At 36.4% G+C, this 144,179-nt stretch overlaps 1 protein-coding gene across 1 annotated transcript; it reads right to left on the reverse strand.

Annotated features, from left to right (window-relative positions):
• Positions 1-11,012: 11,012 nt before the first annotated feature.
• Positions 11,013-112,439, reverse strand: LOC103162716 (cadherin-related family member 3). The gene is made up of 22 exons (XM_035451504.1): positions 112,406-112,439; positions 111,572-111,739; positions 97,552-97,722; positions 92,536-92,630; positions 90,428-90,550; positions 88,575-88,678; positions 86,905-87,050; positions 84,520-84,702; positions 81,003-81,094; positions 73,908-74,020; positions 73,067-73,212; positions 70,384-70,564; positions 68,547-68,703; positions 62,918-63,023; positions 62,135-62,356; positions 61,236-61,381; positions 41,224-41,365; positions 40,794-41,047; positions 22,181-22,311; positions 20,877-20,966; positions 20,184-20,253; positions 11,013-11,967 (listed from the first exon to the last, which is right to left on the reverse strand). The coding sequence occupies exons 1-22, from the start codon at positions 112,437-112,439 to the stop codon at positions 11,965-11,967; spliced, it is 2,877 nt and encodes a 958-aa protein (XP_035307395.1). The 3' UTR covers positions 11,013-11,964.
• Between the last annotated feature and the right edge of the window lie 31,740 nt (positions 112,440-144,179).

Below are 144,179 nucleotides of genomic sequence, written 5' to 3' on the forward strand. Positions count from 1 at the left end.
CTTTTTTTTAAGATTTTATTTATTTATAATGTATACAGTCTTCTGCCTGAATGCCAGCAGAGGGTACCAGATCTCATTCAAGGTGGTTGGGAGCCACCATGTGGTTGACAGGAATTGAACTCAGAACCTCTGGAAGAGCAGTCAGTTCTCTTAACTGCTGAGCCATCTCTCCAGCCCGATAGAGGTTATCTTAATGGGAAAATTAACATAGGTAAAATAAGATATGGTGCTGCCCCTACCCTTGATAAAACAGGGGCATCAAAAAAAGAACAAGGAAATGTCACACAGCTAGTTTCTCTTGAGAAGCCATATAGACTGTGGTTTAGGTTAATGATTAAGAAAAATGATTGTATCCTAGAAGCTAAATTAACTCAAATTCTTTTAATCTTAATGTTGGGAGATGTGTTCATGAGTTTGGTGTGCGTCATAGCTAAACAAAGCTTTAAATATGGCTTAAGGTCAGATTAAGAGGATTTTGTTAATATCTTGAGGTGAAACGATATAAAATTTAGAAAGGCACAGTGTTGAATGAGGGACTCCTTAAGGTCAAAGAAAAAGGATGAAACAGCCCAGTTATTATTAGTTGGCATGCCTTTCTTATTACGATGGGTTGGTGATCAAAGATGATAATCCCTGTGCCCATTTCTGCCTTCAGCTTCCTGATATTTAAAAAAAAAAAAACTGTTAAAAAGTGTTCATGGGCCCTGAGGATTGAAAATAGAGATGACTGCCTGTTTTTCATATAAAAAGTTTAAATTTGTGATTATTTTAAGACTTCTTATATGATTACTGTTTGAAATTGGTCCTTTCTTTTGTAAAAGAACTGACTGAAATACCTTATTTGCTTACACAGTGTTGTTTGAACATGAATGTATCTGAGTTCTCGGGTATAATTAGTTTTTCACCTGTAAAACAAAACATTTAATCAGGTAAGGGATATGGAAAAAGTGTTGTTTTTATTTATATTCATTGTAATCATTCACTTGAAAACATGGATTATAACCACATTAATTTTTATACTGCTTGAGAGATTTTGCTGGGATATATAAGTTGTAAGGGAAAAACAAAGATATGAGATAAGGAAAACACTAGAAGGAAGTCATCAGGAGAGAGGCAGAAGAGATATATTTGGATAGAGGTAAGAAAAGCAATAAAGAACAGAGAAAAGATAATACATTGACATAATTTCTAACATGGATGAACTAAAATTCTTATATCTACTGAGATTTTAGAATATTTATGGTTTTGGTTATGGTTTTTAAATATCAAAATGGCAAAACAGGACATGTATTTGTTATTGTGTTCAATGTTTTAAGTTATGTTAGTTTTGATAAAACCACCTCTGTCATCAAAATCAGAAGAGGTTTCCTGTGGTATTTCACTGATGCTGTTGTTTGTAGATACTATTCAAGGTAAAAAGAAATGCTGTTCTACTTTGCTCCAGATGTAGAGTTCACTGGTGCAGTTGTTTCAGTCTGGTACCATAGGCAAGCATTGTGTAAGCTTATGCTCTCTGCCCATACAACTAGTCCATGACTAGCTCTTTTTTTGTTTGTTTTTTGTTTGTTTGTTCGTTTTGCAGATTTTTTTATTTGAATTAGAAACAAGATTGTTTTGCATGACAATCCCAGTTCCCCAGTTCCCCAGTTCCCTCTCCCTTCTATCCTCCCCTATCACCCCCACCCCCCAACTAAAACCCTACCAATCACATATCCTTTTTGCTCCCTCTGGATGGTGAGGCCTTCCATAAGGTGTCATCAGAGTCTATCGTATCCTTTGGGAGAGGGCCTAGGCCCACTCCCGTGTGTCTTGGCTCAGGGAGTATTCCTCTATGTGGAATGGACTCCCAAAGTCCACACCTATGCTAGGGATAAGTACTACTACAGGAGGTCTTGTAGATTTCCAAAGTTTCCTGGATCAGTCCCATGTTGGTATCCCAGGTATCAGTCTTGGGTCTATGAGCTCCCCCTTGTTCAGGTCAGCTGTTTCTGTGGGTTTCACCAGTCTGGTCTGGACCACTTTGCTCTTCACTCATCCTTCTCTGCAACTGGATTCCAGTTCAGTTCAGTGTTTAGCTTTGGGGGTCTGCTTCTACTTCCACCAGTTGCTGGATGAGGGCTATTGGTGGCATATAAGTCAGTCATCAATCTCATTATCAGTGGAGTGCATTTAAGGTAGCCTCTCCTCTGTTGCTTAGATTGTTACCTGGTGTCATCTTTGTAGATCTCCAGACATTTCCCTAGTGCCTGATTTCTCTGTAAACCTAAAATGTCTCCCTCTATTATGGTATTTCTATTCTTGTTATCTTCTATTCTTCCCCTGAGCTCTTAAAATGGGAACTATACAAGATATCAGATCGCCAACATGTCAGAGTGAGTATTAAAAAATAAGATACTTATGGCCAGATGTTGGCGGTCACACCTTTAATTCCAGCTCTATTTCTACATGTCTTTTCTTTCCTTCTTTTTCCACATCAGGCTGTGTGGTGGTATGTCTGGCCCCTTCCTTTCTCACTTCTGCCTCTCCTCCCTGATTTCTCACCCTATCAATTCTCGCTATTTGCCAGCCCTGCCTATTCTTTCTCCTGTTTTGCTATTGGCTGTTCAGCTCTTTATTAGACCAATCAGGTGTTTTAGTCAGACATATTAATACAGCTGCTCAGAGTTAAACAAATGCAACATAAAAGAATGCAACACATCGTTGCATCAGTAAAGAAATCTTCCACAGCATAATTGAATATAATACATCTTAAAATGATATTCTACAATACTACTTAGACATTTTTCATGTCTTAATTTCCCCCTACAGGAGAACAAGGACTACTATCATTACTGCTCTGGCATTGGGTCCAAATATTAGAGTGAAGTAGATTATACTTTGATGCCAACAAACATTTAATTTTCTTATATTTCTTGCAAAAAAGGTGATTGTAAGATGTCTAAAGAAGACAAAACCATGGGGTTTTCTTTAGATAGAATATCTGAACCCTAAGAATGACAAATATAAAGATTCACAAGAACATACTAGCAATAAGCATACTACCAGGGGGAATTACACCCAGAACTTTATAAAATAGCATGTCTATTGATATTGTCCTTGCTCAGCTCATGTTCAGGTCGTCACTTTGGCAAGACTTTATAGGTGTAGCTACTGACATTCCTAGTAGACATAGTCTCTCAGCAAAATCTCTGAATCTCTGGCTCTGATAATCCTTCAAACCCCTCTCCTTCAATGGTCACTTAGCCTTAGGTGCAGTGTTTTGTAGATGTATCCGTTGTGATTGGCACAACTCTCAGTTTGATTGGCCATAGATATCCATAACAGTCTCTGTTGGAAAGACAAGTTTTCTTTATTTCAGGTGAAGACTACACTTAGATGTGGATATAATGACAAATATTCAGAATGTAGTTAGGGATTATGCTTGTTGGGGAAACAGATGGGGAACCCAGAATGCCTTAATGCTACAAAAAACAAACAAACAAATAAGCAAAAAAAAAAAAAAAAAAACATACAGGCATTAAGGATTTCTGAGAGCTATAAAAATGATCTACCCTAGGGAAGAGCACACTAATTTGTTTAAATGGTCAGCCTGGAAACATAGGTACAAGTAACATGCAGACTGAGCAGGTTGTACTAATATATTTAGTGTGTGTGTGTGTGTGTGTGTGTGTGTGTGTGTGTGGGTGTGGGTGTGTGTGTGTGGGTGTGTGTGTCACACAAGAATTGATGATAAAAGACGAAATGAATAGTAAAAGATAAAGTTTTATATGAAAGGCATTGAATGAAAGAAAGAGAAGGAGGAGAAAGTTATATAACCATTATAATATCAAAAAGTAAAAGTATATTTGTTTACACATGAAATGTTGTCTGATGCCACTAGATGGCAGACAAGAGTTGAGAATCTGGTGTTCAACAGTGTTCTTGATTCATTCCAATTCAAAAACCACAATATACACACACATATATGTATACATTTTAAATAAGTATTTTAAATAAAGAAAGGAATAAAATGGCAAAAATCATCAATACCATGACCTGACCTTGTCTATAATATTATCTCTGTCATACTTAGTGACTTGCCAGCACATGCTCAATAAATAATCAGCAATAAAAGAGGATTAGATACATTGTTTCTCCTACATAGAAGATGTATGCCTTCCCTATCTTACATCTCTTCCTAGCTGTGTCATTGTTGTAAATATTAGCAGAATTTAAGTAGTTGGCATATTTGGCTACAATTATTTTAAAGCAAAATAAAATTTCAAAGTAATAATATAGCTAATTTCTATACTGAGTTAAAATAAGGAGGGTTCATTTCATTCATAGATATTTTTCTATCTTTTCTTCTAGCTTAGGTACATTTTACATAATTTTCTTCTCTGATTTCTCTGGACTGTGTTTCCAGTACTAACTGCACTGTGCAGAATTAGTAAGAGCAGGTGACCTTGCTCTGTTCCAAATCTTAGCATAAAATCTTTTGGATTTTAACTATGCTCTTTATTATTCCTTTTACACTGTTTTGTAAAGAACATTTTTTTCAAACAGTAGCATCTTTTCCTGCATCTCTTCAGATGCACCTGCAATGTTCCTCTGCAGCTTTGTTAGTGTGATTCACTTTAATTGTACACATGTTGGCCATTTCTTTCATCATGTTAAATTCCATTTTCGTTTCATGTATAGTCCTTGTTATGTGTTGCTTATTTCTGTTTTCTATTACTTTGTTGCAAAGATTTACTAATTGCATGTGTGGGGTGGCACACACACACACACACACACACACACACACACACACACACACACACACACACATATATATATATATATATATATATATATATATGATGTGTCATTTTAGGGGCAGAAGGGAGCTTTTGCTGTCTTCTTTTATCAGTCTCCCTTCATTCCTTTGAGGTAGGGTCCCTTCCAAAACCTGGGCTCAGCTTTACTAGGTTTAGCTGGGAACCAGTGATCCCCAGCTGCATTCCCATCTCTGTCTCCTTTAGAACTGGGGGTCCACTTGTACAAGGGATGTCAGGCCTGTTAGATGGGTGTTGGAATCTGAACATCAGTCCTCATGATTACACAGTAAGTGCTATTAATCATTGAAGCATCATTCTGGTCCCTATTGAGGATTTTTGAAAAGAAATTTTCATGGATCAGCCTGGAATTCTCACAGTTTACAGTGTCTTTGAGTGGCTTCAGAGCCAGTGCAATGCTGCCTTCAGAACTCCAAGAAGTGTTTCCTTATCAGGGTTTTGGACAAGTTTAAAAAGGAGTGGCATTAACTCTTTAACTGTTTGGTAAATTCAGCAGTAAGCCATTTGACCCTTGGCTATTCTGTGATAAGAAGTTGTTTGTGTTGTTGTTTGTTTGTTTTTTGTTTTTTGAGATAGGGTTTCTCTGTGGCTTTAGAGCTTGTCCTGGAACTATCTCTTGTAGACCAGGCTGGTCTCGAACTCACAGAGATCTATCTGCCTGCCTCTGCCTCCTGAGTGCTGGGATTAAAAGCATGTGCCAACACTACCCAGCCATAAGAAGTTGTTTTGTTTTTTCTTGTGACTCAATCTTCTACTTGTTACTGAACAGCATAGGTTTTCTCTTTATGACTACAAATTTTAGTAGACTTTAATGTTTCTGGGAACTTACCCATTTCTTCTAAGTTACATAATTTGTAGTAATTGTTAATAGTTCCTTATGATACTTTTGACTTTTATCAGCGTCATTGTCTTCTCTTTCATTTCTGCATTTACATGAACTTTCTCTACAGTTTTCTTTACCAGACTAAAGAGTTGTCAAAATTTTGTTTATCCTTCAAAAAACCACTGTTGGTTTTGTTTATTTGTGTACAAGTCCTAAAGATAACAAGACTCCAAAAACTGTGTTAACAGTAAATTGGTGTAATAAATTCAGAATAAAAAAAAACACAGACACAAAAAATCAGTTGCATTTCTGTACCCACACAACTACCAAATAAGGAAATAAAGATACATTACAACTAATGACAGCAATAGGGAGAATGAAAACCTTTATTTGACATCTTTCCTTCCAATCTGATTACTACATCTTTTTCTTTCTTTCTTTCCTTACTCTTTCTCTAAATATCCCCTTGATAGCATATGGCTGCTTCTCTGCCTGCCATGTAACTCATTCCCCGCTGACTTAACTCAAACAGAAGAACTTTTTTCTGTCTTTCTCTTCTCCATTCTCCTCTAGGCAGCTACCAAGAATTAGTTTATCTTCTCCACTGTTCTTTTGAATGCTAATGAAATTGTCTGAGTTTCTGAGTCCATTCTTACATTCTTTAACCTTTTTTTAGATTAATTTCTTTTTATTTTATGTATGTGGATGTTTTGCTGGCTGCATGCCTGTATGCCATGTGTATGCCTGGTACTCACAATGGCTGGATGAGGGTTTTGGAGCCCCTGGATCTGGAGTTACCACATATTGTTGTCCACTGTGTGGGGGTTGAAAATTGAACCGAGGTCGCTTGGAAGATCAGCAAGTGTTCTTAACCACTGAGCTGTCTTTCCAGTTCTTTAAATTCTTTTTAAAATGAAATTAATAATCCAAGAGCAGGTTCCAATTTTCCTCATATTATGTGTCAACTCTGCTGAGATTCTTCAAAATTTCTGGTAACATACCAAAAGCATGTATAGTTGTATCAAGAAATAGATCTGGACTTGGTGACACGCACTTTTAATTCCAACACTTGGGGAAAAGATTTAACTAGAACTCTGTGAATCCAAGTCCAGCTTGATCTAGATAACTATTTCCAGACCAGCCAGTGGTATACAGATATTTCCTGTTAAGAAGAGTAAAATAAAACAAAAATTCATAAAGAGAATTCATCAAAATAAAACATTTTATAACAATCAACAGAGTGAAAGGTTGGCCTATAAACTGGTGAGGGGGGCAATAGTTAATCTCTAAAACAACTAAGAAGCATCTATAACCCAAAGCAAAACCTATGACTAGCCCAACTAAAACACAGGCTAATTAATGATATGCATTCCTCCAGAAGAGAAGTTTGTTACTATTTGGAAATAACTGATTCAAAGACAGTTACTTAGCTGGTGGAAGTTGAAGCAAACACCCACAACTAACCACTGAACTGAACTGGAATCCAGATGTAGAGAAGGACAAGTGAAGAGCAAAGGGGTCCAGACCAGGCTGGTGAAACCCACAGAAACATCTGACCTGAACATTGGGAAACTCTTGCTCCCCAGACTGATAGCTGGAATACCAGCATTGGAATGAACCAGACCCCATGAACATGGGTTTCAGTGAGGAAACCTTGGAAATCTATGGGACCTGCTGTAGTAGTTCAGTACTTATCCCTAGCATAGGTGTGAATTTTGGGAGCCCATTCCACATAGAGGAATACTCCCTGAGCCAAGACACATGGGAGTGGGCCTAGGCCCTATCCCAAAGGATACTATAGACTCTGATGATACCCTATGGAATGCCTCACCATCCAGAGGGAGCAAGAAGGATATGTGATAGGTAGGGTTTTAGTTGGGGGCGGGGCATGGGGGAGAACGGGAGGGAGAAGGGAACTGGGATTGTCATGTAAAACAATTTTGTTTCTAATTCAAATAAAAAAATCTGTGGGAAAAAAAGACAGTTACTTGGGTCCTATTCAGCAAGAAATCTTCATAAACAGTGACTTTGAATGAGCTTGTTTTCTGTATGACAGAATGACTGCACAACCACTGTGTCTTGGAGGGAATAGTCTCAGTAATCAATCTGAGAGTGCAATGCCCAAGGAGATTCATTCCAAACCTCCCTGAGAGCCTGAGATAGATACACAGAGAAAGAAGAAAGACAAAAGGAAGAATGTAGGGGCTGCATTTCTATGAGACTTGAGCTCTCATCTCTAGCCTCTACAGACCAGGAAAAAAAAGTAAAAAAACTGACTCGGGACACAAGTCTATGGGGTTTGGGCTTCCAGTAAAACCTCAGTTTTCAGCTTTGGCAAATCTCTTCTACCAAGGTCATGACCTTTTGGGAAAGAAGTGAAACTTGGAATCAAGACATCTATAAAGAGGCATTCAGCTTGAAACAGTCTTTTCTGAACCCCTTGGCCCTGTGGAAGTGGCCCATCCCACCCTGTAGCTGATTAGCCTTCTCCATTAACTGGAAGACAATGCCTTGAAACTTATTCTGCAGGTGAGTCACAACTGACTTTCATTTTCTATTCTGGCTAGCAAATTATTAACTAAGGTCAAGTCACCATATATCCTTGACGGGTAAAGTTGATTTTGCCATGGAAGAAGGGCTGCATTTCAGCTAAATTGAAAAAACGGAGCAAGCATAGACTAGCAGTAGCTTCAAGAGGATATATGAGATTAACTCCTGAGTGTGCTGAGCTTGACAGATCTATTGTTCTGTTACATAAAAGTGATGAGGGAATTAATTCATCTATATGCTAGTAGAAATTAAGAACCTACCACAAATTACAAGGGACAACACTTTACTAATAAAGCTCCCTTAAAATGAAAAATCAAATGGGCCACATGAAATAAAGTGAACATAGAAATGTTATCACAGAAATTAGTCAAAAGAGCAAAACAATTTTTAAACCTGTGATTATAAATAAACAACATAAAAAAGACAAGTCATCTGAAGCACATGTTCTGCAAGGAAACCCCCAAATACTGCATTATTCAATAAATAAGGGACTTCTTAATGAGAACCTCATTGGGAGCTTCTGTCTTCTGCAAGACAAGGTTGGTAGCAGAAATTTGTCACATGGATCATAATTGCAATGGGGGTTGTAGGGGACACTGTAACCAAGCCTGCTAGGGGTGCTACAGGTGTGCCTGACCACACCTGCGAGGGCATGGTCAGGGTGATGTAGGGAAGGTTTAAGAGTGAGGGGCTCTCACATGGGCTTCCCTTCTTCCATTTCATCTTTGGCTTGCTGTACTTACTTCTGCCCTGCTGGCTGGCTAGGTTGCTCTGTAAGTAAGGCTTTTCCCTAATAAATACCCTTATATTTTTAACTGACTCCATATTGGTAATTTCCACATTAGGAGGTAAGAACATACTAATAAGAAAGAAACGGTCCACTTAGAGTCAAAATCTAGAAAGGACATTATGAGCAGCATGGTGACACTGACAACTGAAACAGTCCATCCTAATACAGGCTGAGGATTGTTACTAGTATGGGATGCCCTGTTCCACACAGAGGTTTGCTACTTAACCAGCTGGGGTACTTCTACAGTGAAAGAAATTAACATCTCTCTACCTGAAGTTTAAGACGTACTCCAATAAGAAGCCATGAGCTTAGGTCCAGGAGACAGAACAAGGGTAATTTTTAGAATTCATCAACTAAAAGAGCATCGCAGTTCTTATTAGAAGGAAACATACTTCAATAGTACCTTCCCACAGGCCCTTCTCCAAGGAAAAACAAGGTCTCTCTCTTTTTTATGTGATGTTTTAACTGAGGGATATCAGCCAGTGTAACTACCATGGGACAAAAGGTTCAAGTAGAATTTGGTTCATACAGTCTGTGGCATCACCCTGACCTCAGAAATAAGATCCTGGAGGTCAGGTAAAATAAAGTCTCTGCCATTTAGTCCAAGTCCAAGTTAATGATGAGTTTCTCAGTTCATGTCCCACTTGATGAACATTTCTAGTACCCAGACACACAATCACATGTAATGTGAGTTGACATAATTGTGAGCACAAAAACAATTTTAGTGTCTTAGCCAGTAACAATGGCCAAAAGCATGCCCCTCCATGGCAAAGGCTAGCTATTAAAGACATCACAATCTGGGAACAGATGTAACAGGACCTTGATTAGTGCTACCCAACATACTTGAAGGTGTGGTGTAGTCCCCATCATAAGACTTTCCACTACAAAAATCAGAGTGAGAGGAGACAACTCAAACTCTGCCCAGAAGTAGCCACACTTTCAATGGTTGGGCAGAGCACAGCAGCTGTGCTAGAGAGAACAGCTCTTCCTCACATATATATCATGAGAATGACAATTGCAACAATGTTCTCCATACTCATTTGAGAAAAGGTTCTTGATCAAAAATAGACGATAACAAATGTTTGTGGTCTTGTTTGGGTTTAATTAATCCTCATACTTTTGTCATAGTAAGTCGAAAGGAACCCTGGCTGTTGGGATGTAGAGTGACATTGATCCATCATATCTGCAGTGTCACATGTATCATGCAGAAGAGCAAGGTAAGGAAATTACAGGGTTCTAGCAGATCAACTGAGGCAAAACTGGGTGAAGCTAGCAACAATGCAGGGCAAACCAAATGCATAAATATGTCTAGATCAATCATGGTAGTGTCAGAGGATCCAAGTTAACTACATGTTAGTCAATCTTCAGTTACATGAGGTGTCCAGGGTACAAGAAAAGAGAAAACCCTAAGTCTGTTTATCAGCTGATTTTTCGTCGCATGTGGATGCCAGCAAAAAATCAACCATTGCTGGCCCATCTGGTTAGAGAGCCACAGCCACTCCTTCTTGCTGTCCATTTTACATTATTTTCCTCTGCAAAATAAGCACTTTTATGAAAGTTTTATTTCCATTCAACCATTCTATCACTTTTCAATATTTATCCCCAAAGCACCAGTCAGTAAACAGATGAATATATGCTAAAGAACTGTAATTTCCCCATCTACTGCAAGAGGAAGCTTCTCTGATGATGACTAAGCAAGGCACTGATCTATGAGTATAGCAGAATGTTCTTACATGTATTTTATTTCTGTGTCCCTTACCTGAACAATAGTATTTGCTTTTCTACTAGGCCCATGGACAATCCATTCTAAGATTCATGGTCACCTAAGCAATGTCAGACATAGGTTTTTATTCCTGGAGTGTGTATTTAGTGTGTGTGTGTGGGGGGGGTATTGACTGCTTTTTTAATTATTCTGTTTTGTTGATTTTTGTTTACCTATTGTTTAAGAGAAAGAGAGAGAATAAATTTGGGTGTCTTGGGAGGTAGAAAGAATATGGAAAGAGTTATGGAAAGAGAAACCATGATCAGAAAATAATGTTTGAATTTTTTTATTTTCAAATAAAGAAAAGATGAAAAAGAATTGCATGTTCAGAGAATTTCATCTAGGATACTATTTGACTTAAGATGTATCTATTTACACAAAATTGAAGTAAGTGAAATTTGCTTTTTGTCAGCATTGCAACTGATGAAATAGTAATGTTTTTTAGAACACCAAAGATTTTGAGGTTTGTCAGTATGAAAGATTAAATAGGTCCATTCAAGAGTTCTAAAATAGGGCCTGGAAAGATGGCTCAACAGTTAAGAGAGCTTGCTGATCTTGTAAAGAACCCAAATCAACTAGCTCACAGCTGCCTGTAACTCCAGTTCCAGGAAGTGTTAACACACTTTCCTTCAGCACTAAAGGAACTTGCACACACATGGTGCACATATAGACAAGTAGGCAAGGCCTATACACATAAATAAAAACAAATTAATCAGAAAGGTGCATTGTTGATAGAATATGGAATTATCACACATGTTTGTTCATGTCTTTCAAATTAAAACTGATGGCCTAATAGAGAAATTTGTCTTATAGCATGTGTTTTATTTTCTAAATTCATTCATATAATGACCACTAGTTTTTACTACAATTTCAGCCTATTTTCAACTGGTGATTACGATGTCACAGTACCTTTCTGAACTATACACAAGCAGGTCTTCATGACATGTAAACCCTAGCACAAATACAGCAGTAAAATTCAGACCCATCAAAGCATGTGGCAGGTTACACAAAAGTACCTGGCAACATTGAAAAACATGATGCTGTTTTATTGTGAAAAACCTGTATTTTCAAAGACCTTTTCAAATAAAGCAAGTGACATGAAGATATAATGACCTTTCTTCTGGTTAAAGTCAAAATGTCTTCTGTTAAAAACATTTGCTTTTCTTAATAGTTCAACATCTTGACATCTCCTGTCTGGTGTTGAATAGATATTACATTTCTGTCACTGATGAAAAGAAAAAAAAACACTAGATTAAAATCTTAGCAAAAATGTGAATATTAAGTATTAAAATATAGCTGATTAGTAAGGATAACACCATTTGAAATATTGCACAATATTAAGGTTATTATTATTATTGCTTCTATTACTACACATGTTTCAAAACTTATTGATTTCAGTGAAAACAATAATGCTCCCCATGATACCAGGTTCACCATTATTAACCAAATAATCTGAAGTGCGTGTTCACTGGATTATGCATAATGTATGAGGAAAGAATAAAGATGAAAGAGTTAGATTAAGTTTAATTACCTTACAAAATCATAATGAATATATATTGGTTTCTTATTATTATTGCATTCTGCCAATGAAATTCCTGTACTCTCTTTTAGTAAGCTGCAAGGAGCCACTTGTATTCTTGAGGAACCCTTCTCTCCATTGGCACTAACATCTTGTTGACTCCATTTTCTAAGTCCTAAAAGGCATTCTCATTGAGAAATTAGCAATGAGGATTGTGATGATGTTATATTCTGAAAATCTCTTTTACATTCTAAGAGAACATAACCATTTCTGGAGCTCACAGACTGAGTTAATAATACACCTTGATGTCACTTAAGATTTAAGACTACCAGCCTATTATGTACCCAAACTGTTTGCTTAACCTGCCTGTAAGAGAACATTGTAACAGGGAACTTTAATTGCTTTGGCCATTCCATGTAATCAACTTTAAAACCTAATCTAATGTACAGCTGCAATCTTTAGTTATGTATTCTGTCATGCACTTGGGCCAGAGTAATGCATGTGTACCATTTGCTAAAAGCAACAAACACAGAAGTTGAAAGCAACTTCCCAACACCTACCATAAAAGTTGAAAGCAACCATTTGTAGCTGTTAGATGATAAACAATGATATTTGTTGTGTGGGTCAGTTGGAGGGAGTGACTTAATTTCTTGTAAGAAGCTGTTAAAGATGTCTGTATAGTATCTCATTCCAAATCCCATATGATGTTGCCTATGCTGTTCAATAAATAGAGTGAAGACCGATAATCATGCCACACACAGATGGACAGACAACATGCATACACACACACACACACACACACACACACACACACACACACACACACCCTATACAACAGACAGACACACAAAGGGATATCCATACACAGACATAGGGATGAACAGTTTCACAAGACAGCGTTCAGGCAGGCACAGATTCAGACTCAGACTCAGGTAATGGAGAAAAAAAGACTCAGGAGGATGAAGTAGAAATACAGAATTCAAATAAGGACTTAAGTTGTTTAAATGACTCCAATGGACAGTGTTTTTATTTTTTTCTTTAATGTGATGCAGACACATAAGTGGTGACTTGGAATTAATCACCAATGTGTTCTAAAAATCCACACAGAGAAGAGATCCTTGAGATTATGTACACTGTATACACTGTATGTGCACACATATGCAAACACAAATGGTACTATAAATCATTTAAAATAGTCTAATAGTGGATTGGACTCATTAAACCAAAACACCTTTATTGAACATACTCTGTGATGGTTTGGGGAAATGGAAATGAAGATTCTGAAGCCGAATTACTCAGATTTAGATCTGAGTAATTTTCCTGTTTCCTGTTTCCACATTTGCCAGCTATAGGTCTTACGTGTTTCCTGCCTATGATTTTATTTATTTATTTATTTATTTATTTATTTATTTATTATTTGTGTGCATTGGTGTTTGTCTGCATGTACATCTTTCTGACAGTGACACATCTCATGGAACTGGAGTTATAGAGAGTTAGGAGCTGCCACGTGTGTGCTAGGAATTGAATCCAGGTCATCTGGGAGAGGAACCACTGTTCTTACCCACTAAGTTATCTCTCCAGCACCCCTGTTTAAGTTTCTTGGCTTTGTTCTATATCATATATTCAAAGCAGGACTGGTGCAGCAGTACTTAGCTCTAGGATGGCTGTGAATCTTAAATTCCTTATAAAATTTGCTGAAAACTCTAGGGATTTTTGTCATTCCTGATGGAATGGAATGGGAGTTCTCTCTTCCTGTTCTCTCTGATGATAATGTAGTGTATAGTATAGGATGTGAAGTCATAGAATAAACAATATTTATGTAGTTATCAAGTAAGCACTGTGTGTGGTTGGGGTTGAGGCTCCTCAGCTGCCACATGAAATCGTCTTTGGGATTCATTATCAGGTTTAGCCTTTATTCCTGTTGTTCAAACAAGAGCTGAACAATAGAATTTGGCAGTAAACTCAGCTGCCTGATATCATTTTGCTTCATATCATTTGGTTTTCAAGATACAGGTCATAATCATTTACAAAATCATGAAGGAATGGAAGGGAGACCCTGCTGAATAAGTATGTGTGAGTTGTTTTCTTTTTTAAAAATCAATTTTATTCAAATTAAACAATTTTATTTTATATACCAATTCCAGTTTCATCTCCCTTCCATCCTCCCATTCTCCCCACCAGCTCCCCATCCCACTTACCATCCACTACCTAGGGAAGGTGAGGTCTCCCATGGGTGATCATCAAATTCTGTCACATCATTTGCGGCAGAATCTAGCCCCCCCCCCCCTGTGCATCAAGGCTGAGAGAGTAACCCTCCATGGGGAATGAGCTTCCAAAGTCCATTTGTGCACTAGGGATAAATACTGGTTCCACTGCCAGCAGCCCCATAGACTGCTCAAGCCCCACAACTGACACCTATGTTCAGGGGGCCTGGTTCAGTCTTATGCAAGTTCCCCAGGTGTCAGACTAGAGTCTGTGAGCAGAGTGAGTTGTTTTCTACCCATGGAAAAGAGTGTGTGGAGTGGACCCTGACTAGCTGAGAACACTCAATACTGGTTATAAAACAAGAAAACTAACAAAAGCAAACTCAATGTAAACTTTTCTATCACGTTTGCGTATGCAAACACATATGCATGTGTGTGCAAACACACCTAAAACTAATCATTGATCTTTAATGGAGCAGTAGCTCTCCATATGAAATATGTGGTGAAGAAGGCATAGAGTTCCAAGTTGCACAGAGTGATAAGGAAGAGCTTTGGAAGGGAAGTCTTTGATGGATGATAAAGGTAATGGCATGGAACTTGGATTCTATATAACTGAAACAATTAAAAACAAAACTAACTTGAGAAATTGGCAAAACTCTATTAGCTTTTAGTCAATAAGAATAAAATTAACCAAATTAATACTCTATTTCAAATAAGAAAGCATATCAAATCATTCCTTAATTACAAAAATTAATAAAAAGCATGAAACAAATAACCTGATGTTCATAATAACTAGGTCCTCCTTCCTGGGGTCTATCACCCTGTATCTGCAGAATAATGGCTTCCAAAGATGCACACACATGACAATTCAATTCAAGTTTGTTAGTATTTTTTCACAATTTTAAAATCCATATCCCATACTTTGATGTATAAGTTAAAATATCATAGTAGTTTACACATAAACACTTATGCACAATGCAAAGAGGCATCAAATCTGTTCCAGGAAATGTACGTATTTGGTGGCAAAATGGGAAATGTGTGGAACATAGCAAGAAAGCAAATAAGATGCCATACGTGAATGTCATTGAGCCCTTCAGCAAAGTGTTTTCATGCCACATGCTGCATGTCTTGGTCCTGGAAGCCTGACTGTGGTGAATTGGGAGTGAAGACATGTCTGAAATACAGGCACACATACAGAAAAACTGGGGTCAGGTGGGCTGTGTGAGCCCTGTTGGAGTGACATCAACTACACAACAACCTGATGCCCCAGCACGTTTACTATGTTCAGCACAGAGGAGAGGTGTTAGCTAGTCTCAATTGGGATGCAGTCTCAGGTTTCAGTCACCAGGCAAAAGGAAGCTGTGCTGCTAGTTTTGGTACACACTGGTCAATCATTGCTAAACTCTTGTAATTTGGCCAAAGGAAGGCTTTTCAAGTCCTTCAACTTGACCCTATAAAGGTTTGCACATTCCCTTTGGTGTGTAACACTGGGGTCATTGCCAATATTACACATTCACTTAGGACTTCCTTACACATTTACTCAGGACTTCTTTTACTCATCACATATTTATATCAAAATAATGATGTATTGTTGATGGCAATTTATTAACTTGGAAGGCAGAGATAGGTGGATCTCTATGAGTTCAAGGCCAGCCTGGTCTACAGAGCAAGTTACAGGACAACCTTCAAAGCAGTACAGAAAAACCCTGTCTTGAAAAACAAAAAAAGAAAGAAAGAAAGAAAGAAAGAAAGAAAGAAAAGAAAAAAAATGTCATGGTTGCTTCTGGAGACAGAGATTAAAGCTTATAGTTCACATTTGAGTCATTTGAAACATAAACTGGTTGTTCCTGTATTCCATCCTTATCAACCCCCAAGCTTTTGTTTTGGGCACAGGTATCAGTAACTCCTGACAATAATGACAGCTACAGATTACAGGTGAAGGAACAGAGTAGGAATATATGGAATTTAAAAACTGAAATTATGACTCCAAAATATTCCCTAACTACAGGCTTTTTACACCTTCCACATCTGAATCAAACAATTCATATTATTTTTCTCACTACTTCAGTGAAGTATCCCTATAGCTTATCATTGCATACACAATGCAGACATACAGAGACACTCAGAGACAGAGTCTAGATGCAGAGTCTTAAACTATCTTAGGACAAAGATAAGTTATCACACCACGAACTTCTCTATGATGTGTGACTACCATATGTGCTCAATTGTGCCTGATTTCTCTGTAAACCTAAAATGTCTCCCTCTATTATGTTATCTCCTTTCTTGTTTTCTTCTATAAGATCTGACACATTGTCACAGAATTACTAAATGCAATTGCTCTACAGTATAGAAAGTAATGGAAAGTATTTGAGCTTTCTATACTTAAGGACAGGAAAAACACTCTTTTCTATGTCAGGTAGTGATTAGAAATTGTGGCAATTATCATATTGCCTCAAAGCTTTAAGTCCTGTAGGAAAAACTAGAATATGATTATTTCTGTCCTTATAGACTCATGAGGAATTAACATTAGAATGCTTTTTGCTCATGTGGGCTTGGACATGGAACAGGTTCCACCAATGTTATTCATGAATAGCTTGTGTCATTATGCAATAGCAATGGATACAGTATTTGAACTGCCAAAAAGTAAAGAAAAGAAAGAGTAAGGCAAATTAGGGGTTAATTTCCTGGCCTGAAAATATGATTAGGATAGGAAGACATTGAAGTCTCTAGCCAAATAGAGTAGAACCTAGCAGTCTGAGTGAATCTGAGGAGCAGTGAAGTTGGAAACAGTTTGGTGATTGCCCGTTTTATCTAAGCTGAGGGAGAGGTGAGAGCTAGATGCTTGGCCTCTTTGCTTTTCTGATCTTCAGCTTGAAGCTTGAACCCCAGTATCAGTCTCTGGGTCTTTTATTTAATATGTTACATTTAATGGTTGATAATAGAAGTTCTTGAAAGTACTTAAGTCAAGAATGAGATCTTGAAAATTGGAGTACACATTTTAAGAAGAAGTACCCCCAAAGTTTATGAAACATTGTGGCCACAAAAAGAAACAATTGCTATTTTAAGAGAATAATACCTTACAATGTACATGGATCTTTTAGCACAAATGGGCATTCACAGTTCCATCAATAAGTATCTTTAACATAGATAAATCTTGACAATAGAAGATGAACCACCCATAATGCTTCTGTGCCAAGTTATGAAGCTTTCTATTTTTAAAACTGGGAGCATTGATATGCTTCCTACCAGGATCCATTGCATGTCCATCATAAGCTACTGATGGCTGAAAGAAACAACTTACTTTATTGCAAAATTTTATCACTAAATGCAGTTGTTGACATTATTAATTGCCATATATTAATAAGAAAAATGCTTTAAAATTTTGTTCTATTGTCGCAGAGTCCTTTATACTTCAAGAAATCTGACAACATAGTATTTATCTTGTTTAATACTATTAACAATTACGAAATATTTATTTATTACATTTGTAAGGCTTCCTTACAGTTTCAAAACAACTTACTGGTGATATTAAAATATCACTCAAGGCACCAATGTCTCCTCAAGACGCAATGTCTCCAGGATTCCTAGAAGGAACATGTAGTGTTACCTTCCTGTTGGATTTATACCAATAGGTTTAGAGAAATCAAGATTAGGCCAATTCTTTCCTAACTTTTGTGACATAGGGACCTGGGTAAAGGTCACATAAATAGAATATTGATTATATGAGTAGCTCTTTTTTAGTTGAATAGATATTTAGAGGTTAGCCATTCCATACAGCCAGTTATCTTCTTACTAAGAAGTGAATGGTTCCGAAAAGGGTGAATATTTTTGGGAGAAGAAACCTGAAAGAATAATAGTGAGAATTTAAGAAAAAGCAAAATAACACTAACTTACTATCTCAGGCCATGCAAACTATTCATCAGAATCAGGGAAAAGAAATGTTTTTGATGAACAGATCAGAGAGTGGGTTCTGTATTGTAACAGGAATTGATGAACAGACTTATAGGAGCCAGGACATCTCAGCACCTAGCAGATAGAGTAGAAGGTTTCTGAAGTGGCTTATTAAACACCTAAGAAAGCTTTTTTAAAGATTTGTTTATTTATTTAAATGTTGTGTGTGTGTTTGCATGTAAGTGTGTGTATGTGTATGCAGGTTTCCATAAAGAGCAGAGCATCTGATGCTCTGGAGCTGGAATTATAGGCAACTGCAAGCCAATGATTGTAGAACCAAACTTAGGTCCTCTATAAGAGCGACATACACTGTAAACTACTAAGGCATCTCTCTAAGCATATCTTAGAGAGTTTTAAATGTAATCTTGTTTGGTTTTTTGTTTGCTTGCTTGCTTGTGAAATGTATAGAGATATCACAGTTCAAAGTGATAAGACAGAAATGTTAGAAATTAGGGGAATTGGAAGAGGTGTGAAGTATCATCATTCAAGGGGGGGGGGAAGTTAATTTATTATGAAACAATAGTTAGTGTGGATATGCTGAGCTTCCATTTGTGAGCATTGCCATAAACTGTAGTAAGTCCAGAACACAGAACTATGCTATTTTCCTAGGAATCACATTGCCATACAATAGTTGATATGTGGGTTTCATCTGGATTGGAAAGTTTTCCTAAATGAGTTTAAATCAGATGGTGACAGAAAAATGTGATGCGTTTGTGAGTTGAGCCATGATGCCCACCAGTGGATTCCAAGACAGACAGAAGTGAAGTGCAGCATTACATGAGTAATAAAAAAGGAAAATTAATGGGGTTCTGGAGATGGCACCATGATAAGGGCCTGCTGTACAAGTGTTAGGACCTAGTTTGCATCTCATGGACCCAGATGGATGCTGGTCATGCTCAGCAATGTTTATAACCATAGGCATAGGGCAGGGAGCACATAACTCACAAGAATCCCAGAGTTCACTAGCCAGCCAATCTAGCCAATTAGTAAGCACCAGTCTCCAAAAATAAGACAAAAATTTATTCATAAACATATCTAACATTGACCTCTTTCATATACCCACACGTATGTATACACACACACACACACACACACACACACACACACACACACACACAAGCACATGAATACAAGGGAGTGATGTATACAGAGAGGAGAGAGAGAAAAATTCACTGCACACAACAAAGAAAGAAATGAAAAAGGAGCATGATAATCAACGTAAAACAGATGGGGTTAATTGAAAATGCCTGAATATTTTTAATCCAATTGGAAAAAAATCAGGGACTATGTATTTTTAATCTTTAGTTTGAAAGTGTTAAAATTTTCATGACATTAAAGGGTAGCCACGGAGTGGGGAAAATAACTAAAGAGAAGGAACAAAAGAGTTAAAGGACTGATTGGCCTTGGCATAAGTTGACTGGTTTTTAGAAAGTTCAGTATTTCATGAAAGATGACAGAAGACACGCTGGGGAAGATTCCCTGGAGGTAGGGAGCAACGTGTTCTATTAGTTCAGTAATTTCTTGAACAAGGATGGTGTTTGTAAAAACATATGAAGATACCTATGTCAAAATATAATAATTTGAACAAGGAAAGAAATGTGCACAGAAAAGGAAAAATAATTAAAAAGTAAGTTACTTATTGCCTCCACAATCTTTGAGATATTAGGATGTGTGGTCCACTATTACTTCAGTGACAGAGTTCAAGTAAAATGGAAAGAATAAGCATTGTGAACTCTACTGAACATTCTGTATTCTATTTGTCCTTACTTTATAATTTCCAGGCAGCAAGTTTGGTCTTGAATTCGGTTGGGTAACAACACTCAGTGAATTTTCATACCTATCACAGAACATATTAGAAACATTTATTTTAATTCTTAGCACAAAATATGTATTTCAGTGCTAATATGAGAAAATAGTGAATGATATAACAGTTTACTTTTATAAGTAAATAGGTATATCTACCCCATATATTGCTATAGTTAGACAGTACTAAAAGTAGCTTGAATAACTTCTAACATATTATAATGCATAACTGGTTATGTTTTAAAGTTGAGATAAATACTCCATATTATTAGTAATTTATATTATCTCTTATGGAAATAAATAATGTGTTTTGATGCTATGTTAAGTAAAATTTCTGAAAAAAAACTGTATTTGTTCCTATTTTTCTAACCGGTCTGCTCTTTGTCATTAAATAAACAAATTATAAAGTGAAATTCTCATTTCAAATCTGACTTTACTCTCTGCTATAATCCAAGACCTAGAAGTGTATTGTGTGATCAATAAACATTGATGAATAAGGCTACTTTATAAATTAATGTAGAATTTAAAAGTAATATTTAACATTTCAAAGCATCCAACTGACATTACCTATATGCAAATTTGAAATACTTTGAATTATTTAGGACTCAATTGGTAGAGCCTCAAACTTCTTTCTTTAAAGCATTGGATCTGCTGTACCTGAGTCCCTGTGCAGCTTCCTTTTCAGTGAGACATGGCTGACTCTGCTGTCTGTGACACCAAGGAAACAGTCTTGAGCAGGCAGGAACACTGGAGGAAAGGAACCAAATACAGGGTGTGTCTGTGCAAGGGGAATTAATACTCACTTTCCTTCCCGGTCCCTACTACCTTCCTTCCCAACTTTGAGTTCTCTTGTTCTTAGACCCATTCAGTCCACTAAGTGTTACTTGCATGTATAAGAGGAAAGGTAAATCTACTAGAACTTGTGTAGACTTTCAAGAGATGCACCCCTAAACAAATAGATCCCCCACTCCAGCTCCCAGCAGCAGTCAATTGCCAATATCTTATCATCTCAGAAGGGGAAGTGCCTCCCCCAGTGCCTGCTACAATTCTGGCTGGCTTGATCTTGTGAAAGTCTTGTTCATGCAGTCTCAGATGGCCATATCATGCCCATCAAATGGCTCTTACAGTCCTTTCAGATGCCCTATTTTTTTAACTATCTTGATAACCCTTCCTTTACCTTTGGATCATGTCACTTTGTCTTTCAGATCTTTATTACATCTTTCAGGATAAGACCCAAAGTTAGAAAGTACAATAGACTCATGTTAACACACTTCTACTGTTATGCTTATGAAAGGAGAATAAATCACCTTTGGTGTTTTTAGCATCTTTATTTTTGCTGCTATTCACTCTTCAAAAGGCCATTGCCTCTGGTCAAAAGTTTTGTAAGCCATAGAAAGATGCTTACATTTCAGTCACCCCTCATTATGCTGCTCTGTGATCTATAATCTCTCTGCTCTGTGATTTAGTTCCTTTTCTACTAAAGGATGTGTTCATGAAGAGCACATACTGTCTGTTATCATCCCTGTTTTCTGCTCTCCTGTCAATAGCCCAATAGATCACAAGATAGTTACTGGATTATTTCAACCCTTCTCTGATTGCTCTTCAGGCTCTTCAGGCTCTCTTACTGTGTCACTTCTGTTTATCCTTTGATAAGCAAATATAATCAGAGATCCTGATCTTGATTATGCATATGGACAGTTAAAATCCCATTTATGATAATTTATTAAAGTTGAATGTCTTTAATTCAATCAACAATTTTTGGAACAGGTATTGGCTTTTAGGCCAGAAGGTTTTCCTTAACACTCAAAGTCCACATGTAAAATAGTCATCTCATGATGAAGCATGAGAAACAACACAGAAATTTTATCCAAGTCTTTGTCTCCATTTTTATCCTGTTTTCGAAGGCACCCCCCAATAGATTTCCTTTGAACAAATTCAAAGGGAAACAACAGAAATCTTACTCTTTGAAGAGGCACCATGCTACTGCATACAAACACATCAGAAAGAGAGCTCCCGTTAGAGTGAAGACTGCTGGAAACCAAGTGTCAGGACTCCAATAGTATGAGATCTTCCTTAGGACAGAGGTAGTAATCTGAGAATGCAATAAATATGTACTAAGCATTAATGGTGCAATTGACAAAATATGAAATACAATATATACTGAAAGAATTCCTTTATATTCTTTTTCTTTATGATTATTCCTACTAGGGGATAAAATCGTATTAAACAAAAGTATATCTTCCGTATCTTTGTGGATTCTATGAAGTTCTTGGCAGGGCAAATTAACAAATACTGGCTAAATGACATATAGGGTGAGTCAGCAAAATGAACCATAGTATCATTGACCTTTTTTGTCTCCTGCCCAAAATCTCAGATTTCCCCCCAGTATATAAAGTCCCGTTACTAACTACCTCAACTGTGGCCATTAAGAAACCAGTAAGTAGCAAGGTTTTCCACGATTTGGATTATTGTCCTTGCCTAAGAAACAGTAGCATCCAGCAGATGGCAGCATAAGATAGGATAAGCTTGTAAACACAGGCTTTAGGTGTGGCATTTAAGGTAATTTATAAAGCTAATTTCACAGAAATGGCAAGAAGAGGAGGTGATAGGAGAACTTTACAAAAAAAGAAAAGAGGATACATCAACAGAAGTGGTGTGGAAGTAATCCCATTGCTTGTGCAAATCAGAGAAAGGACTCCTAGCTGTGTTGAATGTGGTTAGTTGTTAAGATTAAGCATTATATGACTAGCCATTCTGCTTTATAATACACAAGTGTGGGCATGTCTGAACAAAAGGAGATGGGGAAATCAGGTTAAGCTTAAGAGATGCCAGTGAAAGTGATGTGATCTAACATTCATGAATAAATAATGTCCTATACTTCTAAGTATATATAAATAGAAAGGTTGACAATCGTTTTCCACTTAAGAAATATAGCTTTATTTTCAGATCTTTAAGAAATAGCTGGGTGTGGTGGCACAGCCTTGGAGTTCCAGCTATTCTGATAGCTGAGGCTGGGGGATTACTAAAGCCGAGGTGTTTAGTTCAGAATAATAATACACACTCGAATACTTTTGCCACAGTATAAGAAAATAGATTCCAACTCCCCTCCCCCCTCTTTGTCCTTACTGCCATCACCTCTTTCCTTCTAACAAGTATTTATTGAATTTGTGTTTTGGTCTGAGAATCAACATATAAAGGTCATACACAATCATGAATCCCAGGCACAGCATTAATTTATCAACCCCTGAGGGCTGGGATTCATATGCTTCATACTGTCAAACTTAGACTACTGTAACAATTTTAAGTTTCAAAAGTCTAATCCATACCATGGCACCAAAGCACAATATTTCAAACAGCCATTGTAGCTCTCACAGAGTCATCTGTAGGAAATTGACAGAGCTTGACACTCACCTGGTGTGAGTGCTTGCTTGACAACAAGCAAAGATTTTTTGAAGCATTATTTTCTCTTTTGTTTTCACATAAAGTTTATTCAACACTTTCTGTTTGCAAAAAAACAAACTTAATTGTGACATATGTCAGGCTTCTAAGTTAAGTCGGGATAATACTGAGATGTGGTATAAAAAGAGCAAAAATCTTTCCACAGGTATTAACAGAATGATAATGGATTATATTTGCATAGCATGTTTATTACAAGACCTTTCATGTCTCTTGCTTCATTTGATACTTATAAAACCTTTTGCACAGTACACAGAAGTATTCTAACCTATCTAGTAATCCCTGTACACTGAGTAAATACTTAAATGTGTAATTTGTGTTGGCTGGAATCCCTAGCTACACGCTTCCCACTATGTGATTCAAAACAGCTTGAAAGTCCTTGTGAGATTTTTATATTTCCATTGCTTTCTTTCAGAGAGTGTATTATGCTATCACTTTATGCTTTATATGTTTTCAAGTCTGTTGGTGACCCTAGGGCACAGAAATCAGCACTTAACCTGAACTTTTGTTGCAGTACCTGCCTGTCTAACTTTCTGGACTCAGGTCTTTTTTTTTCCTTACTCCTTTTGCATTTGCTGTTCTCTAAGATTTGCCAATGCACCTAATTTCTTCACTAGCCCTTTCATCAGGCCAACCTCACTTTCCATCTCAGGACACCCCTGATCCTTCTCCTTTTTGAATAAACCATGAACTCTCGAATCCACCTTTCTTCCACTGTGGCTGTTGCTTAATGTCTGCTCTTCTCATTCTGTCCATCAAAACCTGCCTAAAATTCCAGTATCTCTTCTGGGACATTCTCAGATCCTTCTGGCCAGAATTTGATATGATGTCTGCCCTACATTTGTTTATAGCACTTGTCAAAATGACTTGTAACTGAATTTACGGGAAACCAACTTCACTGGAACTTCTCAGACCCTGGATGCTAAACCCCTTTGATTTTGTACCTTAGTTGCTACACTAGTCACATGATTTCTCAGACTCCAAGCCTTGCTGTTTCTTCAAGGCTTGCTTCTGATCTTCCTGGTTCTATCACACAGTAAGTCTCTAACCTTTAGAAAATAATTTAACCCAACCTTGAGAAAAGAACTTGGACTTTCAGTATTTCACTTTATAACTTTGTAAAGAGACAAAACCAAATCTTTGAATTGGATTAAATCAAATCACTTTTAAAATGTGAAAACTCAAATGCAGATGTATTTAGAAACACAAATCTCAATACCAGGTAAGAAGTCTTGTTCAAAGATTAGTTGCACAATGTTATGTTAAGGATATTGACTCCAATTATTGAATTCCAAACTTCATCGAATTCATTATAAATTGGGCATTTATTTTTGTGCAAAGTGCATACTTTTCATATTTGCTGAGGCATTTTTGAATGCTCCCATGCTTGCCTCAGCAGACAACCCGAAGGCACTCATGGACTCAGACACTGGAGTGGCGCCTCCTCCCGGTAAAGAAGATAAGGAGTAAGGAAAGGAACTGCTCAGAACAGGTGGACTACATATGCCATCAAACATTTATCACTGATGAAAACGCAAGAATCCCATCTGTCACTCAGTCATGCTCTAAGCTTCTCACTGCCACATGCAGTTAATTTATTTTGATTCATAGCCTTAATCGCTTAACTTGCTGTACCTTACAGAAAGGACAATAATAGGACAATAATAGTAATCTTCCCTGTCATGGAATCTTTGCCAGTGTTCAGAATCAGAGTCACAACAAATGTCCAAGCCTGCCTGTTCTAATGCCTTTCATATTATTACACTTAATTCTAACTGAAGGAGACATTTTAGAAAAGATGTCAATAAGAAATTTGTCATTAAATTTTTATTCTCCAGTATTTTATTAAAGGCAGACTAGATGTCTACTGAAAATGTCAAATAACTTTTAATAGTAAAGATGATGATTTAAACAAAAACAATGTTTTTCCACTTCCTTAGAAATTTACCTTAAATAGTAAAATTATGATAATGATATTAAAAACTTTAGTGTTATACAGAAAATATGAACAGCTGAAGAGGATGTGGAGAAAGGAGAAAAGTCCTCCATTGCTGCTGGGATTACAAACTTGTACAGGCACTTTGGAAATCAGTATGGGGATTTCTCAGGAAAATGGGAATCAGTCTACCTCAAGATCCAGCAATCCCATTCTTAGGCATATGCCCAAAGGATGCACATTCATACCACAAGAACATCTGGCCAACTATGTTCAGCATTATTTGTAATAGCCAGAACTTGGGATCAACCTAGATGCCCCTCAACATAAGAATGGATAAAGGAAATGAAGTACATTTACATAATGGAGTAATACTCGGTGAGGGGAAAAAAGCAATGACATCTTGAAATTTGAAGGCAAATGGAAGGAGCTAGAAGAAACCATCCTGAGTGAGGTAACCCAAGACACAGAAGACAAACAAGACAAACTCACTCATATATGGATATTAGACACAAAGCAAAGGAGTACCAGCCTACAATCCACACCTCCAGAGAAGTTAGGAAATAAAGAGAACCCTAAGAGAGACATACATGTCCCCCCAGAGAAGGGAAAAGGGACAAGAGCTCCTGAGCAAACTGGGAGTAGGGTGGGGTGGGGGATAGGTAGGTAGGAGAGAGAGGAGAGTGGAAGTGGGGGAGGAGCAGAATATGGGGAGTATGGGGGAGTTGAGTCATGGAAAGTATAAAGGAGAGCAAGAAGGGAGATGGCTTGATAGAAGGAGCCATTGTGAGTTTGGGGAGGGGACTGGCCAGCACTAGGGAAATGTCCAAAAATCCATAGGGATGACCCTACCTGGGAGGCTGAGCAATAGGGGAGAGGCTACCTTAAATGCCCTTCCCCTATAATGAGATTGACAACTACCTTAAATGCCATCCTAGAGCAAAGGAGTAAAAACCATGCTGGGTAAACCCACAGAAAAAGCTGACCTGAGCAAGTGGGAGCTCACAGAACCCAGTCTGACAGCTGGGGAACCAGCATAGGACTGAACCAGACCCTCTGAATGTCGGTGTCAGCTAAGAGGCTAGGGCAGTCAGTCTATGGGGCCTCTGGCACTGGAACCAGTATTTATCCCTATTGCAGGAATAGAATTTGGGAGCCCATTTCCTATGAAGGAATACTCTCTCAGCCTAGAAACATGGGGGAGAGCCTAGGCCCTGCTCTAAATGATGTGACAGATTTCAATGATCCCCATGGAAGTCCTGACCCTCCCTGGGGAGTGGATGGGGGGTGGGATGGGGGATCGGTAGGGGCCTGAGAGGATGGGAGGGAGAGGGAACTGGGATTGGTATGTAAAATACGATTGTTTATAATTTAAATAAAAATATATAAAATAGAATAAAATAAATTTTTAAAAAATATGAAAACTTTTTTTTATTCCTTAGTGGAAGCTGTAAATGAGAACTAAGTGTTTTGTGGCTAATACTTCAAAGCAAGAAACAATCTATTTCTGTATGTTTAGAGCTAATAAATTTATAAAGCATGCTATGTATTAATAACATCTTATGTTCTGGCCAATGCACTAGGAAGGTTGTTGAAATCTCTGATAGTAATCCCTGCTGACAAATTGGAAACTGAGGTTCAATATAGTAAACAACTCAGCACATGTCTACATAGTGATGGAGAGGATGAGTGAAGACTCAAGCCAAGATCTGTCTCATTACTAAAGCAACATTCTGCCTCTCCATTTAGATCTAAGATTGTTTTCCATCAGTGTGACAACTGTGTTAGAAGAATCTTCATGACCTGATATCCTTATGAATTCTTTCATTTAAAACTTTATTTTCTTTTAGCATGGGTCATACTAGGAATGTATGGCTATGCAGAACATTTTCAAACTTAAAGTTAAAGGTGTTTACCAGGAATTCTAATAATTAAAAGAGATCTGCCAGGTAGATTTTTACAATTTTTAATGATAATAGTAATCTTTGAGCTTTTTATCTACCCTTATATATTAGGTCCTAATTCAATTAATGCATTCTATTAAATGAAAATAACTGCATGAATAGAAGGAAAGTGGTATTTTAAAACATAAAGACAGACACTTCTACCAGATATGTAATACACACCTGCAATTCTAGCACCTGGGGGGTTACATGAATTCAAGGCAGCCCAACCCACATAGAGAGTTTGTAGCCATTTAGAACCTGGGTTCATTTCCCAATGTTCACATGCTATCTCACAATCATCCCGAATCCACTTCCAGGAGATCCGATGTCCTTATCTGACTTCTGTGGGTACCAAGCATGTATGTGGTCCACAAACACACATGCAGCCAAAACACCCTGTCCCATAAAAACACCAAATCTAGAAAGACAGGAAAAAGAAAGAGGAGAAGGAGGAGGAGGAGAAGGAGAAAGAAGAAGAAAAAGAAGAAGAAGAAGAAGAAGAAGAAGAAGAAGAAGAAGAAGAAGAAGAAGAAGAAGAAGAAGAAGAAGAAAAGGAGTTTGAAACAAGTCTGTACTATATAACAATACTGTCTAAAATAAAACAAAGAACAAAGATTTAAAGTACTTATTCACCACTCTTCTTTTTTCTAAAATGAAATAAAAGAAGACAAGAAGTAAGTTTCAGGAGAACCATCAAAATGATGTAAAATGAATTAATCTCTTCTATGCCCCTGGTCACTGATTTGTCTCACTTTTGCTGCCTTCTTGGTCTATTGATGTGAAGAGACACAGCCAAGGGAATGCCTATAAAGGAAAACATTTAATTGGGACTTGCTTAAAGTTTCGGAGGTTTAGTCCATTATCACCAGTGAGAAGCAAGGTGACAGGGATTGTTATGGAATGGTCATTTTTATTCACTGTGAAGATGTGTCTTTGCCCAGGCACCTTCTGATTGGTTTAATAAAAGAGCCGACTAGCTGGTAGCTAGGTAGAAGGTGTAGGTGGACAGAAAGACATAGAGGACACTGGGAAGAAGAATGGTGGGGTCTCAGAAGTTGTGAAGAGCAGATCTTGAACATCTCCCCTTCTCCAGAGGACCATGTATGTCTTTCTTAGGGACCTCCTTGTTTATTAGCTTCTTTGGCAGTGTGGATTGTAGGCTGGTAATCCTTACTCTATGTCTAAAATCCACATGTGAGTGAGTACATACCATGTTTGTCTTTTTGCTATTGGGTTACCTCGCTCAGAATGGTTTCTTCTATATCCATCCATTTTCCTGCAAATTTCAAGATTCCATTGTTTTTTTCCACTGAGTAGTACTCCATTGTGTAAATGTACCACATTTTCTCTATCCATTCTTCAGTTGAGGGGCATCTAACAAGGAGGTCCCTAAGAGAGACATACATGGTCCCCTAGAGAAGGGGAGAGGTTCAAGATCTGCTGAGCAAATTGGGAGCATGGGAAGAGGGGGGAGGGAGCTAGCAGAATGAGAAGGTGAAAAGAAGAGGGATGTCGAGGATATGAGGGAGCAGAAAGTATGAGTCAGGGGAAGAATACACGATAACAAGAATGGAGATATTATAATAGAGGGAGACACTTTTGGTTTACAGAGAAATCGGGCACTAAGGAAATGCCTGGAGATCTACAAAGATGACACCACCTAACTATCTCAGCAATGGAGGAGAGGCTACCTTAAATGCCCTCCCCTGATTATGAGATTGATGACTGACTTATACGCCTTCATCCAGCAGCTGGTGGAAGTAGAAGCAGACACCCATAACTAATCACTGATCTGAACTGGGACCCAGATGCAGAGAAGGACCAGTGAAGAGCACAGAGGTCCAGACCAGGCTGGTGAAACACAGAAACAGCTGACCTGAACATCCGTGATCTCTTGCTCCCCAGTCTGATAGCTGGAATACCAGCCTGGGACTGATCCAGACCCCAGGAACATGGGTTTCTGTGAGGAAAACTCAGAAATCTATGGGACCTCTTGTAGAAGCCCAGTATTTATCCCTAGCATAGGAGTAGACTTTGGGAGCCTGTTCCATATAGAGGAATACTCCCTGAGCCAAGAAACACAGGGGTGGGCCTAGGCACTATCCCAAAGGTTATGAAAGACTCTGATGACACCCTATGGAAGGCCTCACCATCCAGGGGGAGCAGAAAAGATATGTGATAGATAAGGTTTTAGTTGGGGGGGGCTAGGGGAGGATGGGTGGGAGAAGGGAACTGGGATTGTCATGTAAAACAATCCTGTTTCTAATTCAAATAAAAAAAACTGGTAAAAAAAGAAGTAGTGAAGAGAGTCAGAGGAAAACAAGATGAAAGTATTATGTTAAAAGAAGGTGTTGTCATGTGGCAGAGAACAAATAAGAAAAATTAGTTAATTTAAAATGTAACAGTTAGCCAGTAACCAGTCTGAGCATTTATTGCTAACATTAAGTCTCTGTGTTTATTAGGGAGCTGTTGGTCCTCACAAAAACTCTGCCCACAAGGCATGTCAGACAGGATGCTGGAGAAGGAGCTAAGAGCTACATCCTGATCCACAGCCAGCAGGAAAAAGAGAAATAAAGACTGAAACAAAGATAGAGACAGAATATCACACACACACACACACACACACACACACACACACACACACACACACACACACACACACTCACACACAAACACACACAGATAGAGAGAGAGAGACAGAGAGAGACAGAGAGACAGAGAGAAACTGTGATGGGCATTTGAAACTTCAAAGCCCACCTCCAGAGACAGGGTTTCTCTTTGTAGCTTTGGAGCCTATCCTGGCACATGCTCTGGAAACCAGGCTGGCCTGGAACTCACAGAGATCTGCCTGCCTCTGCCTCCCGAGTGCTGGGATTAAAGGCATGCGCTACCAATGCCCATCAAGCACCACTTCTTAAGCTAAGGCAGAGACTGTTTAAGGCACAGCTCACAGCTAATTGTGCATTTCTTTTATCTCTGTTCTTGTTTTATAAAAGTAAAGATTAGATTTATCTTTGAGAATACATTTGTAATCCCATTACTCCATCTTCTGGGGTGGAGACATAAGCTGTGTGCCTGTGCCATTTAGTGAGACCCTGTTTCCAAAATAAAAGCAAAAAGGCAGGGTACAGTGACTTGTGTGAGGTCTGTAATTCCAGCATTTATTAAGTAGATCAGGAAGATGGCAAGAGAAAGGCAAGATTTGGCTACATAAGGAGGTCAAGGTCAAATGAGTTACATGAGAATCATATTAAAAACCAAACTAAACCAAACCAAAAGACATAAAAGGAAAAGGATTAGTGTTAGGTTACAAGTGGCTCCTATGCACACACTGTCCTTCAAATTTGGCCATAGTGATGCATTATTTTTAAAAGAAGGACTAAGAATATAAAAAATAAAAATAATGCTCTCTTCTGTTTTGGTGGCTTAATGGTACTTTTCTTATTATATGTAAATATGAATCCCACTTGCTTTGAAATGTGTTCTATGTTTTACTTTCCTAAAGAATAATCCAGCCAGTGGTGGCTCATTTAATCCAAGCATGAAGATCTCTGTGAGTTTGAGGCTAGCCTTATCCACAGAACAAGCTCCAGGACAGCCAGGGCTCCACAAAGAAACCCTGTCTCAAAAAAACAAAAGAAAAAAAATAAGAAAAGAATCCGATGGGTGGTTTTGAGAGCGTGCTGATAGAACAATTCTAAAAAAACAAAATAAAGCAAAATCCTGTGATGTGGCATTCGTCTGTTGCTGAAGTGTAAAGCATCTCCACTGCAATTAATTTTTAATTTCTATATCCTAGAGACTTATCAGAAGGACATTAATTGCAAATTAGTTTCTGAGATCCATATTAATAGTATTTGTTGTTGTTGTTTTGGTGATACGGAAACCAGTCTTGGAAAAATAGTGTGTCAGTGGGCACAGTAGGGAAGTAAGAATACTGCGCTGGATGTAAACAGGATAGCCATGGTATGCATTTTTATATTCCAGATTCCGTAAAGGCAATAAAGAATTGCAATTTTTGTCTCTCTGTACACTAATGTCTTTTCTCAGTTCTGGATAAAAGCCTTTTCATTATACTGATGTGCACCAGGAAATATGGATGTGCTCCCCAGCAGAACTGATGAAAAGGCTGGACAGAGTTATTTACAGACATTCTCCTTTCTATGTGCTATGTTGAAATAAGAATAAAAGCCATAGTTACAAATGAGGATGATTTAAAGTTTCTACCATCATCCCTACTGTCAAAATAGACATTAGTCCTGGAATTTTTATTATGGTCTCAATTTGCTGTACAGAGTCTCTGGAATTTTGATTCATGATTCCTTTGGGGAATTGTATTTGCAGGAAACAGTGTCTAGCCAGTTACCTCATTGTCTCTTTAGACAACATACATTGAAGTTGAAGAATTTAATTCGGTTCTTGAAAGATGACTTAGTGTCTCTCCTCTTCTCTACCTGCTCTGAGAAGGCTCTGAGTGAAGCAGCCTGGGGTGAACACAAAACCCTTTACAACGGTTCTGTTTATTTTAATCAATCCATCACATTGGGCTCACTGGTTATTAGCTTTTTAACTAAGATGTTCTGTAGTTAAGCAATTCCATCTTGTTTTCTTCCCTTCAGGAATTGTGTTACTTACACTAATGTCTATCCTCCCAAGTGCACCCACATTTAAGGAGTGTTTTATAGTGTTCTCATTGGCTATATAGCCTGTATTTGTTTTTTACTTTGTATCAAGGGGCATAGATTTGTTCATGAAAAGATTTATTTTTACAAATTCACAGGCAGAGATACACTGCTGTTTTAAGCAGGGTTTTTAAATCTGGGTTCCATGGATGATATTTTTTACAAGTCTCTGAAATGAAATATAAAACTGTGTACATGCAAGCACTGTTCTGCATATAGGGAACAAAGATTTCATCATATTCTGCAACAGTTCATGAACCCCCACCTTTCTCAACTAAAAAATTGTTACATACATTTCTTATAACATATGGCATTGGTTCTTTGACCATACTTGTACCATACTTGGCACTGTAAAATACTCAGAAGTCTCTGGAATGTCTTCAATACATTGTAATTTCTGAGAAGGCCTATATATTTTTTCCAAAATTTACAAGAAGCTTTTGTTGATCTCTCTCTTCATTTGCAGTGAGTTTGGGGCTGAAGACTTACCCTACAGTATTTATAATATAATTGAATGAATTTCAATTGCTTTAAGCTTTTTATCATTAGGTCTTTGTTCTCTAAAACTCACAAGCAGACATTCTTAGCAATCTGGTTTGGAAAATATTCTATTTTTATAATGAGTTTTTGTAATTATACTTTAGAAACAGATAAGATTTGAGCAGTGTATTTTAACCACTTAGAAATGTTTTGAAGTGAATACAAGAGATGGAAGAGAGAATCTCAGGAGTTGAAGACACACTAGTGGAAATAGATTCACCAACCAAAGAAATTCTTAAGTCCAACAAATCCCTAACACACAATATCCAGGAAATATGGGATACCGTGAAAAGACCAAACCTAAGAATAATAGGTATAGAAGAAGGTGAAGAAATTCAACTCAAAGGCACAGAAAACATATTCAACAAAGTCATAGAAGAAAACTTTCCCAACATAACGAAAGACATGCCAATGAAAATACAAGAAGCCTACAGAACACCAAATACACTGAACCAAAAAACAAAAAACGGGTCTCCTCGCCACACAATAATCAAAACACCAAACATACACAACAAAGAGAATATATTAAGAGCAGCAAAGGAAAAAAGTCAAGTAACCTATAAAGGTAAACCTATCAGAATCACACCTGACTTTTCCATGGAAACCCTGAAAGCCATAAGGTCCTGGATAGATATTCTACCTACACTAAGAGACCATGGATGCCAGCCCCAGACTACTATACCCAGCAAAGCTTTCAATCAATATAGAGGGAGAAAACAAGATAAAATGATATTCAAACAATACATATCCACCAATCCAGCCCTACAAAAGTTCTGGAAGGAAAACTGCAACCCAAGGAAGTTAACTACAACCAGAAAAATATAGGCAATAGATAACCCCACTTTTCCAACAGCCAAAAGGAAAAAAGAGATAGAATCCCACATATAATCTCACCACATCACCAAATCCAAAACAAACAAGAATGAACAATCAATGGTCATTAATATCCATCAACATTAATGGTCTTGAGTCACCTATAAAAAGACACAGATTAGCAGAATAGATAAGAAGACAGAAGGTACCTAAGGGAAAGATTTTCCAATCAAATGGACCCAAGAAACAAAATTGCACTTTAAACTAAAATCAATCAAAAGAGATGAAGGTGGTCACTTCCTACTTATCACAGGAGAAATTCATCAGGATGAAGTCTCAATTCTGAACATTAATGCCCCAAATACAAAGGCATCCACGTTTGTAAAAGAAACATTACTAAAACTCAAATCACACATGAAACCACACACACTTATAATGTGAGACTTCAACACCCTACTCTCACCACTGGACAGGAACAACAGACAGAAACTTAACAAATAAACAAAGGAACTAATAGAAGTTATGAAGCAATTGGACTTAACAGATATCTATAGAACATTCCATCCAAATACAAAACAATTTACCTTCTTCTCAGTGCCACATGGAACCTTCTCTAAAATCGACCACATACTTGGCAACATAGCAAACCTCAATAGGTAAAAAAAAAAAAAAAAATTGAAATAACCCCCTGTATCTTATCAGACCACCAGGCTTTAAAGTTAGAATTCAACAACAACATGAATTACAGAAACCCTACAAACTCATGGAAATTAAGTAACACCCAATTGCACAATTCCTGGGTCCAGGAAGAAATAAAAAAAGAAATTAAAGATTTCCTAGAAATCCATGAGAATGCAGACACAACATATCCAAACCTATGGGACACTTGGAAAGTAGTGCTAAGAGGAAAGTTCATAGCCCTAAGTGGCCACATGAAGAAACAGGAGAATAACCACACTAGAGAATTAACAGCACAACTGAAAGCTTTAGAAAACAAAGAAGCCAATACACCTGGGAGGAGCAGACACCAGGAAATAATCAAATTGAGGACTGAAATCAATAAAATGGAAAGTAGGAGAACAATAAAAAGAAGAGTTGGTTCTTCGAGAAAATCAATAATATAGGCAAACCTTTATCCAAACTTACCAAACAGCAGTGAATGAACATGCAAATTAATAAAATAAGGAATGAAAAGGGGGACATAACAACAGACACAGAGGAAATCCAGAGACTCATCGGGTCATACTTTGAAAACCTATATTCCTCAAAATTTGAAAATATAAAGGAAATGGACAATTTTCTGGACAGATTTCACTTTCCAAATTAAACCAAGAACAGATAAGCAACTTAAATAGACCTATAACCCCTAAATAAAATTGAAGCAGTCATCAGAAGTCTCCCTACCAAAAAAAGCCCAGGGCCAGATGGCTTCAGTGTAGAATTCTAACAGAAATTCAAGGTACAGCTAATACCAAATCTCCTCAAAGTATTCCACACAATAGAAGCAGAAGGGTTATTGCCAAACAATTTTTATGAGGCTTCAATAACCTTGATACCCAAGCCACACAAAGACACAACTAAGAAAGAGAACTACAGACCAATATCCCTCATCAACATTGATGCAAAAATTCTCAATAAAATACTGGCAAATTGAATCCAAGAACACATCAGAGAAATCATCCACCATGAACAAGTAGTCTTCATCCCAGTGATACAAGGGTGGTTCAACATATGAAAATCCATCAATGTAATCAACCATATAAACAGACTGAGGAAAAAGAAAAACACATGATCATCTCACTAGGTGCCAAAAAAGCCTTTGTCAAAATCCAACACCCCTTCATGATAAAGGTCTTGGAGAAATCAGGGATAACAGGAACATACCTCAATATAATAAAAGCAATATACAGCAAACAAACAGCCAACATCAAATTAAATGGAGAGAAACTCAATGCAATTCCTCTAAAATCAGGGACAAGACAAGGTTGTCCACGCTCTCCATAACTCTTCAATATTGTCCTTGAAATACTAGCTAGAGCAATAAGACAAAAAAAGGAGATCGAGGGGGATACAAATCGGAAAGGAAGAAGTCAAACTTTCACTATTTGCAGATGATATTACAATCTACGTAAGAGACACAGAAAACTCTACCAGGGAACTCCAACAGCTGAGAAACACCTTCAGCAAAGTGGCAGGATACAAGATTAACTCAAAAAAAATCTATAGCTCTACTATATACCAATGACACACTGATGGAGAAAGAAATCAGAGAAACATCACCATTTACAATTGCCACAAACAACATAAAATACCTTGAGTTAACACTAACCAAAAAAGTGAAAGATCTGTATGGTAAGAATTTTGAGTCTCTAAAGAAAGAAATGTAAAAAGATACCAGAAATTGGAAAGATTTCCCATGCTCTTGGATAAGTAGGATCAACATAGTAAAAATGGCAATCTTGCCAAAAGCAATCTACAGATTCAATGCAATCCCCATCAAAATCCCAACACAATTCTTCACAGACCTTGAAAGAATAATTCTCAACTTTATATGGAGAAACAAAAGACCCAGGATAGCCAAAACAACCCTGTAAAACAGAGGAACTTCTGGAGGCATCACCATCCCTGACTTCAAGCTCTGTTACAGAGCTTTAGTCCTAAAAACAGCTTGGTATTGGCACAAAAACAGACAGGTAAACCAATGGAATAGAGTTGAAAACCTTGATATTAACCCACACACCTATGAACACCTGATTTTTGACAAACAATCCAAATTTATACGGTGGAACAAAGAGAACATCTTCAACAAATGGTGCTGGCATAACTGGATGAAAACATGTAGAAGACTACAGATAGACCCAAGCCTTTTGCCCTGCACAAAACTTAAGTCAAAATGGATCAAAGATCTCAACATAAACCCAGCCACACTGAACCTATTAGAAGATAAAGTGGGAAATACCCTTGAATTAATTGGTACAGGAGACTGCTTCCTGAACATAATACCAGTATCACAGACACTGAGATCAACAATTGATAAATGGGACCTCCTGAAACTGAGAAGCTTCTGTAAGGCAAAGAAGACAGCAAGAAAAAATGGCAGCCCACAGACTGGGAAAAGATATTCACCAACCTCACATCTGATAGAGGGCTGATTTCCAAAATATACAAAGAACTCAAGAAGCTAGTCTCCAAAACACCAAACAACCCAATTAAAAAGTGGGTTACAGAACTAAATAGACAATTCTCAATAGAGGAATCTAAACTGGCTGAAAGACACATAAAGTGTTCATCATCCTTAGCCATCAGGGAAATGCAAATCAAAACAAATCTTACTCCTGTTAGAATGGCTAAAATCAAAAACACCAATGACAGTTTATGCTGGAGAGGATGTGGAGAAAGGGGAATACTTCTCCACTGCTGGTGGGAGTGCCAACTTCTACTGGAAGTCAGTATCAGTCTATCACGAGATCTAGCAATTCCACTCCTAGGCATATACCCAAAAGAAGTACATTCATACAACAAGGACATCTGTTCAATAATGTTCATAGCAGCACTATTTGTAATAGCCAGAAACTGGAAGCAGCCTAGATGTCCGTCAGCCAAAGAATGGATAGAGACAATGTGGTAGTTTACACAATGGAGTACTATTCAGCGGAAAAAAGAATGGAATCTTGAAATTTGCAGGAAAATGGATAGAACTGGAAGAAACCATTCTGAGCGAGGTAACCCAATCACAAAAAGACAAACATGATATGTACTCACTCATGTGTGGATTTTAGACATAGAGTAAGGATTACCAGCCTACAATCCACACTGCCAGAGAAACTAGTAAACAAGGAGGACCCTAAAAGAGACAAACATTGTCCCCTGGAGAACTGGAAAGGGTCAAGATACCCTTGCAAATTGAAAGCATAGGAAGAGGGGGGAGGGTGCTACAAGAATGAGAGGGGAAGAAGAGGAAGGATGCAGAGGTCATGAGGGAGCAGAAAGATTGAGTCAGGTGAAGAATAGAAGAAAGGGAATGTGATAGGTAGGGTTTTAGTTGGGTGTGTGATAGGTTAGGATGGGATGGAGAAGGGAACTGGGATTGTCATGTAAATCAATCTTGTTTCTAATTCAAATAAAAAATGATTAAAAAAGAAAAAAAGAAATGTTTTGAACTTTTATATCTAATTCAACATACTAAGTAGAAAGATCTGCTTTATAATAGTAACAAGGATATAGCTTATAATAGTAATTGCAAAGTCCCAAGAGAAATCCTGTTTGCAATGATATATTTATATTCTTTGACTTGTCTATAGAAAAATGCATAATATATTTCATAAATATATTTCTGATGTAGCAATGCATTTCTACACAAAGGTATTATCTTCCATTCTCCTTTATCTAGATCATTACTATAAATAACTAATTGCAATTGTGGGCATTTCTTCCACAACCTTCCAATATTCTGTGTGCCCTTATTAAACGCTACCAAACACAGGAACATTGTGTCTGGCGCAAGTACCTGATGACTTTTCTGTAGACTCTCCATAATGGAAAATAAAGTCAATATTCCTTAGGTTGGCACATGTTTCAAAATGTTTCCATAGGAGTATGCTACAATTCTGAACACAACTCTCTATTATTGAAGTCATTTCCAGTGAAATAGTTCATTTTCTATTTTTCTTTAAAGTATTCAACATTGTATGCTAGCAGCTAGCCCAAAGTTTGCTCAAAAAGTATTCACTGATATAGGATATCTGATAATTTTATAATAACTTTAAGTGAAATAGTAGCTAGTTGGTGACTCTTCTAACAAAACTTCAGAAATATTCTCTTTTTAAAACTATAATACATGTTAGTTTCTTTTGCATATATGCCTACTCGTTCTCTAGCAAGCATATTGAAGTTACAATTATCTAAGTAGCATTGCTTCTTCCTCTGTAATAAACAAATCGTACTACAGAGTTTGTTAGGTCAATTCTGGTTCTGTAATATTTTTCGAAAAGAGTACATGTATCTCCCTGTGGATATCTATGTATTATGTAAGTACACATACAAACATTAACACATATATGGCTTGTAGGAGAAATTACGAATTTAATGGAATTGACTTCGAGGTCACAAGGTAGTAATCATTTCCAGACAGCTTTAATTGCCCTGTCTCATTTAGAAAGCCTAATGTGTATTGCCAAGGGAAGTGTATGGATTACAATACCACTTAGCTCTCTACAAATAAAAAAATAAATCCTTGTACATTTTGGTGCAGAACTTGATTATTTTACCTATTACATTTTACTATAATGGCTTCTCATTGCTAGATTTTGCTTTCAGCTATTTGGATGGCAGAAATTTGGGTATAAATAATCCTGAGAGACCTATTTACCCCCCCCCAAAAAAAAACAATGTAGGCTAAAATCACCTCCCACAGAAAGCAGGGTCCATTAGAGTAGAATGACTCAGAACAAAGAGGTGAGGTTAACATTGACCCAGGAAGGAGAAACAATTCATTTTAACTCTTTGGAATGCTGCTCTAACATCTGACCACATTAACAACAGTATAGGCTTATTGCAATGTTTGCCTGACCTGTAAAATGACTCCATAAACATGGAAATTCTATGAATGTATATCCTGGGGGGAGTAGAGAGGCTAAGAACTAATTGCTGATGTCCAGAAGAATATGCGTATTTAAAGTCATAAATGATGGATTTTGACTGAATTATGACTAGAATACCTGAAGAAAAAATAGGGCTTCAATCAATGACTAAAACTATTTCATACACGAAGGCTGTATGGGAAGAAACATTTAAGCTGTTTAATACCAATTCTTTAATAAACACTTGGGAGAAAGGTTAGTACTGTGTCATCAAAATTCTATTTCCTTTAGATTCAGAATATTAAATTTGGATTAGTATGTCTTTCTATAACTAACACAAATCTTAACTATAAAGTCAAGAAATATTTTCTGTAACTTATTCAAAAATGGCTATTTAATCTCAAGTGTTAGCATTGTTACATAGACAACATCAAAATTATGTTATTAGGGTCATTGATAAGCATAGGGACTTGGATGCTTTAATTTGGCTTGTCTTAAGTCATACAAGAATCAATTCTACCATATCAACCTTTTTTCTTTATTTGGATATTATTAAAATCTACCAAACACTATGGATTTATCTTCTTTGCTATGAAATGATTGTGATTTAGTGTCTTTCCTAATCCCAACCCTCTAAACTTCAAGATATCCCATGTTCTAACAATTGGCATATCTACCAAGCATGTTTTTTTCTCACTAGGCTATACCCTCAGTCCTGTTTATTCTGAAAGAGAAAATAGATTATACCATCACTTCCTTAGGATTTATTATATTCTCCCTGGACTAATTGATGTTTGTTCCTTGAAAAGTTTTATTCTCTTTACATGAAAATACGAATATTTAAAAAAAAAACTACATTTTTATTTTCCTCTACGATGGAGAACTAAAGACGTCCCAGGAAAAAAGTACCTTATTTTTAGGCTCAGTTATTGAAACAAGTGTACCATAATTTGACACTGTGAAGTATTTATAAATTATACAAAGCTAAATGCGTTAAGGACTGAATGCTTGTGTTTCTTCAAATTGCATATGCTACAATCCTAATCCATAATGCTTCTGAAAAGAGAAAGCTGCCAAATATCTTTTCTAAGTGTAAAATTAAGCTTTTACTAAACAGAAAAAAAATCACACTATGATAAGAGTGGATAAAACTGGGGCTGGTGAGATAGCTCAGATGTTAAGAGTACTAGCTGCTCTTCCGAAGGACTTGGGTTCAATTCTCGGAAACCACATGGCAGCTGACAACTGTCTGTAACTCCAGTTCCAGGGGATCTGAAACTCTCTATAGACGAACATGCAGGCAAAGCCCCGCTGTACACTAAATAAATAAATAAGTCTTGTTTTGAAAAAGAATGAGTGGAACTAGTAGGAATACTAAGCAGCAAAGACCACAAATTGATTATATTTGATATATTTGTCTTATTCCAACACTGATGCCTAACAGCTACAATAGTTTCCCTTTATTGTGAGGATGAGAATCCAACTATATTAAAGTAACTGCTACATTTCATATCTTTTAATGCCAGAACAATAGGATACCTCCCACGAGATTTCTTAAGAACTTTCTGGGAGTATAACTAATTCAAATGCCTTCAGAATTTCAATTCACTGCTGTTACTTACTGTTGTTGGAGTTATTTTTCTGGAAGAGGTTGGTTGTGTTGTGGTCCAGGGAAGCACATGAATTATGACTGTAGTAGTGGCAGTCAGCTGACTAGCTGAATTCTCACCCAATTCATCAGTGACTTCAATAAGTAACTGGAATGTCACTCCATCTTGAGTTCCTTGAAACAGATCATCCTGGAAATGCTGCCCAGTGGCCAGAAATGGAGACTCAGCACCTTCTCTCCAAAGTGTGAACTGATTATTTGTGTTTCCTAAGAATGATGAGGTAATCAAACAATGGGGCTGTATTACCAATGCTTATTTCCATGCTTACATAAGTTTTTGTTTAAAATATATCTTATGATATGTTCCCAACAATTACAAGTATCTGACGTGAGAATCATAGGAAACAGCGTGGAAGTAACTAGGTTGAATTCATATGCTTTACCTTCTGTGATGGAATAGCTTAGATGATTCTGTGGGGAATCCTTGTCTAAGCAATTAAGGCGAATTAAAGGACCCCTAAATCTGGCATACATCTGAATTTCTAAATGTGGTGGTGAACATACAGGAGGCTCATCATTCACATTCTACAACAAAAGGATATTGTATTAGGTTCTAAGTCATGTTTCAAAATTCTAACCATATAAAATTAGTCACTTTTCTAATTTTTATTGCATTTGTGTTGGCCTAGATAATTTCCAGTAAACTATAAAAATACGTTACACACACACACACACACACACACACACACACACACACACACACACACACTAGAAGGGGGGTGCTTTTAATGACTCAGATTCTATGACTGAAGAATAGTGATGGTCATTTAAATCATCAAAGCTGATGCCCACAGGATTCCTCAGCTCAGCAATTTTTTCACAGAAAATTTGTTTCACAGAAAATTTGTTTCACTACATATTTTCCTGATGTCTTATTCATTCACCTTTTTCTTTTCCTTGAATCACTAGCTTGTGAAACAAAACAGATATAGCAGACAGCTGGTGCTACTGACTAGAGCCTGTACTTGCTTCTTCATAAAAAAATGCATAGGAAACACTTAATTTTCAAGTGCCTTCTGCCCAAAAGCCTAGAGTAGTGTTGAGAAATATCACTGTCTTTATTAAGGAGGTTTATAATTTCAAGTTACAAACTGATAACAAGAATCATCCAGATTACCAGCAGAAGAGTGAAATGGCAGGGACAGGAATTAATAAATTGACTTGAACTCACAAGTTTGGAAGGATTGAGACTACTTTTAAACATTCATCCATGTTATTAATATGGTATAAACAAGTACAAAAATCATTAACAAGTATAAAAATATAAATGACATTTTAAAAAATAAAGAGCCAAGCAAATATTTTTCAGAAATAAATTATCTCCATGCTTTTACAACTGCCCTTATTATCATATATGGCTCACATTCACTGGTGTACTCAAAGGGCACATCTAAATAACATCACAGGACTATAACTCTCCACCATCGTTTTGATATTCCCATTTCATTTTGAAACTCTGGGAACATTTTGGAAGAAGGAATTCTTAATGCTCCAACATTATGGCCAGCTTTTAAGCTTGTTCTTAAATTAAGCAAAAGGGACCCTGCCAACCTTGAATCATCAGTTTCTTATTTTAAGGTGCTGTTTCTATGGCTTGGAATTTAATATGTCATTCCAATCTCGCTTGCCAGAATTAATTTTGGCAAAAGACCATCATTTTCTTACATAACTGTATCTCCAATTACATTAAAACATAGTGTATTCATGTTACTAAGTTATATTCTTTATGGAAATTTGACCAATACAAAGTAAACAAGAAAGCAAAACTATGGTTTTAGTTGTTCATACCTTAAAATTTAGAATCACCATAATTCTGGAACAAAATACTCTGAAACGCTATTACATGTATTTATTAACTAAATTTCAATAAATAAAAACAACTTTAGCCAGTACATTTGGTAAGTGATTTAAAACCTGTTCCCAATTAAAGAGAAATAAATTGAGTTGCAATTATCTTTGAGTAATCTGGAAAGGCATTTTCAATCCCCGTGTTGTTATATGATTACCTAAGGTGGTTATTAAATAAAGCATACTATTTAAATTTTCTTAGTTCCTAATAAATAAACTTTAGTCTCAACACATTAATCATAATTTAGCAATATTTATCACTTTTATTTAATTTTGGAATAGAATATATTTTCTTTACATAGAGCAGTTCACCAAGCTTTTAAGTATAGGCATTGGAGACATGGATCAGCAGTTAAGAGCATTTACTGTTTTTTTTCCTGAGGACCCAGGTTCAATTACCAGCACCTGTATGGCAGATCACCAACACCTGCAACCAGAGTTCCAGCAAATCAAATACATTCTTGTGACCTACTAGGACACCAGGCATACACATAGTGTGTATCCATACAGGCAAAAATGCATACATGTACATTAGAAAACACCAATAAGTAAATCTTCTCATAAGTTTTTAAGTACAAACATGGTAAGTTTGGACAACCTGGGATGTTGTGGGCCTTTTATTTAATAGTATTTAGACTTTCAATCTTAAAGTACAACAAAAATACTAAGTAGATAAATTAGGAAGTTGGATGAGTAGATGTTCAGAATGGGGTTGTTACATCGTTCCATACCTCTTCTGATTAGAGTTGGTTTGGAAGTATATTTTGTCAGTTCTAGCACTGAAAGTGGGAATGGACACAGGGTCCCATCCTTAACCATGAAGCTTTTAGCTCAGAAAGAAAACTCAGTTTTCTTCAATGGAGGAAACTGTATATCAATCACACTCCAAAACAGACCCTATGCCCATGCTGTGTATGTGCTTGTGTGTGTGTGCTTTTGTTTTATTTTGGATTTTTTGTCTAATTGTTATTTTTCTCATTCACCTTGATTTTAATTTTAGTGTTCCTACGGGATTGTTTTCAGAGAATGAGACAGAGAGAGGTAGGAAGAGGGATGGGTAAGGAAGTAGGGAGGAACTGGGAAGAGTTGCAGTACAGAAAAATGATAAAAAATTATACTTAACATTTAAAGATAAAATGATATAAAACAGGAAGAAGGTAAAAAAAATATATGGTAAAAAATAGTCATGGTGGGTACAGGTTTGGCATGTACCCTTATCGTTACTTTCTCTGTATAAATATTACCTTAAGCAATTAAAAACAGAAAAGGTCTCTAATAAAAAAGGTTTACTATTGCTCTTCCTGAGTTTTAAAATATAGGCATATATTTGAAGAGTGGAGAAACTATCATATATAAACTCCTGAAATAAGGAATGATGGAACTCAAGCAAATTGCCATGGAAACCATATTGTGTAGACTGACTTTGGTGATTATTGATAACTGTCAACTTGCTAGGATCAAGAATCACGGAGAAAAATGCCTTCAGCATATCTGTGAGAGATTCTTAGCTCTCAGCTACTTGACATGAGATACAGTGTGCCCAGCTTCTAATTCTCCCACCATCACAGACTATCCTCAACTGCGAGCCCAAACAAAGCCTACCTCTAACATGAAACTGGGAACTCCATGTCCCTTTATATTTAAACCTTTAATAAAAAATATAACTACATGTTGTGATTAAAATGCCAAAAGTTGCAGGGCAGTGGTGGCACATGCTGTCAATCTCAGCACTTGGGAGATAGAGGCAGGCGGTTTTCTGTGAATTCAAGGCCAGCCTGGTCTACAAAGCTATGCAGAGAAAAACCCTGTCTCAAAAAAACCATAAATAAATAAATGAATAGCTAAAAGCTAAACCATGTACTGATACTGTGCATGTTAAAGAGGCGAATGAAAATGAGCTCAATTTTTATAGACTTAAATTGGTTAGGAAAAGTTCGCAATAGTCACGCTAATGCTAATACTTAATAAGATTTGTAATCATTTGTAATCATTGTGAAAAGAGAGGAGGAAACCTCTTTCACTGACTACTCTTTGCTACCTGACATTCTTGAAGGATTTAACAGAGGAAAGTTCTAGAGTCAACCACCAAGTAGTATCCGCAGCAAGAAGCCTTTTGTCCCAAGTTTTCATCCTTTATTTACTATTATATGGTTGAGTGTTTTGTTGTGTGTGTGTGTGTGTGTGTGTGTGTGTGTGTGTGTGTGTGTGTGTGTGAGAGAGAGAGAGAGAGAGAGAGAGAGAGAGAGAGAGAGAGAGAGAGAAAAAGAGAGAGAGGAAGGGAGGGAGGGAGGCAGGGAGGGAGGGAGGTAGAGAAGAAAAGAGAGAGAATTCAGTTTAATGTGTTGTTAATTTTAGATAGATTCCAGTAACCTTACATGTGATCTTCTCTTCACTGCCAGGTAACACTCCTCAGCAGGTGGCTCCCAGTGTGGTACATGTCCTAGGTGCCACCTGTGCTTGGAGCAGCCTTAGTGGAGAATAACCATACAAGTCAGCTATCTCACTAAGTTCTGCCTCTGAATCTGTAGACCATCTCTGCCTGGTGTCTTCTGCTTAATTTCCTTTGCATTCTTTACCTTGTTTCTTGTGTTGGAACTCATGTTCTGCCTGCCTCACTCTCCTGTGTGCTAGGATAGCAAGTGTAATCCAGGCTTTGTACTTCTGTTTGCTGTGACAGTCTGTAGGATGGATGGCAGGCATGTACTCTTCCCTCTGAGAAATTCTCTGTCAAAGAAGGCCCTGTCATCATCTCAGAGTGCTGTGTGTTGTCCTCTTCCTGTGTCTGGAGGAGGTGCCCTCTTTTATCTCCACTACCTTGGAAACAATTGACATTTCCCTTTAGTACCATTGTAGTTAACCACAATCTTGCTACTTTTTACTTCTGAACCCAATACTGAATGTCATATATCCAATAGTGCTATCTCTATTTTAGTTGGAAATGTGGTTACTAATGTAACCGACTTCTATAAAATAGAAAACTATTGTCATTTATATTAAATGTTGTTTATTTTTATGAATGGGCTTCCATTTTCTTCACGCCTTGATTGATTCCTGGGAAATTTTTAGCCACTGAAAAAAATGTAACATGTAACTCAAAACAAGTAGGAAAAAAAATCAGTCAACATAAAAGGAGAAAAATGTAGAAAGGGAGATATAAACATAGCTGGTAATATGTAAAACAAGATAATAGAATAAATATGAATACAGTAGCAACCATAATGAATGTAAAGGCATTTTGAATTATAGTAAAATACAAATATAATACTGAATCATATACCATGAAATTATATAGCTAATTATTTAAGGCAAAAATGTAAGGACATGGGTTAAAAAGTAAAAATAAAAGAAAGAAAAATAAATAAAAATGATAGGTCAATATTATACATAAAACATGGTGTAATTACAGCTAGCAGCCATTTTGTCATTTAAGTGAATATCACTATACATTGACAGTCATCACCACAAAGCAGTGAGGAAATGCAAGATAAACGTCGTTAGAAAAAACAGTGACAGCACTAAATGATGAAGTAATGAAATTGAATTTCCTTCACTACATGGATGAATATAAAGTGATCAAATTACCTTGGAAAACTTGTTAAGAGTTTTCAGATACCCAAGAACACATTTCTGGGTGTGTCTGTGAAGTTCTGTGGAAAGTTTAATAGATGAATCCTAAGATTATGTAATAAGACAGACCCAACAATGAGGGTGGGCATTGTTCAATCCACTGAAGAATCAGACTAGAAAGAAAAACCCAGAGCTCAACCTCTACTTCAGTTGGGCTTGAGAAATCAAGGTTATTTCACTTTGATGCTTCAAAACTAATTTGTCCCCATCCACAGCCTTGGTTCTTCAGGCATTTAGAATGGATCTAAATGGGACAGTGGTACTAATCATGACAGCTATCCCTCCATGGTCTTGGGTTTTCAGGGACAGAGTAAAAAGAAGTAGTTTCTGCAAGATCTTGTTAACTTCTACTCAAGATGGCAGAGTTCTTTTCCTGAGTTCAGAATTGCCCTATTCTTATAATTTGGGAACATCAATGAGAAATAGAATATAAACTTTGATCTATAACACATGAGAGTCACAAAGTGAAGGAACAAAAATAAAACTAGATATACAGGCATAATTTTATGATACAGATAGTTATTTTTCTATTATAATGAGGAAACCCTGAAAACAGTAAGTATACAAATTTGTAAACCACAAATAGTACTCTAAGAAATGCTAGAATTATCAAAATAAGACAATAAAAATAAATATATTTGAACAGAGTAAAGTAATATTTTAAATACTAAAACACGAAGAATTCAATATTCAATATTTAATTAAAATAAGAAATATAAGCTGCTTTTGTATGTGTTCAGACTACTCATAGTTTATGATCAAATCACTGATATCTAATCTTCTTTTACAATTATAAACTATGGGACCAGAGAGATGGTTCAGTAAGTAAGAGTACGTGCCACCAAGCCTGAGTTCAACCCACAGAACCACAAGGTAGGAGAGAACCAGCTCATACAAACTGACAGATTTGATGGCATGTATTATGCTCAGGCATGCAGTCACACACAAAACAAACAAACAAATTAGTAAATGTTAGTACTGTAAGTGCATAGTTTCCCACGTAGAAACTTTTCCTTTTGGTGTCCCATTGAGGCTATCTGCAAGTGAAATAAATTTGCTACCATCTAACGGCATTACTTGAAAAATAAAACACAAACCTGGACTTTCAGGTATACAGAAAACCAACTATGTATGGCTTAGTTTTTTTTCTGTCTCTGTCTTTGTTTGGTTTTCTGCCCCACCCCCACCCCCACCCCCCCACCCCCCACCCCGCCTTTCTCTCCTTCCTCAAGTATTTGTTTTGCAAGTAACAAGACAATGTAGGCAGTTGTGTAATATTTGCAAAGAAAGTTAGAAAATGTCTTTGAAACACTTGTTGGATCCCCCACTTCAATTCAGTCATATTTTCTGGAAGTTAGGATAAAAGCCTGGAATATATCTCTTAACTGGCATACTGGGATTCAAAACTCATTCCTTTATTGTATTTTTTCTTCTTAGTTTATGGGATCAATTTTCCATATGTTATTTGTAGTACTTAGAAGAAAGTTTGTATGTCAGCTTTCTTCCTTGTAAAAATGTATGTTCTTGAGTTCTTGGACACTTAGTGAACACCCCCAGTCTCCCAGGGCACACAGGGGCCATTTCCAATCTCTGAGGTCTAAACACATAGAGTCTCTAGTCTCAGGCTGAGCTTTTACTTAAGAAGGATTTTCAGTTATGGGTGGGCACAGACCTGATTTTCTCTTTTTTTTTCTCTCATGCTGTCCTTGAGCCAAATAACAAAAATTATACTTCCTACCCTTCTTTTCATTGTTTCTGTGGTTATTTGCTGTGCTGGAAAAATGACAAGCAGAGTACTTTGTATTAAACAACAGTAATGTTGAAAATGAAATCAAGCTCATATTCAGTGTAAAAAATAACAAAAATAAAAAGCAGCCCCCTTCAGGGTTTGTTTCTGAATTTTCCTGTTTTAGCCAAGGAAGAAAGAGAAAACTCAGGGAAAAAAGTTCTCATTTGGGTAGACTATCCAATGTTATTGTTGTCCCAGTGTTCAGAACTCTCATGAGGAATCTTGGTTTCCATGGCAAGTGCAGTTAAATGTCTGACACGCCGTTCTAATGCAAGATGGTATGGATGTTGACAGACAGCAAAATGGCACTGCAGCCAACACAAGAGTATTTGCTAATCATAATCTGGAACTTGCTTTGTTATGGTCTGGCAGACTTCCAATGATCAAACTGGAATAAAAATAGTAGCACTACTGGGGATTCTTCAGCAGTCATTTGTCCCAATCTTTTCCAGGCCCCTATAGCTCTCCAAAAAAAAAAGTTTCATATTTTTTTCTTCATTTTCAGAATATAGCCCCATCTATTTTAATTAAGTTGTCCCGGGTTTTCAAGAATATGTGCCTTAGATTTTAGCTCTTAAAATTAAATTTCAATAATATGTACCTATTACATCTTAAATCTTATCCATTCACCCACTAAAGAGCATCTCACCTGCTTCCAAATTTGGGGTGGAGATATAATTTCAGTTAACTAAACTGAATGTAACTGAGTTTGACTTCCAGATGGTGCCATTGAATATTTTACTTTTGTTAGAAAATGTTGAACTTGTCTAGAGAAGACACAGTTTTTATCCACTGGTAAGGGACACAAGTGCCTGTTGTTCCACAGCTTTGTCAGCACTTAGTGTCAGGGTTTGTTTTTTTTTTTTGTTTTTTTTTTTGGTTTTTTTTTTTTTTCTGTTTTCATCCTTCAAAGCATTTCTATTAGTCTTTCATTATAGTTTTAATATTTACATGTGTAAGATCACACTGTTGGGCAGATTTTCTTATGCTTGCTTCCACCTAAAAATGTTTAGTAAAATATCTGCTCAGGATTTTATTGCTGTTGTTCACACATCGCAAAACTATCTTTTCTTACTGTTGACATTTTCTTTTTGCATTTTTGGAATCGTCTTAAAGCAGGCAGGTATCTTACAAATATTTTCTCTCATACTGTAGCTTGTGTAAGTTTTTGGACATCATCTTTCAAAAACAAAAGGATAGCGAATTTTAGTGAAGCCCAGTTGGTCAGAACTTTCATGTGTCACTTTCTTTTTTCCTCTCTTTTTCTATTTAAATTAGAAACAATCTTGTTTTACAAGTCAATCCCAGTTCTCTCTCCAGCCCATAATCCCCTGTCCCCTACTGACTCCCTATGCATCCCCTTTCTGCGCCACAGGGAGGGTGAGGCCTTCCGTGGGGGATGTTCAAAGTCTGTCACATCATTTGGACAACGTTGGACACTTTCACGTGTCCTGTGTCCATGCTGTATCTTGAAGATTCGTACTAAAAGTACCCCAGAATTCTTCTACATTTTCCAGGAGATTTACTTTTGAATTTTACATTTAGATGTAAAATCACCCTGAGTAAATTCACTCCAGCACTACTCCCTGGAGGCAGTCTTGGTTGAGTGCTTTGGCTTTGTTCTATTGGGTTATTTCACTGTCCTTTCATTAATATGACACAGTCTTAACTACTGTGGTTAATACTTTTTTGAGCCAGCACTTCACATTGTGTGAACCAAGCCAGTCCCAAATACATGGAAATTCTCCTAGCTGGGCTGCAAGGTGATAGAATTAGAGGCATGAGTCACCACAGCCTGCTATGTTGTCTTAAAGATTTTGTTCATGTTCTTCAATATTTCATTCATAGTCTTTGGCTCTCCAAGTTGCCTGTCAATATTTCTAAAGCAGATATGTAGAATTTTTATTGGATTGCATTGATTCTTCAGAACAAGTTGTAAATAACTTATATGTTAAAAATATTGAGTCTTCTCTCCCCGTGAACATAAAATAGTTCTCCATGTAGTTCTTTTGTTTCCTTTATTTTGTTATATTTATATCTAATGTTTCAATTTCTTTATTTTTGTGTGAATAATATATTTATGATTTCAAATTCTACTTGCTTATTGTAGATTATTACAAACATAAACTTTAGAATATTAAACTAACATCTAATAAGCTTTTTATAACAGCTTCTTAACTCCCGAACTCAATTATTTTTTGTATATTCTCAATGTAAAAATATCTAACACAAACAAAAATAATTTTATTTATTTCTTTTCTTTCAAATAAAAAAGTCTCCTATCATCTTTTCTCCTATTAACTAGGTCTTCTGCTATAATGTTCAAACTGAGATGAGAAGTATATCCTCCTGCCATTAAGTAGAATATTAGTTTGAAGAGTTTTGTTTTTAGATATATTCTATCAAGTCAAGAAATTTCTTGATTACTACTTTGTTTAGAATATTCATCATGATCTAGTGTGTGATTTTTTAAAATGTTATTCTACAACTGTCTTAGTTAGGGTTGTTGTGAAGAGGCATCATGATTACAGCAACTCTTATAAGGGAAAATACTTAATCGATTGGCTTCTAGTTCCAGATATTTTGTTCCTTATCATCTGTGTGCAGGCAGACATGGTGCTGGAAAAGAAGCTGAGAGTTCTATATCATGATCTGCAGGCAGCAGAAAATATGACTGTCACACTGGGCAGGGCTTGAGCACATATGAGACCTCCAAGCCTGTCTCCACAATGATACACTTCCTCCAACAAGTCCATACCTATTCTGACAAGGTCACACCTCCCAATATTGCCACTGTCTATGAATCAAGCATTCAAACACATGAGTCTATAGTTGCTATACCTATTCAAAGCACCACACCACCTATTGGTGTAATTGTACCAATTGTCTTTTTTTAACCTGGTAGACAGGTGTAATATATAAATATATTAGAAAATATTCAACTATCTTTTCATACCAGTAATAATTATGTGATCATGATATATGAGTATCTCTGTACATTTTATATATGAGTTTCATATTTCTTGGAGATATTTGCTTCTACATAAATGAGAAATAGTGTTCTATCATTTTCATAGGATATTTTCATCTGTATCTGGCATGTAATTTTGTTACTCTGTTCAAAAATTTCACTTTTCCTATTCATAAACAGAACAAATAATTCCTATGAAGTGTTTCTGACTCTATTGTTCAAAAAATAGAGAAGCATGCTGATAACATTTTCAATTACAAACAAGAAAGGGGCTTCTATATGCCCTGAGTGCAAGGAAAGCAATGGTTTTATGGATGGACAACATATCTGTGCATCATCTTTGGACCTATAATTTACAAGAAGGGTCAGAAACCTCTTCTCCTTAGAAAAACACATTTGGTTGAGGGTATAATACTTTGAGCATATGCTTTCAAGATTGGGAGATATTGATTTTTTTACTTATAAAAGAAATATGAATTATTTATATCATCCCTAGGTCAATGCTAAGTATCAAAATATTGTGTGGTGAGGATAACAAAAATGAAAATAACCATTTATATGTTGATTTTTAGCTTATTTCTGATTTTTTATTTCTTTCTGTGGACCTTGAGCTCACAGTGTAGCTGTAGATGTGTATAGTTGATCTTCATACCTCTGTCTACCTCAGCTGGGATTGTAAGCATACTCTCCTGCACTGGGCATCTCTCTCTTTCTCTTTTTAACTTTGCAATTCTCTACAATATTCTTTCCTTCATAAGGTCTAAATATTAGTAATGGATAAACAAGATCTACTCATCCCAGTTTATAACTGTTTCTTTCATATCACACCAAGTTCTAGAGATCATTATTTAAATAATTTTGAGTTTCAGTGCATACATATTCAAAGCCTCATATTAACTTTAGCACATTATCACTTTATTTGGACATTGCATTCACCAAGATTTACAAATTCTTCAAATTTAACTTTTTAAAGTGTTCACAGATTTTTATGTATCTGAGGCCACAGTTGTGTCTCTGGATACTATCTTAAACTCCCTTTCCAATGTAGCAGTTGACAAGGATGGCATATGTCATATGTAAACTGATTTTCACCCCCAAGAGACATTTCATTTTGCATATTTAGGTGATTTAACCTGATATCATGTTGTAATAATGCAGGAACGTGATCAATATACCACCCTTCTTAGAAGACATTTTGTTCTTTTGTTTTCATTTTCTTTTTCCTTGCTTTTGGTTTTTGGATTTTGGATTTTTATTTTGAAAGAGAGAGAGATGGAGTGGGAAGAACATAAACTGGATAGACAGATAGGATCCAGGAGGAAGTGGGAGATGGGAAAATCATGCTCAAAATATATTTTATGAAAAAATAAATATAAAAAGACACAGAGCGTAAATAAAAAGAAAGACATTGGAATGGTTTGTCTCAAAACTCAACAACAGTGAGTTTTAGTGACTTTCAGCAGAAGTTAGAAGAAAAGCTTAGAAGACAATATTTTCTAAAACATTCTCAGAAAACACTGCTTGCTATCACTTTATTTTGAAATGTTTATCATCTAAAAATATAATACATTTTGATTTTAATATACCTTGTTCCTATAACTTTATTTTGGAAGCTCTAGAAAACTAGTAAGTAATAAATTAAACTCAGTATCAGAGTCAATTAGTGCAAAAACTCAATACAGGTATAGATATGCCAAAGAATTATTACAGAATAGTTAATATAGAAAGTAACTTCAATGCCTTACATCTACCATGTAATTGAAATAATTAAAATTAGCATTTGTAAAAATAATTCTATAAATTTTATTTAGAAAATAAATGTCCAAGCTGATATTTTCAAAAGTGTTATGTATGTTTACATTTTGTCATGTTTGCTGAAATTTAAATTAATAAAAAATATTCGTGGTGGAACACATCCTTTATGAAAGGAGAGGGTGGGGTAGAAAGTAAGGTATACAGAGAGGATGGGGTAAATCAGGAAGCCACAAGGAAACTCACTGCTTCACAATCTAAATGCAAATTATATAATTTAATGTAAGACTGTAAACATATACTCTGTGCATGAGTAAATAATGCTGACATAAGAAGTCATGAGCTATTGGATTGAAAATCCTAATAGCAGGTGTTGTATGCCTTTCTAGAAGTAGTTGGCCAAGCAGGTGCAGAGACTCTGAAAAACCATAGAGATTATGGTCATTTCCATTATTTTCCCACCACAACTTCATGGTAAGGCCCTACTGCAGAAGACACCACACACCTTGGATGTAGAAGAAAGAGAAACATGGCCTACTTAAGATGGAAGTTCCCTCCTTTCTGTTAGCATTCACAATGCTGGAAGTTGCTGTTCAGGCAGCTTGGATAGAGACAGTATTGTCTGCCCCAGCTTTAGTGCTCACATACTAAGACATCAATTTGCTAAGCAGGAAGTATCTACTGACACAATGGTAACATGACTGTTGTGGGAATAACCAATTACTTTTGGACAGGATCTGGCACATTCTTCCTAGGTACATGTTCATATCTTAAATTTCTATTGATCGGGTCAAGGGCCCATGGTTAGAGAGATCATGAAACCTAGGGGTGAACTGAACACTTTTGTGTTGTTAAGTGGACATGTGGTTAAACTGCTTCTTAAACATCTCTCTTTGTATCTGCAAACTAGTGCTTTCCTCAGCCTTGATCCAAGAAACTTTGCTTTGCCAAGGATGTCATTAATGCAAAGGCTATGGTTGCCCAAGGTACACAGAGAAGTGAATGTTGTGTGCTCTACAGGACATCCACTTAACCCCCTCTAAGGCTCAGAGAGCATCTTGGGAAAGGTTACAGAAAGAATGGAAAGCAAAATGATCAGAAGAATAGCTGCTAAATGCTGTCTTACGAGTATGATATGGCTGACGACTCAAAACTTAAAACAATTGCAGTTGCCTACAAACAGCCGTCAAAAGACTGAGCCAGCAAACATCCATTCATAGATAGATAGATAGATAGATAGATAGATAGATAGATAGATAGATAGATAGATAGACAGATAGACAGATAGATAGAGATAGATAGATTCCTACCCTGTGCAGGGTTATGAATGGCAAAGGAGAGTTGCTAGAGGAAAGGAAATCATTGTTTTCAGTGATACAGTCATTGCGGTGTTACTCATGCTACAGGAGGTACATTCATAGCCATGCCAACATGAGTGGCCCTGGTTAAACCCAATGGGTCACAAAGAAAACAAGCAAACAAACTAACAAAACAAAACAAAATCAAAACCATTGAAACAAACAAAAACATCTAAACAAGATGACATTAAGATGGAAAGAAAAAGACTCGGGGGTGGAAGAAGGGTAGTAGAGAGAGGGTAAAAGACAATGGAGACAGGCATGCTATCAAAATTAAATGGACTAAATTGTCAAAGATAAGCTAATTGAAAGATCCTTCATTTTTTATAATATCTTATGGTGAATCAGGTTTATGATGAATTCTCCCTCCATTTGCAGATGAATAACTCTGGGCTGAATTTTAAATGTCAGCCAGGAAATGCCATTTTATGTTCATCTTTTGTATCATGGTTTTATTTTAAGTAATCATCAGATTCTGTTTTACTTTATATACACAAAGGGATATGAATGTACATGCATAAATCCCTCCATACATGTTTGTGAATTTAAGTTTTGTATATAATCCAGGAAACATATTGTCTTATTATAAGTATATATGATAAACTTGGACAAGTCTTTCAGTAGAAATAAAAGCTGCAAATCAGAAAGAAAGTTCATCTGAGGCAGTAGTTTCCATGTAACACTGATAGTGGTATAAAATACCCACATGGAAATATTTTAGAACTACACAGGTATTTCAATAACATATTTGTGAATTTCTTTTTTTATTTTTTGGTTTGTTGAGACAGGGTTCTCTGTGTAGCTTTGGAGCCTATCCTGGCACTTGCTCTGGAGACCAGGCTGGCCTTGAACTCACGGTGATCTGCCTGCCTCTGCCTCCTGAATGCTGCAATTAAAGGTGTGTGCCACCAATGCCCGGCCATGTTGGTGAATTTCTAAGAACATTATTTTTATCATTGTTGAACTTGTATTTTATTTGTCAAAGTCATATTCAACTTTATTAGGAATATTCTTGATAGTTCCATGTTGTATTACTCAGGAATACTGGAAAATTATTAAATAATTAGAAAAATCATATTCTCTCACCTAAAAAAGCTCAGAAAGTAAAAAGAGATAACAATGGTTTTCGTTTGTCTGAGACAACTCTCTTAAATTAATAGTTTCATTTTTATGTAAGTTACATAAAAAAGGATGGTTGTTTAGTCTCAAAGTATTGGAAGAGAAAGATAGGAATAAGTTTGTGAGAATTCTAATCATTTGGAGGAATAGCACACCAAGGAAACTCTGCAGTATGTAAAATGGACTGTGCAATTTAATGTCACAAAAAAGCATGCAACATGACTCACATGTGGAACAAGCCTAATCTTGACTCTGTCACAATCAGATATGTTAGGAATTTTGGGAGGCTGCTTTTCAAGCACTGACTCAGAAATTCATATTCTTTGTCTCATACTTTTTCCATTTGCAGGCTTTATTTTAGGAGTTGAGAGAACAGTTGAGTTGGATAAGTACTTGCAATGTAAACACAAAGAACAATTTTGCTCTCCAGAGAGCCAGGTTTGGTGATTTATGTGGCTCATCCCAGCACTGTGGAGTTAGAGTCAGCTAAGACACTGGGACAGTCTGGCCATGAGGTTTACCCATACAGGGACAATTCCAGGCCAGTGAGAGACTGTCTTAACACACAAGATAGTTTCTGAGGAACTACACACATATTGACAGCTGGTTTTAACACACAGGTGCACACATAATCAGGTATAACACCGCTCAAACTCACACACACACACACACACACACACACACACACACACACACATATTGCACACAGTCTTTCAAAACTACCCCTAAAAGGCAAACTGGCAAATTTTTTTGGTGCTAGGTTTAGCAAAGTTCTTCATTGCATAACCTATTTACATGGACACAATCTTCACAATTTTGCTTAGAAGTAAACAGGATTGTAGGCTGCTTATCCCTTTCTCTTTGTCTAATATCCACTGATGAGTGAGTACATGCAATTCACAACCTCAGAGAAGATAGGAAACAAGGAAGAGCCTAAAAGAAGAGGGAAAGGGACAAGACCTCCTTAGCAAATTGAAAGTATGGGGGCAATCGGGAGCGAGGGCAGAGAAAGAGGAGGGGAAAGGGGGAGGGAAGAGCAGAACATGAGGGATCAGGAAAGTTGAAGTTAAGGAAGAACAGAGAAAGCAAGGAAAGAGATACATTGATAGAGGAAGCCATTATGGGCTTAGTGAAAAACTTGGCACTAGGGAAATTCCCCAGGATTCCACAAGAAGGACCTCAACTATGAATCTAAGCAATAGTGGAAAAACTACCTTCAGTGCCCTTCCGCTATAATAAACATAGAGCCTTCATCCAGTAGCTGATGAAAGCAGAAGCAAAGATTCACAGTCAAACACTGAGATGAACTCCTGGAATCCAGGAGTGGCGAGCAAAGGGGTCAAGACCATGCTGGGGAAACCCACAGAAACAGCTGACCTGAGCAAGTGGGAGCTCACTGACCCCAGTCTAACAGCTGGGCAACCATCATCGGACTGAACCAGGCCCCCTGAACATGGGTGTCAGTTTGGGAACTTGAGCAATTTATGAGGCTGCTGGAAGTGTAACCAGTTTTTATCTCCAGTGCATACACAGGCTTTTTGGAGTCCAATCCCATGGAGGGATACTCTCTCAGCCTAGATACAAAGGTGAAGACCTCGGTCCTACCCCAAATGATGTGACAGACTTTAATGATCCCTCATAGGATGCCTCACCCTCTCTGAGGAGTAGATGGGGTGGGATGGAAGGATGGTGGGGGAAATGGGAGGGAGAGGGAACTGGGATTGTTATATAAAACTAGATTTTTTAATATAAATAAAAAATTAATAAAAAATAAGTAAAGAGGAAATGACTTGTGCATGCAGAAGATAAAATACCTTCTGAGCAGAAAAATACTAGCCTATACCATTGTTTCTACATAATGACCACTCAGAAAACCATAAAAAACCATATTGGTTTTGAGTAGTGATGAGGTGGGTCTAAGTTTCCATTATGTAAATGGGAGAATAAATATGTTTCTGTTCAATTGGGGAGGGAGAGGGAACTGGGATTGACATGTAAAACAATCTTGTTTCTAATTTAATTAAAAAATGGAGAAAAAATTCTTGATGTCTTTGAACTAGTAAAAACAAACAAATAAAAAAGAACATTCTCCTCCTTTGTGATAGCATTTGGGGCTCAGAGCATTTTTTTCTACTCATGTTTCTTGCCTCATTGCCAACATATACTATGCGAAGTAAATATTTAAGGAAAAACTTTTGATTATTAGATAATGAGAAAGGATGCATGAAAAGGATTCTACCTTCAAGGGTTTAACAACATGCTAAATTAAAAGAATTATTTTATAATTTCAGTTCAGAAAGATTTAAATGACAAAATACATGTATGATGAAACCTGGGGACACCGAAAAGAATGATTAATATACAACTCAACATCTACCAAAATGCATGTGGTATTTCTCTTGTCTCCTTCGGGTTGCATTCTTTCTCCCCTCCAAATGTGATATTATGCAGCTTATAAATAAAATCTGTAGTAGGTTAGCTCTGTATGCTATATTTTAAAATTCCCTAAACTCTGCCATACTTAGTGCATGAGAAAGAAATTGATTTACAGTTTTTACAGTTTAAGTTTTATATTAACATAAGCGATTCAAGGAACATTGTGCTTTAAAAAAATCCAAGATGAGGAACATCGATGCACCAACTCTAATTCCATAATCTATACAAACAAGTACATTTTAAATGTGTTTATCAGTCATAGTTAACTAGTTTCTAGCTTTTGTTCCGTGGAAGAAATGATGAAAACCTCATCCTAATAAAACATGTTGTGCCAACAGAACAGCAATGTCAATTGGGTTTCTCTTCATCTGTGGGGTGGTCCTAGAAGTTTATGAAAGATGTGTATAGTATTCACTATGAGTCCCTGAGTGCTTTACACAGAGTCATGTTTAAAATTCAGTTATACTGCAGGATCATATGGTGCATTAGCAGCATTTTGTGATGAAGAAACAATTTTAAATGTTTCAACAACTTGTCCTGTTTCCACATTTGTATATGGGAAGACTGGGAGTCTAACCCAAGTTAAGCCTTTGAAATCTTTGCTCCTACAGGGACAATGAGTATATGTGAAATTAAGTGATGTATTCACACTGAGCATGTGCATAGAGTTCATATCATCCAGGGTCAAGGTTTCCAAAGCTAACAGATCCAAGTTAAAGATCTTGGTATGTATTTTGCTAACAGAAAGGACCAATACATGTGCAAATCTTGACACTTCAGAAGGTCTTTTCTTTTAGAAAAAAAATTTACTAAATTCCCTTTCTAAGCAGGCAGGGTCAATTTTGTGTGGATGTTGCCTGCTTTCAGACTATTTCCTTCCTACAGTAATAAATTTTGAGACTGTAACTATTCTGAAATGCACTGTCATGGAAGGACAGGCACTCATTTCTTTGCCATTATTCAGTTATTATTTGAGAGGTAAAGAGAATGGCAAATCTTTACATGTTGCAGAAAGGAAGCATGCATCTGGAATGGAAGAGTCTCTGTACTTCAGTCTGGAAACAAAGGGCATATGTTCAGTAACAATTCCTTCAAAAAGAATCACAAAAAAGACAGTAATGATTTAGAAACTGTCCTCCAAGGAAATTGATCACGCTCTTTGCAGGAGACAAAACAGCCTTCAGTTTTGTATGCAAATTCTTGTCAGCAAGTACATTATGGTGTAATACACAATACATGATCATGATCATGCTGAGATTATTTTTGCTTGGCGATTTTTTTTCACTTTGTTTTGTTTTTATTTGAGTCAAAGCATCGTCTTTGTTTTGCTTCAGACTCTGGCAGGCCAACTATTGGTATAAAGATTGATTTGCTTACCTTGAGTGTTATGGATACAAATGTTTGGTGTTTGGCTGGACAGGACCACAGTGTCTTTTTAGTGAATTCATTGTTCACAGGACAGGCTCCTTCTATGGTTATTGTTGTTAAAAATGAGTTTTTGAGTTATTTTACCAATTTATGTACTATTTCATTGTTTAACCTTCTTCCATTTATCTATATTTGCTATGGACATAGATTTAATATTATATCTTTCATTGTTTTATTGAAGCCTCCATATGCTTCCATGGACAAAGTACAAGTGGTTGAGTGGTTTAAATAACAGAAACTTACTTTCTTCCAGTCTTAAATCATGATCTCTTTAGGTTTTTTTTTTTTCCAGCGAGTGGTTGCTACAGTCAGTTTTTCTCAAAATGTCTACACTGTGGAGAGAGTGTGCTTCCTGGAGAGTTTGTTTGTTATTTCTGAGTATATTAATCTCATCAGGCTGAGGTCCCACCTTCCTGTCTTCATTTATCCAATTACCTCCTAGCACAAATGCAAATAACTCCAAGCAAATAACACTGGAGATGAAGACTCAACATGGAAACTTGGGTGTGCTTGACCATTCAGGTCAAAAGAATACTATTTTTCAGTTTATAAGAAGCAGAGATTGTGTTAGTTTATTTGGACAAAGTATAGATGCATTCTTATGCTTCTGATTTAAGTAATAGAACTCTATTACAGCAATATTCATTATGGCTTTAGTCTGTGTTAAAAATAAGGTACTACTTTCAAAACCTGTACTTTTAGAAATTTGGGCTGTACTTACTTTCTGAATGAAGTATTGTTAACTTTCGAACAAAGTTTTTCTGGAATATTTTCAGAGTAAAGGGTTTACAATTCTAAGAAATATTTAAACTTTACCTGATGTCAAGATACCACATATTTCCCCCCTGGTTGTATCTTTCTAATTCTGAGAGAGAGAGAGAGAGAGAGAGAGAGAGAGAGAGAGAGAGAGAGAGATGAATGAATGACTGCTTCTTCAATGAAGAATACAGCCAACTCTTGTCACCCTACCTAATGGATCTCAGGTGTGCCATGCAGAATACAATGGAAGTTGTAGGTTTAGAAGCCCTCACACCTAGGCCTGTTCCCAACAGAGAAACTGTAAGTATGAGTGTGTTAAGGTATATTGCTGGAAGCTTGAATCATCAAGAACTTTTCATTAGCTCATGATACCCTGAGTCATGAAAAAAAAAAAAAACATTAAAGTCACTCCATTAAATTTCTCTCTAAAAAGATTGTGGCCTGGTTTATTGCATTTTCCAGAGGTAACGAGGCAGTAGAGGAGATTACAGCATGAAGCCATGGACACCACTGAGAGGTTCAGCTCACCACAACACATGTGAAAATGCTCACCTCAGAGCATTATGCATAGGCTTTATTCAATGTCTGCAGCTTTAAATCATCCTTTGTTTAGAAAGTATTCCCCTTTCTCTGGGATCCAGGGTTGAAAATCTGACAGTTTCTAGCAGCATAACAGAAAGAAATCATTTGATGAAGGGAGGTTAGCTCTATCTATAAAAAAATTCTTTTTTTGCACATTTCCATCAATGAAAGTGATGTACTTGATTGTATTGATGTGAAGCTCAAACAAGCCAGGTCAAATATATTCTCATATTGAATATTTAAAAGTCTTTGTATTATACTTCATGCTGTGAAACTCTTGAGTGATTAGCCTTTACTACTTAGACTATGAAGAAATTACCTCACTGAAAGTAAGATAGGGAAAGAACATTAAGATGTACAAATATACAAATCAAAATGCATTAGAATAGCCTGCAAAATCTTTAAAATCTGATTGTTTGTTTACAAAGATATGCTTATTTGTAGAGTGGTATTTCTAACAAACTATGTGCAACATGTGATTCCATAGTCTGTCTTCATAAAAATTCTGGTTGTTTGATCACAATACCCAAAGTATTTTGCATGAACTGACAATTTTATTATTTTCATTACGCTTAAAATGTAGTGAGACCACATATATCACTCTGTACTTAGGTCACCTTTGCAAGACTCTACTAACCATTCCCAACTTTCCTTTATTTTCATTTTCTGAGAGCATGTCTGTCTCTTAAATGATAAAAAAAAACACAAGCTTTGATGCATTCTTACCAGAACATGGATGGTCACCTGAGCAGTAGAACTTCTCTGCCTGATAGGGTCAGGGAGAGCATCATTGGCCACATCTGTGATTCTCACAGCTATCTTATACTGAGAAACTGTTTCCCTGTCCACTGAATTCAACAGCTTTATCATTCCTAACATAAAACAGTGAAAAAGTTGTTATCTTGGTATTAATAATTTCAATCAATACCATATAATAACCTATAGAAATGAAGTCTTTGTTATAGTAACAAATAGAACTTACATGATATAATTAATTGTTGTTACATTTATGTATCACTGTTTCCACTGTTAAATCATACCAGATGTTAATTCATGCATTAGTCACCTACTGTACATGCTTAGGCATTTGGAGGAACATATGTGCAAAGGCTTTCTGAACTTCAATATATCAAAGATCAAAGCCTCAATGCTCCCTCTGTTGCTGCTAAGAATTATGGATGCAGCTAACAAAGCAAGGTGAACACTATATAGCTCAAGGGAAGGCTTCTGATGAAAAGTTTTCATTACCATGGTTTCTAAATAAGCTACATTCAAGATGAGATCCTTCTTTTTCATTTTATTTTTTGACAATTTCTTAGATGAGTACACTGTGTGATCATAATTTAAACCCTTCAGTATTCCCCATCTAACTCCTTCCATATCCCTCTTGAACTTACAACCTCTTCTTTTTAACTATTATTGTTGTACATAAATAGATGCATATATATTTTATTTATACAGGCATAAATCTTATATGTACATATACTCAATGCACTGAATCCAATTAGTGTTACTTGTATTTGTATGCATTTATAGTTGACCACTTAGGATTGGAAAACCTATCAGGAACTTGTCCCTGAAAAAAACCTAATTCTTATTCATTAATATCAGAGCTTTTACATTACCTGAATCCGATTCAATGTAAAATTTGGGTGGTATTCCAAAGTTGCCTCCAACAATGGCATATTGTATATTGTTAAATGGCCAGTCTCCATCGGTATATGTAATTTTTCCAACTAGTGTATCAATTGGACTGTTTTCAAATACACTGAAAGTAAATGCCATCATAGTTCCAATAGGACTGTGTTCATTTATACGGCTCACCCTTAATATGATTCTGATGATGGCTATGGAGAAAAAAAATTGTGAGTGTAGATAGAGCAATGATATGCCCACTTCAGCAATTCTTATTTTTTTCCTTTATAGCCAACACATACTCTATTTTATAGGCAGAGATTTCCCAAATACGTTTATACTGATGTTTTATTAGTAAATTATTTACTTTTAGTTTTAGTGTACTTAAAACTAAGTTTAGCATAAAAATATTTTATTGACCAATTTTTAATATTATCCAAAGTAGAATAAGCTGGTTTCTTGTTCAATATTCTGAATATGAAAATAGTACAGAATGATTATGTTAAATTCTCTTCAAGTGACTGCAAATTTCTGTATTCAATGTTTGAGAAGCACTATCGCTACCTAATTCTAGTTTTATGTTGGCTTTCAGTTTTTAAATATTAATATACATGGACTAAATGAGAAAATTTAATTATAAATATTTAATGCATTATTATGGATTATGATTGGAACATTTTTAACTATGACAGAATCTAAGAAACACTATTTAAGACATTATGAATCTTATTTAATTCAAACTATTTTAAGATATTAAAGTTACAACTTCTTACTTGAGAGTGCAGGAATTCCTTCATCAGAGACTCTTATAAACAATGTATATTTAAAGTCCATTTCTGAGAAAACACTATTATCATAATCTAGATGCATAGGTCCAATCTGTAAATGAAAAATAATATACTATTAGTTCTGTTTTGATTACACGCCCATTTTCAAATTATGCATCCAAAGTGAAGATAGTAAACAAATAAATAAAAATGTTACTTTACAATATTACTTTCTAGTAGTATTGTATATCCTATGAGCCACAAGCACAAGCCATGTATGTAACTTTAGCTTAAAGAGTAAACACACTAAAAACCGAAACATTTGTAATTAATTTAAATAAATTTATTTTTATCTTATTCAGGCAATAGTTTTCTTCATCCAAATGATGTATTCAGGCAAACATATCTTAAATGATACAGTTTGAAATGTAACAAACAGGGAAAATGACGAAGACACAAACACTTATTTGTTAAAAATAATCTAGTTGAGATCATCATTTACTTCCCAGTTGCAGTATAACCCAGAAAAGTTGTATTTCTGGTGTTCAAGGGTGTGCTTAGCCACTGACTTCTATGGGACAGTTTGAACTCTTTCTGGTTAGCTATCTCTATGAAGCTTCACAGTGGTGTGAGCCCAGTCCTCCACCAGCCAGCCATACCATCATGAGAGAAAATAGCTACTTTTGTGTGCCACACCATGCTGCTGCAATATGATGATCCATAAGCTACAAATGGATTTTTAACTTATGAAATGTTCAATTTAGGAATGGTTTCATTAGAATATATGGATAATAAGTAGACAGACATCCAAAATTACTCTTTTGTATTAAGAATTTTGCAATGACATTACAATAAACTTACTTCCTGTTTTTCCAAAAATAAATTAAAGCTGGGTTAGAATTAGTTAGAGTAATCTCTCAAAAACAAGACTAAACTTCAAGCTCCAAAATCAGGTAAATAGAAGACTTAAGGTCAACTCTACTAAGGGCTCTAAATGCCTCATTTTTTTTGGGGGGGGTTTCAAGACAGGGGGTTCTCTGTGTAGCTTTGGAGCCTATCCTGGCACTCGCTCTGGAGACCAAACTGGCCTCAAACTCACAGAGATCTGCCTGCCTCTGCCTCCCGAGTGCTGGGATTAAAGACGAGTGCCACCAACGCCCGGCTAAATGCCTCATATTTTTATCTTTAATTTTACTGTCCTAGGATGGATGTATAGGGCAGACATGATGTCATAAGGATGTTGAATAGCACTAAATACACAGGCAAAGCAATCTAAGGATCTTATTTCCACATCTCTTGAGTAATCATGCAATCCTCACAGTACTCAGAGCCTAGACTTCTGGGATCTTCCAACAGTGTACAGAAAGCACATGATTGCTGTTGGCTTCTTCAGCTTATGTGAGGTCCTTTCTATGTCATAACCATGTCCACATTAGCTATTTTTCCTAACAGTCAACATTTATTATGCAGGGAAATTGTGTGTAGCAATCAAGTGATTAGTTGGCACAGAAGTATGTTGCTTTTTAAAAATTCTATAATTTTCAAGACTTGCAGAAATGAAAGGCTGTGGACATTAACCAACTGGCAGAGAGGTAGCTTCTTTAGTAATTAATGAAGATACTAGGTGGCATCTGAATTTAAGCCACTGCTAAAATTCTATAGTCTGCCTTCAAAGTAGATAAAGTGAGGTGAAATAAATAACATCAGTGTCACTAACATCAGCAACACAGTTAACTCATAATGATAGTGCTTTACTAAAATTACTGACTATGCTAAACCCTATTTCTGTTTGATTATACAAACAATAAAAATGAATTGAACATTGAATGTAATTATAGATACTGTAAGAAAATAACCAAAGTTGGTACAAACATTATAGAAACACTATGCATGACATCACTAGCATTGAAGGCAGTTGTAAAATTATGACTCTCAGATTCAAGTTTTGAGATTTTGATATTCTAAATGACAAGATGTAAAGAATAGAATTTTTATTTTCCTTCAAACTAAAAAAGTCAATTTCTTTACATTTTGAAAAATATAACATTGAATGACCAATTATTTCCTGTGCCAATGCATCCAAGGCAATTTCCCACTTTCTCTTCTATCAGGTTCAGTGTATTTGGGTTTATGTTGACATCTTTTATCCACTTGGATTTGAGTTTTGTGCATGGTGACAGATACAGACCTATTTGCATTCTTCTTCGTGCTAACCTCCAGTTAGGCCAGCACCATTTGTTGAAGATACTTTCTTTTTTCCCATTGTATAATGTTGGCTTTTTTGTAGAAAATCAGTTGTCCCTATTTGTATGGATTAATGTCTGTGTCTTCTATTTGGATCCATCGATCAAGGTGTCTGTTTTAATGCCAATACCATGGGAGTTTTGTTACTAAATAGCTTCCTTAACAGGACACAGAATCAACTAACCTGGGCGCATAGGGCTTCACAGAGACTGAGCTGACAACCAGGGAGCCTTCATGAGACTGACCTAGGCATCTGCATAAATGTGACAGTTGTGCAGCTAAGTCTTCTTGTAAAACTCTTAACAGTGTGAGCAGGGACTGTCTCCAACCATTTTCTGGTTTTTTAGGAGATGATCAGACTTTGTTACATATTGTTCTTATTTGATATTTAATATGAGAAGCTGTCATTTTTAGATTTATTTATTTGTTTGTTTTATATATGATTGCTCTATCTAAATGCTTACCTTTATGCCAGAAAAGGCCATTAGATCTACTATACAAGGGTGGGACCAACATATGAGAACTGGGAATTGAACTCAGTACCCCTGGAAGAGAAGCCAGTGCTCTTAACTGCTGAGCCATCCTTCTAGCTCAAGGTACTTAGTTTTACTGCAATTTTTGGCATGCCATGTTTTGTTGATACTCATGGAAGACTTGTCCTTTCCTAAACAGAAACTGAAGAGGAGTGGACTGGGGTGTGAAAACAGAAGATGTTGGTGTGGGGGACTTGGAGGATAGGAGGGAGGGGAAACTGTGGCTGGGATGTAAACTAAATAAATCAATAAATTTATTAAAAAGAAAAAAGAAGAAAGACCACTCCTTAAACATCCTTATTTAAAATACAAAGGCTTCTGTATAGCAAAAGTACCATCATTCAAACAGTGTGGCAGCCTGTGGAGTAGGTATAAATCTATAACAGTTGTACATCAGCTACAAGATTAGTAAAAAGGAATCATTTGATCAAAATATATTGCATGAATTTATTTTCTTTTTTATTCTTTCACACAATACATCCTGACCACAGTCTTCACTCCCTCCACCCCTTCCAGCCCCCCCCCTTTTCTCCAGATCCACTCCTTTTCCATTTCCCTTTGGAAAAGACCAGTCCTCCCAGGGATATCAGCTGATCATGGCAAACAAGATGAAATAAGACTTGGCATATATCCTTATATCAAGACTGGACAAGGCAACCCAGTAGAAGGAAAAGGGTACCAAAAGCCCACTCCCACTGTTAGGAGTCCCACAAAAACCCAAGCTAAACAATCACAACATATATGCGGATGACCTAGCGCAGATCCACTTAGGCTCCCTTATTACTTCATCAGTCTCTGTGAGCAGCTAAGAGTCCTACTTAGTTTATTTTGTGGGCTCTTTTTTCTGGTGTCCTCAACCCCACTGGCTACTAATTAAATTGTATTTATTATTTTAATATAAACTTTTAGTGATTGCTCTCAGTCTGAGTTTTGGATAACTGATGAAACTCTATAACATCCTTCTGTAACATATAGCATTTTGGGGGGTTATCTATGTGCTAATAAATTTTAGTTTTATATTTAAAAACTTTATGTTTAAATTATTATCTTGTAATTAAAGAATTGAGTATTGTTGGAAATCCATGTATATTTTCTTTATATATTTCTATAGTAATATTGAATTCAGTAAGTGTTAAGTTTGTGTCATTTTCTTTAGCTTTTTTCTCTTCCCTGCCTTGGAGAAAGAAAGAATTCAAGCATAATTTTAGTAACCTTTCAAACCTAATTACCCTTTGAGGAAAATACTATTGTTCCTGTTCCAATCATATAGCAAGGGAAGAAAAAAGAGAAAAAAAGAATAGTATAATCATCAATCAGTGTGTTTAGCTCATTATCTTTGGTTAAATGGTTTTGATTCCATAAATTGTATGTAATTGTTTTCAGGAAATCAGTAAAAATTAGAATAGGTTCAAAAAATAACTTTGCTGTTTATGCATATATTTCATATACTGTTATAATTCCTTCAATGGAAATAATTCAATGAACTGTAAACACTTCCACCATTTTCATATTTCCTACTTCAAGAATATTGATATTATATTTCCCAGCATGATCAGCTTATGGATACACTTAGATTGCAAAGATCTATTTTGATATTATGATCACATCAACATTTCTAGGCATGCATGTATCACACTGAGACTTTTGGAAGTAACATGTTACTATAACCCACAAACACAGTTTTCCCTTATTATCCATCATCAATTCAGTTATTAATGAATAGCTATCTAACCAGCACTAGACATGTTCCAGATACTCATTTCTGATTATACTGTTTTTTTTTTCACTTTCTAACTAGGGACATATGAAATGTTTAACTAGTGCTGCAGAGGGACAGGCAAGAAGTGTTGAGACAACCCAAGGAGAAACCTGGGACACTGACACAAGGCAGAAGAAATGTCAGAAACAGATTCAAATGAGAAATATCTACAGAAACTATTAAACTGTACAAAAGTACATGGGTAATTGAGGCATAAAAAGTAATCCATGGGTTTTCTAGCTTGCTGCACAGTACAAAACCTCAACACTGAAAGACATCTGATTTAAGATCATGAATGTGATTCTATACATTTCATTCACAGAACATGAAAGAACAAGAATAATAGGGGTTTGCATGAAATGTATCTTGGATAGAAGTCTGATGTCATGGAATCCATATCAAAACAAGATGAAAACGTGCAATTTCCTTCCATCCTGCTCAGGCAGAAAACACTGGGCTGTTCATGAGCAGTTGATTTGATGAGCTGCACTTCACTACTGTTGAACACAATGACTAATCTCTTTTTGCCTAATCTTCTTTAAAATGTATGAATTTAACTATATTTAGCCTGATTTAGATTTTAAAATATATTGGAAATAAAAGATATATCTATATCTGTATCTATCTAGATCATCTGTTCATCTACCTGTCTATCTACATAAATATATATATACAAACATACACATACATCTAATTGATCAAAATATTTGAGATGATGCATACTACAAAATACCATAATAAAGTATGCATGTGTGTTTAATTTATAGTCTCTATGTTAAAATATATTTAACACATTTATCATATTTATCAACATAGTCCAAATGAATACACAATATTTTATCCTAAAACTATTGTTTTAAGAAATTCATAAGCTCCTGAGTTCAGTTCTAATGATGAAAATTGCATTCCAACATTCATTCTGAAACAAGCTAGAATTTCAGCAATTTAAGGTTCAGTTGAAAATACAGGAACAAATTCTGCCAACAGCTATTTGAACTACTGCATTTCATTAACAATTTTATAATAATAAAAATAAATGTTTTCTTCTATCTCGGGTTAATCTCAGAACCACAGTCAGAGAATGATTTATGATACTTACTTTCAATTCATTCTTTGTCAGAGTAAAGGTTTTATTTGAAAAGGTGTCTTTAATCAAATGATAAGTTACATTGTTGTTGGGAATAGTTCCATCCAGATCTGTACAAGTTAGGGACACTAAAGAGGTGTCAACTGGGATGTTCTCAGGAAGTTCAATTCTGCAATGAGAAAAATAGGTGTTATATATTTATCATGATTTGGGCAAATGATTAAATTTAATATAATAGATCAGGTGAAATGTTGTGCACATAATTTAAATAGCCCTTTGAACAATAAGATTTTTATAGTATGCATGGAAAATTGCCTAAGACGTGATTTAGCATTCATGAGGAGACCAAGGGCCCAGCACATTTTTTCTTTCCTTTTAAGTCCAGAACCCAATCTTTTACTTTTTTTGGAGGTAGAAGAAGCAGATATGGCCATATCAGTTATCCTACGATAGAAGCTCCTAGTCAGACGTATCCAGTAATGGTCTCCAAGGTGATTCTTGATCTAGTAAAGCTGAAAGTCAGTATTAACCTGTTACTTGCTATTGACTTACAAAGTAGCAATTCTCGCATTTCCCTACAACCTCGACACATGGCTTCTGGGAGGTCTACTGGCAGATGGAATGGGAACTGGTAGATTAAATTACAATTCCTGGTAAAGTGATTGGAATGTGGAGTGTCATCTACATGTGTATCTCCCTTCTCTCCTGTGTTTGGAAACAGAACATAACAAGATCACAGACACATGAATATGCAAGAATCCCTGTGTCAATGCATGAATCACACTAGAACACCAGATTTTTATGGCACTTTTCATCAATGTGAAGAAAGGCTCATTGGGTTGAAGTTACATTGTTAACAGTGATTCCGTGGTAAATTATTTGGCTAAGGCAAACAACTACAATGGAGTTTCTCATCAGTTTTGGGAGGTTGTTTCCAACTTAACTTTAGATTGCATTTTAGCATGAAACTCAAATTTGAGCTGAATTAGGATGACACCAGTGAACATGCAAAAGTTGACATGGAGTAAAAGCGGTGAGACCTCAACTCTACACAAAGAACTACAGGTAACTAAAGAATGTAGAGAATGGGAGAAATAGTCTTCCCTTGGTAAGAGCAAAACCAATTAATTACATACCTGAGAAACATAGATCCAAGTAGCTTAGTACAGACTGGGAATATTGTATTTAGGAATACGTGTACATATAACAATGAAAAATTAGGCCATGGATTTGAAAATGAGCAAAGAATGGTGTATCGGAGGGTTAGGAGGAAGGAAATGGAAGGGGGAAATGTTGAGGCTCGTTCTGTGTCTTATAAGTGATCAAGGCATGCCTGCATTATTTATACACAAAGTCCTCAGTAAGAGAGAGACAAATTATTCAATGGAAGACTATCCTAAATCCATTGCAAGGTATGAAAACATTGTGAAATCAAAGTGAAAATTTCCAGTAATCTGGAGTATTCATTGTTCAGCCTACAAAACTATTTGTACTTCACTGTAAATAGCTGCCATTGTTCTCCTCTACTTGGCATTTGGATGCTGTGAATACACATTTCTAACTTTCCCTTGGGTTTTCTGCATACAGATGGAACAGTCCTTATTGGCAATCACATTGGCTTTTTAGAAATTCTAAATTTCAGAGAATTACCATGTTGATTTTTACGTTTTGTGACAACAAATGAAGTAAGACAACTTGTCCAGGCGAAGGAGTATCATGTGTGAGGAAATGAGAAGGAGGGAAAGCTCTTGCTTCTGATCTAGGATCACTGATGCTCACTCACCCATTTATGCTGTCTTCTCTATACAAATATCCAAAGGAAGATGCAAAAATCGCCAACACAACTTACACATAAATATCCTGTGAGCATCGTGGAGGGTTGTCATTTACGTCCTGTAAAATCACTGTGAATGTCCCAGTTGTTGAATGCGTTCTCTCATTGTCATAGACTCTAACATATAATACCCAAGATTTTGGGGTTGTTACATCTTCATAGTCTAAAGGATAGGCAACAGTGACATCTCCGAAGTCTGCGAGGCAGGCAGATTAAGATGTGGTTGCCATCCACAAGATAAAAAAGATGTACATTAAAGATATGACATGAACAGAGTACTCTTAGGGATAAAATAAAGGTCAGTTGTTGACCTAATAAAGTCACAAACAAGTCACAATCATGCACATATGAAAAATAGGGGCTGAACATGTGACAGAAGACAGAAGGCACCTGTATTACATAGTTCCTCTCATGGGAAAGTCATGCCATCTGCAGTGGGAAACATGGTGAGGCTTAGACTAAATTAATGAACACAGGGCAGGCAGGGTTCTGGAGAAAACTGGGGGTTCTGGAGAAGAGTGGTGTTTCGGATAGCATGTAGCAAACGACAGGAAAAAGTAAAAGGGATACTTCAGGTAGGAATTAACTTCCTACATATTTGAATTGCATCTGTGTTACCACAACATGCAGGCTTCAGAGGTGTGAACTGCTTTACAAACTATAGGTATATAATTAACTGACGAATATTGTTATCATGCTGGTAAATCTCCAGCAGGATTGATTGCTTCTTTATCCCTTACATCTCTCTCTCATCTGTTCTTCTCTATGGAGTCATTATTTTTCCAGATATAAGCTTTGTTAACGATGTATTTGTGTGTTTGTAATTATACAAAGTTCTAGGGAGGGGAGGGGAGGTAAAGTGTATGTAAGTACAAGTGTCGAAGAAGGTTAGAAGAGGACATGAAGTTCCCTGGAGCTGAAATGGAACCTGGATCCTCTGTAAGAGCAGCGTATCCTCTAAACCATTCAGTTATCTCGCCAGATACCACACTTATGCTAAAATTCACATTTTGTGTTTTCAATTTTCCTAAAAGTGCTACACTTTAATCTCACATAATAGGTGCTGGAGGAATATGTGTTTATAATCTAACTAACACTCTTTCAGTAAGCAAGACATTTTACCAAGACCAAAGCAATTATATTTTTAACAAATCAACTTATAATAGTCTACTAAAATGTCTGCACTGATTTTCACTGAAACCTTACCTTTAGAAAAAGTCTAGCTGCCTGTGTTTTATTCTAGGCCTATATTCTTTAAAGAAGTATTGAATATTAGCCATATTTGCATTTCTTACTGACTTCTTCAGGAATTTTGCTATATAATCCAAGTAACTTCTCTGCCTTTCTCTGATAGCCAATATCCTTCTCTCCTTAATGACTACTTTTATGGTGAGTGTACTTTTAAATAATCAGAACTTTGTGCAAATGTTCTTTTTCTGAACAATAAGAGATTAAGTACATGACCTCATTGTTGCCCAACCCGAGGTATTCTCTAGGTCAGCTACAAAACAAGTATCAACATCCTAAAGTGAACATCCTGGTACCGAAAGTCTTGCTAAAATTTCACTGATTGTTTCAATATTTTTATAAAAAGACTTAATTTAGAAGCACTCCTTGTCATGTGTCTTTAGTCTCCCTGGATATGGAAAAAAACAAAACAAAACACTCATCCATTGAGTTTCCTAAATACATGTATTAAAAACTTAGGTTCATTCTGACATACCAATTTTACTTATTGCTGTATGTTTTGTCCACATTTCCTACTTTCCACTTTGATGAGGCCCATCTCAGGTAGAAGAACCCAGCCTTGGCTCATCCTCTGTGTGTGTGTGTAAGATCTGCCCTGCCATGCTGCATTCCTTCTATGGGCTATCCCCTATCCATCCTCCACTCCACACACAGAAGTCTTTACACGGAGTTGATGAGAGGTGCATGCTCAATTGCTTTCTATTCATTTGTGAATGCCCTAAAACGAGGAGAAATATTTCTCTACTCCATCTTCTAGCTTCATGCCTCAATTGCCAGAGACACAGTCAGCTTCTCAATCTCTGAGCATCAGAGATGCACTTAAAATCACAAGTGTTCCACTCAAATGGACTGAACTCAAGTTTATCCATATCACAGAAACCCATTGTGTGTGTGTCTGTGTGTGTGTGTGTGTGTGTGTGTGTAGATTGGGGATTTGAGTAGCATAGAAATAGTGCATTGCTTAGCACTTACAAGGCCCTGTCTCTGTTCCCCTCCATGGTGGTGGAAGAAGGAAAAAAAAAAAACTCCTCCCCAGAACTACATTTCAGATGGAGATTGGTTCAATAAAAATTCAAACTGGCTTTTATATATGGAATGTACTTGCATAAAAGAATGTATGACATAAAATGAATGAACATTCTGTTTATGATAACTAATGTTCTGGTTTCCATGGGAAAATTTATCTCTCAGAGAAAGGTCATAAAAATAAATTTCTAGTCCAAACTTATATATCTGGATTATGGAAAAGTCTGCCAGAGTAGATGGACACAGAGAACACATCCTTTTAGCAAGGAAGGAAGGATTACTATTTCCTTTATAAAAATATGCTAAATGCTCTCCTACATATTTTAAATATCATTTCACTCACATATAATGACTTTAGAGCTTAGTTTAATGAATTAAATGCCTTATGTTTTCTGAAATGGTTACCCACAAAAAATTATTATACCTTCATTTATAGCAAACTCTTTCTGTATACTTATAAATTCATAATGCACAGTATCCTCTATATCTCTATCTGTTGCCGTGAACTTGGCCAACTTTGTTCCCACAGGCAGGTTTTCATTAATAATTAAAGGTGCATCAGGTTTATATCTAGAGGGCAAAGGAGAAGTTTTTAGTACTCAGTGTAAACAAATATCTCTTGCCATATATGTCACATAGAAAATATTTGAAATTTCATGCAGTACATCTTTTGTGACAATTTACAACCTCTAAATTTACTAAATTGAAAATCACTGTGTATACATTAGCCATTGCTAATATATTTCAAAATGAACTTAAACAATATTTTATTCATTCTGTTCATTTAGTCCTTCACCTTACTGAGAAATTATTAATTATAACAGATAAGAAAAAGTTGCAAATGCTTCAGCAATAACTCTTCATTTTATATATGTTTGGATGTATACCCATGTCAAAATCTATTTAGTGCCCCAGTTCTCTTGAGTGGTTACATTGATCTCACAAAATAAATATATTCATTTCTATACTATTTTTTATTAATTATAAATAGCAAAAGCACAGGAAATTTGAATTCTATTCCATGAAAAAAATGATCGTTTTCTGTAGTTTCAAGAGCATAACATAAGTGGAGTTAATTTTGTTTATTGCACATGAGAAAAACCAAAGAGCATTGCTATCAAGCTCATAGAAGTTTTCTTTCGAGGTCACATTGATATTACAAGAAATTTTGCAATGAAAAAATAAAGCACAGATCTTTATCCTACAATAAAACAGTTCCAATGGTTAATTTGAACGCTTAAATATTTAGATTAAGCATTGCTTACATCAGAACAGGACTCTCATCATTAACATTTTGGATGTTTATAGTGATGGTGCCGACACATGACTCCAGAGACAGGCTGTCCCTATTTCTCACAGCGATTACTAACTGGAAAAACTAAGAGCAAAAGACAGAATGTTTTAGTTTTTTTCACTTTGAGTGCATAACACAAAACTTCATTTTACGTTAAAAACAATGTCTTAAAAATTAAAAATTAAATGAAGGAGGCCTCGGCAATCTATGGGGCCTCTGGTAGTAGATCAGTATTTTTCCCTAGCATACAACTGGACTTTGGGAGCCCATCCCATATAGAGGGATACTCTCTCAGCCTAGACACACAGGGGAGGGTCTAGGCCCTGCTCCAAATGACATGACAGACTTTGAAGATCCCCAAGGAAGGCCTCACCCTCCCTGGGGAACAGAAATGGGATGAGATAGAGGGTTAGTGGGGGGCATGGGAAGAGGGGAAGGAAAGGAAACTGGGATTGACATGTAAAACAATATTGTTTCTAATTTAAATAAAAAATAGAAAAAATTAAATGAAACAAAGCCTGGAAATGCAAACATATCATTCCTAATTATTATATATGTATTTCTGCAATAAATGTTCCCTTCTAATTATCATAGATTTTGGATTGTAGTCTTACACATCATTTTATTACATTTTAGGGAACATGTGAGTTAAATTTATTGAAGCACTAAAATAAATTGTTAAGTATCATTGTTTAGAAAAAATCTGATGCATATTGTACTTATAGAAAATATTGATAACTCATGAATTTTTATCAATTTGAAATAAGTCAAAATTTCTTTAACATATGATTTCTAGTACAACCAAATATTTGTAAAATATAGTTTTAAAAGATAATGATAAGGCTTATAAATTCCAATTTTAGTTTTTATTTATTAAAGTTAATTCTGTAGTCATTAATCACATTAAGTATAAATGCAAAAATCTTATCAAAATACACTAAATCCAATAACAGTCTCCCTTATTGAAACTTCTACTCCAAGAATATTTCAAATGAGTGGACATATTTAAATTAAATTCTCATTTGACTATTTCCTTGTCAACTTTATGGTATTGTGTCAGAATAAAGGAAAGAATACGGGGAAGGACACCTAAACTAAGGGCCTTCCACCACAGTCGTATGGAAAGCTACTAAGAACTCTTCTATTGGGTGTATCAGCATAAATTTTTATTCCATCACTAGAGAGGCAGAGGCAGGTAGATCTCTTTGAGTCCCAGGCCAGCCTGGTATACATAGTGAGTTCTGGGACACCCAGGGATACATAGAGAGACTACATATCAAAGAAACAGTGAAAAGAGCTTCATAAAATAAATGCATGTACATATATAAAAGGGTTTAAGTACTTTAACTAGATGACATATGCTAACAACAACAACAAAAACAGTTTTAGGAATGGGTTACCTCTTTTTGTGTCAAGTAGGGTCCTTCACACTTTCAAACATTATAGAATTTTGCCATTTCATTTGGTTCACTGACAGAATTTGACACTAAAACCCTATTGCTAAAGACATCATATACATCAGTTATTAAAAACCTGATATGGAACTGTTACACTTATAGGCTGTTTTTCATGGTGTTACAAATTGTTCTGTGTGCTGTGGTAAAGCAGGAATGAAGTCACCAGTCTCATCCAGTGTGAACCCTGTGAGCTACAGGAATGGAGTGTGTGTGTGTGTGTGTGTCTGAGTGTGTGTGTTCATGCATGTGTATGTGTGTACATGGGTGATGTGTGCAAGCATGTGTGAGTGCATGTGGGTGTGAATGTGTGCATGTGTGTACATGCAGATGTGTGTGTAAGTGTGCATGCGGAGGCTACATACATGGGGGCATGTGTGAGTGTATGTGTGTGTGAGAATTGGGAGAGGGAGAGGGAGAGGGAAAGTACATGTGAAAATATTAATAATTTAATAAAAAAAATGCAAAAAAAGAGAATTACCTAAAAAGGGTTCAAGAATTAGAGGAGTAGGTGAATGGGACATGGGAGAAGTTAAAGGAGAGAGGGAGTATTGGAGATATTATGTGTTAACAGGTGGAATTTTCAAAAATAAAAAATAAGTTAAAAAATAAGGAAGTGTTTTTGAAACAAAGAAACCTATTGTTTCTCTATATTTTGCATAGTAAGAAAGCGTGTACTATGATAGACATGATATAGATAGATATGATCTTATCTTCATGAGTAAGACAGGCGTACACATCAAAGAAAGATGAAATTTTACCTACTGGTGGTTTGATTATTAGATTAAACATTTATACAGAGTAAAATAATAGAGAGGGGACAAGGAGGGAAAGGGGCAAAAGGTGGGGAAGAAGTAATGATGATATCAATCACTTGGAGATTTCTGCAATATGTTCCTTTCAAGGCACTACTCAGCAACAGTACCCAAATAGATTTTGTAAATGACTATCCCTCCTCAAGATTAACTCGTGTTTAAAAAAACAGACAAATGAATATAGAAATGACCATGAACTTTGACTAGTCAACCATAAAGGAAGATAATCAGGATTAAAATGTGGAAATAAATTAAATATTAGTGAATTTAATTTAGTAAGATATATTGCAAATTGTCCCATGTAGAGTTGAGTATCAATCAGAAAACTAGGATAGCATAACAGGAAAAATGCAACACAGACTATTATTAAATTAAGAAAAAAAGGAAGCCGAATATCTGAAAAAATGGAGGAAAAAATCTATATCAAATCAAATTCCAGTTAAAAAATTTTGGCAAACTCATCAGAACAGATATTATACTTGATCTTAACCAAAGGCCTAAGAAATTTCACCCATGTTATCTCAGCAATATCTGCCTAAGCACAACTGGAAAAGAACACCACAAGCAGACATGCCAAAATGAAAGGAGAAAGCTCATAGGGCCCTACTCATAGATCAGTGGTTCCCAACCTTGCTAATGCTGCAGCCCTTTAATGCAATTCCTCGTGTTCTGTTGAGCCCCAACCATACAATTATTTTCATTGCTATTTAATAGTAGTAATGTTGCTACTGTTTTGAATCATAATATAGATATTTTTGGAGAAAGAGTTTTGCCAAAGAGATCACTGTCCACAGGTTGAGAACCACTGCCATAGACAAAGTACTGCAGGAAACAAAGGAGTATAGAGGGCTGGAGTAGTCTGTCCCCAGAAAGAAGTTCCCTAATTGATTATTCAACATCAAGTGGTCAGCCACTTGGTATTTATCAAAGTTGGTATTTTCAAAACAAAAACCATTTATCCTGTATAACCATGATGGAAAACAAGTGAATATATATAGGAATAAAATTTAAAGTACCTAAGAAGCTTACACAAATAATGTGAAAGACATTTAGGAATGATACAGGTCACTTAGGGAAAACTGACAGTAGGGCCGTGTTGCCTAGGACAACATCCTCTCAGCTCCCTGATTGCACAGAGGTAGAGCCTGTGCTTCTGGGAGCCTACACTCCTATGTTGGGCATGGGGAAGCACTCTGCAGGGTCCCAAAAGAGAAACCTGTACCCTAACTCGTGACCTACAATCTGTCCTGCCTGCAACATGTGGCAGGCAGTGGTGGCTCAGAACACATGGGAGTGGCCAAGCAACTGTTTGCTTTAACTTGAGACCCATGCCAAGAACGGGATCCCATGTCCTACACTGCCTGGATAGGCAGACACAGGAGACTGGATAGCCTAGAATTCTAAGCTAGAAACCAACATGACTGGCAAAACGAAAAGGAGGGAGGGAGAGAGGGGGGAGGGAGAACGATGATTCCTAATGATATTCTGCTATAGTAACAGACAGGTGCCTTGTCTAGTCATCATCAGAAAGACTTTCTATGGCACAGATGGGAGCAGGTATAGAAATCCATCTGCAGACAGACATTATGCGAAGAGAGTATAAACTGGCAGTCTCTATTGGTCCCTCTCAGGAAAGCTTGGGAAGCCCTGGGAAGTCAAGAAAAGACTAGGAGTCAGAGGGGATAGAGGACACCTGGAGAGCATGCTCGCCCTTCCCCCAATCAACTAAGCAGAGTCCACAGAGACAGAAAAGGCAAGCAGGGGTCTGCATGTGTTTATACCAGGTCCTTTGTGTGTATTATGGCTGTTAACTTTTTGTTTTTGTGGGACTCCTAACAATGGGTGTAGGGGTTGTCTCTGACTCGTTTTGCCAGTTCTTGGGACTCTTTTCCCTCTTGGCTTGCCTTGTCCAGCCTTCAGATATGAGGGATTTTGCCTTGTCTTATTGAGGTTTGTTTTGTCATGTTTGTTCGTTTTCTTTTGCAGGTCTGCTCTTTTCTGAAGGGAAAGGGAGAGATAACGGAGGTCTAGGGTAGAGGGGAGGTGTGGCAGAGCTGTGAGGAGAAGACGGAAGGAAAACTGGTCAGCATGTATTATAGAAGAGTCTGCTTTGAATATTTTTTAAAAAGGAAAAGTAAATAAATGCCTAAAGCTTATAGATGCCAATTAATCTCAATTTAATTTAAAAATTAATGCAGCTACAACTAAGATATCAATGTGAAGAAGTATTAAGGAAACTTGTGTGTTCCTCAAGACAGAATCTCCCTGGGCAGCACCAGAGATGGTGACAGGAAGAGGGTCCTAAAAGGAGAAAGCCCAAGGATCCCATAGAAGGCAGACCCAGAATTTCCTGGCAGACTGTGGACTCTGGGTACCCTCCAGTCCTCATGGGAGTTGCCTGTCTTCTCTAAGGAAGTTTGTGTTTCCTTCTCCTTTCTTTCCAGGGCTGCTGTTTTTCTGTACCCACCCTTAAGGCCCTCTAGCTGCATCAGTCATCTTCACTTTCTTGGCATCTGCAGCTTCCCCATGCTTCTGTCACTTTCACTTTCTCTCCATTTGTCTTCTCTCTGTCTTTGTCCATCCTACAGAATGTACTGGATGGTATTCCTAGATGCCCACGCCTCATCCCAAGATCCCTGTAACAAATGCATCAAATGTGCTTCTCTATATGTTTCTAAATGAATTTCTATTGATCTCAATAAATTGGGTGGCTTCTTATGCTTTGCTTCATTTTAAGTAAATTCCAAACATTTTGATTAAAGAACAAATATAGCATTTGTCATTTGAAAATACTGGTTGTTCTCACCTTAGGATCTGTTTCATAATCCAAAAGAGGTTCCAGGGTTTTAGAAATGACACCACTATGTGGATCCAAAGCAAAGTAAGCAGTGGCATTGGTTGAAGAATTTAATATTAAAAACTAGGAACAAAAACCACAAACATTGCTGATATATTATTGTAAAAGCATGAATTTTGAGCTGACATTTTGATGCAATTATTTGGCAAAAGATACACTCAGCTTCATTTTGTGAAGACAGTGCCCATAAATAAAATCTGAACTTGCTTTTGTATCCAGACTTCAAAACAATGCAAGCATTCCTTCATGTTTTCAGCTGTACTTTTTTCCATATTTTGTTTTGTGCTTAAGAACTTGGGCATTTTTGGTAAATAACTGTCATTGGTTTCACAATTAGTTTACTTTCTAGTGTTACATTGACAGCTTTTTTCAATATAAAACCCTATTCCCTCTTGTACACTGAAAAAGTGTATCTAAAGAGGTACACACAAAAGCATTCAGTCTCATCCCAGTACTGACTTTAGGCATGAAAACATAAAATAAAATAATACTTTAAACAAATATGTTGCTTTTGTGAGTATTGAAATAGTTTTCTCTATTGTTATCATAAAATTTATAGCAGGAATATGTGCCCCAGACTTAACAAAAATATTATAGGATGCAAAAATATTAAGAGGCTAAATTATACAAAAACAAAAAATTACATCCTGATTTTCATTTAAAGAAACAATAAAACTTATGATGATTAATGCTTCAAAAGAGACATGACAGCCATGTTGGTGGACACAGTGAGTTATTTTGTTGGTGGATACATCATGGTACTTTTCTCGGCCATTCCTGAACAACTAAAGTCGACTTATGATTGATTAGAATCCCCTAAACATTTTTATGGGGAAAAAACTTTTATTTCTTTCATTATCATGGTGATTTTAGGTTTGCAAAAATAATTACCTTCTAAATCTTTGTGTTTTTCCTCATTTTAATGACTCATAACTCAAACATTATAATAATTTCATTTACAGAAAATATACATGTTTACATACACATGCACATATCCATACATACATGAATGGATATCCCATAACTTCAATCACACACTGTTCTTATATTCTCCCCTCCAACACAATATGCTTTCACACATGGGGCTTTTGAGTCCAACAAGAAAGAATTATATTTTACTATGTGATTTTTTCAGTCTAAAAACTTGATAAAGAAAAATTGAAAATCTGAGTATGCTAAACAATAATTCATAATCAGATCAGAATAGAAACTCCATGAATTTTCCTGAGAGCTATCCTCTCAAACTTCAGCTTAGCCACATTCCCAAGTTTGTTTATACGTCAGTTGTTACTGGCATGAGCAAATAGAAAACTCTTGCCCATTTTATTGAGACATTGACTAAACCATTAAAATTAGGGAAGAAAATCCCAATCTATTAATATAATTTATTATACTATCAAGAAACTAAACTTGTCTTTTAGAAATATAATTAGGTTATGGGTTATATTGCAAACAAAGTTTTTGAGAAAACACAATAATAAATTTGTTTCTTCCCCCACGAAGCCGTCAACTATTTCATCATCTATTATTTATTAATTCTTATTCACAAATTATTGCTGAAACCAAAATAATATGAAAGTCCAAATATCCTTTATGAAAATTGTGAGTCTAATATCAAGAAAATAAAATGAAAGAAAATGAACCAGAAGTGAATATTCTAGAGTAAACAAGCATCGTCCATGCTGATAACAGTACACTCTTCACTTACAGTGTTTTCAGACTATGTTAGGTCTATGAATTCCATTTTTGTCTTATCCTCTTCATTTTGCAACTACATTCAAAACTTAAATTCCCTCTCTCACTTCAGTAAGCATCATAAGCTATAAAGCCTTGTTTAATTAAAGCTTGAGGAAACACGTTTTGCTCATTGAAAAATTAAGCAATGTATTCTGCTGTTTACATTTTGGGGTAAACATAAATGACAATAAAATAAAACTTACTTCAACTTCTTGTCCCAAATCTGGATCTCTTGAAAGAATTGCGTATATAAAAGCAGAGGAGGGGGTATTTTCGGCAACAGACACGGAAACACCTACACAATCACATGAGTAATCGACAGTTACTAAATGGCACATGTCTTGCTTCACACAGCTGCTGTAAGTCATCAGACTTTGTCTGGGTTGAGTAATTCTTTCAGGATACTTTCTCTAGAAAACACTACAAATGTTTATTCACATGAACGTCAATATTGATTTTTTTTCTTTTACTTTGTGTACGTCTTCGGGGTGGGGTCGTGTGCGTGTTTACTGGCATAACTGCCCACACAGACACATGTGAAAGAAAGAAATCGAGGTTTGTGTGTTATTTAATCATTGCTTTATCATATTTTTGAGACAAGTTTCCTCACTTAACTGGTCCTCTCGTTTTCAGCTCTGTTCTCTGGCCAATGAGGCCCAGAGATTTCATTTCACATTCCCATTAATGAGCTTATTGACAGGCATTATCACACCCAACTTGTGTATGGGCTAGGGAAATAACCCCAGGTCTTCATGACCCAGCACTGAAGCACTGAGCCACACACACCTCATTTCCATAGTTGGACATGAAGTCTCTCTAAGCTGTCTAGGCTAGTCACCAATGCATGAGCAGAGGCAATACTACCCCCACTTCCTGACTTCCTGGACTCTAACCTGACAACACCCAGCCTAGAGAACTGCTTTCAAATTTTGATATTTAAAAGAGTCAAAGTAATTCAAGTTTTTTTTTAATTTAAATATTTGGTTGATGTGAGGAATCTGCCCAGAGTCTGAAACATTATCCTTTACATTATCCACTTACACTCACAGATGTTAGAATATTGAAGTTTTTACTTTTTTCCCCAGTAACGCATAAAAATAGGTGCAAATGGTGAAGCAAATAAAAATGTGTTTTAATTTATGCTTCATCACTGTCATGTATGCAATGGAGATAAAGTACATCTTCAACCTTAGGTTGATTCTGAGAATGAAGTGTAACACCATGTGCATGCCTCACACATCTCAACAAATGTTGCTATCTTCAAACACTGCTCTTTATCTTGGTTCTAATGCAATGAAGTATGATTGCATCTCATCCCAAAAATAAAGTAAAAAAAAAAAAGATGAAAAGATGCACAGAGTATGCAAAGCATTGGAAGTTTCTTTATATGATGAAAAACTGATACACCTTTAAAAACATACATGCATGCATGCATACATAGTTATACCATATGCATAAACGTGAAAAGAAGGAATGAAAAGGAAACACATGGGAAGAAAAGAATGCAGAGACAAGCAAGAAGACATAATTGCTGACATCCAATTGATCCAGCCAGCATTAAGTGAATTAGTCTGTGTTGCTTAGGGTTAATTATGTGCAAGATCTTAATACATTCAAATATTTTATAGCATTCTCTACTTGAGGAGTCTTGCTTACTGCGCACATCAGTTTAATACCAAGTCTGTTGCCTTTTTGGAAGATTTATTTATTTATTTTTATTTCATGTTTATATGTAAATGCCCGAATACAGTTGTATACACCACATGTATGCCTGGACCTGAGAATGCCAAAAGAAGGGTCAGATCCTCTGTAACTGAAGTTGCAGGTAGTTGTGATCCACTATGAAGGTTCTAGAAATCAAAACTGGGACCTCTGCAAGAGTAGCAAATGCTCTCAAGCGCGGAACAATCTCGGGTTACTGTGGCTCTTGTTTATAATCTATTTTGTTACTACCACAGAATCCTCATTTTGTGATATTGCTAGTGATATTAACAGAACAACTTTTGGATGAACTAGGACCAGTTTTCTTTGAACCTTTGTTCTACATCAAATGTACGTGAAGGGATGTTCACAGTTAGATTCACTCCGCAGAGCTGTCACCTATACACAGCTAGAAGCAGTATGTAAATTGATTAGACAGTATGTCAAATCAGCAGCATGCAAATTGTGCCAATGTCTTTCAGAGTAAATTCACAGAAGTTTACACTTGTTTAATTCAAAGTGAGCTCTTCATGTTTGGCCTCAGTTGCAAGGACACCACTGATACGATGAGACAAAGTCTTCCAGATCTTGAGCGTGTCTTAGCAGTTCAGCCAAGTCTATGGTGGAAATCAGGTCATAATGACCTTGAGATCCATGTGCATCTTTTAAGAATTTACTATAATATGGAGACACTAAAATGAAATTACCAAGAACATCATTAAATCGTTTCATAGTCATCCAAAAGATAATATCTTCACAAACACTAAAACAGAAGGCTTGTCTACACCCAGTTCCATGCAGGATTTGCTTTGTTTTTAACCATATTTTTTAAATTGAGATTATACTCTAATAACATCAGTTTACTTCTTCCATTTCCTGCTTCCAACTACTACCATATATCCCTACCCCTTTGTTTTCTATCAAATTTATGGTCTCTTTTTTTATTAATTGCGTGTGTGTGTGTGTGTGTGTGTGTGTGTGTGTGTGTGCATGTGTTCTTAATTATGTAAATACAATCTTCACAGACCATATAATGTTACTTGAATGTATTATTTTTCAGTGATAACGACATAGTATTGAATAAGCAATTTGTGTGCCTAGGCTGACTGGCCAAGGCACTCCAGAGACACACCTATCTCTGCCTCACCAGCAATGTTACAAGCACATAACACCATCTGATGTTTTGTTTGTTTTGTTTTCTTTCCATGGGTTCTGGGGGATTTAACATAGGTCCTCACTCTTGCAAAACTCACTTACTGACTGCACTATCTACTCAGACATTTAACTCATATCTTACTGTTTGAATTTCTATACATTTGACAACTTTGGGAGGGACATTCACCCATATGTTACAGATTCATTCAGAATACTGTTTCCATTACTGTTCTCCATGTACTACACAAATTAATAACTATAGTTGGAATTTGAACCACACAGATGCTATTTTATTTTTATCTTCTTACTTTTTAGCCCACATCTTCTTTTTTCAAGCTTTTTATTTCTTTTTTAAAAAGTATTCCCTTTCTTCTCTTCATACCCTCCCATAAACCTATCCTTGCTCACTTTCAAATTCATAACCACCTTTTTTTTAATGATTACTGTTAATAAAGGTTTTCAAGCTTACTAGCACACAATGAAAAAGTGACACTGTAGCACACTGTAGAAGAATGACTCAGTAGTACACAGTGGCAAGATGACACTGTAGCTCACAGTGAGAGAGTGACACTGCAGCACATTGTAGGAGAATGAATCAATAGCACACAGTGGGATAATGACATAGTAACATCACAAATTCAAGTCCATCTTTAGTTATGAACTGAGACTTGTTCCAAATAACCTGTGAACTACAAGTATAGCTCAATTATTGACCATGGCCCTGAATTCATAAGGTCATGAGTTCAATTTTTAGCACCCTTCACACTAAATCACATCACCAAGTAAACTCAACTATGCTTCCATAGCACTTCTAATAGGACAGTGCTTCTAGAATCTTTGAAATGAAATTGACTTGTAACATACCTGCGCCTTTTGAAAATTTGGGATCACAGGAAATAGGATCATCAACATTCTCCACAAAAACTGTGAACATGTATGAGCTGGTGTTATTGCCATCATCCCTCGCCTCAATTTCTAAAGAGTAGGTTCTGGAGTTACTTGGGTTATCAAGATTCAAAGACTGAAGAACAGTGATTACACCTGTGACTAATGAAGGAAATAAACTATTAAACTGAAACATTTATTTCTACATTAGTTGATATTGATTATGTTTAAATCAAGACATAATTTTCATTCATTCATTGCAAATATTTAAAGTTTTTTGTACCAAGCCTTTTCTTTTTGGGACACATACAAGCTTCCAAATCATGACACAACGATTTACTATTATTTATGAATAATCAGCCTAGCTTAGGCTTGTTTCTGACTAGCTCTTTTAAGTTAAATTAACATGTTGCTCTTTTATCTACCTTTTGCCTCAGAACTTTTTACCTTTCTTTCCTTCTGTGTATCTCACTTTTACTGCTTCTTGGGTCTGTCTCTCTGGTGGCTAACTGGTTTCTTGCCAGGGTGTGTCTCTCTCTTTCTCCTTCATTCTCTTCCCCTTCTTCTTCTCTTCTTCTTCTAAAGCCTAGATTTCTCCCTGTATTTTTCTCTCTACCTGCCAGCCCTGCCTATCCATCTCTCTGCCTAGTTATTGGCCATTCAGCTTCTTAATTAGAACAATCAGGTGCCTTAGGCAGGCAAGGTGACACAAATATAAGATATTCTTACAAAATTAAACAGATGTAGCATGAACAAAAGTAACACACCTTTACACATTTAAAATAATATGCTACATCATAAGCAAATGTAACACATCTTTACAGTTTCAGTAATATTCTATAGCAGCATTTTATTTACTACATGCTTATTTTAAAAAATAATTACATATTAAAGCTTATTTCATAATATTTCCTTTAAATATGTAAATTATGATATATTTGTTTACCAAATACATCAAGTAGTATTCCTACTCTAAATTACCAAATACAAGAAATCACATTTGATATTTGTTAGTTATAACGAATATTGTAGCAGTGAGTGTGAAAACCCATCCCAATCATTTACTGCTTCTGATAATAAGCTTTGGTCATTTTGTTACCCATGAAAGTTGAAGGAAAATGAGTTCAAGTGTCAAACTTAAGTAAAGTTTGCTGAAACACCGTGACTGTTTATCCCTGGTGCCACCACCTTTCCCTCTGAGACTCTTCTCACTTTGGAATGACCGACTTTGACCTTATATTGAACATCTTCAGTGCTTTCACATGTCTTTGGGACTCTACTATGGATTGAAATAAATCTTCTCAAATAATAGTTGATCAGTACTATGGCTTGGTAATGTGCCAACATGATTAATCTATCCTCATATGCTTTTCATTTTGGTGACCACAGGGAGATAATCGGTCAACTTGGAGACTGGAAAGGCAGCAGTATTTATTGTATGATAGTTTAGCTTTTGAGATAAATTTTGGTTGATCTACTGTATTGTTGCTGAAATGAACTGGCTACAACTGAATCTGTTACTACCTTATCTTCCCCTCAGCCTTTCCAAACTTGGAAATTGTTGCAACACACTGTATTCTGCAACATTGATGCTCAAGAATTATGCAGCTGAGTTATATATTGAAACACACACATACACATTCACAATCCCATAATATTTTAAGTAGCTTTATAATTTTGTATTGCTGTATTCATAACTATACTCAGCGGCAGATTGAACACATCAGGAATATCTTTCAGGTCTCTGACTTCTAGAATAGCTGTGCATACTAAGCTCTGAGATGGAAGGACCCAGCTTATGCAGGACACCAATGCCATCAAAGTCAGATGCAAGAATTTTCACAGGCCAACTCATGTTGATGGAATCACTCTTATCCGTTTGTGTTCTAATCTACCTTAAATGTTCCACTATATGTCCATCTTCCAACCATGACTTCAAACTCTAGAATTAGTGACTACAGACTATCTAAAACTACACAGTCAGCTGCTACAACATATTCTTGGTGTTTCTGTTTTGTTGTTCAATTATCAAATTTGATAGTACCATGTATATCAAAAGCCCATAAGAACAATTACGCTGTCCACATAGACAAAAATCTGTCCATAATCATATATTTAATATTAAATTATCTGCTAAAATCCCAATTTTTACAAATATGACCAAAGAGATAACTATGTGTTCCACAGATGTCTTTTTTTAACAAGTAAAAAAGTTGTAAGTATAAATGTCACATGTGTCTTCTGTGTTTCCTTCTTGGTGTTCAAATTTAGAAGAGTAATTTTAACAGCCCAAGCTCTCAAGGGCATGTAGAGATAAGTGTATGTTCAGGTACAGTAGTATAGAAGTATTTATATAAAACTTACAAGGATCTAAACCAAACATTTCCTGCTGTGTTTTAAAGGAATACATGATGCTGCTGTCTTTATCACGATCTGTTGCTTTTACTCTTGCTAAAAAACTTCCAGTGGGTTTCTTTTCAGTCACGTTAATTGAATCCATAGGAAATGGCCTAGGAATAAAATTGTGAAATAAATTTACTTTATATAATGTAGTTGCTGAATTATAACTAAGAAACTTCTGGATTTATGAAACCATTACCTTTTGTGAAGAACTTAAAAGCTCCTAATGTATTCAAGTTTTAAGAAAATTTGTTTGTGGCATAAAGTTACACAGATTTTTTAACATGATATTTATATAGTTTCTGCTATTAGGCCAGATTATCAAGAATACCAAAGAATAAGAAAGATAGAAAATGAAAAACAGAATGAAATAATGCCTCTCCATTGCTCCAGAGAGACAATACACGGAGTAGTTGGCAAATGAACATAAGACACTGAATATATTAACTCATATTATAAACTCTAGGGTGAGGGGCTACCCAAAACAATAACTTGGAGCAACATATTAAATCAATTTCTGTAACATTATTTACTACCTGTTTGAGTCTCACATTGTCTCTGATCATATCCAGAACATCTATGAAATCTAAGTCTCTTTTTTGGCATTTTAAGGCATTGTATCTACCCGGTAACTTGTGTGTCGTGTGTCATGTGAGGTGCTAGGACAAGAGAGTTGAGTGGGTGGTGTTGTGTCTCCAAGCAGTGTTCTTGATCATATCCTACTTGGCTCCCCTTTCACATCTATTATAATAACTATAATGTCCTCTATAATAATTATATTATGGAACATTGTAAATGCCTTCATTTTCTGTTACCCTATTGCTTAGTATTCTGTGTCTCTTCAGATATGAAAAGAATATTCAGAAACTATATGATAATTTGGCAATGGCTCTTATTTATTTAGTTATAAATTCTATTAAACAAGCAATAAATTTATGTTTATTAAAAGATGAGAGCCTCAGAATATTATTCTCAAATCATGATGGGACTTTTACAGCAAATATAGGTAGACTTACAGATTGATTATTTTCAGAAATAAGGGATTATTGAACCTCTAAATTTGTTTCAGTTTCTCAGATCCAGCCAGGTAAATTCAGGAACTCAATAAATTCCTCCCTATAGTTATCTGTAGAGACAGAACTTAGTAACATAAAGAAAGTGACCATAACACTATCACTTCTTTCTCATTACAAATCTAAGTATTTGGTTACTTTCTTATTATAGTAGAATATTTAATTGCTAAATTTTGAAGTATGAAAATTATGTATTCACAATCTTCGAATATTTCCTGTTACATTGTACTTGGCAATATGATAACAATTAAATATTTTAAATATTTTTAAGGTCAGTGTAGTTATTAAATTCAGCATAATAACTTGGCAAATCTTGGGAATGGAAGCAAAAACACAACCAAATGTTCCCATTGTATTACAGGCTGATCAATTCTAAACTCGTTTTAGGTTTTTCTCTCACACATTGTATATTGCATCCCTCCATGCATGAATTCTGGGTATATACTAATATGTTTTTGACAGACCATGGTATGATTTTCTGTTTATTGTCATTTTCAATATATACAATAGGTTTTCTTTAACCATTCACCTATGCTCACACTTTGAAATCAATGTGCTTACTCAAATTGAGGCGTCTCATCATTTATGTTTCGAATATTGATAATTATCGTTCCTTGACAGAACAAACCTGCTGAATCTGTTGCTCTCACTGAAAGCTGGAAAGTCTGGAAGAGAGGTTTTGAAAAATTATAATATGTCATTTGCTATGTGGTATACCTATGTAGTTTACACATCTCCTGCTACATATACAATACAATTATATAGGGTCGGGCGTTGGTGGCACTGGCCTTTAATCCCAGCACTTGGGAGGCAGAGGCAGGCAGATCTCTGTGAGTTTGAGGCCAGCCTGGTCTCCAGAGTGAGTGCCAGGATAAGCTCCAAAGCTACACAGAGAAACCCTGTCTCAAAAAAAACAAAACAAAACAACAAAAAAACCCAATACAATTGTATATATCTATAAAGACAAATACTATTCAGAAGTATATATGTATATACATATCTATGTATGTTATGCATAAATACACATGTTTGAATAGTCAGGATAAACATATATACTCCCTTAATTACACTCACAATAAATTTCAGAAAAGCTTTGTTTTATATCCCATAAAGTTTCTCTCAGAGATTCTTGTAGCTTGGCTGCTGTACTAAATAAATTGAAACAAAAACATGAATAAATTCTATATTTCACCATAAACACAAAATATAATGAACCAAAGGTTTTAACAAAGCCAACTGCTTGAGACTGATGCTGGGACACAGGACTTCAGGTTATTGTTTAGGATGAGAACAGTGTGCAGTTTCTGATGTGCTGAGGATGTGACCAGTCAGCCTGTGCCTCGTCTCATCCCTTATCATCAAGGGTCACTTTCAGAACACAAACAAAGCACTATTCATAGAGTAAAAGATCTGTAAGAAACTGAACAAACATTTGTAAATGCCTCCAACATACAAGTCTCCATGTTGAATGAAAGATCTGTGATTTGTGTGCATGACTATACATGCAATATCATAAAATTAGTTGATGAAGTGTATAGTGGGGATAAAGACAGAAGTATTAGAAGTCTGTGTATGTTGGGTAGAATGTATTCTTACAGACAGAAGAGAGTCAGGAGAGCACCACAGTGTTAGTTCTGAACTGGTTTCATGCACATCAAAATAGTGTTGCTGACTCCCACCTCTTTTCCATCAAGCTTTAATCCCACACGGTACTCGTTAAATCTGTTGTTACCTACTCTACCACTCTGCAACTCTCACCATTTCCAAACTGAAGTTTAAGTAAGAATAATAGGTGTTCCTCATCTTCAACTACTAAATCTGCCTCCTAAATATCATCAGCAGCTTCTTCCCTGCTGTTGCATATCAGATATTTACATTATGACTCATAACTGTAGAAAAATTACAGTATGAAGTAGCAACAAAATAATGTTATGGTTGGGGGTCACCATAACATGAAGAACTGTATTAAAAGGTCACAGAATTAGGAATGTTGAGAACCACTGTTCGAGAGTCTTGCATTTTCTTACTCAGTATTTTTTCAACTGCATAATGAATCAACATATATGTGTTCCTCTCTAAGAAAGAAACAGTTTTGCAATAGCAGTTATAACAGTAATAACTTGATCCATCTACTCTTCATACTCAATAATCCCAATGATCATTTACCTGGGCTATCTGTGGTCACTTTGCCTTAAATTTCTTCAGAAATTTTTATATAAAGTACAATCCCCACACTCTGGTAACTGTAAGGATTAGGTCTAGATATTTGGTTAACTACACAAATCTTTGCAAATAAATTTTGTGAAATATTACCCTTTCTGTAATGTCACAATATCTCGAGTTTTTCGTAAAGAGTTCAGAGTTATTTTTATTCTCTTCTATTCTTAATAGAGAAATAAATAAAATTAAATTACATGGTATCCAGCGTCAAAGTCCAAGGCATCTTCACCTCTTAAGCTAACAATACCATTTACAGGATCTACTCCAAAGGAGTTTGCTCCCCTCTTGGGTCCAGATAATTCTGTCTCAATGCTGTACTGGAAAATAAAATGTGTATTACTCATTCCAAAATGAATCAAAAGGCACAGAAAATTATTAATAATAAAGTTACATTAATACAGAAAGTTCCTTATTTTTCATAATTATCACTTTTATGAGCTAGCATCTATAAAATCATGATATATTGTGAATTGCAATATAAGAAAATCAACTCGCTTGCTCACTATATTATATGGTCCCTTTGCTAATGTTTAATGGAGTTATATACAACATTTTCACACAAGAATTTGAAAATGACTATTTCTGATTCTACTAATGATTTTATATATGAGATGATAAACATACAGAATAAATTTATTGACACTTTTTAAATTTTAAAAAATATCAAGATTTATACAAATTTTAAATTTTCATATATTAATATGGCTCTATATGCAGGTTTTAAATAATTACTGAAAGTTCTTCAGTGATTTGAGGAGAATTTGAATTAAATAAATATGTTCTCAAAAGTACCTGATGAAACCCACAGAAACAGCTGACCTGACCAAGGAGGAGCTCTTGGTCCCCAGACTGTTAGCTGGGAAGCCAGCATGGGAGAGATCCAGACCCCATGAACGTGGGTGTCAGTGAGGAGACCTCAAAAATCTATGGGGCCTCTTGTAGTAAATCAGTACTTATCCCCAGCATAGTTGTGGACTTTGGGAGCCCATTCCACATAGAGAGATAATCCCTGAGCGTAGACACACAGGGTGGACCTAGGCCCTATCCCAAAAGATATGAAGACTCTGAAGAACCCCTATGGAAGGCCTCACCCTCCCTGGGGAGCAGAAAGGTTATAGGGTAGGTAGGGTATTAGTTTGTGGGGAGCGGGGAAGGAGGGCAGGGAGAGGAAATTGGGATTGACATGTAAAATAATCTTGTTTCTAATTTAAATAAAAAATGGAGAAAATATAAAACCAGAATATATAATCTATACAAAAATAAAAGTGAAAGAAGATAATTTATCAGAAAACTCTCTGATTACTGTTGTGAATTTGCTCTTAAATTGATATGAATCCTATACTCTAGCAATATAACTCATTATCAAAACATATTTTGAAATGCTCACCCACTGGTTCTTCTCACATTCCTACAAATGGCAGACTGGCAATATTATTTTCAGCTGTATCAAGGTTATTTTTCTTTAATCTACTGAAAAGACTTTATCTAATCGGATATATCTCAGATTTCTTAACAATTTCCTATTAGCTAGTCTGTTAAAATGCAATGTTGACCATCCCACAAGGAATTTTAGTACTTTGACTGACAACTACACATATATCAGTGAGTGGTAGGGGAAAAAAAAGAAATATATTGTAATTGTGGAAATCAAGGTCAGCACAGGTTATATGACTGTCCCAATATCATTACACTGACCTAGGATAAAGTCAGAACAGGCCACGTGCATTGACAGCCCAGCAGCCTTGCTGGTCTAGTACTTCACCATGAGAGTTACTCAGTTGGCAGTAAGGGATGTCAATATGTGTTCAAAAGGGACAGCTGCCAGAAAATCATATGGACTCGCAATTTGAATGCAAGCATACTCTACAGATAGCATAATTGGAAGGTTTGCTTTTCTTGCCAAGTCTGTGAGAAGCTGTATAACCATGAATCAATTATGAGAAGATAATCTGTTTAGGTTAGGTATTTATGAAATAGAAAGGCAAAGCATCTAAATCTCTCTCTCTCTCTCTCTCTCTCTCTCTCTCTCTCTCTCTCTCACACACACACACACACACACACACACACACACACACACTGGCATATATATATGTATACATATATATGAATGTGCATATATTTTATTATATAATTACATTAAATAATCTAAAATATTTTCAGCTTTAACACAAATACTGCACTGAGTGATTAATTTTATTCATTCATTAAATTACATTTTCTATTCTTCTAAATAGTCTTGGAAACTTTGCCCTGTGTGCCAGCTTCAGAAATATATGCATTTCTCACAATAATGGCCACCTACTGTCAGCCTGTCACCATGTGCAATGTCTTCATCTGTGACATTCACTCTATAAATGGATTGAAAGAGTGGATAATCCTCAGCTATTTCAAATGTAGCTGCAAAGCAAAAATTAAAAACATTATATCAAAATAAAATATTAATTGTGTTTGTTTGAATTTTGGATTATTGGGGGGCCGGGTTAACAATTTAAAACAGTCTTTTTATTCTCTATTTGTTTTTTTCTCTTTGCCTTCTTGTCATCTTTCCTGTCCCACACAGTGCTTTTCCTTACTCCATGACATTATTGGCAGCCACTATCACTTAATAAGAGAGACCATGACATGAGGGTCCAGGAGATCGCCACAAAGCATTAATGCATCTGATAGGGTCTGTTTCTTACAGAAGTAGGTGGGTACTCTCACAAAACTGATGACATCACTTTGAAACACAGGTCTTAAAAATGCATAAAACTTGTACAAAATATGGCATGGATGGATGGAGTGGGAAACGCAGGTTAAATTAATTTTTTCTTGATTTCCAAAATGAGCACACCTATGTACACATGTGTGTCTGTGTGAATGTATGTGTGTGCGCGTGCGTGAGTGCGCGCATTATGGGAGTGTGCGTGCATCTGTGTATTGGTCCATTCGATATTATTGAAACTTGGACCATAAAATCAGTGACAATGCATTTTAAATTTCCTAATTCCTATATAAGTAGACTATATTGAAATTATACTAAAATCAAACTTTACCAACCTTCCCAACTAAATTTAAATTTTGTAATGTTTAAAGTAAACCTCTGAGAGACTTTGGCCTAACTGAGGGTAAGGCTGGTACTTAGGAACATGTCTTCAGAACCAATACAAGAAGGAGAAGGAGGAGAAAGAAGAAGTAGAATAAATATCAATACAAAAAAATCCACTTTAGTGTAATTTAAAGACCTATCATCATCCAATTTCAAAGTAACTTAAGTGAATTAATAATGCGAAGAATAAAATCTTAGTTAACTTGGAAGTTGGCGTCTTAAGTTTTCATGTCACTGTGTTGCCAAGCAAAAAAAAAAAAATAATAATAACACAGAAAAGCTGTCAGAAAGAGAAAAAATGCTAGCACCAGGTTTAATTATACTGTGAAACACTTAACAGGAAAATTAAATCTACTGAAAGTGTAAAACCAGAAAATTGTGTTCAAAGCATCCTGAGTGTACAGTAGTGTTGGGAGGTACAGAAAGACTTAAAAACAGATCTGAAAACTTGCCTTTTCCTTAAAGTCAAATAAACCACAGAACAATTACTTTTGGATAGTAATTGAGATTTTAAATAGATGAATGAAGTTAAGCATAACTAGACAGATGCAGGCAACTAGAACTCATCTGAGTCAAATGATCAGAACACTGGACTCACTGTCCTTTTGGACTGTCCAACTGTTGGCCAGCTGTCAAAAAAAGATTTGAGTCTTCATGAGCCCGAGCAATTATTGACAAAGAACTGGTAAAAGTTTAACCCTACTGCATCTTCAATGCTCCAAAGCAATTCTTCATTAATGTAGTTTCTACATTATTTCAAACGTTGTCTTTTTCCCTAAACTCTTAACCCCTTCTCATCTATCTTGAAGCCCAGAGATGAGCTATCAAGCTATCACAAAATAAACAACCAATTAGCCTAGCGAGAGCAGAACTTCCTCCAGGGGCCCTGCACAACCGCTTATAGCTGTACATTCTGTCCTTGTACAGGAAATGAAAGCACTTCTCCACAAAGGACAAATCTGATCATTGTCCAGCATCTCCCTTGCTCTTTGGTGGGTCTGACTTTAACCCTCATTTTCAGTCATGCTTTCACTTCTACTACATCTCTTCAGCATGTAAATGCAAGCCTTTCTGAAAAACATCGCCATTGAGCAAGCACTGCTTATGTGGCCCCAACTCTTTTCTACCCTTCACTGTCAGAGTTTATATTATGTTTTCACACACTACTCCATCTTAAGTCTATTCTATAGCAGAAAGAGTTTCCCAGCACTTATTTGTACATCCATGCTTGCCTGACAAATAGACCAAACTTAGTGTCTGTGTTACTGATTTCCCATCAACATTTATACAAGGGATTCTTCTCTCATCCCTTAGCTGACAAAGGAGCACCACTAGGAAAGATCTGCTCCAAAACTCAAGCATCTATGGAAAACAACTGCTAGGAAAAAATCAAAGTTGGCAATCTCCTACCAGCTATTAATTTCTTTGATAAGGCAAACTGCTGGTACAGATTTTCAAATTCTGTCCAACATTGTCTTAGCAACCCACAGTGTCCAGCAACTATCTCCCTTATTCTGTCATCAGCAAGCACACATTTACTATCCCCTCACAGGCAAGAAAGTAATCCAAGTAAGAAGTGGGTAGTCATCACACTCAAGTTTCATTGAGATCCAGAAAGGGTCCAAGAACTCAGGGGAGATCAGGAGGGATAATCTGATACATAATTCTTGACTACAATAGGTATGAAGAATAAAACATGAAAAGAACATATTTATTTAGTTAAACATTGAGCCAATATCATTTTCATGTGAATGGATGTGTTTGTTCCTATTGAAAACAAAACAAACTACACATGACTGTCAGGGAACATTTTTCATAATAGTAAAAAGGAGTAAAAGATTCTTTTGTATAGACTTTATGGAATATACATTACATTTCTAAATGCAGCCAATATTCCTAAGGAAGTAAATGCAAAAGTCAAGGTCAATGTAGTAGAAGTAATTTCATATACAAAACTCCTATTTTAAAGATCAATTTTTAAAAATTTTAATATGGCTCATTTAGTAAATTTAACACTTGATTTTGCTTTGTACATTACAAACTTTAAAATGATATATTAAAATTATAGTTTCAAAAGAAATTTATAGTTCAAATTCATGATCTTCAAAATTGAGGTACAATAAATCATATTTTCATGGGATGACACTTTTACTTGCGGTGATAAAGATGTCTTTTAAGTAGATACACAAGCTGACACACTCGGGTCACTAGTATGTTCTCAGAATGTAGAATACAACTATATTTTGAAAAGAGAAAATATAAAGTTTCAAGGCGTTTTTTTTAATTTGATAAACAGAAAATAAATTAAAATGATAAATAAAGACATATAACTGTTCAAAAGAGAGATGCAAACAGTGATAGATGTTTCATTAATTCCAGCTGTGCTGTTTATCCCATCCTTTATGCATGCTCAACCTCCCATTCAAATGAATCTTCTCCATTTGTTTGTTTACCCCACTGTCCTCTTTTAAAAAGAAGCAAACCAGACAGAAATCTTGCAATCCCAGATAACCCAGCCACTGCCTTCTCTCCAATTTTATATTGAGATGTGTAAAGAAATGCTCTCTATTCTCAGACTCATTAACCAAACCAACTTGCAACACTCTGGCTTCTACCCCATGACATGGTAAAATAGCTTCTAGATTCACTAGTTATGTTTGCTTATTTTGTTTGAGGGGAAGCAATGAGTAATATCATTCTCCATTTGAATTAACTATCGAATACAGTTCTATTAAGCAAGCACCTGGCATTCTCCTGGAATGTTCTTTTCCCTGTTGCACACGGCATTACTCTTTCTTTGTCTACCAGCACTTGAGTCCTCGTCCTTTCCTTGGCAGCCTAACTTTCTTCCCCACATCATTAAACGTTATTCAAGATTTGGCCCTCTGCCTTCCTTTACTCTAATTCCCTGCTGTGATTGAGTAATTTCATCCAAATCCATGGTTTCAATTACAAACATTCATAGCCCTATACAAGACCTCTGAGTTCAACTGCTAACTTAAATCTGTGCTTTGATATATGTAACAGAGGCGTAACAAATATGATATGTTGTGCTGGGGTGCCATTTATGGAAGATTGCTTGTCTGTCATGCTTAGGGTCCTTATTTATTGCCTAATCCACAAACAAACACTCAAATAACATGTTCAAAATGAGCTCACACTTCTCTTCAAATGGTGTTTGTTCCTCAGTTTCCATTTTATGCTTGAGGATCTCAGTTGTATATACATCAGAGACTTAAGTGCTTTCCTTCTTCCCTTTTATTTAGTTTGTCATCAGGCTCATTTAGTATTTAAGCATATCAAGTCAATACTTTCCATTTATATCTACCACATTCCTAGCCAAAATGCACCATACCCTTCTTGGATTACTAAAACAAACTGCTGGCTAGCCTTCCTCTATCTGTTCTCTATATCTTTAAACTTATTCACATAAATTACACATATAATTATGTTGGTATTTCTATTGTCTATGAACTAAAATAAAACTAAATTTATTTAAATATATAAAGAGGACATATTTTGTGACACAAAAAATGTGTTTGAAACTGATGATCCAGTACTCATATATAACAGTAATACACCTGCTTGCTTTCAGATATTCATTGTTGCATTCTGCTACAGGAGCAAAGTTGAATGAGAATGAACTCATCAGTTCAAACCAGGAATCCAGTTGTCAATTAACTTATTCTTAGTTCCCACATCTCTTCTTATAATCAGAAAATAAGAGCGTAGAATGACTGACACACTTTGAAGTAATTGAACTATTTTGTGTTACAATTTTTTGGAAAAAAATTATTACACAATATCTCTATAGTTAAAATTATCTGATACATGACAGAGAACACAGACTAAGCACTGATCACAATAATTTAATTGGAAAATCATTGTCAGAAAAAGTAGAATACATTTGATGAAATATTTCCTGATGACAGATTTTATTCATAAAAAGAAACAAAAATGAGGATATAACCAAAACAGGATTTCTGACTTACTTTTTAACCAAGAAGGAAGATTCATTCACTCATTCATTTATTTATATCTCCATCCTATCCTAGTTTTGTAAGAAATGTCCTCAAGGATTATTTCCTAATTTAATGTTCGTATATTTGTATATATTACATTCTTTGATTAATACTATTCCCCAAAATTTCCATATTGGACAGCATGTCTTATCTCTTTTACTGTAGATTTCTATTGAAACTAAACAACAGGAAAAAATAACAGTCATACCTGAACCTGAAGAAAAGAGGGGGTCAGCAGTACAGTCTGGAGGTTCTGGAACATCGATTATATTAATGGTCAAAACATGTCTCATGATCCCTCCAGTATCAACTATAAATAGAAACCTGGTTGGATCAGTTTCATAATTAAAGATTTTTGTAGCTGTGATGACACCAGAATCTAACAAAGAGAGATTTAAAATCAGAAATAGTCTATCAGTCTAGCTATTAAGAAAACTAATTATCTTTCTAGTTATAAAAATATACCTGAAATGTCTAGAAATGTGTTAGGGTTCAAAATTGTAATTGTCATATAAATGAATTAAGTTGGAAATGACATGATCTATCCAAAGTTGCACATAACTCATTCTATGAATCTTTCATGAAGTACAGAAAAGAAAATAGATTACCTACAAAGAAAATATACAGGCGTGTAGATATAAATGATTGACACTTTTATTCTAATAAACTTTCTTTGTGTCTTTCCTAAAACATTTTTATTGAAAATCATTTATGAAATCACAGAGGCTATCAGTGACAGAGATTTCATTGCACTTAGTAACTTGATATAAAAAATGTTTATATTGAGCCTCACTAGTTATAAGTTGACCCTAAAATCATTACGTAAGGTCTTTTATATGTTTGGTAATGTGTAGTTGGCAGTGGCATATATGGGGTATGTTACATGAGGTTAATGTTTATATCTTCCTTGATCACTTACCACCATTTGTTGGGAGAATCTCTCACTATTTGAGTTAACTGCCTGGATACCCTGGTTAGCCAGCAAGCACCATGGATCTCTCTGTCTTTACCCCTTCCAATCTGCACTGGATTGCAAACAACCCTTGCTATGACCAGCTGTTACATGGGTGCTAGTAATTTGATCTCAAAATATTCATGGCAAGTGCTTTATCAACAGAGCCATCTCTCCAGCCCCTGTGGTCTGTGTTTTGCAGACTTTTAACCTGAAACTAAGATGAAATTTGTACCAAAAAATTTATGTTGTGAAAGGAGATATACTGCTCCTGATAGACTAGCCTAATTCTCAGTTAAATTGAGGCAAGTAGAGATAGTAGAGAAAATGAAGAAAGTTATAGACAGTTAAATAATTTTTATTATTAGGCATATCAGTTTCATTAAGTCCATATATTTTAAAAGAAATTAGAAACATTTTTCAAAAATGAGTTGCTTGAAAGTAATTATAACACCATCTATTGAATATTGAGGAAAACTACTTTAAATTCTGAGAAATTCATTATTATCAACAGACTATCTTTTAAAACATATATATATATATATATATATATATATATATATATATATATATATATTGATACAAGCTTAAGAATTTACAGGACAAATAGTGAGTTTTCCTGAAACAAACTTCCTATTCTTAGAGATTTTCTTTTCAATTTAATGGAATGTTAAGTGCCTGATAAACTCAAGTAGTAGCAGGAGAAAAACATAACCCTACTTAAATATCACTCATAATAAAATGGAGCTTGTTAGTGTTCCTAAATATTCAAGAAATATTTTCAAAGTGCGGTGATGGTGGAGGTCATTCTGTGTATATATTTATCTTAATGATGTTGAATAAAGCACTGTTGGCCAATAGGGAAGCAAGAGAGGTAGGACTAGGAGTCAAGCAGAATTCTGGGAAATGTAGTAGAGACAGAGTCGCCATGTGACTGCCAGGAAGACAGGATGCAAGGCCAGCATCCTCTATAAGTCTTGTAAATATATAGATTAATAGTTATGGTTGGTAATTAAGACTGAGATAGCAGATAAGAAATCTTAGTCATTGGCCAGCAGCATTGTAACTAATATAAGTCTCTGTGTGTTATTTTGGTCACACACATGGTGGCTGGCAGAAAGATTTATCATTACAGTTTGGTGCTAGATCCTGGAAGGAATATCAATAGATTCAATGGCAGAATTTATTTACTGTGGCGTCTCCTAAAGGGTCTCATCTCATTAGACTGAATAAACTAAATTTGAGGTAATGACTCTATGGGACTTCTCTCCCTATAAAGATTTTGTGGCCTGAATCTGCTAGCACCCCACTCTTCAATCCTTTCTGGGGCCGACCCAGGAACTAGGTGAGTGAGTCTCTGCCCTTACCCAACTCCTGCCCAAAACATCACTCACCCAGACCACCACCCCCCACCTGCACCTGCTGGCTTGGGGTAGACACACCCAGGCAGGGAGGAGCTCCCTGCTCCCTGAATCTGGTAGCACCCCACTCTTCCATTCTGCCGACTGACCCAGGAACTAGGTGAGTGAGTCTCTGCCCTTACCCAACTCCTGCCCAAAACATCACTCACCCTGACCACCCTGGGCCTGCATCCACCTGCTTGGGGTAGACACACACAGATAAGGAGGAGCTCCCTGAATCTGGAAACACTCCACTCTTCCATCTCTTTCTGCCAACTGATCCACAATGAGTGAGGAGACTACCATGAGAGGTAAGACCATCCAGAGTTGTCGACAATGAATTCCTGGCACCCACACACCACTGGGTTACAAGAGGAGATAGAGAGACCCCACCTGCACCCACTAAAAGAAGATATGGGAAGAAGACAGAATAAGATTTCACTCAACAACAGAAAGACCAATATGACACAACCAGAATCTAGGGACTCCACTCCAGCAAGATCTGAAAAGCCCAACACAGAGCATGAAGATGAGATGGACCTCAAAAATTATCTCAACAAGATGATACAAACCTTTAAAGAGGAAAAAAGAAAATCCCTTAAAGAAATAGAAGAAAAGGCAAACAAAAAATTACACGAAATGGAGGAAAAGACAAACCAAGAAATTCAAGAAATAAACAAATCTCTTAAAGAATCTAAAGAAAGCCAAGAAGAAACATCCAAACAAGTGAAGGAAGCTCTTGAAACAGTTCAAAGCATGAAAGATGAAATAGACACAATAAAGAAAACACAGAATGAGGCCATGCTGGAAATGGAAAGGCTGGATAAACGATCAGGAACTAAAGATGTGAGTATAAGCAATAGAATTCAAGAGATGGAAGAGAGAATCTCAGCCATTGAAGACTCGCTAGAGGATATACATTCATCAATCAAAGAAAACCTCAAGACCAACATATCCCTAACACAAAATATCCAGGAAATATGGGACACCATAAAAAGACCAAACCTAAGAATAATAGGTAGAAGAAGGTGAAGAAACATTGTTCAAAGGTACAGAAAACATATTCAACAAAATCATAGAAGAAAACTTCCCCAACCTACAGAAGGATATGCCTATGAAAGTATAAGAAGCTTACAGGACACCAAACAGACTGGACCACAAAAAGAAGTCCCCCGGACACATAATAATCAAAACACCAAATCAACAGAATAAAGAGAAAATATTAAGAGCAGCAAAGGAAAAAGGCCAAGTAACATATAAAGGCAAACCAATCAGAATCACACCCAACTTCTCAATGGAAACTCTGAAAGCCAGAAGGTCTTGGATAGATACCCTACAAGCACTAAGGGAGCATGGATGTCAACCCAGACTACTGTACCCAGCAAAACTTTCAATCACTATAGATGGAGAAAACAAGATATTCCATGACAAAAATAGATTTAAACAATACATATTCACAAATCCAGCACTACAGAAGGTTCTGGAAGGAAACCTCCAACCCAACGCACATAACTACACTCACAAAAACACTGGCAATAGATAATCTAATTTTACCAAAAACAAAAAGAAACAGGAGGGTGAAATCCACACTCAATGACACCACCAACAATAAATCCAAAACAAAGAAGAACCAATGAACAATGGACATTAATATCCCTAAATGTCAATGGTCTTAACTTACCCATAAAAAGATATAGGCTAACAGAATGGATACGAAGACAGAATCCATCCTTCTGCTGTTTACAAGAAACACACCTCAATTTCAAAGACAGGCGATACCTCAGAGTAAAAGGATGGGAAAAAATTTTCCAATCAAATGGGCTCAAGAAACAAGCTGGTGTAGCAATCCTAATATCTAAAAAATTAGACTAATTTTAATTATTATTTAATTTAATTATTAATTATTATTATTTAATTTAATTATTATTTAATTTTAATTTTTAATTATCTAAAAGCAATCAAAAGAGATGAAGAAGGGAATTTCATACTCATCACAGGAAAAGTCCATCAAGATTAAGTCTAAATCCTGAATATCTATGCCCCTAATAGGAAAGCACCCACATTTGTAAAAGAAACATTACTAAAGCTCAAGCCACACATAAAGCCACACACACTTATAGTAGGAGACCTCCACACCCCCTTACACCACTAGATAGGACCACCAGACAGAAACTTAACAAAGAAACAAAGGATCTGACAGAAGTTATGACCCAACTGGGTTTAATAGACATCTATAGAACATTCTATCCAAACACAAAAGAATATACCTTCTTCTCAGCGCCACATGGAACCTTCCCAAAAATTGACTACATAGTTGGCAGCAAAGCAAACCTCCACAGTTACAAAAGAATTGAAATAACCCCCTGTATTATCAGACCACCATGCATTAAAGCTAGAATTCAACAGGAATACAAATTGCAGAAAACCTACATTCCCCTGGAAAATGAATAACACCAATTGCACCATTCCTGGGTTGAGGAAGAAATAAAAAAAAAAGAAATTAAAGACTTCCTAGAATTTAATGAGTATATAGACAAAACATACCCAAACTTTTGGGGCACTCTGAAAGCAGTGCTAAGAGGGAAGTTCATAGCACTAAGTGCCCACATGAAGAAACTGGAGGAAAGTCACATTAGAGAATTGACAGAACAACTGAAAGCTTTAGAGCAAAAAGAAACAAACACACCAAGGAGGAGTAGATGCCAGGAAATAATCAACCTGAGAACTGAAATCAACAAAGTAGAAACTAGGAAAATAGTACAAAGAATCAATGAAACAAAGAGTTGGTTCTTTGAGAAGATCAATAAGATAGACAAACCTCTAGCCAAACTAACCAAAAGGCAGAGAGAGAGCATGCTAATTAACAAAATCAGAAATGAAAAGGGGGATATAACAACAAACACTGAGGAAATCCAGAGAATATTCAGGTCATACTTTGAAAACCTGTACTCCACAAAATTCAAAAATCTAAAGTAAATGGACAGCTTTCTGGATAAATATCACTTACCAACATTAAATCAAGATCAGATAAACAGTTTAAATCGACCTATAACCACTAATGAAATAGAAGCAGTCATCAAAAGCCTCCCAACCAAAAAAAGCCCAGGGCCAGATGGCTTCACTGTAGAATTCTACCAGAAATTCAAATAAGAGCTAATTCCAGTATTCCTCAAACACAATAGAAGCAGATGGGATAGAGGCTACAATCACTTTGATACCCAAGCCACACAAATATATGACTAAGAAAGAGAACTACAGACTGATATCCCTCATGAACATTGATGCTAAAATACTCAATGAAATATTGGCGAACCGAATCCAAGAACATATCAGAAAAATCATCCACTATGATCAAGTAGGCTTCATCCCAGGGATGCAAGGATGGTTCAACATAAGAAAATCCATCAATGTAATCCACCACATAAACAAACTGAAAAAGCCTTTGACAAAATCCAACATCCCTTCATGATAAAGATCTTGGAGAGAACAGGAATAACAGAAACATATCTAAACATGATAAACGCTATATACACCAAACCAATAGCCAACATCAAACTAAATGGAGAGAAACTCAAAGCGTTTCCTCTAAAATCAGGAACAAGACAAGGCTGTCCACTCTCTTCAATATTGTACTTGAAGTTCTGGCTAGAGCAATAAGACAAGAAAAGGGGATCAAAGGGATACAAATTGGAAAGGATGAAGTCAAACTTTCACTATTTGCAGAAGACATGATAGTCTACAATAGTGATCCGAAAAACTCTACCAGAGAACGCCTACGGCTGATAAACACCTTCAGCAAGGTAGCAGGATACAAAATTAACTCAAAAAAATCAGTAGCCCTACTATATACAGATGATAAATCCAATGAGAAAGAAATCAGGGAAACATCACCTTTCACAATATCCACAAGCAACATAAAATATCTTGGGGTAACACTAACCAAAAAAGTGAAAGACCTGTACAATAAGAACTTTGAGACTTTAAAGAAAGAAATTAAAGAAGATACCAGAAAATGGAAAGATCTCCCATGCTCTTAGATAGGTAGAATCAACATAGCAAAAATGGCAATCCTGCCAAAAGCAATCTACAGATTCAATGCAATCCCCATCAAAATCCCAACACAGTTTTCACAGACATTGAAAGAACAATACTCAACTTTATATGGAAAAATAAAAAACCCAGGATAGCCAAAACAACTCTTTACAATAAAGGATCTTCTGGAGGCATCACCATCCCCGACTTCAAGCTCTACTATAGAGCCATAGTTCTGAAAACAGTTTTGTATTGGCACAAAAATAGACAGATAGACCAATGGAATCGAATTGAAAACCCTGATATTGACCCACCCACCTACGAATACCTTATTTTTGACAAAGGTGCTATATCTATACAATGGAAAAAAGATAGCATCTTCAATAAATGGTGTTGGTACAATTGGATTTGGACATGCAGAAAATTGCAGATAGATCCATATATGTCACCATGCACAAAACTTAAGTGCAAATGGATCAAAGATCTCAGCATAAATCCAGCCACACTGAATCTTCTGGAAGAGAAAGTGGGAATTACCCTTGAACAAATTGGCACAGGAGATTGCTTCCTGAACATTACGCCAGTAGTACAGACATTGAGGTCTGCAATCAATAAATGGGACCTCCTGAAACTGAGAAGCTTCTGCAAGGCAAAGGAAACAGTGAGTAGGACAAAACGACCACCCACAGAATGGGAAAAGATCTTCACCAATCCCACATCTGACAGAGGACTGATTTCCAAAAAAATATAAGGAGCTCAAGAAGCTAGCCATCAAAACACTAAACAATGAAATTAAAAAGTGGGGTGCAGAACTAAATAGAGAATTCTCAACAGAGGAATCTGAAATGGCTGAAAGACACTTAAGAAAGTGCTCAAAATCCTTGGCCATCAGAGAAATGCAACTCAAAACAACTCTGAGATACCACCTCACACCTGTCAGAATGGCTAAAATCAAAAATACCAATGACAATCTATGCTGGAGAGGATGTGGAGAAAAGGAACACTCCTCCATTGCTGGTGGGAGTGTGAACTTATAAGACCACTCTGGAAATCAGTATGGTGGTTGCTCAGAAAAATGGGAATCAGTCTACCTCAAGATCCAGCCATTCCTCTCTTGGGTATATACCCAAATAGTGCATGTTCATACAACAAGGACATATGTTCAACCATGTTCATAGCAGCATTGTTTGTAATAGCCAGAACCTGGAAGCAACCTAGATGGCCCTCAAATGAAGAATGGATTGAGAAAATGTGGTACATTTATACAATGGAGTACTACTCAGCAGAAAAAAGTAATGGAATCTTGAAATTTGCAGGCAAATGGATGGAACTAGAAGAAACCATCCTGAGTGAGGTAACCCAGTCACAAAAAGACAAACATGGTATGTACTCACTCATATATGAATTTTAGACATAGAGCAAAGGATTACCAGCCTATAATCCTCTTCACCAAAGAAACTAGGAAACATGAAGGACTCTAAGTGATAAATGGTCCCCAGGAATGGAAGCGGCATGAACTCCTGAACTAATTGGGAGCATGAGGGTAGGGGGGAAGGAGCTGCTACAATAAGAACAAAAGAGGAGTAGAGGAGAGGAAATGGAGGGGCAGAAATATTGAGTTGGAAAGAGAGCAGGATGAGAGATACCATATCAGAGGGAGCCACTATAGGTCCAAGAAGAGATCTGGAACCAGGGAGATCTCCAGAGACCTACAAGAATGACAGGATCTGACAATCCAGGCAATGGTGGAGAGGATAACCTAAAAGCCCTTCCCCTAAAATGAGATTGATGACTTCTCTTTATGCCATCCTAGAGCCCTCACTCAGTGGCTGATGGAAGCAGAGACAGACATCCACAGATATACACTGAGCCGAAACCGGGAATTTATTTGAAGAGAGGGAGGAATGAAGAGCGATGGGGTCTGTACCAGGTTGGAGAAACCCACAGGAACAGTTGGCCTGAACAAGGGAGAGCACATCGACCTCAGATGCTGTTGGGGAGGCCAGTACAAAACTGATCCAGACCCCTGGACATGGATGTCAATAAGGAGGCCTCTGCACTCCAGGGAGCCTCTGGTGGTGGATTAATATTTTTCCTTGGTGCAAGAAGGGACATTGATAGCCCATCCCACGTGAAGGGTTACACTCTGGCCCTGGACACAAGAGGAAGGGCCCAGGAACAGCACAGGAAGATTTGGTGGACTTTGCAGAGCCCCCGTTGAGGGCCCTACCCTGCCTGGGGAGTGGTGGGTGGAGGAAGTGGGGGTAGGCTGGGAGTGGGGGAGGAGGGATGGGGTGAGGGAAGGGAGAGGGAGAAGGGACTTACATGTGAAACAAGCTTGTTCCCTAACTAGAACTAATAAATAAATTTTTTAAAAAAAGGATTTTGTGTTAAGAATATAATGCAAAATTGTTTGTATCTGTGTAGATAACGTAAAATCTGGGTGCATCTGGGGTTTAAAGGTCCAACTACCAAAAGAATTAGGCTCATAGTAACTCACACCAGAGGTACCAGTGAGCCCCAAATTTTTGTTGATGAGTTACCAGGAGTAAGTAGTTTCAGCAAGTTGTCAACTTTGAATATGGAATGCTCTATACAGTTTTTTTGTGCTAATGACTAAGTTTCATCTTGGTGATATCAGGAAGTAAAGAAATCTTCAAATGTTGGGGACTAATGACAAGTCTTCATGTTACTAGGCAGTGTCCTAGAAAGGAATTTTGTGAGTCCAATATTTCTTTTCTTCTTTCCTCTCTTCTCTTTTTTATCACTACTTTCCTCTTCCTCTCTCTGCCCATGTGGTGAGCTGCATTTTCCTTGTCATGCATCACTGCTGTGTCTCAGAGCTTTCCAGGGTTAGTAGCAATAAAACAAACAAATCATAAACTAGAATCTTCCAAATCCTGAGCATGTTAGGGAAAACAAAGAAAGAATGTGCCGTGGTTTGAATATGATTTGGCTTGTAGATTTGAATGCTTGGTGACCAGGAAGTGGCACTATTAGGAGGTGTGGCCTTATTGAAGCAGGCATAGCTTTGTTGGAGGGAATGTGTCAGTGTGGGTGGGTGGACTTTGAGGTTTCAAATGCTCAAGCCCAGCCCAGTGACTTGGTTCTCTTTCTTCCTTCTGCTTGCCTATCATGATACAGACCTCTCAGTTCTTACTCTAGCACCATGTCTTCCTACATGCTGTCAAGTTTCCTGCCATGACAATAAAAGACTAAACCTGTGAACCAGTAAGCCAACCCCAATTAAATGTTTTCCTTTATAAGAGTTGCCAAGGGCATGGTGTCTCTTCACAGCAATAGAACATAGACTAAGATAGAATGTTTAGATAGTATTAATAAATTAGTTTCAGGGATTCATGAAACTCTATCTTTGAGACAGATATGAATAAATTTTCAGACTTTATAACCCATGAAGGAACACAGGAATATTAGAAAAGACACTCAGCCAACTCTCAGAACTGTAAAAAATGAAACAGTATATTTCCAGATAACTATTTTTAAGTGATATGCTGTACAGCAAAACAAAATAGAAGAAGCATGTAGATCTGAAAAGTTGGTTATGAACTGAAAATAGAGACATGAATTTACTAGTTTAGGGAATCACACTAAGAAATCAGAGGCACAGCACTTATCCTCAAGAAATACAAACAGAGATAGAAGATGGCAAAGAAAGACTTATAGTATATGAGGGGAACAAGGAATGATGTCACACCACTGTGATGTTAATTCTCCCAAAGGGGAAGCAAAGAGTTTACTAATTTAGGATCAACAGGCTACTTATAATCTCCATGGAAAAAAAGAGGAAGGTAATGGAAGAGAAGGGAAGGGATGGGAGGGGATGAAAAGGTAGTTAACAGATAAGGGAGCATTTTATCTAAAGTAAATCAGAGTGCATTCTAAAATGATGCTCTTTTCTTCTCAGCTGTCAAATCAAAGATGTGAAGGAATTGTTTAGGAGAAGAATAAAGACAAATAATGTATGTTCAAAGACCCAGAGAAAGAAAAAGTCTATGCATAGACTATTTTGAATAATACATAAAACATGTACCAAAAATGTTATCTTTTGGAAATAGACATAAAAATTTAGTCACATTTTAAAGAGATTACTGAAATGTTTTAAGGAGTTTTACTTTTTATCTTGGGAAAATAGGAACCAATCAAATAATTATGTGACATAACATAGATATGTATCAAAGTATACTGAGTGACCATATTTGCTATTGAATAAAAGTTCTGTCAATAAAGAGAAGCTAGTGAAAGGAATCTGGAAACAAGAAAGCTTTTGTGAAGATGGATGTAAAACATTAGATGAGATCTGATGAAAAATAGCTTGAAACAGTGATTTTAAAGGTGAAGACTATTTATCAAATAATTAAAATCCAAACAATGTGATATGGATTTAATCAGACAAAACCTATGAGGTAAGTCTTCAATCCACATTTGTCTCACATTTTCTAAAGGGCACACAGTGTGTGATGTTCTGCAAAGTAGTAGATGATGCTGGCCATAGGGTACTTGAAGGTTATATTTTCTTGTAGAGGGTTGTATTGCCTCAAGAGAGTGATGTATTATATACAGAACTCTCACAAAGGTTAAAGTAGAAGTAGGTTTTACGAAAAACTAATCAAGCCATATTTAAATAATTAAATTTAAATTGTTTCTGAGTACCTCTTTGTAGTAGACATATTGATCTAGGATCCACTTATTTATTTATTTATTTATTTATTTATTTATTTTTGGTTTTTCAAGACAGGGTTTCTCTGTGGCTTTGGAGGCTGTCCTGGGACTAGCTCTTGTAGACCAGGCTGGTCTCGAACTCACAAAGATACACTTATCTCTGTCTCCCCAGTGCTGGGATTAAAGGTATGTGCCACCAATGCCCGGCTAAATAGGGCCCACTTATAATGTTTGATAATATTTGGGCTTTGTGTGCATTTAATGATCATCCAGATATATTTTGTAGCTGTAGTAAAGTGCCAGATAGGTGAGATTTTAGTCAAGAGATGCACACAAGTTTGAATAAGCAGACAGAAACCAATATAGTCCTGAATAACACAATGTACAGAATAAGCAAAGGAAAATGCTGGTGTTGTATGGAAGAAGAAGAGGTGGAAGAAAAGTGTAGTTTGTGTAATTCAGTAGACTGTAGTATCTTAGGAACCAAAAGATGAATGTGGTGGCTGGAGGGATAGCCCAGTGGTTGACAGTTATTAATCTAGAAGACCCAAGTTCTATTCCCAGCATCCATGTGGTAGCTAACAACCATGTGTGACTCCAGTTCTAGAAGATCTAACACCTTTTTCTGGATTCTAGAAGCAACAAACTCATATGGTGCACAGACATACATGTAGGCAGAATTCCCATACATATAAATAAAATAAATGCAACTTTAAAAAAGCTAAGTGGGATTTTTAAAAGCAAAGAGTAACTTTTACTTACAACAACAAAAATATGATTATGTGAGGCCACAACCAAACTACATCCTTGAATATCATTAAAGCAGAATAATATGTTTTGGTGGAATCACACTTTATACTGAACTATACTCAAGAATATATGACAACAGCAAGAGTTAAAAACAATGCTGAAGGGGCTGGAGAGATGGCTCAGCGGTTAAGAGCACTGACTGTTCTTCCAGAGGTCCTGAGTTCAATTCCCAGCAACCACAAGATGGGAAGAAGTAAAATATCCGGAGCTGATATAAGGAGGGTAAACTCCAAAGAGGACCACAGCCACCCTCAAGAATGAGTTTTACAGATGAGACCCTTGCTGACTCCCCACTTCCTGATCCAGAGAAAGGAGATGTGTGGGAGTGTGAATAATATCAGCAGGAGACATGCTACGATTGTGCCTGAAAATGAAAAATTTTGGTTAAGCCAAGAGGTAGAAAAATGTCACAAGATAGGTTAAGAAAAAAAAGAGGACTTTTGTAATTGATATTTTTTGTAAGTGAAGCATATTGGGGGCAGAACTGAAAGATCTCAGTACAGAAGACTGCATAAGATTAGCCTATTGAACAAGCTGGGTAAGATGCTGATAGGCATGAAGGAAAGGATAAATACTTGTTTACATGAGCTTCCATTCTAGGCAATAACAAGGACCACAGGAGATAAGAGATTGAGTGTGCCTATGTTTTCCACAATTAGATTCAGATACATTCATCTAATAAACAAGTGTTGAGCAAGAAATGTGGAGTCCTCATCAGGGATTCAAGCCAAGATTTACACTGTCACTTTAGCAGAGGTCAAATAGGAAAAAAGAACGTCTTGGGTCAAACATCAGAGGTCAAATAAAAAAGAGTATTGGGCAGTTGAAGAGTCCTAGGAGAGAGAGAAGGTCTTATGGCACTGTGACTGGGAAAAGTCAAAGACCATCTGGGAAAATGGTGCCATAGACAAAGTGCTTCCTGCACAAGCATGAGGATTTGCATTCAGACCAACATAGAAGGTGAGCACAGACAGCCTGCTGTCCTGTAATCCCAGAGCCAGAGGGGCCAAACAGGAGCCTTGTGTCCTGTAATCCAAGAGCTGCAGGGGCAGAAACAGGAGCCTGGTATTCTGTAATCCCAGAGGAGAGGCAGAGACAGGACAATTCCTGGAGTTTTCTGGCCAGCTAACCAAGCCAAATTGATGGACTCCATACTTGTTGAGACAACCTATCTCAAAAAGTAAGGCAGAGAGCATTTGAAAAAGACCCCTGATGTCCATCTCTGGCTCACACATGGACATTTACCAACACTACACACAAATATAAGTAAGTAAATCAGTAAGTCAGAGATCCTATTTCCACAGAATGCTTTCTAGGGTCACACTGTAGCCAAAATACACTAATTCCAAATTGAGGTTTAATGCACAGTCTTAGGGCTTGAGTGGAAATGTGGGGTCTGGTGAACAGAAGGTTGTAGAGTGTAGAGCATGCTCTGATCTCCGGGGATCACTCTGAAGAAGACACATGGATTGCAACTAAGACAGAAAGCCATTTTTATTTTTAAAACCTTTTTCTTACATTTTTAAAAGTCATACTAGGCAAAGCTCTGACACTTCTTGAGTACAATGTACAGATAAATGTGTACATGCATTTTAACAGTTGTCTGAAATATAAATAAGATCTGTGCTAGGACACAACTCAGTTTACAATTAATGCTAAGTTAATATCATATATAATTAGAAAACTATATAATTGTGAAAAATCACAGTTTGTACAAAAAGTATGATGGATAAAAACAGCTGATCATCTTTCAACAATCTCCACAATTATCACCTGTATTTTCAAGTGGGCCTGGATCACATGCTAATTGCAGGAAGGAGTGATTTTGCTTGCTTCTTCAGTGTTTTGACTGAGAGCCTATTCCTATTTTGTCAAGTTACCAAGCACACATTCTACCAGTTGGGGCACTGCCAGAAGTGTAGGAAGCAACATGTGCTCCCTGCATTAACTGAAGTTTTAGTAATCCTGATGAAGGTGCTTTCACTTTGTTCATTAAAACCATTTCAAAATGTTTTCTTTGAAATTGGCTATATGTATGTATACATACATATCTCCCAAATTAACTTCTATTTAGGGGCTACTTTTTGCTCTGAAAATGAAGAGGCAGAAGCAACTCTCAAACTAATTAGTGGAAAAACTTAATTTAATCAGGAAAGAACACTTGGGGCAATGTCAGGCTTATTCTGAAAGTGGAACAAGACAAGGGGGAAATGTCAGAGACTTTAATTATCTGAAGCAAAGTTTGAGCAAACATTCAATGCACCGTTGGAGTATAACTAAATCATCTTCAGAGTCTCATTTTAATGTAACAGTTATAAAATAAATAAAATATATAAATGCTAAAATCATCTTACTTTCATCAATGACAAAATCTTTAGTTTTATTCAAAAAGCGGTAGGCATTTGGTTTTCCAGCCACATCTTTGTCATAAGCACGGCTTAGTTCTGTTCCAGGAAGACTATTTTCAGGCAAATTCACAGGGTTGATTAATATCTGAATGTCTGCCACAATATTGGAAAACACTAAAGCTGTAACACAGAAAGACTTAAGTAGAACCAAGAACAATGAAACACTTTACCAACAGTCATTCCATAGGTTTGTGCTCATTACTGACTGCAGTTGATGAAAAGGCTGCATGTAAAACCAAACTAGCATTGGTTTTCCCTTTAAATGACATTTAATGCATTGTTTTTTCTGTTAGGCCTTGTGCAATGAATTTTGACTGAAGACCAAGTTATTCTATCTTTAATTTATTTCTTCATTCAATCAAGCTGTTGAACTATTACCAAGTACAATGACTATTCCTGTCCAAAGGAAATTTCACCAATTTCCTCTGTGTTATTGATCATTCAGTCAAGGAATTTTGTGTTTTGACTTAAACTTCATTTTAATAGAAAGCTTATTACATTTTTATTTGAAACACCACTTCAAAACATCGGTGCAATGCCTTTTTTCATTTTATTTGCCTTATTATTTGCATCATCATGAAAAAAGACTCTGTTTTACTTTAGATGTGACTCATTATAGATTCATAACTCCACACCTCCTCAGCAAAAAGCAGAATAAATAAGAAGTCAAAGAACACTAACTGAAACTAAAAGCATCCAAGTACAGATCCAATTCTTCAATACCCACAGTTGTCGAAAGGCAAAAAAAAAAAAAAAAAAAATCAACAAATGTAAACTCACCTCCCCATATTAAGAAAATCTTGAAGATATTCATACTCAGGCTGGCTTCTCTGATGCCCACACCAAGGCCTACTAACAAATGTACAATTTTGCCTATTTATGCAAACTCAGTCTTCATACAAGTTAAGCCAGCAGGTCAATAAGCTGTTACTCAACCATGATGACAGTAGATTTACTCTATTTATCTGAGTGACTACGTGCACAGGTCGTATTTCAGCTCTTGTGCTTGTTCCCAAACTAATCTGGTAAGATTATCTGCAAAGCCAGGATCATTATGTACCACACATTTAGTTCACACCTTTCCAGTTGATGGGTGGTTTCCTATGGAGAATTTTTGGCAAGAAGTCAGGTGTTCTCTTTTTTAATCCTTCCTGATCTAGAAAGCCCATGCATTTTTTCAAACCCTGCCAGAGACATTGCAGCTGACATTGGCTGTACAACCACCTCTGTAGTTATGGCTGCTGACTAGTTGCAAGGAGCGACAAGAGCCACACTTCAGTAGCTCATAACCCAACAAACATAAAGAAGAGATAAAAGTAACTGTACCTCTCAGAGAGGAAGTAGGGATCAATAGAAAAGCATGGAAGTTCAGTTCAGAAAGAAACACTTTTAAAGAGAGAAAACTCATCAGAGAGGTAGCATTTTTTTACAGCAAAAGTCTCCTAAAATCTTGTTAGACAAAGGATTGCTTATCCTTCCCAGTATTTATGTGTTTGCATGCTTTTAATATTCATCTGCAGTTTGACATTATTTAGAATTATCCACATGATCTAGAATAAATGTAAAAGAATTACATAATTATTTAAGTATTGTCACACATTTATGATCATAAACACATTGAAAGTGATATAAATATGCCACACTAAAATGTTTTCTGTTTCTCAGCTATTGCAAATGATGTTTTTATAATGTGAATTATTATTATTTTGTGATACTAATGAGATGAAGAGTGAAGTAAATAAAAAGCAAATAGTATTTCTGTTAAAACTCATTTCTTATTTTGTCCATGAACTATTCGAAGAGAATTTTACTTAACATTTTATTTCGAACATATATTTATGCCATATAGAATGCAAAGATAATACAGCTCACTAAATGCCTTAAAATACATTGAAAAATTAATAAACATTCCAATTAAAGTTATAATTTTTATGTTTAATATATCTTTTCTTTTGAACTATTTAATGCATGTAAACAATTATGAACACTGAAATCTCCACTCCCCACTTTGGTTTGCCCTGAACACTTCCTATAGATCCCCTTCCCCTCATGATCTCTGTTTTGTTTGCATAACTCACTGAGTTCAGTTAATGCTGACTGTTGGGATGCTTCGTGGTCTTGGTGGCTTCATCTTGTGCAGCTAACCATAACTGCAAGTTCATGAGTGTAGCAGTCATGCCCACAGGACAGTATGCTGTGGCATTCTTCCCTACCATCCAGTTCTTAACATTATTATCACTCATTCTTCCATAATTCTCTCTGAGCCTGTGTTAGGGTAGAAATGATGATATAAATGATCCATTTGGAGCTGAATGAACATCAGTCACTTATTTTTTGCACAAGTGACTGTTATTTTCGTTTTTTAATGGTTTTATATATTCATATCTGAGGCCAAAGTTCATATGATTGAGCTAGAAAGATGGCTTGGTGGTTAAGAATGCTTGCTGTGCAATAATGAGTGCTACCTCAGATACCCATGCACATGGCAAGCCAGGTGTCTGCACATTGTTAATTTCAACTCTAAGCAGTGTACAGACGTTGTGTGATCCTTGGAATTTCCAGGCTTTCAGGCAAACCTAACAGAGGAGAGTCCTGGGTTCAGGCAGAGACCTTATTTCAAAAAGTAGGCAGGGGATCATAAAGGAGCCATAAGATGCTTTCTTCTAGCCTCCATTGTCAAACCCAGATGTACACACACACGTACATTCACACAGATATTAAGTAATATTTAAAATTCCTATTACGTATATACTTGCAAGTTACTACAGTTGGAAAGGGTGTCAAACTTGTCTCAGAAAAACAGACATAATGGAAGAAGTGTAGTATTTGGCACATATCAAACAAATACTCAAAAGCACTGAATAGCAACAGTTGTAAAACAGTGATAAGGTTTAAAATTTACTGCCATGTTCCATTCAAAATTCCCCTCCTGATATTTGAGAGCTTGTCTAGAGTTTAAATTTGCTATGATAAACAATGGAATGTAGCCTTAAAATACAACCCCCTAACTGAGAAGCTTTCTGCAATTAATAACTTATGGAGAAAGGAAAATGAGTTTTCTTTAATCGAGTGTCACTGGGTACATCATCCCCACTACAGGGCAGACTCTGTGACCAGGAAGCAGCCAGCCAACACAAAGCAGAACCCGTAGTTGTATTTGTCATGTTTTTGCTTTGTATCTCTTGACTAGTTGCCTTTGTTTCCTTTGGCCATTTTTGTTATATTTTTTTTGTATGAGGGGTCGAAAACGGGGGAGCATGAAATAGGATGGGTAGGGAGGTGGGGAGCACCTGGGAAGAATTGGGGGAGGTGAGGAATATAGCCAAAATATATTGTATGTAAAACATCTAAGAAAAAAATTTTAAAAATAGAATGGTTACATGCATTATATATACATATATTTCAAATATGACTTTCTATAATATGAGTTTCTTTATATAAAATAGTTGCTTTCTTATTCCTCCTTAAATGACACATATATCTTTATAGGATTGATACACTATAGTTTCTTATAATCAGACACAAGGTGCTTACATATTATGGAAAATAATAAAATGTATATTAAATTCATATATAAGGACAGTTGCTTAATAATAAATATAAGACGACATCGTATGAGCATTGAAGAATTAGCTATTTACTCTCATCTTTCTTCTTTTACTGTGGTGGTTTGTTTATGTGTGTGTTTCTGCCTTACTTGGCACAAATTCTAAGCATGTTGCTAATTTTCTCTGAGCTTACTTTGCTTCAGCAATGGGTCTGGATTCAGATTTACTGGATGAAATCTGGAGGTGCATTATCACTGTTTCAGAACTAGGGGGCAATCCAAGTCTAAGTTTCTCTCCTCTGCACTATTGGTGCATTTTGGTGAACGAACCAGGAAAAAGTGCCTTGAGAGATTGTTCTCTTCTCACAAGCCTCACCTTGAGGAAAGAGTAACAGAGATGCCTCATGAATCTGTGGTCACAGTGTCAGTTTCTCCCTGCCTTTGGGCAGTGACAGACTAACTCCAGACTCCAGCATCATGACTGTGATTAATAGTGTCCTTCTGCTGTGTCTTAGTATGTGCCAACTACCTATAAAGACACGCATGGCACTAGATTCCCATTAACACTATCTCACTCAAGTTGACTTTTCTCCAAGACTACAGTACCCAGGCACAAGTTAGCTGACTGGGGTAGGAATTCCATCAGAGGAGGCTATATGCTATGCTAGAGTCCCTGTGCTCAGGTTGCCTCAAAGGGGTCACTCTCAGGATCTGCCCAGGGTAAGGTTTTATTTATTTCATTAGTACTATGGTCCGGCTTCAAGTCTTGTGTTTAACAATTTGTCCTACCCTCTGTGAACGGGCTCTAGTGTGCTATTATGCTGCCAGAGGTTTGGGTAGTATTGATTAAGACTGTCCCTTCCCACACAGACTTTTGTTATCCTGAGAATCTTATATCAAAAAAAAAAAGAAGAAGTGTATGTTTTCAGTAGTGTGTAAAACCCACCGTAACTTAAGTGGTAGACCAAAACAAATCCATCTGACTGTGCCATTGATCTCTCTGCCTGTTGCTTGGCCAGTTTTAGAGCTCTGTCTCCATGGCATTATGGCAGCTGTACTATTCAAGGGTGGAGACGAGAAATGGAAACAGCCTTTGGCAACCACAGAAAGCCCCCTGCTAGATCAAGCATGATTCCCAGAGTCTCTAGGAATTACCCATTTTTCAGAGTGGGGTAGATGTGTCACAAGCCTAGTCCAAAGAGGGAAGAAAACTGATTCAGCTAAAACTATAATTAATTTTATCAAGGTACAGGGTTCTGAGTAAAGTTGTAGCAGCTCTTAAAAGTGTTATTTATGAGCTCTAGTCTAAGTATGAGGGATTTCTTTTTCTGTTGGATGTTGGATCTTTTCGTGACTGTCTTGATTAAGAGTCTATACCCTGTTCCCTATAAAGGGGAAATTTCCTCCTGCTTTGAGACTCCAAACTGAAATTCCACTTAAGGTTCCTAACATTGAGTTGAAATAATTTCTTGATTTATTGAATAGTTTAATACAGATGGCATTTCCATTTTTCTACTCAAGACCCTCAGAACTTCAGAATGAGCAAGATGGATCTTTGATGGTTTAATCAATTTACTGATTCAGGCTTCCACTGATAAGTAAGAAGGGTACAGGTAAATCAGCTTGTCCTAGTGCTATAAGTACTTGGAAACATAGCCATACTAAAAACCAGGACATCAAAATTTCCATGGTAAAATAAAATTCATTAATAAATGTAACAAAACCATGCAAGAATAAACTTGCATATGGCACTAGCAGTGAAATGAAACTTGACTTACATTAGCTGTCAAGAAGCAGCTCTTGGCAATGCTTGTATATGAAGTCTTCTATGGGATTTGGGGTGCATTAGTGTTAAAGCAGTTAAGTAATCTTCTATGTCCATTATCCTGCATAGATTCACTTTGACTGCGATACTGGAAGACAGTTCTCCATAGACTTCTAACATCTTTATTAATCTTGTGAACTTAGTACCTGACCACACTGGTTGTTAGTTCTTTGAAGACAGTCTTGTAGGACAATCTTAAAAGATGCATTGTTATCCCCTGGACAGGTGGGGGCATTGGGGGAGTTGCTCGTTGGCCATAATAAGAAAATCTCCTGCATATGTAACAGTCAGTCACACTTGTGTCCTTTGCAAAATCAAGTTCCCTATGCTCACCTCACAGCATGTGTGTGTATCACTTGGCCTACTTTGTCTTGTTTTCAGGGTCATGGGACACAAACTGGGAATCAACATAAATTCTGACATTATCACTTCTCAAGTTTCCATAAGAAAATATGTCCCTAGTGTATGACTCGAGAGTCTCCTTCTAATACATGAGGAAATATAAGTTCTCACCTGGAAAACAAAACAAAATGTCAGACCCTTCATGAGTTTTACCTAGAAGATACCAATGTATGTTTTTAGTTACAAGAATATTTTATCTTAGCACAAAACATAAATCTAGTTCAAAATTTGTAGAAATATTTACAATGTAGTAGAGATTGTGCTAGTTTAGTAAAGTGGAGACTGTATGCTCTCCTCTAAGATCTATGACTTCAATAGTCATCTGTAGTTGGCTAGGTTTCCAGTAGCACACATAATTTTTTTCTTGTTTAACAGGCTGTAATGCCAACTAAAGAGCTGATGGTGAACACCAACTGGTTATTTGTAGCAGTAAGTCTTTATTCCATCTGCCAGAGCCCTGCCACCACATGGGTGCTTTCTGCCAGCCCGCCCGAGTTCCGCCTGCCACCATGTTAAGGTCCCAAATAATATACAGAGACTTATATTAGGTACAAATGCTGCTTGACCAAAGACTAGGATTTCTCATTTGCTAGCTCAGTCTTAATTATCACAAATCTATATATTTTATAAGACTCATCTTATTGAGGATGCCTTCTGCTGGCACCCTCTCTTTATAGGAGATCACAAGGCAACTCTAGAGAAGAGTCCAGGAGGAAGAGCAAGAGAAAAGGGATGACTTCCTTCTTGCCCTTGCTTATATATGAGTCTGCCTGCTATGTCACTTCCTGTCTGTATCACAAGACTCCCTTTTACTACATTTCCCAGAATCCTCCTTGACTCCTAGTCCCATCTATCTTGCTTTCCTATTGGCCAACAGTACTTTATTTATCAACCAATAAGACAAACATATACACATAAGGACCTCCTCCATCAGGTTATCAATACCTAAGGGCCATCCCTGAAAACCAACATACAAGTAACATTATACAGAATGAGCAGGTTATGTATATGTATTTAGGAATATGGATGGACAGAGGGAGGGAGGGAGAAAGAAAGGGAGGGAGGGAGGGAGGATGGAAGGGAGGGAGGAAGGGTGGGAGGGAGGAAGGGTGGGAGGGAATCAAAATTAATGGGAAAAATATCCAATAATTTGAAAAATACAAAGGTGGATATATGGGAGACTTTGGAGGGAAGAAAAGGAAGTGAAAAGGAAGAAATCACATTGTAGTCTCAAAAAATAAAAGAAAAAATTTAAATGTAAAAAGGAAAATATCAGATTATGTCATGTCTTCATGGTAAAATACTATGAACACCAATATGGGCCAAATTTTCATAGAAGTAGCATAGCTTGAGTCTAATATACTGTTTCATCTATGAACTTGTTGCTTAATCTCCATTTACATCAATTTCTTTCCTTTATAATATATGGTAAGTGAAAACCATGACCTCAGAACTCTTGTGAGGAAAATGTGAAGTAATACATAAAAGAAGCTAGCACAGTGCAGGGTATGCAAGAATTATTCCACAAACATTTGCTATTATTTTGGAGCTACTTGGGGTATATCATTAAATACCTCAAGTTCTATAGCAGAATTTTGTATTCATTCATACTGTATGCCCCCATGAAATCATGATTTAAATATTTTTGGAAGTAACCTACCCTATTCTAAGCTCTTTTCTGTATCAACAATAGCAGTGAGATTTCTATGTAATGTCATATAGCTTCCATAAAGAATAAATAGCTCTTTATACATGTGTCTGCAGGGACCTCTTATGGACAATTGACAACTGTAGATGGCTGTCTGCATAATGCAATCCACCCTCTATACCCACTATCAAACATTTCTAATGTGAAAACCAGATTATATTACTTTTCCATCAAAATGTTCTTCCTTCAAAACACTCCAAACAACTCAGAATGTAGACTTCTGTTCTCCACTCTTTTCTTCTTTTCTCTTCCCAGGCACAGTGCATCCAGTAAAATCTTGGGTTTCTGTTTGGTTATTTGTGTGTGTGTGTGTGTGTGTGTGTGTGTGTGTGTGTGTGTGTCCAATCACAGGCACAGTTCATTTCACAGAAATTCTACTTTTCAGGAACAAGATCAAACATCACTTTATCCATGAAGCTATTTATGATTTCTACAGTAGTGACAATGTCTTCTTCCTATCATATATGACTGTCAGGGCCCATATAATATTTTGGAAATATATTAGCCATGAGTTCTGAGAGATCATAATTTCTATTGTCTTTTAGATATAGGCTGGTAACCACCAGATGGCCTAGCCTCAGTGGGGAATGGCTCCTATTGTAAATAACAATAGCTCTGGGCCAGAGCAAGTGTACAGCCACCCTGAAGGCTAGTGAGTCATGCTGGTGTGGGGTGCCTGAGGGCATAAGTTCATGCTGCAAAAGGAGTACCTCTAGGATTAAGGGAAATATTTGCTATCAGCCCTATATATGTGATAATAGATGTCTTCTGCCATTGCCCCCACCTTTGGATAGTGACTTAAGATGATGCAACAATAAACCATGGCCTTCAATATTAACCAATAGCCCTCCTGATATGCCCAGGTGTCTCTGTCTCTTCTTTAATGGCATTGAAGAGTTAACCTTCCCTCATCCACACTCCTCCACTCAGGGTAGTTCCTGGGGCTATTTGGCTGATTCCAATCACAGCCCAAAGATATCAGTCCATGATAAATGGCCCCAGCAATGTGGGGCTAATACAGATTGGACCCAACACATGACAACACATATAGGAAGTATGTACTAAGTAACTTAATGACTCTTTATTGTCTATCATATTTTTCTCCAGGTCTCAGTAAAGAGAAAGGCTTACTTTCTATTTTCTTTGTCTTTAATGAAAAATAAAACTGTGTTTATCATGATACTGTGAATTAAATTCTACCACAATAAATTTCTCACTGAGGGTTATACATATGTAAAGTCTTATAGAATCCTATATTGAATTCTCTAACCGCATGGAAATTACATCAAACTACTGCCTCAGTTCTTTGAAAGTGAACATATTCTCTTCTTGGAACATTTTCATCTTGACTATCCCCAAGTCTTAATCCTGAACTCTTTCAGGTTTGATTCATTTTTTTTTCTATCTTAAGGTTACCTACACCATGTGATTCCTCCTACTTATTTTCCTCTCACTGTCTGATTTATTTTTCATAGTACTCACTGTCCTTTAACAAACTATGTGATTGTTTAAAGTATGGCATCTGTGGTTTGTTAGTAATTGCTATCAGGTAAACCATTTTAAAGAAGGGATATTTTTTCTTCTCTTCAAGAAGGTATATTTATGAACTGGAAGAACCCTAGGCTGGTCAGTCATTTAAATTAATTATTGAGGGGAAAAGCTATAGAAAAGACTTTGACACTATATTCCTTTGCACTCAGTGTCATATGTAAAAAATGTATTCAAGAATTGAGATATTTATTTATGATACTGAAATGTATTTAGCATGCCCTGAACCTAGGTATATGATAGTCGCTAGACAAAGTAGATAGATAAGATGACTATAGGTTTATATCATGGATATTTTATCTTTATGTTATATTTGTATAACTTTGTATCACTGTGAACAAAACACTTAGGACAACTTCAAAGAAACAGATTCATCTATATCCCAGTCTCAGATCACATGGCCCCATGCACTCATGAACAACATCATGGCCAAGGGAGTATGTGACAGATCAAGGCTCTCATAGCAAACAAGAAGACAATGTAGGGTGAAAAGGGCCAAGGAAAAATATCCTGATCCTGACTTGACTCCAGAACAAAGGCTTGAAATCACACCAATCCCAGATCTTGCCCCTGAGTCAGGCTGCAGAATCCCACCAATCCCTGAGGTCCCTGAGCACAGAATACCACAACTCCATGAGCATGAAATTCCACAAATCCCTGAGCTTCCCCCACAATTAGACCACTAAATCCACCAATCCCAAGCCACCCTGGAAAAGGTTGTTACCAAAAAAAATCCTTTATAAGGTCTGTATCCTGTTCAGTTTGTTGCTGTTTCTTACTGGAGGCAACCACCCTCCTGGAGTCTTCCTTTACAATAAATCTCTTGATTGAGGTTTGTTGTGCAATGTGACATTTTCACAGTGGAGCCCAGCTGTAACAACTTTCACTAGAGCCAGAACAGAGCAAAGCAGAGCAGAACTGTAACATTTGTGTGTGTGTTGGGGGGGGGGGCTTCCCCCTAGTAGGACAGACCTATAACACTTCCTGGATTTGAGCAGAGCTGTAACACTTCTCCAGAGCACAGCTGCATCCTAGCAGAGCTGTAACAACTTCACTTGGAAACCCTCCGCTGATTGAGCAGAGTTGATACACTTGCATTGGGTAAACATTTCCCTGGAGCAGAGCTGGAAGCTGCTACAATTACAGTGACTTTGTGGTATTCCTTGGCTCAAGACTGTCCTGATTCCTTCCCATCCAGGCTGTAATGCTTATACATAACAAGACACAGGTTGTCCTCAAGTTCTCCTACCATGGTTCACTTTCAATAGAAAGGAACCTATCTCCTAAAGTTTCGCAAACTTCACAAAATAGTGCTACCAGCTGGGGATAAAGAATTCAAAACATGAGCCCAGTAGAGATCTTTCATTATCAAACGATAAGACACACATTGTGTTTATTTATGTGGGTTTCTGAAAAACACTCAACAAACATTTGTTATGGCATAAAAGTTTCTTGGGATACATCCTTAAATAACTTAGAGATATAAACCGGAGTTTTATGCATCTTCTACTTGTACACCCCCATGAAATTCTGAATTAAATACTTTTGGGGAAAACATATATACTTCTGTGCATATGCAAGAAGTACAAAAGTATATGAACTCCATAACATTTTAAATGTGAAATATTAGTAAGGAAAATAATTATCCCCATGGCCCAACTTAAGCCAGAGTCTATTTTGATGTCCATGGCTCCTGATACCATTGAGAGCCATGCGAATGCCCAAGGACTGGGATAATACCTAGGACCATGTTTGTGTCCAAGGACCATGCTGCCAGTGAGGCTATGATGATCTGAGTGGTCTGCACTGTCACATGGAGTAATGATGACATCCAGGCCCATCTGCTGCTCAGGACCATGTCTGGCTCTGTGGCCATACTGCAACCAGGATCATTTTTATGTCCAATGCCTATGTTGCCATCAAAGGCCACATAGAAGCCCAGGGTCTCAGAGGCTGCCTATAGCCTATGGATATCCAAGAACATGCTGTTGCCAAACCATGCTTATCTGAGTGGCCTGTCCTGCAACCCAGGGCCATGGTTCCATCCAGGACTGAGCTTCTGCTGAGGGCGATGTCTGAGTCCATAGTCTGCTGAAGCTAGGGTCTATGTTGATGTCTGTCGCCTGCATTGTCACTGGGAGCCTTAGGAACCATGTATGATGAAATCAGAGGGTTGGTTCAGTGTCTTTGAGCCCTTATGAATCCAGGTTAGTTGATTCTGTAAGTCCGCTTGTGATGTCCTTATGATGCCTCTGGTTCCTACACTCCTTTCCCTCATCTTCTGCAGTAATCCCTGAGCTCTAGCTAATATTTTGCTGTGGGTTGGCATCTGTTTTCATCAGTTGCTGGATGAAACCTCTCTGATGACAATTGGGCTAGGCACTGATCTATAAGTATAGCAGAATATTGTTAGGCTTCATTATACCAACAATTTTTTCCTCTAGCCATGTTTGATTCTATCCTAGGTCACAGGTCACAGCACTCTGCATATGTTAAAGCTCTGTAACTTGGTCCTCTTGCTGGACTCCTAACAGTGGGAACAGGGGCTGTCTTCCAACTCTTTTATAGGCTGTTGGAACCCTACTCCTCAAACTTCCCAGCCCTAATACATGGAGAGGTGCTTAGTCTTACTGCAACTTGATATGCCATGTTTGCTTGATGTTCATGGAAGACCTGCCCTTTCCTAAACAAAAACAGAGGAGAAGAGGATTAGGGGGTGGAAACAGAGTTGGGGAGGAACTAGGAGGAGAAAAGGGAGGGCAAATTGCATCCATGATGTAAAATAAATAAACAGATTTATTTAAAAAAGAAAAAAAAAGAAATCATAGGGCCATGCTGACCCAGCCCCACATTTCACTGGTCTTGGGAAAGCTGCCTGCCCTTTGCTGGACATTGCTTCAAGAGAGATTACCCAGACTGTCATAGGAAACCTTCTCACACCCCTGCACTTAGCAAGATGGCCCCACTTCTCACCACTTGGGAGAACTGGCCCTGATGGCATGGGCATACAAGAGGAGGCTCTACCCCTCATCTGCCCCCACCCAGGCCCACATTGAGGCCTTGGGTAGGCTTACCCTAACATCTATCACATCTTTTACCTGCTGAAGCATGTGAAAGGACTGGTTCTGTGGAAGGATACTCAAAGAATCTCCATGACCAGGGGCAGCCATGGGATGTCTGTGAGGACTTTGGGTGAGGGTCGAGTATGGATGCTTGCAGCCAGAAGCCTTAAACCAGACCAATGATTCATTGCAATAAACATTTGCAAATAAAGATGACTGGACAAAGGATATACTGTGTGATACACCTTGGCTCTCAGTGTCATTGAGATGAATTAAGAGGTGTTACAGAGATGGGAAAAACAGAAGAGGTGTTGCAAACATGTTTGTTTGTTTGTTTGGTTGGTTGGTTGGTTGGTTGATTGGATTGATTTGATTTTAATTTTTTAAATTTTCTTTTGGGGGGACACTGCAAGGGTTAAAGAAAGATATGAGGTGACTGGGAAATGAGTGGAATTGGGGTTTATGATGTGAAATTCCCAAATAATCAATAAAGAAATTATGTTTAAAAAATACGTTAATTATGTCATCAACACAAATAAATACCTTTTCTCCTCTCAATATTATCTGTTAGTTTAGTTCCTTTGGAATATAATATTTTAAAATCATCTTTAAAAGTCAAAAACTGATGTAAGCAACAGATGGTATGTTACAAGCAGCCAATCAGTCTGTGCTCTGAAGAAGCTGAGAAAAGCAGGGGAATGCTAGGAAGGGGAAGAGGGCCAGGGCTGCTGTCTGCCCTGAGTCACTGGTTGTGTGCCTGAAAAAACATAGAGATTGGTGAAGAACACAAGCCCTTTGAACCAATGGCTTTAGTAACCCTTGGAGGAAATAGCAGTTTATAATTAGTTTTTAAATTATTGTTTAATCTCACAACTGAGACAAATTCCCATCCATCATATGAATCCTCTCATATAAGATATCAGACTACAAGACTGTTTAATAAGAAGTATCCCATTTCCTGCCGGGTGTGTTTATTTGGGGCCACACAATTTACTTGAGCAGGATTAGGAGATCTTTCAGTTATTTACTCAATATTTAGAAGTTCAGTGTATTTTTAGTTACCTTTTTTTCTGAAATGTACAAAAATACTGAAAAAAACCTGCTAATTTATCTCTGATAGGAGAATACAATCTAAAGACATTATGTGGTCTTATTTTTCCTTAATATTGTTCATTTGGCAACTATAAATTAGGAGGGGAAATGAAGACCAATGACTTTTTTCTTCTCTCTGCTTTTCTTACACACTGTTTTGAAACTCTCATCATTCAGATCTTGAATTCCTCATGCTACTAATTGATGTATCCCAGAAGAGAGAAAGGAAGGTTTGCTGGGATTCAGTTGACACAGATATTTATAAAACAACCCAAAGTTGGTCATACTTGCCCTCAGCTTTCTGCAGAGTGTCATTTTAAGGGTTTACATTCTTTTGGGAGTTTGGAAGGGAGCATACTTCACCTTCCAATTTATCCCAATTTTGTATTTTACATGACTAGTAAGGACATTACACTTATCCAAAATTTGATTGCATATTGATATTTTTCTTTTCTGTCTCAAACTACAAACGACTTGAAAGTCAGAATAATTTTAGTTTCATTTTCTGTCATTTGTACCTTGTATGTAATTTGCAGTTTAGTGTATAATACAATAATGACTGAATGTATAAATTACATGAATGAATTAGTGACTGAAGTAAAATATCACTAAACTATTAAATAATGGCTATTAAATCTTAATATAGCCAGCCATGAATTAAGCAACCTTAATTTTCCTACCATAAAGTATTCAAATGGTTAAAGGAATAATATTAAAGCATTACCAAGGAGAAACCCATTTTCTTAAAGAAAACTGAGTTGAATGATGATAATTAATTGCATATACCAATATAAACCATGCCTCCCTTCTAAAATCCAAAGATTTAGCAATGCAGTTGTCATCCCTACAGGACAGTCACTAGCTCAGGCTGGTGGCATCTTCTAGTCAAGACACAACAGTCTCAGCTTTATTTTCTTACCCATGCAATGCACCATTCACTTCCAGTACATGGAGTTGAACCTCGATTCAGTAATGAGAGTCCACCCTACTATTGTGCTAAAAGTCTCAGTGAAAGAAACTGTAGACATTTTGATATAGAGGGAAGGAATTGGGGAATTATGTAAAAATAAGACATATGTAGAAAAATGAGAATATTGTTGTTCTTGTTTAGAAGTTAAAGAAATTCTGCAGTACACTGAGTGTACATGGGAACTCTGGGTTCAGAGAACTGAGGCAGGATTTCACTAGACTCTAGAAGCTGCTGAAAAAGTCTAAGACACAAAGGAAAACAAAAGTAGCATTCCAAATATCCAACCCTCAAGGGCATGTCCCAGTTGGGCAGAACCACTTAGTATGAAATTAGGCATCTCAAAGGTGTATCCTTTCTTGCCTTCAAATGTGCACAGTAGTAAATTGCAGCTGATTCCAAAAGCAATGAGGGTAGAAATGGAAGGGAGCAGTCTATAGCAAGGGGAGATAATGGTCCTCTTCAATTGCCTAGGACACAGAAGTTGGTAGGACTATAGAAGCTATGTACCTAAGTGCCCATAAGATACTTTCAGAGGGATACTTGGTGATTACTATACAGGGAACTTTGTGATAAAGTGAAGAAAAGACTAGGAGCATGTCACATAAGATAATTGTGATTCTGCTATGTGTGTGCACACACGTACAATACAATTCTCTGATATCCATATATGTGTGTATGCAATATAATAAGCATGTATGTCAATGTTTTCTATTTGAAGATCTCTCTAACCACTCTCCTGACTTTCCTGATTAAAACAAGAGGAACATTGTATTCACCAATACAACCTCCCCTTTTCCTTCCTACACAACTAGAAGACATCTTTGGCCTTTCTATTTTGTTAGTTTTTTTTTCCCTTTGTTTTTGTTTTTTTCACTAGGTGTGGCCAATAAGATATGGAAGAAATTACTGGATGAAATTCCAAGCCTAGTACATAAAAAATTTTCCTCATGTGCCTACAAATTTTCTGGTGATCAAATGTAGAGGAACCTGCAGAGACCTCAGACAGCCCTGGACTGATACAGTCACAGGATCTTACAAACCTTGGTCCCTGGGTGACTATGAAAAGCTGCCTGCCATGCAGAAATGCCTACTCCAAAATACAGTGAAATGAGACTAACATCATATCACAGGTATTTGAGGGTTACTTCACATAACTGATGTCCACAACCAAATATTCTGAAATGCCATCGGCTCACACCTCTACAACAGATTATACCTCTCCGGGTCTATGAAAATAAGAGGGGGAGAAAAAAAAAAAGGAACAGCCTAGCTGTCTAGCTGAAACCAGACACCACAGCAGACATTGTTCACAAGTAAGTAGTTACTTGAGCTGTCTCACAACAGTCCTTATTTCAGCCTTCTCACTGTCTACCTGAGGACTAGCCAGGGCTCTCTGTCTTTGTCTGCGCCCCATCTGTGAGAAAGTTGACCTGCTCTCACCTGCGCTCAGCAGCACTGTTAAAAAATCACTACACACTCACCAGTCTGTACTTTTCTTCCTAAAACAGGGTGCTGACCTCAAAGGAAAACAGGTTTAGGCTACATCTACACGGGTGACCATGTGTGGCATAAAATAGACTTTCCAGCATGCGTTTATTTGGCAATGACTTAAAAGTACAACCAGATGTTTTCATGGAGAACAGTTCTTTCAGCCACAAGTGTTTCCAATTTAAATACATTTGTTTTGACTCTGTTTTGCTGCAGATGGAAAACATCCATTTTCTTTCTTTCCAGTGGGGATAGACAGTGAACGTTGGCAAGTCTCATAGAGAATGATTACCAGCATAGACAAAACTTCAGTGAAAGCTCTATTTCCATAAGGAGATTTTTTTAAGACAACTTTGCATGTTAAATAGGTTGGCTCTTTTAGAACAATTTCTTCCCTTTAATTTGTAGCGCAAGACTTCAACATCTGTATGTGTTCGATCCCAAGGAGCTATATCACTCTTCAGTGATAAGTCTGATGGGTCTGTTCAGAATGACAGCATAGCTTCTGGCTAGGCCATCAATAACTACTGCGCATGGGTGCTTAAGATTTTATTGAGAGCATATTATATGAAAGTGTTTTATCAAATTTACTTGAAAATGGCAAGATGACAAGTAACAAGAATTTTAAAGAACATTTTGAAAATAACAGGAAAAAAAATGTTTTCATTCTTCTTTGGGAACAAACCAATGTGTACATGGCAAAATCTAGCAGGATCTTGGCAAGAGTTTACGTATTTGTTTTAAAAACCCAGGAGTCATATTTTAACTCATAAAACACATAGTTTTCTTCAACCAAATTTTCTTTGATTTTTATATAAATCTGTTATTTGTGAGACGCTTCTAAAAGAGATGTTTAAAATTTTCATTCCTTGCCTTAGGATATTAAAGTGAATAAGAAGTCCTAGAACTCTATTGATGGCAAAATTGTCATAATTATTTTTGCTTGGAAGACTATTCTATCCATTAGTCCAGTGTGTGATGCTTCCATAGTCTTGGATACACAGTAGTTAGATTTAAACTGCAAAGTCTATAAAAGGAACTATAAATACTATACTGTTTATTAATTTTGTTACTGAAGCAAGAGCCATTCTATTCACCCTGCCCCCATTTTCCTACTAAAAGTGCTTTATGTAAGAGGTCATTCTGGGTGGAAAGTATTCATAGTAATGGCTTTCAGTTTTTCTTTCCACACAGTATTAATCTTTATCAGATATCTTCTGACTATTCTCTTCTGTAATGCATTTCTCAGTGCAATCTTGGTAATTAAAACAAAAGTTCTGCTTCTAAAAACCACTCTACAGCACCCTTCCATCTTTGTTAGCTACTTAGCTTTTACCATCCAAATATTTCTACTTTTTTAAAGATATTTATTCATGTAGTTTGACTTACCATACATACCTGCTGGAATAAACTTTAACTTTTCTTAGATCCCAATTAAAGTGAACACTCTGAGATCCTGACCCTGTGGCAGTGTCTCCAGTGACTTCTCCCAGCTTCATACCACTAGCAAAGACTGATTTTTGCCAGACCACAAAGTTGGACAGCATTATCCCAATGTAGTGTAGTCATAGATTGTTTAGATGACCCATTAGAACCAGCTGTTGGCTCAGAAAAATATGAATTAAGGGGCATTTTGTAGAGCATTTTGAAATGGGATTTGCCATTTTCTCTGCTATTATGCAAAAGGCAAAGGCAGTGTTTTTACATTTACACTTTTCCTCAAGTAGTGTTCCATTTAAATTGTGAATGACGGTGAAAAGTTGTAGATACTTTTAATTCACATTCTGGGAGTTTCCAATGAGAGAATAAAACTCTTCCACTTCAGCTAAATAATTATTTCTATACATTTAGTTCAAAAATCCCAAAGTCCCTATTTCTCTAGAAAGCTTATTATCTTAAAGTTAGTATCAAGTGTTATCAGAAAGTATCATTCCTCCTTTTTAAGAATCTTTTTAAGAATCTGTTAAGTTATTGAAATATCTGTCTTGAGTTAAATCCTAGTCTTCACGGTTTTGCCTATTTGAAATAATACCTCAGTATATTTTCTAGTACATAAAATTATAATACTTCTATATAACATCTTTCAATCAAACTTTTTCCATTTAAATCTGAATACCATCAGTAAGATTCTAAAACAATCACTAAGTAATTGTTTTCAATCATTTTTTTCAAAATATATCAAATTTCTAAAACTGTAGGCAAACAAGCATTTTCCTAGTAATAATTAAAATTTTAAATTAGAGAATGCAATTGTCTTGTTTTCTGGCTTTGCTCATGTGTGCATTTCCAGAATAGAGTAAGTTCACTCCAGTAACTCCTTTTTTATTGCATTGTTACTTTGCCCTGGATATCTACTTTGTATCCCTTTGTTTAAGTGCTTTAGATATGTGTCTAAAAGTGAAATATTCCTAAAGTCACTAGCCTATCTGTAACTGTGTCTTTTGAGATGGGTGTTGTGTCTTCCAAACTTACTGGTGCAGCAGTAACAAGCTTTCATAAGTACACTCACACCTTTAAAACTTGAAATTCACAAGCATCTGGTTGATTTCAACTCCTTATTGTTAAACATGGAACTCAATGGGTATCTGCTCTGATCAAAGTGGAAGGAACTCTGAGCTTTAGGACTTTTAACTAACAGTGTTTTGGTGATGTCATTTTTCTTATATTGGATTTAGAAAGCTGTTGCGGAAATATAGGGTGCCAAAAGACTGAGCTGGTGAATGTAACAAACAAGAATTTTCTTGCAAAAATGACATCATGGAACGACGGGGATCCTTGGGCTCATCATCTGGTGTATGGTGACTAATCATGAAAAATCAAATTGGAAGACCTTGAAGAGGTAAAACATAGGACCAATCCAAATCCCCTGCATGTACATGTCAGTTAGGGCAGTCTATGGAGCCTCTGGTAGTGGAACAGTATTTATCCATAGTAAAGGAATGGACATTGGGAGCCCTTTATACATAGAGGCATACTCTCTCAGCCTAGACACACAGAGGAGTGCTTAGGGCCTGCTCCAAATGATATGACAGGCTTTGAAGATTCCCCCATAGAAGGCCTCACCCTCCCTGGGGAGCAGAAAGGGGATGTGATAGGAGGTTGGTGGGGGGCAGGGGAGGGAGAGGGAACTGGGATTGACATGTAAAACAAGTTTGCTTCTAATTTAAAAAATAAGAAAGTGTGGAAACAAAAAAGACAAAGAAACTGAATAACTACAGAAAGTTAAAACATCCTAGTTAATGACATTTTAAATGAATGAAATGGTTCTAAAATCCGCAATATTTTTCCTTGAAATCTGTTAATAAATACTTAGAAGCCTACAGAGAAACTAAAGTTTTGCCATTCTCACAATAAAGAATTATTTAAAATTCAACATATAAATATGAATGATCCATAAAGCACAAAATGAGATTGGAACAAAGACTCAAGAGGATAAATGAAAAGTGGAAACTTGAGGCAGCAATTAATTGCTTTATGACTAATATCTCAGTCTCTTATAGCATTGTTGATGCAAATATAATTTTGGAGAAAATGGGGAAAATTAATCATACAGTGAAGCATCCAGAAGTAAATATGCCTTAGATTTTCATTACAGTTGAGTTTTACTGTATCCTTTCCATCCAATGGAACCCTTGGGAGTTGAATTTGAAATTTTACCAATATTTTTAAAGTCCATGTATATTAGTCTTATTTCATTCACTGGCAAGTTCTAGCCTTGATGAACAATAATTCAATCATGAATCTATATTAATTAATAGTGAACTTGAGAACAATAGATTCAAAACAAGATGGTACCAGTTAATAATTACAATGGCTTATGAAGCAAACCCCAACACCTTGGCTTTAGATCTGAAAGTTAACTAGAATTTAATGTACAGTTTATATAAGTGACAATATTTCATACTTAAAATTATTGAAACTTGTGAGAAAGAAAAAATGTAATGACAAGCTGCTGAGGTGTGGTTTAAAACCCGACAGAAGGTGTCATGATCAGTTTCTATGTTTAGGGTAAATTTTTTGAATTAGCTGTGCCTTAGTTTCTTCTTCTATAGAGCAGAGCTGGTAAATATTATATGAAGTAAGGTTGAGAATTTATGCAAAGTTCTTACTGCAGAGCTAGGGAAACAGTAAATATTTAGCAATGGTTAAATCCTCTTCACAACTATAAAAAAAATCTTTAAATTTTGAGCACACTTGTGTACTGTGCAATACTGCCACAAAAATATAGAGCACCCAGATGCAGTAACTGCACTTCCTTTTGGATTAATGCCATACTTACTGAGTTCATAGAATGTGCCTTGTCATCTGAGTCCTTCAGCCATATTCACTCATTTCGTGGATGCTGAATGACCAGTTATAAGGACTATCAACACAAGTTTTGGTCTATGTTTACAGGTGGCTTCGTAATCTTGTTAGTACTCAGAAATGGAACACAGCATTCAACATGATAATAAGCTTGAAAACAATTATCCCACACATGTTATTAAACTCACATGTGTTTCTCTAAATATAAAAAAGAGAAAAATCTTTTTCTCAGTAAAGAGAATCATGGTTTAAAAGCTTTTAATTTGGTGTTGTGAGGATTGTAATATGGCAGTACAATTCACAATGAGAATAAAAGGAAGGCACAAACCACAACCAGAGTAAATAAGAGAAACAAAACTACTTTGACCTTTTGCCCTACACATAGCAACATCATTAAAGAAAATGAAACTTCTAGGAATCATCACAAAGCATATAAAAACTTCATATTTTGATTATTGGTTTTTTTGAAGATGCCTATACTAGATGTCATTTCAATTACCTTATCTGGGGTTGTAAATAGGTCTTAGATTTATAGTTATATTTAGCTCAAAACAATACAAGATTGTGAGTATAAGTCATTTCTACTTTAATAGTATACTCCAAATCAGTCTAAATTCAGTGGTAACCTTTCAGTTTTACCCATGTGTCCAGCAATGCTGAAATTCAAATATCTCCCATCGGAATCTCTCTGTCTTAGTACAACTGAGAAGACCCGAATGGCTACAGGGAACTTTTCCAGGTTTACAGCTAGGAGAAACTGGAAGTTCCTTTACTCAGATTTCTAAGGATATGAATAATCTAAGAATGTTTCAATCGAAACTGTCAACTGAAGTGCTTCTTGTGTCCTCTTAATATGGCTTGGGTACTCTTAGATGTATGCTTAGACATGTTACATTATGACCTAGGAATCTGTAATCCAGTGGCAGCTTCTCTAGGAAACAAAGTACTTCATTTTTTATGAGGGCCTCAGAAATATTATAGCCTTATTTATACCATATTATACTAGGAAAAGCATTCTAAAACACACAGATAAAAGGAAAGAGAACCATACAACAGCTTCTTAGAAACTATCAATACATTGACAACACATATTTTAATGATGTTACTATGCTTCCTAGCCACACATATTTTATATTTATAATCAACAAAATAGCTCATCTCTCCCAGGGCTGCACAATGACAATGTTAAGATCAAGTTCATGGTGAAGTATAATATTATTTAAACAGATGCCAATAAAGCTCCCTAGAACATCTTTGTCCTCCACTGTCTGTCATCTTACACTCAGTGGTGAGATTATATCTATGCCATATATATGGCATATATATATATAATTTTATTTTCCATATCAACCCCAGTTCCCTCTCCCTCCCTTCCTCCCATGCCCCCCCCAACCTCCCATCCCATTCCCCATCCATTCCCTGGGGAAAGTAAGGCCTTCCATGAGGGAATTATCAAAATTTGTCAAGTCATTTGAGACAGGGCCTAGGCCCTCCACTGTGTATCTAGGCTAAGAGAGTATATCACCATGGGAAATGGGCCCCTGAAGTCCATTCATGCACTAGGGATACATCCTGGTTCCACTACCAGAGACCCCAGAGACTGCCCAGTGCTCCTAGCTGACACCTAATTTCAGGGGGCCTGGTTTAGTCCTATGTTGATTCCCCAGCTATCAGACTGGGGTCCAAGAGTTCCCACTTTCTCAGGTCAGCTGTTGATTTGCATTTTCCCATCATGGTCTTGAACCCTTTGTTGGTCACTCCTCCCTCTCTAAACTGGATTCCAGGAGTTTGCCTCAGTGCTTAGCTGTGGATCTCTGCTTCTGCTTCCATCAGCTACTGGATGAAGGCTCTAAGATGGCATTTGAGGTAGTCATCATTCTCATTATAGGGGAGGGCATATAATGGAGCCAATCCACTATTGCTTAGGTTCCTAGTTGGGGTCAGCCTTGTGAATCTCTGTACAATTACCTAATGCTAGATTTCTCTTTAAACCTATAGTGGCTCCCTCTATTGATGGGCCTCTTTTCTTGTTCTTCTCTATTCCTCTCCCCATTCAGTCTTCCTGATCTCTCATGCTCTCCTTCCCTCTCCTCTTCTCCCTCCTCTTTCTCCTACCTCCCTCCTCCCCCCATACTCCCAATTTGTTCAGGGGCTCTTGTCTTTTCTGCTACACCGTGTATGTCTCTCTTATGGACCTCCTTGTTTATTTGCTTCTCTCTTGGTGTGGATTATAGGCTGGTAATCCTTTGCTCTACGTCTAGTATCCATATATGAGTGAGTACATTTCCATGTTTGTCTTTCTGTGACTGGGTTACCCAACTTAGGATGGTTTCTTCTAGTTCCATTATTTGCCTGAAAATTTCAAGATCCCATTTTTTTTCACACTGACCAGTTCTCCATTGTGTAAATGTACCACATTTTCTCCATACATTCTTCAGTTGAGGGGCATCTAAATTGCTTCCAGGTTCTGGCTGTTATAAATAATGTTGATATGAACATGGTTGAAAAGATGTCCTTGTTTATGAATGTGCTTCTTTTGGGTATATGCCTAAGAGTGGAATTGATGGATCTTGAGATAAACTAGTTCTCATTTTCCAGAGATACTGATTTCCAAAATAGCTGTACAAGTTTGCACTCCCATCTGCAATGGAGAAGCGTTATCCTCTCTCCACATCCTCTCCAGCATAAACTGTTGTTGTTTTATTTTTTTTATTTTAGCCATTCTGTCCAGTGTAAGATGGTATCTTAGAGTCGTTTTGAGTTGCATTTCCCTGATATCTAAGGATGCTGAGCAATTTCTCAAGGGTCTTTTAGCCATTTTAGATTCCTCTATAGAGAATTCTCTGTTTAGTTCTGTACCCCACTTTTTAATTAGATTATTTGGTGTTTGGGTGACTAGCTTCTTGAGTTCTTTGTACATTTTGGAGATTGGCATTCTGTCTGATGTGAGGTTGGTGAAGATCTTTTCCCATTCTTTGGGCTGCTGTTTTGTCTTGAGGACTGTGTCCTTTGACTTACAGAAGCTTCCTAGTTTTAGGAGGTCCCATTTATTGTCAATCTCAGTGTCTGTGCTACTGGCATTATGTTCAGGAAGTGGTTTCCTGTGCCAATTCATTCAAAGATCCCTCCCACTTTCTCTTCTAAGAAGTTCAGTGTGGCTGGGTTTATGTTGAGGTATTTGATCCATATGGACTTAAGTTTTGTGCATGGCAGCAGATAATGGATCTATCTGCAATCTCCTACAAGTCTGCATCCAGTTATGCCAGTACCTTTTATTGTAGATGCTTTCTTCTTTCCATTGTATAGTTTTAGCATCTTTTTCAAAGATCAGGTGTTCATAAGTGTGTGGGTTAATATCAGGGTCTTCAATTCGATTCCATTGGTCTACCAGTCTGCTTTGGTGCCAATACCAAGCTGTTTTCAGGATTATAGCTCTATACTAGAGCTGGAAGTCAGGGACGGTGATGCCTCCAGAAGATCCTTTATTGTACAGGGTTGTTTTGGCTATCCTGGGTCTTTTGTTTTTACATATAAAGTCGAGTGTTTTTCTTTCAAGGTCTGTGAAAAATTGTGCTGAGATTTTGATAGGGATTGCATTGAATATGTAGATATCTTTTGGTAAGATTGTCATGTTTTGCTATGTTGATCCTACCTATCCAAGAGCATGGGAGATCTTTCCATTTTCTGGTATCTTCTTAAAATTCTTTCCTTAATGACTTATTAAAGTTCTTGTCATACACATATTATACCTGTTTGGTTAGAGTCACCCCAAGAAATGTTACATTGTTTGTGGCTATTGTAAAGTGTGATGTTTCCCTTATTTCTTTCTCAGCCCCTTTATTGTTTATATATAGTAGGGATACTGATTTTATTAACTTAATTTTGTATCCTTCCATTTTGCTGAGGGTGTTTATCAGCTGTAGGAGTTCACTGATACAATTCTTCAGGTCACTTATATAAACTATCAAATCATCTGCAAATAGAGTTTGACTTTTTCTTTTCCAATTTTTATCCCCATGAACTCCTTTTGTTGTCTTGTTGCTCTAGCAAGAACTTTGAGTACAATATTGAAGAGATATGGAGAGAGTGGACAACCTTGTCGTTTTCCTGATTTTAGAGGAAAGGCATTGAGTTTCTCTCCATTTAGTTTAATGACAGCTGTCAGTTTGCTTTATATTGCCTTTATTATGTTCAGATATGCTCCTGTTATCCTTGATCTCTCCAAGACCTTTATCATGAAGGGATGTTGACTTTTGTCATAGGCTTTTTCAGCATCTAGTGAGATGACCATATGGTTTCCCCTTTCAGATTGTTTAAGTGATTGTTTACATTAATGGATTTTTGTATGTTAAACCATCCCTGCATCCCTGGGATAAAGCCTACTTGATCACGGTGGATGATTTTTATGGTGTGTTCTTGGATTCAATTAGCCAGTATTTTATTCAGGATTTTTGCATCAGTGTTCATGAGGTATGTTGGTCTATAGTTCTCTATCATAGTTGTATTTTTGTGTTGTTTGGGTACCAAGGTAATTGTAGGCTCATAAAAAGAGTTTGGTAATGATCCCTCTGCTTCTGATGTGTGGAACGATTTGAGGAGTATTGGTATTAGCTCTTCTTTGAATTTCTGGTAGAATTCTGCACTAAAACCATCTGGCTCCGGGCTTTTTTTTGGTTGGGAGATTTTGATGACTGATTCTACTTTGTTAGGGTTTGAGGTCTATTTAAATTGCTTATCTGTTCTTGATTTAATTTTGGTAAGTTATATCTATCCAAATAATTGTCCACTTCCTTTAAATTTTCCAGTTTTGTGTAGTACATTTTTACAAAGTATGACCTGATGATTCGCTGAATTTCCCCAGTATCTGTTGTTATGTCCCCCTTTTCATTTCTGGTTTTGTTAATTTGCATGTTCTCTCTGTGACTTTTGGTAAGATTGGATAGAGGTTTGTCTATCTTGTTGATTTTTTCAAAGAACCAACTCTTTGCTTCATTGATTCTTTGTATTGTTTTCTTTGTTTCTACTTTATTGATTACAGCTCTCAATTTGGTTATTTACTGTCATCTACTCCTCCTGGGTGAGTTTGCTTCTTTTTGTTATAGAGCTTTCAGGTGTCCCATTAATTTTCTAGTGTGGCTATTCTCCAGTTTATTCATTTGGGCAATTAGTGCTATGAACTTTTCTCTTAGCACTGCTTTCAGAGTGTCCCACAGATTTGGGTATGTTGTGCCTTCATTTTCACTGAATTCTAGGAAGTCTTTGATTTCTTTATTTCTTCCTTTACTCAGGAGTGATGCAGTTGAGAATTGTTCAAACTGAGAGCTCTCTAAAGATGATAAGATGCCTGTGTTTGGTCTTTATCGCCTCTGGCTTGCTAGGAGTTTCCAGGTACACACAACCCCACTCAGGCCGAACCTCATGAGTTAAGGCTGAGACACGCTGGGTCATGACAATACATTAAAAATAATTATGTGTAACCCATTAACCACTTGTTAGAGAAAGAATAAGCAATCAACACAAAGTAAAGGTTAGGTGCTAAATAAACACTTTACTACAAAATTAAAACACTGTTGTTTGGCTAATACATTATGAAAATTCATTAATATCATTAGGCTATATGCAGTTGCCAATTGAAATGGAAGCAAATTTTATTTTGCCACATCTGGAGATTAAAAATTGAACCTGATACTAAAATTGTTGAAGATATATAAAACAACTTGTGTTTTGAAAATTTTATTTGAATTTTGTATAAAGTCAAAGATGCATTTGCATGTATAGTAACAATTCATTTCTAGATATTCACTTAATACAAACATTTGTACAAATTTTTATTCTAAAATGCCTTAATTTTCTTACTCAGCATATGTATAAACTGACAACCCATATATCTGCCAACAGAAAGTTGACTTGTAATAAATCCATTTAAAGAAACAATACTAAGTAATTGAAAGGCATATTGTACTTGTATTACATGTCATGTACTCTCAACCAGTGGTAGTTTGAATGAACATTGTCTTTCATATGTATCTGAACATGTGGTCCCCCTGTTGTTGGTGATGTTTAGGAGGGTTATAAGATCTTCATATGGTCAAACCTTGTTTGAGGAAATACATCACCGAGGAGAGCTTTGATAGTTTTACTCTTTCCTAACTTCCAGTTGTTTCTTTCTGTTTCCTGTGTTTGGTTGAGATATGTTATCTCAGCTTTCCACTCTTGGGGTCATTACTTGCACAACATGGACTCTTTCTAAAACTAGAATCCAAAATAATCTTCTCCATCTTGAGTTGCTTCCAGTCACAGTGTTCATCACAATAACAAATAGCAAACTAGAATACTAACTAATAAGTGAAAATAATTTTTACAGTTAATTGTGACATGAACACACACACACACACACACACACACGTGCGTGCGCATATATATATATATATATATGCGTGTGTGTGTGTGTGTGTGTGTGTATCTACAAAGCTAGAAATGTACATTATTATTTGTATGTATATTTTCAGGGTTGACCACTTGCTATTGGGTAACCAAATGGTGCACTCTTCCCTGGGGAGGAGTATTTCTTCTGCTCTCAGCATTCCTTAGTTCCCTGTAGCAACAATAATTAATAATTTATAAGAGAAAGGGGAGATATATGGAAGGGTTTGGATGGAGGACAGGAGAAAATGGTGTAATTATATTGTAATCTCAAAAACTACAGGCAATAATTTTAAGTTAATTGCAGTCCTCTAAATTACCATAGTTGTAAACTGGAAGTTTTCATCAGTCCTGGTAAGTGCTGTCTCAAAGCCATGAGAGTAAGGAACAGCTCTAACACTTAAAATCCACAACAAAGAAGCCAACAAATCCTCACAAAGACACTGACAGTTCTAAAACTTTCATTAAAATGCAAACTACAAAAAAAGCAAAGACAATATTTAAGGGCAAGAGTTGAGGGATTGATATACTGCTCATCAAGTACGACTATGAAGCTGTAGTAAGTCTTAGATAACTGCTTCAACATTAGTTGCTAAGACAACACAGTTATAGGAGCCAGGAATAGAAGCATGGAGAACAGTGGTAAAAGATGGTCTTTTCAAAGATGACCTGACAGTGCTATAGTGAGATCAAGAGCATTCATGTAATTAGATGAAAGGGAACATAAGACACTCAGTGTTCAGAGCTTGCAACATCAATAGTAGTTTCCATCCCATACTGTGACTCACCCTCAAGACATTACCACTCCATTTCCCAAATATTTTCTGTATCAAATAATTGTCCAACTACAGTTACCAGACCATGTCCCTTTCCAAGTACCTACTTAGATAGCACATTTACTTTATTCTACCAACTTATAGCAACAGTCCAAGGGTAAAAACAGATTTACAAACCACCCATTGCTACTAATACAGATAGAGTGAAGTTGAGCAAAAGTTCTGTTATTTTAGAAAACATCTCTTAAAAAATTGTTATGTTAACAAAATGAAGTTATACTATGTTAAAATGGGCAAACAAGAAGGCTTGGTGGGTTAAAGTACTGTTACCACACCTGACCACATGAATTAAATGCTTAGGACCCACACACAGGATGGAAGCAGAGGAAAAACTCCTACAAGTTGTCCTCTTTGATTAAACACACAAAAATAAGCAAATAAATGAAAAAAAAAACTTTGTAAAAATTAATTCTTTAAGTAAAGGGTAGACTACGTCTGTTCATTTACTAGTAATATGTTGCTTTGTACACATGGGTATATTTTAGACATACATATTTAATATAATTTTATCAAAATATGAAAAATATTTAATGACCTCCATGGAGGATATTTTATAACTGTCTCCATTAGTGTATCAGCCATTTTTCAGTTACAATTTTAATTCTTGATTATCATCATTAGGAAAGGAATAGCACCTTTCTCTCATAGATTAGAAATACCAGCTTCATTTCCTCTTCATTAATCCCAATTTTCATTTTTAATCAGAGATACAGGTGAACAGGTGTTAGTAAAGATTTCATCATTTCTATGAGGTAATTATTTGGTTATCCTTTAGCCATTCTGTTATCTGAATTAATCAAATGGAGCAATCTTTTTTTCAAAAATTCAACTTCAAGATGGTTGGAGAAAATGATCGCCTTCAAAACATTGACAACAGAGAAGCTATTACTAGAACATAGCCAGAGACTACCAAGGAGCACAGAAACTTCCCAAACATGCCCAAATCCTAATCAAGAAATTAGGCAGGATAATCTGAGATCTTGAAAGAAAAACAATGAGGAAAGGAGAATAAATAAGTGTACATCTTAATTTATACTATGAGCCACATATTAATGTTATCAATGTCATTATAAATACATGAGTGTGTGCATGTGTACGTGTGTGTGTGTGTGTGTGTGTGTGTGTGTGTGTGTGTGTGTGTGTGTGTGCACTGCTAGAATTAAACATGGCTGTCATATAACCATGAATGACATAGGCAATGTAAGCCTAGGTCATTTAGTAATAATATATTGGTTACACAAGTCCAGGTGTGCCCAAAGCTAGTGGATTCCTGATTCTTCAAATATGCACCAGTCACCAAAAGCGACGTAAAGATGGTAATGCTATAATCACAGCAATATTATCATTCGATGCTAGAATAGGAGTCTTAGAAAGTATCAACCAAGTTGATGGTGCCTAGACAAACATTCAATAAGTCAGTCAGCACTGGGGATGATTGGTGCCCCCAAGGAGATTCATAAATGAAAGTATATGAGAGCTGGTATCCCATAAGTTATTTCTTTGGCCAAAATCCTGTCTATTGCCAAATAATTGCATCTTAGCAAAGTTAGCCTCTGGATGATCTAATTCTCTCTGGGTGTAAATGAAACTCACTGGGATCCCCCACTTTGGACATACTTACAGGGGTCATATAACATTTCATTTTGAGTTTATAGGAATTTGAAAAGTGAGATTAAAGAAATAATGCTAGAATTTTTTAAAAAACAGAGGCTTTTCTTTTTAACTTTTTCTTGACTTTTATTCTTTCAATATTTTCTTTCAGAATCCAGTATTAACTTTCACTTAACTGCAATCTCAAAATTGTGTCTCTTAGTCAGTTCCCTGGAGAACATGGTAAACCAATAAAAACAGAGACAGTGCAATCATTTTTGGCACAAGAGCATAAATTATTTGAAGACACCAGGAAACATCAATAAAATACAGTGGTGCATGCAATAAAAGGGAAAGTGTTATACAGTAGAGTTATAGATTAAAACGCGTCTCTCCTCCTAATATGCACGTCAGTCTAACAAGAAAGGGTCTAAAGCTTGCTGGTGTCTCCGAGGTCCCTGAGTCATTCCAGGAAGACATAGTGCAGATTTTATAGGGAGCCAGAAACTGACTGCTGAAAATAAACAAAGGGATTCATGTCTTCATGAATTTCAAGAGACAATATTTGAATTGCCAAATTAGTCTTGTGGAGAGTTACAACTTTCAGACTTAAGAAGAAAAATAGTTCCATTGAAACATTCCATTTAAGGAATAACTAAATTATTAATTTTGAAAGAAAGGACAGAAGGGAAAGACAGACAGAAACAGGAAGAGAGAGAGAGAGAGAGAGAGAGAGAGAGAGAGAGAGAGAGAGAGAGAGACTCTTATTTTCAGAACCGAAAGCAGTAGGACGATGGGCTAGGACCTCCTTCATAATGTTGAGTTGATAGGTCAAGCCCCAATCTAATTAAATAATTAAGTCCAGGAAAGTATTTGTCTTATATATTAAATGTGTTCTCTATTTTAATAAGTGAAATGTGAAAATACTTCTAAATATTATGTCTCAAAGATAAACTACTTAAAACATGTAGACAGATAAACAATATTAACTAACAAGGCTTTATTTTAGAAATTGTATTGTCACTATAAATACAAAGGAAAATAACATAATATCATTAAAATATATTTATTCTGTCAAATGTATGTCATTTGGTAAATTTTGTGATATTTATCAGAATTTTTAAATTAAACTTAACATTTCAGTGATGTATCTTTCCTGAAGTAACATATACTTTTTATGTATGTTCAATGTAAAATACAAACTGTTATTATCAGGCTATGACTGGGTAATATAATGAGCTAGGCACTGACGACAGAAAAGTTTATAGGGCATCATCTCTGCTCAACAAAAATTTACAGTTTCCCAAAGAAATGAGGCAACAAAAATCATTTAATTTTACCACAGAAATTTAGGTATAAGAAACATACAATAAAGAAATGCATTTAAAAATATCTAAAGGATGTCAGTTCATGCCTCCCCATGGAAGCAATAGCATTGCTTGGATACATTCAATATACCAACAAGCCAGGAAGGAAGGAAGTTTTTCCCAGTGATAAGAAGTATTGTGGACAAGGACACAGAGGGATGAAAGCATACAGGGTGTGGTCCGAGGATCAGCTAGTGTGTGTGAACTAGAAAGGAAAATAATTCAAGAAAAAAAGGAAATACAATTGCATTTTTATTTTTATATTTACACACAAATTTGTATATTATCCAGTATCAACTAAAAGCTTACCATGTTAAATGACTTCTAAGCATTAATGGATGCATATCCATTAAAATAAGTTTAGGCTTGAGAACTACAATTCCCAGAAAGAAGCTTCAACTGAGACTTTTTCAAGTCTCAATTGATGGTTATAACTTCTTAGGCAGGTAAAAGGTTGGAATGCTACCAGCCCAAAGTTTAATTGTATTCTATCCTGGGCCATCTTTATCCAGCAGCCACTCCTTGACCACTTCAGTGTCAGACTAACAGATAAAAACATTTTGCAATCTATTGACTTAGCATAGCAGTAGTTTCTATGATCCCAAAGGCCTAAAGTCATCAGATAGTAGTTGAGGCTTATAGTACAGCTTGTTTGCTTTGCTATAACAACCTAAATAACCTACTTCATGTTTCTGCAAACACACACACACACACACACACACACACACACACACACACACACACACACACACGATAGTTAAAAAGTTCACACAGGTAAAATTTGTATTAGCTCAAGTTGTACACAATCACAAGATGAGCTGCATATGGCAACCCCTGTTTTTTCCACAGAGGCATATAAAGTATATATGAATAACAACAGCAAGCAATAAAGAGTAATCTGAAGTTAATTGATTCCCATCCACTACCCTGGAGGAACATGGAAACCAGGACCAAGTGCTGTTCTGAAGAAACTGAGGAAAAAACTCCTTCCCTCTTCTCTTGGAGCAGCCCCACATCACTCTGAATTCTCCTCACACAGCTCTTTTCCCATACGATGGACATGGGCCTCAATTCTTCAGTTGTCAAATGAAGACATTGTATCATGTTACTGCAAAAGTCAATGTCTTAGTAATATTAATCATAATTATGTCAGACAAAGACTGATCAGCATGTAACACGTGCAAGAAAAAACAATAATTTATGAAAGGAATATAGTTTACATACTGTTTTTGAAATTAGAAAGAAACTATTACAAACCATTAAATCATCCCAAACATCACTAAAAAGCAATATTTTTCTGTCATTTATATCAAATATGAGACTATATAAACATATATGCATAAAGCAAAATGAATTAACAACCAAATAAAAATGAAGGAGAACCCAAGAACTCAACCATAATATATGCTAATATGTATCAATAATATATAATGTAAAATAACAAATGAACAATATGAGTACACTTTACATATTTGTATATATAAACACATGGTAGAAATAATAATAAGTTCCAATACTATAGAACTACAAATGAGAACAAAGAAGGTTTCTGAAAACCACATGATCACGTGGCATACTGACAATTTCTATATAGCCAACTTAAAAACATGTATTCATGTATTGAATTAGATTTTTCTTTTCTAGCTATGTCAATGGAATGGCTTTTGCCATCATGAAAACCTTTGTAATAGAGAAAAGATATGTCCTCTGCACATATATGTCCATTAGAAGGAGATATTAAAGTCAGAGATAGACTTTTCATGTTTTCACATAAAATTTTTGTTCAATATATTATTTAATGAAGAAAATAAGATTTAGTCATGTATGACTGTTACGTCTTGCCCATGGAAACGTAAATAATTAGGTGAGTAGACAAAAGTTTCATTGACATAAAGATAAGTAGGTGTCAGAAGGATGAACTCTGAAATGGTCATAACAGTGGCTTCAAATGCATATATGACCATGTTCTCAGTCACCATCACTTATATAAAATTGGTGATCTCCAGTGACAGGAGCTGGTATACTTTGGGAGTCCCTCCATACATCCAAGAAGGCTTTTGCTTTTGTTGATGTTTTACCCATATTTACCTGTTCATGGAATCGTTTTTTCTAAAAAAAATCCTAAAAGAAGCAGTAAAATGATGATTACCAAAGCATACAAGATAGGCTTTGAAATATTGGTCAAATAGATTGCAGAAACAAATTCAAAAGACCTGTTGTGCAACATGATGACTATATTTATCAATGTGTAAATGGTTTCTTATCATAATAAAGCCATTACAAAAATTAAAGGACTTTAACAAGACAGCTTAGCCTTGTATACTTTAGACATGCTCAGAATTCTTTAATTTTCTATGGTTATTGGTCTTGTACTATAAACCAAGCTTCTTT

Source organism: Cricetulus griseus (assembly GCF_003668045.3).
Source record: "Cricetulus griseus strain 17A/GY chromosome 1 unlocalized genomic scaffold, alternate assembly CriGri-PICRH-1.0 chr1_0, whole genome shotgun sequence".
Classification (NCBI taxonomy): Eukaryota; Metazoa; Chordata; class Mammalia; order Rodentia; family Cricetidae; genus Cricetulus; species Cricetulus griseus.

Excerpts from the sequence above, each read along its gene's own strand:
- LOC103162716 (XM_035451504.1), bottom strand. The coding sequence starts at position 112,439 with ATGAATATCTTCAAGATTTTCTTAATATGGGGAG. Across the intron at positions 97,723-111,571 it reads AGATTTTGTCATTGATGAAA|ATTCTGGTGTCATCACAGCT; the intron begins GTAAGATGATTT and ends TCTCTTTGTTAG. Across the intron at positions 61,382-62,134 it reads TTACATTGAATCGGATTCAG|GAATGATAAAGCTGTTGAAT; the intron begins GTAATGTAAAAG and ends GTTTTATGTTAG.